General features: G+C 38.5%; 8 protein-coding genes across 10 annotated transcripts; 4 read left to right on the top strand and 4 right to left on the bottom strand.

Annotated features, from left to right (window-relative positions):
* Positions 1-9,703: 9,703 nt before the first annotated feature.
* On the top strand, positions 9,704-21,903 carry cacnb3b (calcium channel, voltage-dependent, beta 3b; the record flags this gene model as incomplete). Its single annotated transcript, XM_079239042.1, has 13 exons — positions 9,704-9,748; positions 13,309-13,428; positions 13,618-13,740; positions 13,874-13,995; positions 14,216-14,268; positions 14,595-14,614; positions 14,800-14,880; positions 20,281-20,339; positions 20,522-20,622; positions 20,779-20,930; positions 21,411-21,506; positions 21,621-21,791; positions 21,874-21,903. The coding sequence occupies 13 exons, from the start codon at positions 9,704-9,706 to the stop codon at positions 21,901-21,903; spliced, it is 1,173 nt and encodes a 390-aa protein (XP_079095168.1).
* Positions 21,904-28,353: 6,450 nt separating this feature from the next.
* On the top strand, positions 28,354-36,416 carry rnd1b (Rho family GTPase 1b; the record flags this gene model as incomplete). Its single annotated transcript, XM_079239525.1, is given in 7 exon segments — positions 28,354-28,506; positions 28,508-28,571; positions 28,574-28,695; positions 29,191-29,278; positions 35,019-35,128; positions 35,291-35,425; positions 36,171-36,416. Coding segments are annotated over 7 exon segments (918 nt in total).
* A 14,995-nt stretch (positions 36,417-51,411) lies between these two features.
* LOC306754478 (putative E3 ubiquitin-protein ligase DTX3) lies at positions 51,412-53,300 on the bottom strand (the record flags this gene model as incomplete). Its single annotated transcript, XM_079238497.1, is given in 4 exon segments — positions 51,412-51,490; positions 52,159-52,376; positions 53,051-53,142; positions 53,144-53,300. Coding segments are annotated over 4 exon segments (546 nt in total).
* Positions 53,301-56,082: 2,782 nt separating this feature from the next.
* Positions 56,083-61,190, bottom strand: dtx3 (deltex E3 ubiquitin ligase 3). Of its 2 annotated transcripts, none has more exons than XM_079239530.1 (4): positions 61,008-61,190; positions 59,536-60,332; positions 57,996-58,213; positions 56,083-57,794 (listed from the first exon to the last, which is right to left on the bottom strand). In XM_079239530.1, the coding sequence occupies exons 2-4, from the start codon at positions 60,316-60,318 to the stop codon at positions 57,719-57,721; spliced, it is 1,077 nt and encodes a 358-aa protein (XP_079095656.1). In that variant the 5' UTR covers positions 60,319-60,332; positions 61,008-61,190; the 3' UTR covers positions 56,083-57,718. The 2 variants fall into 2 exon arrangements, with proteins under 2 accessions (XP_079095656.1, XP_079095657.1); XM_079239531.1 differs by lacking the exon at positions 61,008-61,190 and adding an exon at positions 60,780-60,816.
* Positions 61,191-67,145: 5,955 nt separating this feature from the next.
* Positions 67,146-72,039, top strand: ptges3a (prostaglandin E synthase 3a (cytosolic)). Of its 2 annotated transcripts, none has more exons than XM_079238647.1 (8): positions 67,146-67,266; positions 68,106-68,219; positions 68,762-68,831; positions 68,917-69,015; positions 69,601-69,690; positions 69,775-69,831; positions 69,985-70,012; positions 71,076-72,039. In XM_079238647.1, coding segments are annotated over exons 1-8 (480 nt in total). In that variant the 5' UTR covers positions 67,146-67,264; the 3' UTR covers positions 71,096-72,039. The 2 variants fall into 2 exon arrangements, with proteins under 2 accessions (XP_079094773.1, XP_079094774.1); XM_079238648.1 differs by lacking the exon at positions 71,076-72,039 and adding an exon at positions 70,341-71,069.
* A 2,746-nt stretch (positions 72,040-74,785) lies between these two features.
* On the top strand, positions 74,786-76,076 carry mipa (major intrinsic protein of lens fiber a; the record flags this gene model as incomplete). The annotated part of the gene is made up of 4 exons (XM_079239447.1): positions 74,786-75,145; positions 75,459-75,623; positions 75,720-75,800; positions 75,891-76,076. 4 exons carry the CDS (start codon positions 74,786-74,788, stop codon positions 76,074-76,076), a joined length of 792 nt encoding a protein of 263 aa, XP_079095573.1.
* A 1,669-nt stretch (positions 76,077-77,745) lies between these two features.
* Positions 77,746-98,647, bottom strand: stat6 (signal transducer and activator of transcription 6, interleukin-4 induced). The gene is made up of 21 exons (XM_079239709.1): positions 98,515-98,647; positions 90,240-90,385; positions 89,896-90,046; positions 88,984-89,064; positions 88,386-88,533; positions 87,619-87,719; positions 87,000-87,148; positions 86,518-86,634; positions 86,202-86,369; positions 85,007-85,094; positions 84,800-84,922; positions 84,404-84,496; positions 83,203-83,403; positions 83,038-83,132; positions 81,686-81,819; positions 81,100-81,249; positions 80,914-80,974; positions 80,746-80,811; positions 80,335-80,442; positions 80,128-80,184; positions 77,746-80,041 (listed from the first exon to the last, which is right to left on the bottom strand). Exons 2-21 carry the CDS (start codon positions 90,371-90,373, stop codon positions 79,984-79,986), a joined length of 2,283 nt encoding a protein of 760 aa, XP_079095835.1. The 5' UTR covers positions 90,374-90,385; positions 98,515-98,647; the 3' UTR covers positions 77,746-79,983.
* Positions 98,648-104,660: 6,013 nt separating this feature from the next.
* fignl2 (fidgetin like 2) lies at positions 104,661-120,176 on the bottom strand. Its single transcript, XM_079239710.1, has 3 exons — positions 120,077-120,176; positions 118,511-118,651; positions 104,661-109,104 (listed from the first exon to the last, which is right to left on the bottom strand). The coding sequence occupies exons 2-3, from the start codon at positions 118,533-118,535 to the stop codon at positions 107,063-107,065; spliced, it is 2,067 nt and encodes a 688-aa protein (XP_079095836.1). The 5' UTR covers positions 118,536-118,651; positions 120,077-120,176; the 3' UTR covers positions 104,661-107,062.
* Between the last annotated feature and the right edge of the window lie 3,100 nt (positions 120,177-123,276).

The raw sequence follows: 123,276 nt of genomic DNA, 5'->3' as shown, positions 1-123,276 counted from the left end.
TGTAATAGAAAAGGAAGCTTTAGCTTTGGTTTGGGCACTACAACATTTTGAGGTGTACGTGGGTGCTACAACTCCTCTGGTTGAGGAGTTGGGCTCTGTTTCTGCAAGCCTATAATCTGGATATTAGGCATATTAAGGGGACAGAAAATCTAATGGCTGATGCTTTGTCTCGTGCCCCTTTGCCCTGAATGCAAACGTTTGACATTGTCGTTGTTTGTAATCTTTTTTTGCTGTTGTTTTCAGCCCACTCTGTTCGAAGACTTAAATGTGCTTCTCAGGTACCGGAGATGCTGTGTTCTGATGGGGAGGTTGTTGACACCACAGCATTGAGGTTATATCTTCCTGTGTTTCAAATGTTCCTGCTCCAAGTGGTGAAGGACTTTACCTTTTTGTGGCCAGGTATTATGTTTTTGGGGGGAAGTGTGACGGCCCGGCTTAACTGTTTTTCTTTTGTTTGTAGGTAGGTGTGCTATGGGCGGTTCCAGTGATCAGAGCATCTGGCTGTAGCGCACCTGCCTATATAAGGCTGTGAGCTGTTTTGCTCTCCCTCTCTCGCTCAGCCCACAGCTTAGTTTGATCAGACACTGACTTGCAACCACTTGACACCACTGATTGTCCACGTTTACATGCTGCATTCACATACTTTGCGTTATTTCTTTAAATAAATACATCTGTGTGTATTTACAGCGTGGTCTTCCCTCATTGTTGTCACGGCTCTCTGTGCCGGTCGTGACAATAACAGTAAAACACAGGAGGATTAATAAGCTTATATTAAATGTAGGTGTAAGATGCAAATGTTTCTAATGTATTGGACCCTGCTCTTATGGCTGCTTAATTCAGTAACGTGTAACATCATAATGAAGACAAGAGCAAACTTTCATTCATTTATTTTTTTGCCTGTATTACTGTACGCCATTGAGTAGTTGATAGACAGGGTGCACCCTGGACAGGGTGCCAATCCGTTGCCGGGCCAACAGAGAGAGACAAACAACTCACTCACATTTACTCCTATAGAGAATTTAGCGTTAACCTAACATTTGTGTCTTTGGACAATACCCAGATAAAACAGAGGGATAAGCAGTGAGAACAAAACACAAAAAGACCCCTGTGAGAACCCCTCCCCAGCTCAAACCAGTGACCTCTGTTGTAAAGCTGCGGTGCTAACCCCTCCACCATCACCATGCAAGGCACCTCTGCCCCAACCTCACCCCCACCAAAAGACAAAAAAAAGAAAAAAATTTGTGACTGAAATTCTCTTAGAGAAATATTTTACACTGTAAACATATTGATGGTGGCAAAACTTCAATTTCCACCTTCAACAATCTTTCTGCTTTAATTAACTGCTCAGCGAACAACTTCAGGAGAGGTTATGTAAGATCTATGTGTGCTGGTTATATTACTGCATGAAGTACTCTGTATGTGAGGTGCTGCTTCGAGACACTTCCAGTCACTTCAATGGCTTTCTAGTCTGTTTACCTCCTCCCTCCCCTCGGGGGATCAGGTCTGCGCAGGATCATTTTCTGTACCTCATTGTCTGAACCTATAAAGTACTGTACAAGTCTCACAAAAGGATGTGACAGCAGCCAGGTGTCATCGTCCTCTGTTCAAAAATCAAAGTGCAGCATCCATGATGCCTTAAAATAGCCCCTCATCCATAATGCACCAGCAGCAACGCTGCCCACAGGGGCACTTCATATGGGACACTGACAGACATCTGCACTAAATGCTTGGGTGCATCTCTCAAAGCTAAGCTCTTCTTATGCCTGTCTCTTGCTCAGTGCAAACACAGCAAAGTTTGACTTTTCATTCATTCATTCATTCATTCATTCATTCATTCATTCATTCATTCATTCATTCATTCATTCGTTCATTCGTTCATTCATTCATTCATTCAAATTTAATCGCATCTTTAGCTCATGCAGAATTCCTCCATCTTGCTCTCCTTCTGTGTCTTTTTCCCCTCCTCTGCCTCACTGTTTCCTGCAACCTATTGTATGAATTATGAATATCAGCCATGCTGGAGAGTTTTTTAACAGCCCAAAGTCATGGTTTTGTGGAGTCGTACATGCATGTTGTTAAGTTTACACTGTATTCAAAGCTTTCATAAAGTATAAAAACCTATTTTCATTTTAGTTGTTGGTTAGCTTGTATGTTGTTAAAAACAAGACAAGATCCCAGAGTCCTGTTTAATGCTTACACTCAGCAGCTGAGCTGTCAGAGAGCACAGCCAAGCAGACTCCGTGAACACAGTTCTACCTGGGGACACGCCTCACATGTCGAACATAGCCCTCATATTTTATCACTGAAAGGCTTTATGCTGTCTCTAAAATATTGGCTTTTGGCATGTCAGAACGCATAGTTACCAAAATAATTATGAAGGTTCTACGGTTTCTTTGTTGAGATTGTGTCTTTATTTTGTGAGTTACACCAATGATTATATGCACACACCACTTTTAATTCAGTGAGTGTATTTAAATATGAGATTGTTATACATGGTTACGATTCAATCAGTCAGCATCAAGTGACCCCTACACAAAGAGTGACATCCATTTCCATGTGTGCATTGAGTTAGATGCTACATGATGGAATTTTGAAAATGTCAGATATTTGTTGTCAAACTGTGCATTTTACTAATAAATGCCATTGCGTCTAACTCGGCAATCTTAACCTGTCCCATGGTCAATCACGACAGTCGTGAATGAACTCAGTATATGCTTGCAACACACAATCCCACCGGACAGGGTAGGTGGAGATGAAAGAAAAAGGAGAGGGGAGGAGTGAGAACGGATGATGATGTGCAGAGCATAGAGAGCCTCAGTGACGTAGCCAAGGATTGTGTACTGAGAGTGGTGGAGAATGGAAGAGGAGGAGTAAAGACAGAGAGACGGATAGACTACTTACAAGCATGCTACAGTACACTTCAGTGTTACCCAGGAGAAAGCGCACATCATGACTGACTAGCGGGGAGAGTTAAGAGCCGGGGAGTGTGCTCTCCTACCTCCATCTGAGTAAGTACACTGATGTCTGTGCTACATCTTTCTGTGTGCTGCACATTGCAGAGGCACCCTCCATAAACTTGACAGTAGATCTGTGCTTGCTTTTTCAAATGCTTTCTGGTTGGCTGGTGTGAATACATGCATTAGTTTGTAGAAATAAAATCCTTCACTTCTGCTGTTTTTTCATTTTGACTTAAAGTTTGACCACTGGGGTTTGTGTGTATGTGGCTGCCAAAGTGGGGAACGGTGTGATTTTTTTTCTGTACATGGAGCATTTTAGGAAATGGGATGTATACTCTAATTTCAGCGCTGAAATTTCTTTAAAAAGTCGGTGTTTCACTAAAGCAGAAATTTGGTATTTAGAGCAGTGGTGTGACAGTGGAGCAGTGGTGGGAAGCTGTGGGCACACTCGCTCATGCTTTCTCTGTCAGTAGGGGGAAGGAGTGCATTTGGGACCGCTAGGCTTCCTGTGCGGGGTCAATTAAATACTGCATGAGACAGAGCACTAAAAGCCTGTCCCGCGAGGAGCGAAGTGCTTTGTGTGTTTGTGTGCACGATATGTATATGTGTGTGTGTGTGTTAGTGCATCAGTGTGCAAGCTTTGATTAAATTTGATGAACCAGCAGTGTTGAAAGGACCTGATATCCCACTTTCAGCTTTGAATTCCTGTTTAAAAAAAGACTGTGTTTTACTTTTGAGCTATGAGACAAAAGAGCAGTTTACATGTATTCTTTAATTCATGCATAGAACTACACATTTCCATAATAAGCAGCTCCAGTTTTCACCATCCATCTTTTTTTTTTAGTGTAACTCCAACTATTTTTATCCACAAATTAGCCTTTTTTGTTGTCTCAACACTCTGTACTCACAAACATGGTTTAAGCCGCACTGTAAAGAAAATATTTTCATGTAAAGTTGTAATGAGTAAAATATGTAGGGCAACATTACATATTGATTAGTCTGACATTCCCACAGTTTGCTCAACCCACCAGTCGAGATGCACCAATTAGGCCTGACTCAAACCTAGAGCCTAAATCAGGTCAGCTTTGAACAAACGTATCTGATTTAATGAAGGATGCAGCACTGAGCATTTCAGCATTGCACTCAAGGTACACAACGTTATGTGGGTTAGATCCAGCCTCTCTGTGCTTTGAAGCAGTTTGGTGAAGTCAGGTTGAGGGATCCCTGGGGGGATGAGAGCCTAAGTATGCACAGTGTAGCCGACAAGGCCAAGTTGACAGCGCGGATGAAAGATAGAGATTCCTTGCCAAGCTTGCTGCGTCCTGCTCCTCGTCCTCTACTCCATGTTAGCTTTCGCTGTCAGTCTGTCTGAGATGAGTCGCATCTTTACATTGACATTGTTGCTTGAGTAGCACTTCTTTGGTGCAGTTGGCTAAATATTGATGAGTTACTGCAAGAAGGGGATGTCTCTGGTCACAAATGAGCTGTATTAAATGTGCATATTGGAATGAAATGAAAGTAGAAGGTCTCTCAGGTTTGCCAGGGGCTCATGCAGACAGGAAAAGCATTCAGAAGTAACAGTAGAGATAAAGGAGGGTGGAGCTATAAAGGACAGTATGGAGTATCAATATGGGTGGCTCTTGTATCGATCCACTCTGCCCTACTCTGGTTGCACTTCTCCCTCATTCTGAATGATCCACCTCTACATGATGCTGTCTCAGCACCTGCTGCACTGAAATGTAGTTGGGTCCTACCTTGTTCAGAAGTTAAAAGGCTGGACATAGGATGTTGACTGAAGGCGTGCCCAGTCTGTTAACCCACATGTGCTCATCGCTCACAGTTGGTACATAGCAAAAGGTTTTTGACACATAAGCTTAGTATGTTCTGAATATTGGTGAGAGTTATACCTGATTAACATGTTGTAAGAGGATATAAATGATGCTACTAACATTAATTCGATTTTAAATGGCGTTCTCTGTCACCAGGCTTTCAGTCACAGTGATTAGTTACACTAAGGTTTAATAGTTTAACAGGTTAGTCCAAAAAGGAAAAATAAGAAAATAAAAAAACACAAAACAGCCAAATAGATTTGTGTTGATTTATTTATCAGTGGTGGTCCAACTTCATAATGATTATTTTGCACCTTGCAAAGTTCTGGTATCAGATTACTCTAATTTCTTATAAGATCTTTTAAGGTTTGAGTTGCCGTTTTAATTACATCAACTTGGTGCACATTTTTGTGTGACCACCATCACCATTCAAACCATAAAGACCCCAGAATGGTTGCAGATTCTGCTATATTAAATCAAATTTAAAAGACTGAATTAAAACTAAGTCTTCAGAATATAACCAAATGTATTTTTTAAGCTAAGTCCAAGTTGTCCATGGATGGGATTGGATCATTTTAAAATTGTTTTTCTTATGGTTTGATAAACAGATATTTTACTTTTAAAAAAAATTAAACAATTTTTCTGTCTTTGAAAACACAATTTGGTGTCTGAAATAACTGTCAGCTCAAAAATGATGCAGCGTTTTAGCTTTGTTTGGATGTACAAACATCTAAAATGATGCAATACAGGGAGTCTTTCAGATTATAAAACTGGTGTTTCCTTGCTAACTCGGACCAGAGCAGAATTATCCAGCCTCTCCAGGTTTATCTCGACTCACATGTTAAAGTTATTCTGCATTCTACAAAATACAATTGTTGTCCTTAATGAGGCTCTATGAGCTTAAACAACATCTGGGAACATGTGGGAAAACATTTCCACCAGTTTTCTTGAAAAGACAAAAACAGGAGATTTGTCTTTGTGGCAGTACAGAATAAATGTTGGCTGATGAGAGTCTCAGACTGTCTGTTCTTGTTTTCCATGGAGGCATTTAGTTCACATTCAGATGGGCAATCTTGAGTCAGTGAATGTAGCTGAGCCAGTCTCAAATCTGCTTTGCTCTTTCTTGGGGGAATTCATCGAAACTCAGTGAACTTTGACAATCCTCTGCTATCTGCTCCCCACTGCCAGTCCCATTCTGTGATGGGAGGAGTGTGAAGAAAGGAGAAGAGAGCTATATTTAGAACAAACAGCAAAAAAATAGTAAAGAGAAATACTCCTGTTAATCTCCATCCTCTGTTGTTTCAGTGGTTTTACAACATTTCTCCTTTCAGATGAGTATTTTTAGCTCTCTTTGGACCTTTTCACCATTTCCTCTCATCTTACTCATCTTGCCAATCCTGTCTTCATTATAAATAGAGCTTGGAGAATTAACAATGGTGAAGCAGAAAGGACGATAAAAATGAAAAATGAAAAACTTGTGTTTTTGTGTAGCTTTTGCATTTTCTTTGCTGGCCTTTTTGTTTTTCTTCTCTGTATATCTTCCATCTCTGCCTCCCTCTGCAGCTGTTTGCCATTTTTTGAACACTGCTTCATGCGCAGCACTAATGATGAAAATATAGCCACCATATCGCTTCTACACCAGAGGCATCTGAGAGTTGTTGCAATAATAATGTGTGTTAGTGTCTGTGTGTGGTTGTGTCTGCTTGCTTTCCTTTAATTTTAAAAAGCCATGCAGAAATATAGCCCTGAGACATTGTCAGCTAAAAGCCTTTGTGAAATGCACTTAATTCCTGAGCAGCCAAAGTTGAATGAGTGTGAGAGCGCATGCATGCTGCCAGCATTAATGGACCCCAAAGTAGGGTCCTTGTGGTGCCTTGGGCAACCTAGGAACAACGACGCTGTTTCCAACAACATAGACCTCTCTGCTGCCTTATTAAGACATCTGATGGACTCTACATGGCTGCATGCTGACTCACCTCTGCATTTCTGTTCGGTAGGCTCATGCATCACCTTGCTGTCAGAAGGATGGTGCAGGGCAGGCGGACAGGCAGAGGGGCACAGCCATGCCCTCCTTTGCTAATACTCTTTCCCTGTTTACTTCTTTTTATTCATGTACGCCTCTCTGTCATCCAGCACTTCACATCCTTGTAAATGTTTCATGCATTGCTTAGCAAAGGAGAAGCATAAGCATGTAGTGGAATGACAACTGCAGACCGTTTCTCAGAACAAAACCTTCTCAAGTCAGAATGTGTTATAGCTATTTTGCTCCACAGTGCAAAAAGTGTCATTCTAAAGATAAATGCTCAAAAACAATAAGTTCATTTTTGTTGTTTGTCATAAAGCCGTTCAACTAAAATGGTCACGTCAGTTATGTTTTCGTACCCTTATATACAATTCATTATTGGGTTCTGTAATTTACCACCTTAAAAGGAAGGATGATGAAAAAAACAACAACAAAAAAACAACTAATAGAAGTTTCCACATTGGAGCAAGTCTGTCATCTAACAAGCCACAAAGGCAGCATAAAGAAGAAAGAGGGGTGGTTGAATTGAGCACACTGCACTTTCACAAATGTAAGAAAAAGACCAACATCCATTCCATCAATAATAACACTTTTCATTTCCTTGTTGGGTAGACAACAATATTCCTGTAAATGCGCTGAAATAAAACAATCACTTCCAGGTAAGGCGCATTTGTGTTACAACGCATCATGGATGCCATTTTCCATGTGTCCATGATGGCCACATGTAAATACTATTCTTTACAACAAACCATTATCATTTCCTTGTTGCATTAAGGCAGTAAAATCCTCTGGTTAGGGTTAGAAATCAAAACTACTGGGTTCAGTCTAAAACAAGTTCCTAGTGTATAGGCTGTGTAAATACCAAGAACCATTTTAACTTCAATGTAATGGTTTTTACAACTCTGACAGACCAGTTCCATGTAGTTCTAAATTCATAACAATGGTGTGATGACCAAGTGAATATGGTTATTGGTCCATTCAAATATGTAACTTTTTAACATATGCATAACAAGAAAAATATGAATAAATGAGGACATTTTACATTTATAGCAAAAACACACTTTAGTGACAGTATGACAGTACTATAAAGGTAGACAGTTCCCTGCACTGTCCATCTGTCCATCTGTCCATCACTGATACAACTCACAAGTGGATTGTCACCTGAGTGTTTCTGCACATGAAAGGACTCAGGGTTTTACTGGAAGTCTGAGGTGTACTGTGAAGATTTATCTGTTTTCAAGGCCCTTGCAAATGATTTCCCTGTTTATGCAAATGCATTAGTAGGACTGGAAACCATGGGAGCAAAGCTGAGCAGACTAGTTGGTGCTGCTGCAGAGTATTTAATGGCTGCACAGATCACCACTGTTTTCTGCACAGCCTCTTTTTATGCCTCTGACCACACTTTCATAATCTCCCCCACCATTGCCATGTTTCCTTTTTTCTGAAACTGATGACTGACTTGCCGATACCAAATACAGACATAAATACTAACAAATCCAATTATAGTTCAGTTGTAAAAAATGTAGTCCATAATGTCAAGGGCAATGACTAAGTAAATTATTTCATAGACTTGTTGTTTTTTTGGTGGTGGATTAAATTCAAAGCTGTGACAAGAATCACTTCATTTGATAAAATGATCCTGAACTATATCATTAAAATGATGGTGATATGCCATTTAATGTTTATAAAATTCTAAATTATGAAGAACATAGTTTATGAGATTGGGAAACTACTAACTTTTAATAAGTGTTATCAAACACATGTACTTTTGGGAAAGTACAAATGTCATTACAACTTGTGCCTATACACAAATCTGATAAATTCACGTTTTTATGTTTCCATATGATGATCTATTGACCTGTTTTGTTGCTCCAAGGACAAATGAAATGCTCCATCTTTTGCGCACATGGGCTTTACATTTTGCACTGTCAGCAAAATAACTTTGCAAATAAAGTTTCACAAAGGTAAAATTACAATGAAAGTACATCAGTTATTAATGAATCAACTATCAGGATTTGTGCAGTTTTTCTGACCTTTATGAACTTGGGGTTGAAGACACATCATCCACTTGCTGCAGCAAGCCCACTTACCTTTGGGCAATAAAAAAAAAAAGCAGTCTTATGAGGATGCTGTCGTTTGCCTCCATCAGTATGTTTAACACAATTCAGCCTGCTTTACTGTGTTGGAGTACACACATCACAGTTTGTCAGACTATGGTTGGGTGTCTGAGAATATCTGGTCAGAAGCATAACAGCAACACAGGAGACTTATTCCCAGCTGTTTCCATGGTTGGTCATGTTATAACTGCATTGTGTGGTTCACATGCTCAGTTTTGTTCCGTCTTTCTTGAAGATGTTTCTTTTTTGTTTTTGAGAGGAAAATTTAGTGATGAATATAACACCAGAGACTACAGGATTTTAGATCATAGGGTCTCTTAAAGTAGAAACTGACATGAGATAAATGCGTTGAAAAAGTCTAACAGGCTAATGTGAGCTCTGTGGGATGGCAGAGCAATTCAGAAGAGAGAAGAGAAGAGAAGAGAAGAGAAGAGAAGAGAAGAGAAGAGAAGAGAAGAGAAGAGAAGAGGAGAAGAGAAGAGAAGAGAAGAGGAGGAGTTCGGCAGAAGAAAGCTGCTTTTCCTACAAAAGGGCTGGCTAGAAGCAAAAGTAATCCTCCATACACCACCAATATGTGGGCTTGTACACAACAGTGCTGCAGTCAGGGCATCAATTTTGTATAGGAAATGACTGTTGAGGCTGCACAGCAATGGTTGTGAAGCACTTAGGCGGAGCGCGCATCCCTCTCTCTCTCTCCTCACTGTAACTATGGGTTGATGGGAGGAGGGTTCCACCGTTTGTGTGCCATGGGGGGAGAAGAGCACTGGCAGCTGAATCATGTCTGCCTCTGACTCGAGCGCTACAGGACTCATCTGTAACAAGGTATGCTGTTAATGCTGCCTCTTTTTTTAATCACTCTGCATGCTAACTCAGCCTCTTCATCCATGTGGCCCCTATCTGTCTGTCCTGAAACATCTTCTTCCTGCCCCCCTCCCCATCGTTGTTTCGGCAGAAGTCTGTTGTGGTTCACTCACTTTGGCAGCATCTCCCTACTTGTCACTTTGGCAGCATCTCCCTACTTGTCCTCCTGCTCCTTTCCCTATTTTCTCCTCTTCTTGGGATATACTGTTCTGTATATTTTTTGTTTATTTATTCAAACTTTTTCCAGGTTATATTACTGCTCCGCATTAAGTGAGTGGCTAATGGTTATAATCCATCTGTTGCATGTAATAAATTATGACCCTTAATCTGTTTGAAAAGATCATCTTTGGTTTTGGCATATAATCTGAAATGACATGTCTGCAAAGGGGACAGGTCAAATGTCCTGCTCAGGACCAGGACATCCTGGCTGAAAGAGACACCATCAATAAAATTGTTTCCATAATTTCTGTCTATTTCTGTTTTCACCTGTGCTATTACAGATCTTTTATATCTTTAGCAATTCTTAGATGTTCTTTGGAAACTAATTTTGGTCTCTGTGGCAATTTATTATAATCCTTGACCATTTATTGACATATTTATTTGTTATTATTTGTGTATGTTAATTTTTTCTGGGGATTATTTTGTGTTTAAGTTGGTTGTTTATGTTCATTATTTTGTTTCACTCAATACTCATTTTATTTTATATGTTAATTTATCTCATTATTTCCCTTTCTTTTGCAGTTTGTTCTCATGTTTCTTAGTTTAATCTAATCTGATTAATTTTTCTCAGACTACTCTATGCTTTACATAAGTAATTATTTGAACCTTTGTGGTTTTTTTTTATTTTTAATATTTTACTTTAATGATTTAGGTCTATGTATTGACTATGATGGTCCTTTTGCATCCTTTTGTGATCATTTTATGTCCCGTTTATGTATTTCTCATGTAATCTCTCTTTTTGGGACATATATCATACATATGATCAGGTCCCCTTTATTCCCAGAGTCCTTGACCCGTGTGCTATGTTGTTTCATGCTTGCCTCTATGAAGATATTCATACTTTTTAATACTGTAGACCATGATTGCCTAGCTCCGGTCCTCGAGGGCCACAGTCCTGCGGGTGTTCCATGTATCCCTGTTCCAACATACCTGACTCAAACCAATCGCTCATTGTACAGAACTTCATTGGATGTTGGATCCATTTAATGGAAGCCATGTGTGTTGGAACAGGGATACATCGAAAAGGACTTAGACCCTTGAGGACTGACTCTGGGCACCCCTGTTGTAGATAAACCCATACCTTTTTCATGGTGTCGCTATAAATCTGAAAGTATACTTTAAGATTTCTTTTAAAAATCACACTGCAATTTAAAAGTGAAAATGAATTTAGATTTTGTCCTCTTTTTGTGATGAGGATGTGCTCCCCTCTGCTGGGAATGATGTGCAACTGCTGCTGTGTCTTCATCTCTTGTTTCAGTCTCTAATGGGACTTCTAGCAGGGGACAGCTTTCTCGTTACCATCTCATTTCATGTTTCCTCCCACTGAGGACATTTGCATTGTTTGATGTTGTAAAAGTTGAGCCAGTCAGAAAATGCAGTGAGCTGAGAGTGTGCCAGACACATGAATGCTGTTCCAGCACCCTAGCTCTTGTTTCTGTAATTATATTAGATTCTCCTATTGATCCCTTATTGTCCAGCGTATAGGGGTGTTTATTTTTAGAGCGAGCCTGTATAGAGCATTCTGTGGTGAAATTTATTACTAAATCTGAATGTGTCTGTTTATCCTCATCAAATCTTTGTTGCTTCGTGTGGATATTGAAGGTTAGTGTTGCTGAACTGTAGGAAATATTATTACTTTACATACATTTGATAAGCACACCTTCTTATGGTCACTTTTCAGTTGAGAGACATTTAACACATTGAGAAGTCTTTATTCTTGCACATGAATAGAAATGTAAAACAGATAAACCCTTCAACCATCAGCCTGATATCTCTGGCTGTGTTTGACTTCAGACACTGCAGGAATGTGCCAGACTTGTCATTCAGGTGCATTCTATAGTAAGAAGCAGTGTGCAAATATAGCAAGCTCTGGTGATACAGCTGAAAGGTACTGAAGTAGCAGAAGAACAAAACTGATAGAGATACATGTAAAAAATAAAAAGTTCAAATCTGTCTTGTCCTACACCATTTCATTTTTTTTTAGATTAGGATACAATGTCAGTAGTATCACTTGAAACATCTCACTGCAATTGACAATACACTCCACATCTGCTATACTTGTCTGATCTACTTTTGTGAGCACTCAAGGTGACTTTATCACCCTTCTTTGTGGTATTACTTTTGCAATTTGGTTATTGTTGCTGATTATTTTTGACATGTACTAGAAATCCGTGCAATGTGATGAGGAGAAGTGTGATGTGTTCACAAGTAACTTTGGAACATTGGCCGTGATGAAGACAAACAGATTGTTGTTGCACAATATCGTTGATGAAGTTGCAATAAAGTTTGTAGCAAAAGAATGCAGTGAGTATCAGTGATGACAATATATAGATAATGTCTGCTAATGAGACTTCTTGTCAACCATCTGCAGAACATTTTATGCTTTAATTACGTTTTGTTTTTCTCCGCTGGCAGACTGTACCACCTCTAGCAGGCTTTGATATTCAAATGATGCCCACAAACTCTGTTCTGGATTCAGCTAATACTGTTTTCTGGGGACACAGGAATGACAAAGACAGGATGGAGCTGGTGGGAAGGAGAATTAAAAAAAAAGTTGGGGGTGCAGGGAGGTTAGTAAGAAGCACAACATTCTTATAGGGTTATATTTGGCTTTCTTATGTGGTTGTTCCTGTCTGGTATGTGAGGAGTCCTCCAGCTTCTCACCCAGCTGAGTTTGCAGCCATCAGAGAAGAAATGGAGCGAGAGAAGAGTGTGAAATCAATGAGATGAGTTTTATTTTTGAGTTTTGAGTTTTATTAGGTGAATATAATCAAATGTTTATGTGACTTCACAAAATGAGGTTTTGTTGTCCATTGCCTATTTGTACACAGTGATCCAGACCAAACCGAGTTCTATGAATATTAAGCTAGATATTTTGCATTGTTTCACATACTTCTTGTGCGTTTGGTGACTGACTGGACCTGTGACTTCCATCTGGCTGAGTGAATGGACGAAGAAGGTTGTTCTGGTTGCTAATGTTGCAGTATTCATGCACATGCAACTTATTTCTGAAAGGCACACATGCAAACAAAGCACAATAAAAAAGTGTCTACCATGTAAGAATGTACAATTAACTGCAAAGCCTCTTTTGAGCAGGAGTGATACAGACAGATAGAGGACAGGCAGGTGCAATGGGAAAGATGTGTTTGAAGTCTTAGTTTTGTTATCTGAAATTAGTTATCAGTTGAAGTTCATTTTGAAGAGCTGTAAAAATGTGCTTTAGTGTGGTGGATTTATCTCATCTCTTTCTGTGCTGTTAGTTATTTTTCCTCTCATCCTCTTTCGGCTCCTCTTTCTGTCAGGGTTCAGCCGATTCCTACACTAGTCGACCCTCTGATTCCGACCTGTCCCTGGAGGAGGACCAGGAGGCGTCTCGGCGTGAAGCCGAGCGCCAGGCTCAGCTGCAGCTGGAGAGAGCCAAGGTGAGAGCACCAAAGTCAAAGGTTAATGCCTGTCTTTGATTTCACCTTTAGTCTCTGAGGGATGGCAGCGTATAAACCTGCCTTTTGATGAAGCACTTAAATTCGGTTTGTAGGTCTATGGAAGCAAAATTATCAGGTAAATTCCTGAATATATCATTAATGTTTCTCACTTTCTTAATCTACCAACAGTCTAAACCAGTAGCTTTTGCAGTGAAGACCAATGTGAGTTATTGTGGGGCCCTTGATGAGGATTGTCCAGTCCAAGGAGCAGCTATTAACTTTGAAACCAAAGACTTTCTCCACATAAAAGAGGTGAGACCCACTGATATTTTGCATTTTCACAAACAAGTGAAGACATATTATTAAACTATTGACAACTGTAAGTATTAGATAATTAATGCAAAACTATTTTGACTGTACTTTGAAACTATATATTCACTTGCAGAAATACAACAATGACTGGTGGATCGGTCGACTGGTGAAGGAAGGGGCAGACATCACTTTCATCCCAAGCCCAGTAAAACTGGAAGCTATGAGGATAAAACAGGAGCAAAAAGCAGCAGCAAGGTCACAGATGAAGGATGTCTTTGTTATTACTCCTTTACTTGTCTCTGTATTTCTGTCTTTCTTTGCCCCAGTTCCACCAGCTTTCTCCAGCAAACTTTGAAAACTTCTCTTAGATATAAGTTATTACTCATGTGTTGGTTTGTTTTGGAAGTCATTATCTCTAAATTGCCTCCTGAGGGGATTCACGCATAATGAAGCTTTGCATTACGTTGCTCCACAGGAAAGGAGGGAGTGCGTCATCCGGAGGCTGGAGGTCCACCCCTCCATCTGCAGGTACGTGGTGCTGAAGGAGTCCTGCTGCGTTGCCTGAGCTGGTACTGCATGATCTCACACATTGAGATTTCCACGTAATGTAGGGACTATTTCTGAGTTTACATGCTCTATTTAGAGGTGTTCAATGTTGGAAACATACCATTCATGAAATTTTTGTTTAAAAAGAAGGATTTCATTTCAAACCATTTTTAAATGAACACTTTCTAAGCTTAAGGTTTTTGAACCATTAACGTCTTTTTTTTTTTATTTGTTTAGTTTATTCCTTTTAATTGACTTTTTACAGAATTAGTCACCCTATTTAATGCCAATTCTGTTTATTTTAAAAGCCAAACAGAAGCAGAAACAGGTATGTTATAGCTTCCAACTGTGTTCCTCTTTATTCCTAAAACTTATGACTATACACCTAAGTATTCTGCCATACTAAATGTACTGCATTTAGTTCTTGCATTTTGTTGGTGGCCATTGGTATATTTTGTTGAATTAGATTACATTTCATTCACTTTAAAATTTCTCTGATTTGGGCTCATGCAGACTGAACATGTACCCCCATATGACGTGGTTCCCTCCATGCGACCGGTGGTGCTAGTTGGCCCTTCGCTGAAAGGATATGAAGTGAGTAATCAGTAATGTTCTGCAGTCCGTTAAGTGGTTGTGCTTATTCATGCCTTGCCTTGCATTAGGAAAACACAGCCTGGAAGCAGTCAGATGTGGAATATATGCTAAAATAATTTAGGTAGTTTGATCTTGGTCTGTTACTAGTGCAGCTCCTTTTTTTAAAAAGTTTTTTCCTAGAATTTAATGCACGACATGTAACTACAGAAAATTATGGAAAAGAATGTCGAGTGATATTTGGTCCAGATTATGTTTTGCTTTCCTCAAAAAAAGATATGGTCCTTGATGCTTGCGGCTTCTAATACATTTTTATTGTGATGTCATTATCACCGCAAGAATCTTGTTTTTATATACTCTTTGGATATCCACCCCATCTACTTGTGTCTGTGCTGATGTATTTTTATTGCAGTTGCTGAATAGCATGAATTTGGTTTTGCTAGAGTTTAATGAAGATTTGTTTATGTCAAACCACATTTTTATTTTCGCCCTTCAGGGATCCTCCTCAGTAGTTTGTGTGAATACCCCCCAGAACAAAAAATTACTGTCATCATCTGCAAAAAATACTAACTTTAATATCTTTAAAACTTTGCATATGTCATTTATACAAGTAGATTCAAACCTAATACAGACCCTTAGCAGACACCACAAGCAATGTCTATACATGACAATCAATCTTCCCCCAACTTCACAAATTGTTTTCTGTTGCTTAAATAACTCTATTAACTCTAAATAACCCTAACTTTTTATACAGTATTTATCCTTTGTATTTTTTCCTGCATATATTCATTATGATATTGGTTAACTTATTCGTAGAGTTCCTATATTTATTTTCTGCCTCTTTTCTCCTTTTCTCTTTTTGTTTAATGAATTCTCTATGTTGTACATCTTTCTTTTTACTTGCATTTTATATTCCCTGACGGAGCCATGGTTCACTCATGGATCTTTATATTTTTGTTTTCTACAGCATTGTATCTTTGGACATTTTTTTTTTTACCATACAATGATGTAAATTTTCAGTGCAGTTAAAAAATAAAATTACAGTACAAAAATAAAAAGCAAAGAATGCTGACAGAAAGAGCTGCAAGCTGCTGCATTTGTGCATGCTGCCATGTCTGCCATGTTTGTTGAAGCAGAACCTCAAATGAAGGAATGCTGTTAAGAAAAATTAATCATCCTCCAATAACATTCCAGAGATGTGCAGATGCGGCTGAAAATTGGTGTCTAAGACATTACCAACAAACTAAATGTTATTTTTTACTTTAGTTTGCCAGTTATCTGCAGCAAACACATTGACTAAATATAAAAGGGCTTGAAATCTAATCATATATGCCTGAGATTCTTCTACAGTATGTGTTTCATTGGTAAACTGGCATTGTGGCTGAGGAAAAGGAGTATGTCATCAACTCCAGTAGTGTGCTTGGGCAAACAAATTATTTGTAGCTGATGTGCTCCTGTATATATAGAATAAAAGCGCTGTATGAGTGTGCATGTAAATGGATGAATACAGCTTTTACTATAAAAAGCTTTCAATGGTCAATATGACAAAAAATGACAGGCTGCATTATTTTAATGTCGTATATAATCTATAGTCATTATGTAGTGAATTGTGGATTGTCACAATTTTATTTTCCAAACACAATTATCTGTTTTTCCAATCTCATAATGCTGTGCAACCGTAAAATAAGATTTTTTTGTTATTATTTCAAGCCTTTCACACACTTACATTTGAAAAACTGAAACTTGTTATGACCAGCAAATGAATCAGTAATGCAACAGTAGCTACTGCAGTCATGAATTATAGACATTTTTGCCTTTTGGTTTAGTGCAGTCCTTGGGATTATTCTTTGATAGATTGTTTTTGTGTTGTTTTGATCTGGGTCGTACTTCCTGATCCAGTACGATTTCTGTGGTTTTCTTCCATTATCCTATTAACACTCACACTAAGCATTGCAGTTGCATTCTTCTGAAACTGTTGCACAACTAACACCATCTTATATCCATTTGAGTAAAACAAAATAGCATGCATGTCAGGTCAAATCAGTTAATGTGTGTGTTATTCTTCTATATTTGCACAAACACGTGCATGTTCGATGAGCTATATGAAAACACACTGCAGTCGCTACAGAACATGTCCACTCTAAAGGACTCTGTGGCTGAAAATGTTCAAATATGAGGCATATAATTGCACAGTTTGTGTTCAGGCTGCAGCTTTTCTGTCTGGTCTGCTATGACGACATAGGCAGTTTGCCAAGCTGGTGCAAGTGTGTATGTGTGAAATATGTATGTATCACAATGGTGATGTGCTTTGGGGGTCCTTCACTGGTGAACACCAGCTTGCTTTCTTCTCTCATTCCCTATCATCCTTGTTTATTTCTTCTTTGCTTCTGTTGTACATATTATACACATCCTCTCCCTTATACTTCTCAAAAATGCCCGTTTCTTTTTCTGCTGCTACCCTCGCCGTTACATCTCTCTGTGTGTGGAAGAGCATTGGTGGTTTGGGCTTCATCCTCTATTCAGAAGTCATTTATTTTTTACGAATGTTTCAAAATAGAAAGTACAAGCACACATTATTTCTGCCAATGTTTCCCTTCAGTTAAATTACACCTTTATTCAGGCAAATCTTTATGAGAGGGATGGAATGGCCCACAGCTTCAGTCCAACCATCCTACACTCAGGGTCTACCTCTTTTTGAGATCTGTTATACCTAATTGCCCAGAGAGTATGAGAGACAACATACACTAAATGGTTTGAGTGCTTAAATCATAAATCAGGTGTTATAAAAATATATTTGACTGTCAACTTTATATTGTCAAATGAGTCTACTTACACTTTTGCTCTTTTATTGTTTATTTCCTTATTTGACCTTGAAAAGATGGCAGGCTACTCTTACCTCTATTAGCCATGACTCGCTTAATGTGTTCACATATGTTCTTTTACTAACAAACCTTATAAAGACTTGTATCCCTATATTGACACAGTTTCTGCCACTTGGGGGCAGTATCAGAAATATGTGAAACTATTTAGTCCATGGACTCCTTTTGCTTGTGTGACTTGTGTTGTTGTTGTTGGTGTGTTGTCTTCCAAGGGAAACACAGAATTCAAAGGCGACAAAAATCTTCTTTGTGATTGTGTGGCTCTTTGCTGTTTATCATGTTACGTAATTCATCCTCATTATTGTAAAACTGGTTGTATCTGGCCCAAGTTAATGTAACTTTCACCCAGTAGGCATCTCACCAACATAGCTGGTTGAATCCAATAAAATATTTTTGGAGGGCTGCTTGTCAGTGCTTCTAAAATGAAAAAAATGTCCATCTGCAGGGATAGAGAACCCCACAGACACCTTTATTGTGGTATAAAATGCAATTTACAAAACCATTGAGAAATCACATTGAAATGGCTCTGTTATGTATCAACTCCATCAAACTGTGGACCTCCTTCTTGTTTTATTCCTTTTTCATTTGTTGAATTTTTTTTAGCTGCTAACTTTAAGATCTTTCTATTATATAATAAGCTAGATGTCTTCCTCAGGATATCCTCCTGACTGCCAGTAGTTCAAATTTGTCCTCTGTGGAGGACCTTTGTGAACCTAAATATTTTCATCTCCCTGAATGCTACTGAACTAACACCCTTTGGTTTTTAAAGAGGACATTTAATGCTTTTAAATGATTCCTCATTTGTGAACTTTCTTTCTCTCTTCAAGAAAAATGGCCTCCATTGCAACAAGCATGTTTTATGGGAAGAGCAAAAGTGCAAAATACTTTTCTTTGGGCTGATTTTTACTTTACTTGAAATTTTGTAGTTATATTTTCATTGAATATCCTATAAACAAATTAAATCGTTTCTTAGATAAATGTAACTATATTTTACCACAATATTTAAAAGTTTAAGCAATATCCTCCATAGTGGACATTTGTAGTTACACATTTTTTTTCCTGGTAGTCAGGAGGATATATTCTATTAAAAATCAGGAAGAGCATTATGAGCTCAGGTATATTTTATGTCAGGTGAAATTTATAAATATTGGTTGCATTTGATGGTTAATGCAACAACTAAAGGGTTTTCTACTTTCCATTTTTACCTCTGCGAAGGAGGTTATGTTTTTACTGATTTGTTAAGAACTTATTTGATTTTGGTGGTGATCCGGATCACCGTTTGGATCCAGGAACTTTTTAAAGGCCTTGGCGGAAGTTTGCGCTCTCTGAGTGCTTTGCTTGTTAAATAAGTTTCATTTAGCATATGTTTAAAGAAATAGGCACTGGTTAGAATGTAACCTGCCCAGTTTTTTCTGGACTAGGAGTCTAGGTGTACTCTTATCAGTCTTTCTAGCTTTTGCAGAAAACCTAGTTTAGTTTTTTTTTTGCCTTGGATGATGTTAGGATATATTTGCCATGTTGCATTTTATGTCTGTTAAACTGCCTGAACTGCTGCAGAAAGGTTTTCATTGATGAGATATGGTGGCATTTTAGTAGGATGGCTGCTGTGGTTCTGATTAGTGGTTTTCTATGCGAGCCAAAACAAATTAAATCATTCGGAGGCAGCATTTTCAGACAGTAATCCAAGCCTTTATCCCCTTTAGCTGGATAACTGTAATGCATTGCATTAGCTAGAGGGTCATCCATTCTTGTCTCTAGATGTCTCTACAAATGCCACTGCTGCATGCCTTTTCACTAGCACACATAAACATGGGCATATTTCTTGTGTTTTAGCATAGCTCTCTTGGCTTTGTGTTTATTTCAGAATAATTTTTTGCATCTTTTTTATTTAGCTTTTAAACCCAAAAATGGTCTTGCATCACAATATCTCTCTGAGCTGCTTCACCCTGTAACACCTGCCCATTTTCTCAGCAGCTTCAGAGTTTTACAAGAGCAAAGTGGAAGCTTAGAGGGGATTGTGTCCTTCTTGTCACTGCTTCTAAATTGTGGAACAACTTGAGTCTGCACATCAGACAGACCTCCTTGCTGTCACTGTTCATTTTCCTCTTGAAACCCACATTTTTTGTTTGGCCTTTGATAATTTTGATAATTTGTGAGACGTTGCCTTTATCTGATTAGATATATTTAGATTATTTTTTATGCATTGAGTTTTTAATTTTGTTTATTTGCTGTATATTTATGTTTCTGTAGTGCAACTTAGTCCACTGAAGCTGTTTTTAAAATGCTTTACAAAAAATGTGCTATTTAAAATAAACTTGCTTTTCTTAGTAAAAAAAAAAAAAAAAAAAAAAAAAAAAAAAAAAAGCTGCATTTAATGGATATGATCTGTTTTCTACTTATTTTTTCTTCATCTTGTTAAAGTTTTTTTTTTATTTAGTCAATTCTCAATGACCACATATGTGCACACATGGATGTAAATTTCCTGACACTAGTCGTTTGTAATGCCATTTTTTACGTCTCTTAGGTAACTGACATGATGCAGAAAGCCTTGTTTGACTTCCTGAAGCACAGATTTGATGGCAGGTGAGTATGACTGTCTGATCCAGCTCAGTGTAACTGTGCCTGAGCTGTTTGAGATTGAGATTTCATGGTCAATAGGAAGCATGATGAAAAGGATTTATTTTTAGCTGTGAGAGTAGAGGCTCATGCCATCCTTTGAAATTGAAAAGTAGTGGATATGAAGTGATAAGACTCTTCTTTCTTAGGATCTCTATTACACGGGTGACTGCTGATCTGTCACTGGCAAAGCGTTCAGTGCTGAACAAGAAGGCCATAATGGAAAGATCCAACACTCGCTCCAGTCTGGGTGAGAGGGATGACTTTGATATTTTCTAGTTAAAAAAAAAAAAAGCTGAACATGTGCTAGAGATTTATATCTCTCTATCTTTAATATCTGCTTAAGTAAATGATGTTCTAAGGGATTCATCCAAAGGTACTCTGTCTTTGTTTGGTCTCCTCTCAGCTGAAGTCCAAAGTGAGATAGAGAGAATATTTGAGCTGGCCAAGTCTCTTCAGCTGGTTGTCCTGGATGCAGACACCATCAACCACCCGGCACAGCTCTTAAAAACGTCCCTGGCTCCCATTATCGTCTATGTCAAAGTGTCTTCACCCAAAGTAAGGAGACACCTGCAGAAACTTTACCAAAAAAAACCCAATCAAGTCATTTGAGTTTTTTGTATTGTTGTTTATTATTTTATTCAATTAAAAGTATATAAGTTGGTCCTCCAGACTAATTAAAATGAGTTTCTTTCTTTTTTTGTATCTCAGTTTTAGACTCTTGTTTTTTTTTTTTTTTGTTTTGTTTTTTTTTAAAAAAAGAACATTTAAGCATGGACTTGTGAGTGTTTTTTGTTGTCTATATATGGAAGAATAAACCACAATGAAAATAATTTTCTGCCCATAATTGTGCATCTCACAAGTAATGTTTTAAGCATCTTTAGGCAAGTGTGTTCATGTATTTGAGAAAACAAAGTTGTCAGATTAGATTGATTAACTTTATCGATGAAACTTATAGCAATGTTTGTACTTATTTTATTTTATCAGCTTTTTCTTTTTTAACTTCTTGAATATGTTCATGTCTGACGTATCTTACAGGTTCTTCAGAGGCTGATTAAATCGCGAGGGAAATCACAAAGCAAACACCTCAATGTCCAGATGATGGCAGGAGACAAGCTGGCTCAGTGTCCACCTGTATGTCACTCTGTGAAATGACTTGTGAAAAATAAGTGGGTTTCTTTTTTTGGTTTTTTTTTTTAAAAAAGGGCTTTGTGAAAGTCTCACTTTTTTCATCTCCTGGCTCATCAGGAAATGTTTGACGTAATCCTGGATGAGAATCAGTTGGAAGATGCATGTGATCACCTCGCAGAGTACCTTGAAATTTACTGGCGTGCTACACATCTCCCTTGTTCTGCTCCAGTTAACCCCTTACTAGACCAGAGTGTGGTCACCCCACCATCAGCTAACTCCAGCCAACAGGTGAGACAAACAAACAACTCAGCTTTGAGTCATTAACACTCGGACTCCATCTTTTGATGATTTTCTGTCTTGTTTATACCAGTTTTCTGAGACTCAAGAATTGATAGAGTGATCACTACAATGGATGAAGGTGAGTATGTTTGTGTTTAAATGTATATATATATAAAATTTCCTTCAGGTTTGTGGTGTTGATACTAAATCTCAATGCTTGCTTGCCTCCTGCCTCCCTATAGAGGTACCCTGTGCTCGCAGTTGGAGATAGACAGACCAGTCAAGTCTTAAAGTACAGGGACCAGGGTACCACCAGGGGGCAGCAGCAGCCCGCATCTCTTCAAAGCCAGCCACCACCTTCCCCAGCCACACATGGTGCTGGGAGAGAACAAAAGTATGGTCACATGCTGGTGAGCTGGAGGAGGAGAAGACACAAATACAAAGGGAGGGGTAGAAAGAGGCTGAAGCAGACAGAGAAGCCTCCACCTCACTGCTGCCCCCTCGGATAGAGCTCCCTGCTCCCAGCATCACTCAGGGCCGCTTTCTGGGCACACTGGTATGAACAACCAGTACAGCTGCTCACACCTGACTGCCCCCACCGTCACTACCCTGATTTTTTAACGTATTCCAGTTCCTAGATGAGTCAGCTTATGTATGTTCAGACATCCACAGGCATCCAAAACACACACAGGCTGATTCAGCTCTCACTGTAGACAAACTCCACACCTGTGAAGTTCCTATATGTTAGACAGTGATACTGTGGCATGGCAGAGCTGCCAGTAAAAGATGCATTTTCCTAGTACAGGGGGTCATAGATCTTCATGTCTGATACTCCTCTCTGGCCATCAGGTGTAGAGTGACAGAAAATCACTTCAGTATGTCTTCCACATCAACAGCTTTAAGTACGCTGTCATTCCAAATGTTTAGACAAATGTTTTCCTCAAGGCACAATTTCTTCTGTCAGAGTCATTCCAGTGTCGCCTATGCTGAGAGACTCATGGTAAACAGACAAGTTTATCTTCCTTTATCACTTCTTTTTACTCTTTGTTGATCAAGAAACCTGACTAAATCCCCTTTCTATCTACACTTTTTTTTATTTATATATAAAACTATGTACTTCTATGATTTATATCATTGCTATCAGTTTAACTGATTGCAACTCTGTATGTAGCAGTCATGTAAAACTCACATATGACAAGCACAGACATCCAAACGGATTATATGCATCTTTGTCACAGCTGTGAATGTGAATTAATGCTGGTCCATTGGCTTGGGAGAGAATATTTACAATAACTGTTTGCAGACAGTTGGAGGCAAATCCCATTGCACACAAATTTTACATTTCCCAACAAATAATGCACAACTACATGAAAAAGGTCACGTGTATTACTTTAGCACAATATTTTATGATTTTGTATTCCTAAGAAATTATCTGAAGACTTCTTACTAGCAAAGTTCGGCTTCACAGAGATTCAAATATTGGGATAGTAATGAAAGTTGAGTGGAAATGATTTAAGCCACATGTTTCAAATCTAGTTTTAAGGGGAAAAAAACTGTTAGCCTAAATTTATCAAATTGTTTTTGACAATATTGCCTGTAGTCTAATAACATAATCAAGTGTGAAATACATATTATCACTAAACAAACTACTAAGAAGACCTCATTGCCCAAAGATACAAATATTTATTAGTACAACAATGCATTGTAATGGGTTACTTACCAAGGAAATTGGTCTATAATTTCTTTCATGACTGGGTAAAATCAGCATGACAGACATAAGAGTACATGGAAGATGATGAATTATGGCATGGAAGGTCTTCACTATTCTAACTGCAGACTATGCCGTACTGCAATGAGCACATCCACCATCTGTCTGTGATTTGCTTCCATTCAATGCCCAGCAGTAATGCACACAAACGAATGAATGTCAAGAAACACTATTTTCACAAAAATGCAACTGCTTGTATTATGTTCAGCTTCGGAGTTCGGCTTATGTACCACACATGTAAATAATGTAAGGTATGTGCATGACTTGTACTCCTGTTGCATCAGAAGGGCTTTTAGGTCATCTTCACATATGCTGTTAACTAATCAAATTCAGTCAACATGGCCTACATAATCACTAACATATATGCATTATCATGGCTTATCTGTGAATACTGTATATGACTATTATCAACTTGCACAGAAATGCTGCAAATGCTGACAGAAACTTGGGGGATTTTGACACATTACGCAATTCTTTGCCCAATGCCTCAAAAAGCATGTGCTTATATATCATAGCCTCTCATTTGAATGATACACTGGACCACTATAAAGATTACTCCCACTGATGCTCACATTTGCTTCTAAAGGGTCAAGATTGAGATTCATAACTGATGAAACCAAGAAGGCACAGTTTTTTCTTTGGATAAAACATTCAACTTATCTGTTTCCCCTTCCATTTATTACAAGAAACCTCTGTTAAAAAAAAAAAAAGTATATTATTCCTTCAATGTCTAGAGCACAATTTTTACTATTTCCTGCTGTCCACTCACCTAAATTATGGATGCAATACAAAGTTGCACATTGACTAAACACTAGCTGAGACTATCAATGGATTTCCTCAGTTGTGATGGGGTATAATTGCACTACAACTATTTATATGTATGCTTAACGATGCAATAAAGGCACTAAGTTTATGCTGTACGCACCCTCTATTGTGAACAAGCTGGTAGGCCAACTGTTCAACATTTCTCCAGAAATCGAACAATTCGGCAAGACCATTTATGTCCAATACTGTCTGATGATGATGTGTACAGGGTGCATCCTTGTCAATAGCACACATGAAGGCGGGGGTGAATAAAAATATTGAAGTAACTTTGCTGTGGGCTGTGCAGTTATTTCTCCTGGGTAATACATAACCTCACCAGCAGGGGGCAGAGGTGAAATATTGTCTGATTGTGTGTTGCTGTGACATAGGCAGTGCGAATTAAAATTACACTGAATAATTAAAGGAAATAAATGACATGTTCCAATGTGCAGTGAATTAACTGCATCGAACATTAATCATGAGAAATGTGGAGTTTAGATGCAGCATATGATGCAACCTGAAATATAGAATTACTGTTATCATGACCTGACACCAATTAATAACATTTTTTATACAAACGAGTACTTGACATTTCGCTAAACGAGGCTTTTGTATGGGTTTTAACACCAAATGTTTTACTTTGCCTTAGCAAATTTACATGCTATTTGTCAGTTTGGTTCAGGCTTTTCACTTTTCTAACCAAGATAAAACAGCAATGCAACATAATGATTATATACACACTTCTGTGCATCAGGCATTGACCCATTACTAGTTTTACAAAAAGTCCGGAGCCTTACCCTCTTAACGTCCAAGATATATTTTAACCCTTTAAAGTTTTTATTTGGTCCTTTTATCATGTGATAGGTCACAACTGCTGTAGGACAATTTTCTGATTCTTTTCTAACAAGTAATGCAAAATGTCTCAGAAACTGTATGTACCAGATATGTTTGGCTGGTTAAATGTATTTGTAATTTCTTCAGGTTTTTTTTCGATGAGTGTAACATAATCAATATAAAACATAAGCACTGATATGAACCACAAGCAATTATTTGAGAAAAAGAATGTGCCATCATTGGTTTATTTTACATGACCCTGCATCCGCATATGACCCCTGAAAAGTCTGTAAAAAAAATCTGTTTTAGCTCCCACTCTGACCCCAGTACCTAGAGTAATTGATTGCAGTAATGATCTTGCAGATAATTTGAAGATCGACTAAATATAAAATCTTGTTGCAATTAATTACAAAGATTTGTGGTTTATGAACATCAGAGATGTTGTGTTGCCTCTGTAAAAAATTATTGGATAAATATGCTAGACATGGGGAGGAATAAAATTGGATCAAATGCGTGCATCACATTACATGTCTCTTTAACCACCTCATTTTTGGTGAGATACAGAACAGTTCAGTGGAATTATAAAAGTCATAAAAAGACATATACATTATGTGCTCATTTAAACGTCTCTTTTTTAAAAATTATTTCTTAAGACAAAGCCATATTAGTACACCATTTAAATATTATCATCATTTACCTTTTATCCCAGACAGAAACCTTTTAAAAAATCACATTTAAAAAGATATTGATTAAACTAAAACTATATTGTTAAGAATTATTGCATATCCATTCATCTTAATTATGTAACACCAAAAACTGAACAAAATAATCTAATTGAAACACTTAAACTTTGTGTAGTTGTAGATTTTTATGAAAGTGACCTCCAGCATATACTAAATGTGGGGGGAAAAAATAGTCTAATTCTGATGTGCTTTGAAATGTTTAAAGAGGAAAAAGGAATATTCTTAGTCAACAAAAGTGCATGGAACTATCACTTAAAAATTTTATATGAATTTATTTTTTAATCTTGTCTAATGGATGACATGGCTAATTACAAAGAGCCAATGTGTGCAAATAAGATTAGCTAAGTAAGTTGAAAGATCTATTACAATTTTCAGGATGAAGATAAAATCCTGGGATACAACTTCTCCTGCTGCCAATTTTAGGGCAAAAACATAAGGAAATGTATCGGCATGTATTTTTGGCCTTCAAAAACACTTGAATCTGCTTTTTTTCCCTCAGTTTTCTTGAGGCCATGTGTTCACTGTGTTGATTACTCCTTCTGTCATTGTGTTTATGATAATTACCAGTGTCATTGGCAAATAAATCAAAGTGTGATGGTTTCAGGAAAAAAGCTCTTTCCTGTCAGTAGTCAGCCTCCTCCTTTGCATCTATAACACAGGCCATATTGGAAGGTGTCACTTTATGCCTGATGATTATTCACAGCCACCTGTCTCTGTCCCAGTACAGGGCTCTGTGGTGCTTGCAGAGATGTTCATATTTACACAGCCTTTACTTTATAGGGGCTGAACAAAGATAAGTTATTGTTACTTATCTTTTTTAACTGTTTTGAACTCACATTGCACACAATTTCATCAATAACACTTTAACATCAACCTGTAAATAACATAAAAGAGCAAAATGTGTTGTATGGCAAATTAATCATAGTTCAAAAAAAATGTTTCACCCATATTTTAATCATTTTTACAGAATAAACCCTTTGTTATTCCTGTCAAAAGTGCCAGGTTATCATAATACAAAAAAAACCCATAAATAAGTAGCCTATGACTGAATAGAAACTCAGAGGCATAAGTATAACAGTCACTATTTGCAGATTAAATGATAATACAATCACAGCAATAACTACTTGCAAACTAAGGATGAATTGATATGCTAAATTCTTAAAAATTCCAATAAATCATATATAATGTATAACTTGGATTTACCAAAGTGAACAGCAACAGTGCAAATGTCAACAACACATCATGGCCTGTTGTTGACAGATAGGTCTCAGCATCGGGGGTGGGTTTGGGGAGACTATTTTGGTCTGTTTGTGAATGAAAACAAATTGCTTTAACCCACTTCAAGGGTTGGTATTGATGATGATAAGTAAATTATCCAGGAAGCTGGCAGACAGTTGAAAGATTAGTTAAATGGTTTTTATCTTTTAATTCCCCTTTCAAACAATCACACAGTTTCTAAACAGTAACAGCTGTCGTGGTGTGAACTGTGGTCTTTGACTGCCTCTGGTTTTATCACGTTGAGTGAGAGAATAGAGTTCCTTAACCTGAGCCTGTGGACAGTCATAGCTGGTTATCAGTGGGGGTGAACTCACACTATCCCACCACATGTCAACGTGGTGGCATCACTAACCACCACTGTGACACAGGTCAGTCCCAAACAGTCATTCTCATAGTATTTCAATCCTTAGTTACATAAGAAAGTAGAAACTCAAGATTTTGCCAAATATTGGCACTGGAAAAGACAGGCATGACTTTTACATACAAAATTCCAGACTGGAGATTTTCATTGATTGATTTATTGATATTTCTTTATGTTATTATTATTTATTTTTGGACAAAAATAACACAATTTTATCAACAGGTTAAACAAAAAATGAATATGCAATTGAATATGCTTTAAAGAAAATCACTAAATAATGTTGCTTCAGTTCAACAACAGACCCACAATGGAATTCAAAATAGAACAGCCTAGAAAACAAATAAGTCTGAGAAACTTTGAAAACACTCATTTAAATCAGACAAAACGAATGAGCCCTGCTTAGATTGGGATGTCCCTCTGTCTCCAGATAGTGGCATTGATCCAGCCAGTCAGGCCAGTTAAATCAATTAGTTTGTGTCGGCAAATTGACTGAAAGTGTGTCTAGAAGAGCTGATTCCAGCTAACATCTTTTGATAAATCCTAAAATGTCACGTTAACGCACTTTCAACTAGAGAAGGTGCTTAGATTCATACAAATTCAACCATTTCTACAAAAGGGGAAAATTTGGCTAAAGCTAAATGTCTGTGCTATCATCTTGTATAAAAAAAATTCTTAACAAGATCTTTTTATATATTCACGACATTGCTTCCTTTGTTTTGTCACCCTTGTGAGAATAACTTTGAGTATTTTTGCTCTCTGAGCATCACTATGTGCACCAAAGGGATGTTAGAAAGCCTGTGGAATGGAGAGCTCCTATTGGCTGCTGCTCTTCTGTATAAAGAGCCGCAGTGGCAAATTCAATCAGATAAACTGCGGGCATCCTCCCACAGAGAGGCACGAGGAGCCTTTATCACACCGGGACGGCATTTAGCTGCTCTTCTGCTTGTTTTTAGGATTCCCCCCCCATTCTTTTGACCAGAAATCGCTGGATCGTGCTTTTGCATCATGAAGGAAAGGAGAAATACACAACCGCTGGTGGTGAGATGTAAACTGGTTCTTGTGGGAGATGTTCAATGCGGAAAAACGGCGATGTTGCAAGTCCTGGCTAAGGATTGTTACCCAGAGGTATGTGTGCTTTAATATGACTCATTTGTTGAAACGTAGACCAAATTTAAGTTTCCCTGTATGTAAATACAGTCTGGACGTTTTAAGTTCTCGCAAATGATGAAAAATGCAGGAAATAAAACGATGCGTCTGTTGCAGTCTGTGACGGTTTCAATGCGCATTTCCTAAATTTAGGCTTCTTTGGCTTAATTCTGTTCTTACTGACTGTGATATTACTGACTTGAAACGCTTTTAATTGAATTTAAAACAAAGATGCGTCATGCAGACATTCATAATTGTTTCATGTGGTAGTTGTAAGCTATTTAAACTGCATATTTTCTGCTGTATAACGATTTCAGACATTGGTGGAAATACAAAATGATACCAAATAAAGGTTATTCTTAAAAACTAACTTGTTAGTTAGTGTTTCTCTAAACAGCTAGTTAACTTCATTGCCCTTAGTCTAGTGACTGACGCCCCTCCACTGATGGCACCTTGTTGCTAATTACCCCTCAGACCTACGTGCCCACGGTGTTTGAGAACTACACAGCCTGCTTGGAACTGGAGGAGCAGCGAGTGGAGCTCAGTCTGTGGGACACTTCAGGTAACTTATCATCTTTATGAACGTGGCCTTGCCATTCTGCCTGCAGTGCAGATGGATGCTCAAAAGGACAATGCCCTGTTGATTTAATGAGCATCTGTCTCAGCTTGAAGAGAGCCAGGCTTTGGATGTCTTCCTCTTTGTCTTGGCACAATTAAACTGTCTTGGCACTGTCCATTTTGGAATGAGGAGATAACATTGTATTAGGTGTTGTTGCATGAGTTGAAGGTTGACAGGGAGTCCTCCTGAATAAGATTTTACCCATTGTTGATGCTAAGGCAAGCAGGGTGCATACTTGTTGAATTGCAGGCTCTAAAGCTAATATTCAAATAACCATGTGGTTTTTTGTGCATGGTTTCATAAAAGATTGGCATATCTTCAGACACTTTAGTATGTGCCAAGTGTGCTTTAATGAAATCTAGGCAGAATGACAGTGATTATTCTGGTTCACTTGCTGTTAATGGTGAATTTGTGCATCATATGTAGATTTACACTAAGCATGAAAAAGAGGGTCAATGTGTCATTGTAGATCTCCCAGGAGATCTGCTGTTTAGTGTATTGACCTGAATCTTAGGGGCATGGGTCTGCAGCACCTGTTTGATTCGCTCTCATGCTCACTGCTTTATAGTCTCTCACTCTAGTATAAAATCCCCTTCATCCACGCTGACCATGCGTGCGTCTGCTGCTTCACTGGGTCACTGTGGCAGGGATAATTGCATGTATGTTTCTGATGTCATGTGTGTCTGCATACAACAAATCTTTTATGTAACAGACCCAGTTGCATGAAACGATGTTACATTTAGTGTGTTTTCATATTTTTCCTTTCAGTATTACAAACTGGCAATAGGGGGGGAAAAGTGAGTGTAATTCTCTCCCCAGACCAAATCCTGCTTTTAATCCCAGACTGGACCTTTGGTCTGGCTAGCAATGGGCCTGATGCCCAGGGATGATGGGCACACAGAGAGAAGTCCTGTTGAGCAGGAAGGTTTCTGGAGCAGACGGAGTGCAGAAACTGCAGTGACCTGCATTCTCCTCCATATGCTGCCCTGGGTCACCCACTCCAACAGCATGATCCAAGGGATTAAGACTGAATAGGACCACTGGGCTGCCCCTTCATTTTTTTCTTGGCTGATTTGCATAGGCTACCCCTTGACACAAGAAACAATGGACACACCCAATCACAAATGCATGCTGCACAACTCAATACAAACATACAATAGAGTACAGATATACGACTCACCACTTCATCAGATAATTATGGACTCAGCTCATGCGTTGTTGCATACACATTTCCTGTTCCAGGAGAACTCATATCATCTCACATAGATGACTCCTGTCCCATCATTATCCTGATGATAGATAGCCATCACAGGGGCTATTTGTTTCTCACACCTGACACGTCCTGCTTCTCGCTGTAATTTCCACTAATTGTGTGATGCACTGTTGCCATGGCCCCACTGCACTGAGAGGGTCTCCTCATTATCCCAGCTCCCCTTCATTGATTGGACTGACCTCATCACTAGCTCCACATGGCAGGCAACTCCTTCTTCCAGCTCCATCATGGATTTACAGACTAAAATCAATCCTCCGGTTTTAATCAGGCTGATCTGATCGGACATTTAGGGAGGAGAGAGGAGGGGGAAGGGGAACACTGTCCAGTGGCTGTAACTCATGAATAGTTAATAATGAATGTGATTATGGCACTAGTGAGTAATTTATTTCAGTCCTTTCACTTTCAGTATATTGCTGATAAAGCCTTTAGATTTTAGGCAATATTGTGTATGTAATCATTTATTGCATGATATATAAATTAGATCAATTTGGAATTAACCCAATATCCACTTTAGCTGATGAAACAATCTGTGTAATTGGAAAAAATCTGTATTGTTAATAGGCAATAATCTTCTGGACAGAATATCAGTCATTTTTAAACACTACTCAGCTTGTAGTAATATTGGATTCATCAGGGTTCAAACTGTCTGTTTAAAGAGACCATAATTTGTGTATATTAAAGTCAACGTTTTCTTTTTTTAATTTAATTTCATCTTATTTTTGTTTGTTTTTTGTTTTTTTTATTGAAATGGATTTTCAAACTTCAAAAACACATTTAAATAAGCATTTTGTTTATTTCTGATTGTTATATGGATTAAGCATCTTCTGTCTGAAACTCCTGTTTTAGCTCCTGTCTCTTTATGGGATCCTCTTGCACTGTCCAGTTTACTCTGATTGGTCAGCTGATAAGTCATCAATGGCAGAGTGAAAACTCATACGCTGACACATAACCAGACAATGGGAAACTTTAAACTGTAATATATTGTCCTATAAGGCTGCAAGTAATAACTATTATAATTTTAAATGAATTATTTTACTGTTATTTTTTTGTTTTGTTTTCTGTTTTTTTCTGTTATAGAAAATAATGAACAGTTTATTGAAATAATAGCTGAATAATGTTCTTTTAGGATGATCCCTATTTTATTCCATGACCCTGCATACCCTGTATGTATATATGTATGGATGTATGTATGTATGGATGGATGGATGGATGGATGGATGGATGGATTATTTAGATACAATAACAGAGAGATAGAGAACCAGATACATCTTGGAAGCCACTGAAAAGGCTTCCTGGTGGTTCTGTGTCCAAACAACTGGACACAGATTGGGGACTGATCACTATGGCCTGGGTCACCTGGAAGAAGGTGTCTAAAGATCAGCCCTGAAACCCCCAATGGTCAGGTTGCCCCGTCAGGTTTACAATACAACAGGGAACGTTTCCTCCTGCATGTAAAAAGATACCTCCTGCAATGTTTGTGCAGGAATTTAAGTGTTACTTGGAGAACACTTACTGTATTTGATATAAATCAAAGCAGTGTCTGATGTTTGACTCAGTTTGAGTGTCACTGACTTTGGCAGTTTCAGAGTTAAACTTGTTAACGGTTCAGATGTAGGGATCCTCAGGAAAAAAGAACCATTCCCTCTGCCTGCAGGCGCCTTCAGCAGAGATTCTACCTGGCTGATGTGAAACTCTGGAACAACTGTCTGATGCAATCTATTGTGTTTTTTAGGGCTGGGCTGTGGAGTCTGTAGTTATCAGCAGCAGTAGCACCATGGCTTTTAGTTATCTGAGCATTGGTAGAAGCTGCTCTCATCCTTAAATCTGTGAGTCATCCCATCCCTGGATCGTTAGTCCGTCTGACCCCTGCATTCTCATAGTGAGAGGAGAAGCGCTAATGATGAAAACAGCCTTTGTTGCTCACTTGACTTAGCACACAAGCACAAAAGCACACTCACATATTCACTCATGCACACAGAGAAGAGCAGATACTCCCTTCCCCCACCTGTATGCTCCAACATGAGCTTCAGATTCTCAGCTCATGAAGCTGTATAGTACTTCTGTTCTGGCCCATATTATACCTCAGCACTCAGCTCTGGGCATTGCACCATCCAGGCAGATGAAGTTGATCTCAGCCACAACATTTCTTTGCGCTCTTCTCTTTTGCTGCCATTCCAGAGTCAGTCGGCCTCAGTCCCCACATTTCATGCCTCAGAAACGCTCCATCTGCTGTAGAGGTAGGCAGTTGAGAACAGGGAGGAGAGAAAACATTTGGCAATGCTTATCGCTGCATTGGCATTAATCCATTTCTCCAAACTATTCTCTGGTTTGTTAGAATAAGCAGAGAGAGGATGACAGGGAAGGAGACTTTGTGATGTCAGACTGCAGGAAGTGAAAGACTCGTAATACAGGAGGGCTCTTTGTGATATGGTTCAGTGTGGTACACTTCTGCTTCCCTTTTTGTTTTTTGTTTTTTAATCAGAACAAAACAACCATTCCCTCTAAAGATAATAAACTTGATCCTTGAGTGTACTAAAAGGGATTCAGAGGGATATTATATTATATTATATTATATTATATTATATTATATTATATTATATTATATTATATTATATTATATTATATTATATTATATTATATTATATTATATTATATTATACTTCTATGATAATTTAATTTAAAAAAATCCCTTATGACCTTTGATCTCCCAGCACAACTTATTTGTCAGCATTAATTGCAAAGACTCTCAGACACCCCATGCAGCCTTCTATTGATCACTGCATTAAGATCAGGGGCTGTTTAATGCCAAATCACACATTTCATTCGCAGGAAATTGAAACGACTATTCAAACACCTTGTAGACTCTTCTAAAAGAGACAGCACACATCCTGCCACTCATTGTCCCAATGGTGCTAATTGTCTTATTCTAATGTGTGCCAATTTTCACAGTCAGCCAAATTTGTGACTCTTCCTTTGTCGTCCTGGTGTTACATAAGTTGCATTATACGTCACTAACATTATTAACATTCTTATAGTGGTGATATCTGTTGTCTTTGTAAGATATTGAGTAATCTCAGGTAATTTATGTTTAAGAAAAAAGAGTTGTTTTTATTTCCAAAGCACAAAATCAGGGTTGTAAACCAAAGGTGTATCTCTTTGTTCTTTTACAGCAGTGTTTACTGTCTTTGGGATATTGAATCCTGAGGAATTTCATCACAGCTTGTCATTATTCCACTCCCAGCGCCCAGCAGCTGGCAAACTCAGTTTTACCCTTTGATAATGTGGAAAATCATTAAGTATTCATGACTGTTTAACATCCCTACATACATGTGGTGTTGTCTTTTTCATATTTTCCCCTCTTCTTTTGAGACAGTGTGTTGTTTTCCACAATATAAAAAAATTAGAGTGATTGTGTAATATCTAATGAGTGATTACACAGACTGCTTTTTTTATCTGAAGCTATAAAAGGAACACTGAATCCCTTCTGGGATTCATGCAGCGACTGAAGTAAACATGTTAATCCCATTGAGTGGGCTTCTCTTCTGTTTCATCTGATAAGAGAATGGGCTGACCTCTGGCTGCTGCCAAATTTAGACAGTGAGTCTGTGTGTTATCAGTTGTGGCGTATGCGCTTGTAAATGTATGCCTTGTTGTCTACTAGATGTACCAAGTTGCTCCAACTCTGTTACAGTGCAGCAGTGTCCTCAACAGTGGGTGGGTGGGCAGTTTGTGGTGTGAAAATGATTGACTGGCAGTTAAGGCGAGCCTTTATAGAGAGGTGGGAGGAATGCCTGATGTAGATGGTGGATTCCAAGGCTGTTGCTGTGGTAACAGAAGGACTGGAGGTATTGCTTGCCGAGCATAGGCTTTTTGGGGGGTGGGTGGCTTACTTGAGGATTCTGAGCATGAGTGGGAGCGTCTGCCTGCCCCAAGCCCTATCGTTCCACTTGCGTAATTCTACTGCAAGAGGAGATCAATGAAGATTTAGTGTTTGATTGCCATCTTCTCTCCCTCTGAAATGCCAACAAAGAACAATGGAGCAAGGAAAAGAGCAGCTTCAGAAACAGCAAAATGAAGCTCAGCAGGAGGAAATGCACACAATCCCTGCTGCTCCACCTCTGCAGCTCATTCACACCTTTTTTCTGCTATGACCAACTACTAATCTTAAATGGATCATTGGCTCAGCAAACAAACTTCTACTTTTTTCAGCAAATTTAACTCAGTGTTGTCCTTTTTATAATTTCCCTCACAACTGATAAAGTATTTTTAACTGGTTTCATTTTTTGTTTCTTTGTGATCAGAAAATATATTTAGTAATATGATGTAAGAGACTTCAATGCTATTTGCGTAACATTCAACCAAACACCTGTTTGACTTACATTAATGATGATTTCTTCTCTGCCTTTCAAGGTTCTCCATACTATGATAACGTGAGGCCCCTCTGCTACAGTGACTCAGATGCGGTCTTGTTGTGCTTTGACATCAGCCGCCCAGACACTGTTGACGGCAGTCTCAAAAAGGTAATGACGTTTGCAATTCACAGTCAAAATTCTTTCTTGATCCCACATTAATTTCCTCCAATAAATGACTATAACATAGTGTAAAGACACACATTTTATACTTGTACATTAAAAGTGAACTTTACTCAATTAAATGGATTTATTCCTCATTTCTGTTTGCAGTGGAAAACTGAAATCCTTGACTTTTGTCCAAGCACACGCATCCTGCTCATTGGCTGCAAGACTGACCTCCGCACAGATGTCTGTACACTGATGGAGCTGTCCAATCAGAAACAGACTCCAATCACCTATGAGCAAGTAAATCCAAAGAATTAATTTCCTTGTCAGAAACCCGGTCATTTTCTGTATTTAAAATTAATATAACAAGTATTCCTGATTCATTTTATTGCAGATCTTTGCAAAGACCTTTGTAAAATCATTATAACCATGGATTTGATCCATTAATTGTTTATACTGTGACCAACATTTCATGAACATAATCAACATCTTGTTGGAGATACAAAATGGTTTTAGCATCTGCCAACAAAGAAATGAAATGTCACCAATGAGTCGATGGGAACCTTAGTGAGCAGATTAGGTCAACTTTACTCAGGTTTTGTCATTTATATTGTCATAAAACTACAGAAAAAAACATCTTCTAAGTCTTCTAAAGTGGGACAGTTTATGTTGTATCAAATACAGTTAAATTTTTTTACATTTTAGCTTATAAATATATTTACATTTGAATCTCACAGTGAGCCATCATGATGTGAATTCACGGTAAATGTCCTTTTAGAAAGAACTGATGTGATCTTTGGGAAAGAAATATATTGTTATAGAGTTGTTAAATTAACTTGGAAAACATAAACAAAACAGATATTAACAGAAAATCCCTGATCATCATTATGCATCCATGTCAGAAAGTTAAGTGCAATGCTCCCTTTACTGGTCTTTTAAGTACTTTGAAAGGCATCATTGTTCCACAATGTTAAATACAGTTTAAAAAGTGAGCTTTTGTAAAGGACATTATGCACAGTGTAATAAATCACCTAATCTTTTGCAGGGATCCGCTATGGCCAAGCAACTGGGTGCAGAAGCTTATCTAGAGTGTTCTGCATTCACCTCTGAGAAAAGCATCCACAGTGTATTTCGCACCGCAGCGATGGCCTGCATCAACAAGCTACAACCTCTGCCGAAGCCCAGTCCCACTCGTCGCCTCTCCAAAAGACTTCTGCACCTTCCTAGCAAGTCAGATTTGCTCTCCTCCACCTTTAAGAAGGAAAAGACCAAGAGCTGCTCGGTCATGTGAGTGGAGACCTCGTGCGTACCAGTCCTCATATGCGACTCCCAGCCCCAGCCTCTTTGGTCTCGGGGAAGGGGGGGTGGGCATGATGGTTTTATCAGGGTTTCCTGCTGAAGCCTTCCCTCACCCCCCCGCAAACCAAACACCTCTCAGAGGAGGTGGACACTTTGCTGTCCACTTGCTCCTGACTTAGTGCACATCCATCTTTTCCCACTGTTTATCTTGCTTTTAAACAAAACAGAATCAATCATCAAGCTATCATTTTCTCACCTGTACACAGTATGCAACTACAATGGTGTTACATCTGTCTGATTTTACTATCTATATGCACATGTTGATTTTGTCCAATATGGAAATGTGCAACGTGTGACGTTAACCTTGTGATGTAAATGCCTCTCAGAAAACTCAATGGATATTTTTCTAATAAATCTAGCATGAAACCATCATGAATTAGTAAAAATCCTTTACATCCCTCTTAGTACAGTATGTGAGGTGTGATGTAGCGTTTCACTGCTCTCCCTTTTTGATAAAAGTACAGAGATATGCAGGGAGTACAGGGCAAATCACAGAGAGAGCTATTACATAGAAAGTTTTTCTTGCTGTCACAGTGATGATGAGGGCAGGGATAAGAGCTGCTGTGCAGACAGCAGACTAGACTACATCAACCTGCATGGCTTGTTGATGTGGGGTTGTGTACCTCTGAATGGTACTGCTCCGCAGGCTTTCAGTGGAAGACGCTGAAGAGGTTCTCTGCATACAAAAAGTGGGAAAAAAGACAGAAATAATATAGGAGGGCACAAAATCTAAATGGAAGTTTAGCAAGGCTTCTGGTTGCCCTCCTGTTGCTGCTGGGGACTTATTTCTGGTAATGAAACAGACACATTTTAACAAAAGGAAATGTTGCTTAATTGAAACTGGCAGCATGAACACATGCCGTTCAAGCTGTCAAACTGTTGAATGTTATTTATGAAGCTGTAGCTGGTTATCGGGGCCAGTTAAAATGTTAGGAAACATATTTAAAAGCATATGATTACTCCGACTTGAGTTAAACTGAGCAGTAATGACAAAATCTGGTTTGTATTTTCAGATATTCTTAGGAAAAGATTTGTAGCATTGGTTTGTTGACAGTTTTTCAACAGTTGCCAAATTGTATGCAGTTTTGAAACATGCCTTTCATATCATGTTCCCAAAAGTCATTGAGATTCTGCACTCCTATAATACTGTACCATGCCTGTGGATTTCTTACATGTTGCATTAATCTAATGTAGCACTCCCAACACATTTGTACTCTTCCAAATTTCCACTCATTTTGTTTTGCACACGCTTGTCAATCTGTTGACCTTCAATAATCAGCACTTACTGTAGGTTACAATGACTACCGAGCAAACATAAAACAAAACAAGACAAAAAAGAAAAAGGAAAAAGAAGAGATGCTTCATCTGTGCCTAAATCATTGACTTCATGGTAATGTGCAGCATTGATTTCTACACTTCTACCATAAAGTAATAAGGATTTAAGTGCTCGTGATGCAAGATGACCTGTGCGGCAATAAACATGCAGCTTTGTGAATACTGTCATGCTGTAAGTGCTTCATGGACAGATGTGATAGATTGAAACCATCTCTGCTGTACGAAAAGGCTGCTGATTTCTTTTTGCCCCCTCTTCTGTGTAAGTAGCTGCTGGTTTGTGGAAAAACTAGTGACAACACTGTACTCTGATCAGAGTATGGGAATAAAAGGGAACATGCCTCTTTAAGCTGAAAATGCCAGAATTTGCTGCCAGTTCTACATTATCAGAATGAAAGATACTGAGGCAGTGGGATTCAAATGAATTACTCGAGTGAGCTGATGACATGCTTAAAATTGGAAATCTACTTCAAACTCTAACAATTATGAATTAAGGGCTAGGGTGTGGAATAAAGAAAATAATGTGGGACTATATAGAACAAGAAATCAAATTGCACAGGCTGGCCCTGTCCAAAGAAAGCTATTTTTCCATTCTTCTTTTGTGTGTGTGTGTGTGTGTGTGTATGTATGTGTGTGTGTGTTTTATTGTGTATTTAATGGCATGATGTGAGCTTCCATGTTATTTTGGAAATATCTTCCTGACATGGCTATTGTGTCTTAATGGAGCTGTGGACTGCCCCTGGTAGACGGAGGAACTTAAAGTGGTGATTTGCACAAAAGCTTCCAGTTCATGGTAACGCACCAAAATTCCTTGGCATTGCCTAGCAACAGTTCCGTGCAGAAAACACAGACATCTGCTCTTGGGCTGTTTGTGTGGACAGATAGGTTGTGCTCATATGCAGGCATCCAAACATCCAGTTTTACTGCATTATTTATGCATTTATTGCTTGTTATTTAAAAAAAATTAAAAAAAATAACAACATAAGATATTTTTCTTTTGGTTGCAACCTCTGAAGGTGGGTTTCACAGGCGACTCAGCGACCATGTCAGTTAATATGCAGCCTTTGTGTTGTAGTCGGTGTGTGGTAAAATGGTGCAGTCAAACTCCTAAGCATGTCCTATTAAACTTGTATGATTGTACATACTGTCTCTTGTTTTATAGTCACTGAGACATCTATAAGGATGTCGCATGACAATATTGTTGCTGTTATGGATATTTATTTGGTAGCTACTTTTACCCCTTTTTTTTAAACATGAATATTTGTTTAAAGTTTATTTTCAAAAATGACGTTTTTTTTCCCGTTTCTTTAGTTTGTTTTGTGTTTCTTGCTGTGTAAAATGAAGCTTGCCCTGTGCAGCACTCAAAAATGTTCCTGTCATTTTTTTTCAGGTGTCAAACATTTATTAAATTGTTTTTGTGAACGTGAACAGATGTGTCATGTAGTCTGTTATCCCAGCAGAAAAATGAGGTGCTTATGGTTTCTAGCTGGTTATTGCATCTAATTCCTCTGTGTCATTGCCCGCATGAAGAATTTGTTTTATTAAAGAGAGAAAAATTGAAATCAGGACGGAGAGGAAGATTAGTGTGATTTTCCATATTTTAACCCTAATTTCAGATCACTGTTCAGGGGAGCTATAATCACAACCTTTAAACAGAAAAATATGTGAGATCAGTAAGTGACAAGCTTTAATATCACAATAGGTCCAATAAAGACAGGATTAATGATGGCATAATGTTTGGATATTTACAACTTGCAAAACTATTTTGGATTAATAAAAACAAGTTTTGCACATGTAATAGAAAGACTAGATAAAGAACAGCTGGTCTTATCTGTCTTCAAACACGCCACATCTGGTTGCTGCCAGCTGCAGATGTGTGTAAGAATGGCCTGATGCCACTGTGATGCCAGAGGGCTCACCAGCACATGTGCCCTCACACTGCCTTTCTGTGTCACAGACTGCAGCTTGTGCTAATCACCTCTAATGAGATGGTGCAGTGAAGTGACATCTACGAGGTAGACAAGAAACAAGGGTCAGCAGTGTCACTGGCTGTTTTCAAGTGAAGAACTTGCGGTGGAATTATACATGGAAAACATAGACTGCAGTTATGTAGTCCTTTTAAGGCTTTACATGCACAGACATTCGTTCTAGACATGAAGTTTTTTCCATCACACATACTCAGTGATACATTAGAAGAAATTTTATTCTCCACCTTCCGAGGTAAAGCTCCCATAAACTTGGGATAGTCCCTGTTTAGTGTCCAAGTGTTCATTTTTCATGTGCAGTGTAAAGGTTAACATACCTGTATGAACAGAGACTAATTCATTACATGTTACACCTGGTTGGAGCTGATACTAATGACAAATTGGTCTCAAGTGTGAATAAAAAATACTTTAACCTATATACATAACCTCATATTTAACCTTTTGAAGTACAGCAACATTACCATTTTTCTAACTACATGATAAATGTAAGTCTAGATTTACCTTATTTTCCTACAACGCCTGAATAGCGCAGTGAAATGCTCCACTGCCCACTACCTAATCAAGAAAGTGAAGTTGTGGGCTGTTAAACTAAAACTGTTTCACAGAAATCTCTTTCTTCTACTGAGAAAGATTTATTCAGAGTGTATTAAACAAAAATAACATATAAGAAAGTGCTTTAATACCTGCCCCAAAATGGCCAGGCCCCCAGTATAATCTCAGACAATAAGCTTGCGTTACATTGTGCAACATGAGGTAACAAATTGATATGAATGTAAAATAGTGTTTTAAGTCTGAACCTTCTCAAAATGTTTTGAATCTCTGTTACAGTTTGTGTGATGTCGACTCTAAAGGTACTGAGGCCAGCCTGCTGCTTGCAGAAAACAGCTAAACAAAGTGAATTATGGGCTGTCGTTGAATGCCAGAACACCTGAGGCAGAGGCTGACATTGTGCACATTCACACACAGAGACTGGGTGAGAGGGCATGTAAATGGGCCACATACGCTGCTAGTCGGGCTAAATTAGGCCAACATCTGGACAGGCATAGAGAATTCAATTGCCCACTCAGCTGTAGTTTGTACCTCGAGGGTTGGTTAAGGAGAAAAGGCATCCGGGCTCAGTTCTGTGCACTTTCAGGATCAACACTGCTACTTTATCAGTACTTTGCCATTAACACCCACCTCAGATAAGTTCCTTGTCTCCTCCAGAGACAGCTGATTTTTACCAAAGATTCCTGTGTTGCCATGATGGACAAAAACTGGAGAATGACCTTGTTTTACTCACATTAAGCCAGTTTACTGAGATTTAAAAAAAAACTTTTATTAATTTTGATTAATATTTCATTAAAATTTTTATAGAACATAAATCCACGCTATGATTTAATTTATGCGTGGCAATAACATTCCATCTCCCACTGACATTTAAACCAATGTATAAAATAGAAAATTAAACCAAATGATACAACAACAAGCATTTAATGATTACACTCACATTAATGATATAAAAATGGAACGAAATAGTTGATAACTGACAGTTCAGTACAATGAGTCAGAGTTCCTGCTGGAGTGGCTCATTTTGCTGCATGTCTGGGTGAGGTGTATACAGATCTGCAAGGCATTAAGCAGCACTGCATGGACAGCCGTCACTGATGAGTAATATTAGCCTAATGTTCTAAGTCCCCAAACATGTTCCTTCAAAGACACAAAACACACCTTTTCCCATCGTTTCACTTTTAATTTCCAGTTTGTGTACTTGCAAAATGCTGCAACCACTCAAATGAAAGAGCAAAAGATCCACGAGTCCATCTACAACCATCTGTGCAAATATGTGCTAATCTTTGATTACTGATGAGGTGTGATGAGGTGTCAAGCCCTGCAGTGTGTGCTCTGTCTCTTTCTCTCTCTTGCTTGCTTATAGACATACAGATACAGGATCATCTGCCTCTGCCGCACTGCAGGGTAGGGCCAGAAAAGCCAAACCCCTCAACTGCCTGCTCACAGTTTTGTTCAATAAAAAGTAGGATTTAACATAATTTGATCTCACTGAACCTAAAACTTCTGAAAGTGAAATATAATTTTATAGATGCACAGTCTTAAAGATCAACAACAACATATTTGTGTGCAATTCAGAAAATTTTCTTTAGGTGGTGTTGCATTGTGAGCTATGTTGGTAGAAAGTAAAATATAGATAATTAAATTTTGTGCAGATGTTAATGAGGAATATAGTTTTAGTGTAGTTTTAGCAACCTCTTGGTAAATTTTTAAATGATCATCTGGAATTTAACAATATTTACTTGTGATATTTAATAGATACACAGAGCTTTGCACAGCATCCATAACTCTCCCAGTGTAAAGCTTCTGATATGCTAACTTCTTCTGTAGCACCGCAGTCACAAAAAATGAAAAAAGTCATTCTCAGATAATGAAATTCACTTCACAGAAAACCCCTAAACTTATTGTAATTGCTATTTTCACTATCTCAGTTCTTATTTCTCAAATTAAAATTCAAGTATCTCCAACACACACCTGATGACAACCACATTATGTGCAGCTGCACATTGACTTGATGCTTTGTGACAAACATTTTCCTGCAAACCAAGCAAACTGAGTAATATGGTATAAATATTATGCCTCATTAACTCCATTGTGGCAGCATTACTATTGTAAACATGTTTTCCTGCTAATGTCATTTACATCTATTCAGCAAAAGATAGATTCCAGGCTTTCAGTGCCACTGACATGACTGAAGACTTTTAGGTTTGCTATCAAGTCCTAAAATACACATTCTTTGCATCAATATTTAAGCATAGCAACTGTTCACCTGAAGGTAATCACAAAAAATGTATCAGAAGCAGGGTTGGATGTTGCACTGTGGCTTCACCACAACCACCACCTCAATGTGTGAGTCCCAACCCTAAAATCCCTTCTGTGTGTTGATCTATGGCTCTCCCAGAGCTCCCTCATGACTGTGTGCTTCGCTTGTAGTGAAAATGAGCTTAGTCAAATGTGAGCAGCTGCTTAATGTTCCCCGTGGCCACAACGGGAACGCTGAGCCCGACTTCTGAAACTGAATAGTTTTTGTTTGTTAGAATTTTAAGTAATAGGAATTAAGTAATATTTTTTTTTAAAAGTAATATTGTTTGTAGGATATATTGATCAGCCAGAACAAAGAAATTAGTATCATGGATTTATTCCACTTATACACAATGTGTGTTCCTCCCAAATGATACCTAAATTAAAATGCAAAGTACAATCTTAAAATTTTAATGGCAGTTGTATGTTACACATTTTCACAGTTCCAAGCTTTTCATTTGAAAAATTAAGAACAAAAACACACTTTCACAACAGGAACATGCTCTATGCCCCTGTTTCTTATCACTGGGGCAACCACACACAATGGTGAAGGCACGCTCTGCTGCAAACAGTGTGACATTGTGCACGAGTGGGTGAGGAGAAGCATTGAGCTGAACCCTTAACACACAACCAGAGACACACACTATGGATTTGGCTACAGGCCACATCCTGCATGTGTCTGCACAAGCCAAAATAACATGTAGAGTTCCTATGCAGTGCCCATAAGCACCATCCCCGTAGCTGCACCAGTGGAGAAATAAGCAGGGTCCAATGCTTTGTCCTTCATGCTGATTAAAATGCTAGATTAGGTCGACTGTAGCAGATTGAGTGCACTGCAGTAATAATTACCCCATAATTAAACCATATTATGTCTACTGTTCACCGCTGTCATCTTACTTTTACTCAATGATCGTGTACATAAACACTGATTCAATCAGCCAAATCTGGAACTGTGATATCTTATGTGACTCAGAGAAAGCGTGCACAACCGATGAAAGAGCCAGAGCGTTCCTTCAAAGACAGCATCAGTGATCAGTGTGCATGCATGTGTGCAAGTGTTATCCTAAAGGTCCCTGCAGCTATCAGAGAAGTATTTGTTCGCGTGAAGGGTGGGGGCAGACAAAGGGATGGCGGCCTAACCTACTGCAGACAACTGTTCATTTTGTCTCTGCTGCTCCTCTTTGGGAAACCATGGCCACAGGCTAGAAAATGTGCTTTTAGAGGTCTGAAAGAATGTGGGGTGTGTGTGCAGCTTAGACCTGGATGCATGTGGAATTGTAGTGTTCTCCCACTTAGCAATAACTCTTCTAAATTTTCTTGGAGGGGGTTGGGCATAAAGAAATGAGGAGATGGGATGTGAGTCCATCCGGGTGGGTGGAAGCAGACAGGTGGATATTCTCACTAGCTCAGTGTCTTTGTCTCATGTGAATTTTACTGATGTATACGTGTCCTGCTGCAACAAATATGGACACTGGAGTGTGTTAAAGCAGGAGTGGTGGATCTAGGAGAAACACAAAGCAACGACATTTATCCTTGGTGACAAGTGAGCTGCAAAATCCCCACAAGCACACACGCGAGGGGTGTTCCTCCATGTGCATGCTCAAAGGAGAGAACTGAAGCATGCCTATACAAATTATATAAGTAGTGCATTGAGAAGAGGTCTTGCTGTCATGCAGCTTCCACAGGAAACTGGATGAGTCAAGGTGCTGTTAAGACAGGTTGATCAAACAATCTACAACAACAGATGTATTGATGGGTACAGTGTTTTTGTGATGGAAGAACCACAGAAACACTTTAGCTGTGTAATTTATTTAACTGCCATTTGACATGCTAATCAGCCATGATGCCATGAGGAAGATACGCCTCATGGATGCACTGAAACAACACAGATCCTTTCTCAAAGATAACATTTGCACCATTTTGCCATCTAAACAGAATTATCCAACTAAAAAAAGAAGTAAAACAGGTTTACTTTATGATTTACTTTTATGAAATCTTTTATCTTAAGTACATGCAGTAAATATATTGAAGCAACATACACACAAAACAGTTAATTAATCCTGTACACAACAATGTGGCTAGATGAGTCTTTACAGCTAACCTGAGCATCCACCTCCTCTGATACCATCTATGACTTCAGGGGACATTGTCAATGGTTGTCTTGCTTTCTTTTGGATTAAGTAAACTGTAATTTTTTTCCTTGTTCAAATATTGAAGTGGTGTACATACATTTATATTTCAAATCACACAAATAATTTTGAGAGATCACTAAAATTTATCTTGATGCTTTTGTTCATATGAATAGAATTTGATATTCAAATGAGGAAAAGAAACCAAACTTTACTGGACTTAAAGAAGAAATAATTTATTTATCCTCAAGGGATATTTTGAATAACAATAATCATTCTTAAATTATTCATATAAATATCAAATAATATCAAATAACAAACCGAACTTTGGATTTGTGGCACTGAAGATAATAGGCCAGAATGCTTCAAAAAATCGCCATTGTTAAAGAGAAAGAGTAGATAAATATTTCAGGAGGATAAAAGCAATGGATGTTAGATTCCTTTTGATGTTCCATCTCTACATCCTTGCACTATTCTCTGCAGCCCTATTTCTACCCTCTCCTCATTATGCAATCATATCAGACTTAATGTCCATTATAAATAAGCCAGGTTCTCTGTTTAACTGTGAATAATCGCCTGTTGAAACATAAAAGAGAAGTTTTAAATCAATGCGATGTCTAGATACTGGAATGCAGTCTGTTACTATGCAACACATCAGCTCAAAAGATCCCGCAGAGGATTTTCATCTGCCATCTGTCTGTGTCCTCTCTCTGAAAGCTGTCTTCTTTCCCCTCTTTCTATTTCTCCTCTCGCTCACTCACATATTCCTGTTTTTCATTCATGTCCACTTAAGGGGGCCTTTTTCGAAGATAAATGTGTTTTTCCTCCAGTTGTTCTCCATTCTGCCCTAATATTGATGAATGACACTTATAGGCACCGTCTTGACAGGAGTGACCATGTTGTTTTTTAACATAGATTTAGACCTATCTGCTGCTCTTTAGTTACTGACAAATTTTTGTGTTCATAAAAGTTCTTATGGGGGGGCAAAGCACTCAAAGATTTGCAATGTTCCAGCCTAACAGGCAACATTGGTAGTTTCCTTATTTTGCAAACATTTTCTATATTTAGTTTAAAACAACATGTTTTTCTTACTTGAAAATCTGCAATCCAGGGTTTGAATTGTGTTTTCTGTAGATTTTCATGTATGCAGTCTGATGAAAAAACATGTCTTTCCATATTTCCTCTTAAAATTACTTTAATGATGCCTCTCTCCTTTAAATTTCATACTTTTTTTTTTTTTTTAAAAGACAAACACTGTGATGGAATGTAAAAATGTGTTTAATGACTCACTGATGTATCACAGTGTATAAAGCTTCTCGTGTGACAGTCACATGAATTGCTATGATTGTCAGATATGATTAAGATTTCTGTTTGCTCTCATGATTCATGTCAACACTGCTGAGTAAGCTGTTTGTTACTATAATGTGCAGCTGTTCCATTTGCTAATTGTAAAAAGCCCCTGCTGAGCTCTTTGAGATGTATGATGTCCCTGCATCTACAAACCACAGATGAGGTGGGAGGCCTTTTTTCCTGGGACTGAAACTTTTGAAAACCATATTTCACTGTCTTGTACTCCTGCAGGTTTATCTTTCTCATCCTTTGATTATATCAGGTCTAAAAGAATGCACCGCTAGGATTATTGTAGAAAAATAGTTACATCACTTATTGTCAAATAAAATCTTTACATAGCCCACAGTATCTTCCTGTAAATAGCTTGCTGCAGCAGCCCACACCCTGGCACAGTTATATGAAATACCCAGTTGTGCAAACAAAAAAAGCTTTCCAAGAACAAGTCTATATTTATATTTACAGTGTATCTATTTGATTTGTAAAGCCTGAACAGCTTGTACGCAGGGCCATGCCTGAGGCCACATCTTTCCTATAATCATGATGTTGCAATCTGGCAGTTCAATTGAAAACAACAGGTTTGCATCGATTCCTTTAATCCTTCCATTACAGCCAACAAATGAGATGCCTACACACGCCATTTTCATTCTAAATTTAAGATTTATGTCATGAACTGCAAATTTCATTGTTTTGAACAACATCTATGTAAATAACTGAGATATATTTTCAGTCAAAGGTTTATTCACATTCATCATAAGCATGAATGTAAAACTGACTGTATGCACATGTTTAGGCTTGCTTTGATTTTGTTTTTTTTGTTGTTGTTTTTTTAATGCAAAAGTGAAATAAAGATTATATCTACTCTCAAGGTAAAAGTAAAAATATATAAACACGCAAATGCATCTTTATTCAATGGTGCTGCTAATTCCAAAATGTCTTCAACTTTGCTAAAGTATGATCACAATCATCACTGCAGTTGCTAGCCTTTCTGTGACAATTTAAATTATGTGTTTGTATACACAACTGGATTAGCTCAAATAAAGGTTTATAACAGGAATGTAAAAGTGCCTTAATATAGAGAGACAGAATCACACCGCATGTCAGGTTGTGTAGGGAGATTTAGCCATTTGATAGGATAAGAGGACCAAATGTCACTCTAAGGTGAGGAGCAACCATGAGCCAGCAGGGCTCAGACCAGCACTGAACATGAACTTGATAGGATACCTGCGTTTCTGTCAACAGTCTATTCAGCTTTATATCACCATGAGGTGAGGGTACCTGCTTCAAAACCATTGAAAATTCAGGTCTGTCCCAGAAATCTCACATATGACATTAGACTATGATATGGTGTCATCAGAATTCTGACAGAAGTTTACAGCTCTTCTAACAAGTGGAGATGTTTTACTCCCCAGTATTATATGGTTACACTGCTTCCCAATCATTTATCACAAAACTAGTAGTTTTTTTTTATTATTACCATTAGAAAATAAGATGTGCTAAGTGTCTTTATGAAGGTGAATTTCAGACTGCCTTGGAGAGCTTTTGTCATCTGCACGGCCTGTTTTCATACTGCCGTGTTTCAGACAGCTGTTGCTGTTTTTCAAAAGATGAGCTTTTGTAAAGATTCCTGTTTGTGAAATGACAGAAAGGTCATGCTAGTTGTTATGGTAACCACAGCTAATTGAGAGCTGAATGAAACGGCTGATTGTCAGAAAGGAGGGAGAAGTTAGTTTGGCATCATTTATTCCACCATATAATGTACCTTGGCTTTCTTCAGCATGAACTAATTCAACACAGGTTCATGTGACAGTGATGGCTAGGTTGGGGATTATGTGTGTCACAAACAGAAACACTGAATGTTCCTGATTGAAATTCTGAGAGAAAAATTACAAAACATTGTTAAAATCTCTCTCACAGAGGACAGATTATTAAAGCTGCTATTCTCATATTGTGGAAAATTTCAGCTGTTGCTAATGAAGAACAGCTTGAGCAGAGCCTTCAATCTGTGATGCTGATAACCCAGCCAAAGACCCTAATACATGCCAGTTCTGCTGCTGTGTCCTGTCAGTGAAGTAAGTCAGTAAATCTGTCAGCATTACTAAGAAAAGCAGAGGGCTTGTGCTGCTAAATCAGGCTGAGAAAAAGCCATGTAACCCCAGCTATGAATCAGAGAACAGAATGGGAGACACAGCCTTCACTGCCAAACACACACACACACACACACACATGCACACACAACATGCACATGCATGTATTCACTTGTGCATATCCGTACAAACTGTACACACAGATGCAAGCAAGGGCACATAGACAAAAGCTACAGAAACTCAAGCCCCCACACACCCACCTTCACTTTTGCTTTTCTTAACCAGACAGCCTCAGGCACAGTGAATGAGCATGTCAGCGGTGTGGGATGACATTTTGTCATACAAAGACTGTGTATGGAAATGGATGCCTCCTCAGTATCCTGAACTTTTTGTCCAACATATCACAGACATAAATTACATTATTTATCCTTTACAATTCAAAAATAGACATTTTAAAATCACTGAATTCAAGTTTTTTTTTTGTTTTTTTTTTAAATCCATGGCATTAAAAAGAAATTAGGTGAAGAAATAAAAGCAACTTCAAAGGTATGTGAAAGTAGGTTACCCCTTATGAGCTGATCCTTGTTATGGTGACAAGAAAAGACAGGAGGCGTAGCATACACAGGTACTATGTCTGTGGCTGGGTGGCTTTAACACCAGAGGATGAGTGGATGAGTAGGCAGGCAGTGTGCCACAGTTCTACCCACAACCAGAGACACTCTAATTAAGGAGCACAGTGGGGAGAGAGGGCAAGAACAACACCCTTGCATTGTCACATAATGATTTTCTTATCATCTCTTGCACAGGAAACCCTGCACATATCTCGTCTGAAGGGTATACACATCTGTGTGTTTCTTTGGAGCCTCTCTGAACAGCCGTCTAGTCACACCCAGAAACATGGAATCAACAGTCTTAAAGCTATTTTCAGAGCCTTGCAGCTGCAGAATATTCAACCCCTTCTGCTGCAACAGTATACTGCAAGGTTTGATGGAAATGAACTGAAGTAGAAACAATGTATCCCTTTTTGCACATACACTGAAAGCTTATTTTCATTATGTCATTTATGGATTGTATAAGCAGATCTGTCACTGGAAATGGCATTAAATTCACATTAAATCCACCCACAATCTTTGGGATGCATAACCATTTCTGTATTTATAGCTTTGGCTGTATCTCTATTTATTTAGCCAGTTTCCAGGTGGACCCGATGGATAGACAGAGTGGGAAATACCTGCAGAGATCAGCAAAAAATATTTAATTTTCTATAAAATATCCAGGCAAGAAATAATTTCAAATTTGACAGCAAAAAAGAAGAGTTTGTGCCACTTTGAGATTAATCAAGAAGCCAATTTGCATTTGAGCAATAATGCCTGAGGAAATTCTGTCAAGAAAGTGTCCTCTTTAGGAGACAATTCAGAAACATTTATATGGAATATGCCATGTTCAAATGAAGGTTGCAGCTGAAAACCAATTTTGTGGTATATAATTCTTTTCTACTTGTTATTTCTATCATTAAAAATGTTTAATGCCCAAATTTTCTTTCATAATTGTGTCCGTTTGTCCATCTGCTAAATACCAAAGGTCTCTCACTATTATAAAGTATTACTTCAAAGAAAATTAAGAGATGACATTTTTTTAAAGTATTTTAAAAAGTAAAATTTTTTAAAAAGTAGAAAAATAGACAAGAATGGATTAAGACATTGATTAAATATAGATACTGGGAAGGGGGTGAATTTCACTAATGAATTATGGCAGAAATGGGTGAGAAAGGGGGATGACAGAAACAAGTTTGAGCAGATGGTTCCCAGTCCGATTTATTGGAAAAGCAGATGCCTGAAGATCCTGTAGGCAACAGCAATCAACAAACATCATAATGTTAAAAAGGCCAAGTTTAGTAATTCCACAACAACACACGTACACTTCTCTGAAAAAAATAGTTTGGAGGAAGTATTTCCTAATCCAGCAACACTGTTATCATTCATTTCAAATTAGAAAAACATATTCAGTTGTAACTTGGTGTGCTGGTTCCATGGTGAAACCAGTGGATGGGAAAGAAATTGCTGCATGAAAACAGGTCTGACAATAAATCGCACTTTCAATGTTTTAAGCTTTATTTGTGCTTGTAATGGTGAACATACATTGACATCACAGCATTACACCACATCCCTTGAATTCTTGAGTCTTCTCCTAATATAGCTTCCACCACTCAGCTTAAGCAGTATTCACAATGTTGTCACACATCCATCAATGTGGTCGATCACAAGGTTCAATTTGTTCTCGGTCAAAGATTTGGTACAAGCTTCTGTAGAGCTGACACCTAACACCATAGAAACACATGACTCATCATGTAAAGCAGATGTTTCACTCCCCTTCCTGCACTGAGACTAGGAAGGTACTGTAGGGATGTTGGCTTATGATGAGGATACAGCTGCATACCAAGATGCAGATGGAGCTGCATACCAAGGATAGTATCGCCCTCTAGTGGACCAGACATATAAAAGTCAGCTTAGAAGAATTTCTGGACATTTTTGGACAAAAGGGTTTGACCTATTGAAACACTAATGACACTATTCCATGAATGTATTAAATACCATGTAAAGCAATCAGTCATTAAGGCAATATTAGGGTACAAATTCAACAGCCATACAATTTTGATATTACTAATGAACTAGCATATTAATTTTTCAGTCATATTTTATCAATCATTTCCAATATCCAAGAAAAAATACATATTTTACATAGTCGTTTTGCAAACTTTTGGATGCATATAAAGTGCACATTCGTGCGGTATTTATGGAATCAGCTTAAAACTAGCAATAAACCTGTTTAAGCTACACATTGCATAGGATTTGGCCACAGAGGTATTCCTTAGCATGATTTATTCAACATTGACTTTTAATCTAATTTTCTTTTTTTTTTTTTTACAAAAACAAAATACAAACTATCGTCAAATCCTCAACACAAACACTTTCCTGTAAACCTTTACCCATTTTTTACAGTATGTGTTCATCTGTGTCAACTAAACCCTGACTATGACGAGTTGATCCAGAAATGTGCAACAGCTTAACAAGAAAGAAAGAATAAAAATTTCAAACATCAGTCATTTACATACTGCATGAGGACTGCAAAAAGTGCAAATTTGCAATATGAAACTTAGTCTGAATTTATAATAATATAATGATGAATTTTTTCATCCATCAGTCATCATCTGTCACCCCTTTGATTCGAAGTTCCTCTTGAACTCTGAGTAAGTATTCTGGATCTGGATATCCAAAACTGTATTGGAAAGAGATGATAAATATGATAAAAACACGTCATCAGTATGTTTCTAGAACAGTAAAAACAGCCAGGTTTACTAGCCTGGTTCACAATTACTTTTAATTGATCAAACATACCCCAGATTGGTTCCTGAATTCCTTATATAAAAGTCTAACTTTCTGTTTGGTTCCAGTTGTAGTTTATGTTGAATGCTAATATACAAAAGATGTTTAACATTAAACAAAATCCCTTATAAATTTGGACACATGTCTGCATGCATCAGTCAAACTAAGTCTTTACAGAGCTTCATATTTACCAGCAGATTCTCAGCAATGATAATTCATATCTATTAGCTCTTAATGCTTAATGCAAGAACAAACGTTTGTATCAAACATTAACAATAAGAGGCAAAATGTGAAAGTATATATTAACGTTGTAAGTCCTTTTCTATGTTTACATTGCAAGTGATGGACAAACTTGTTTTAGTTGTACCATTATTGCTTCTCAAAACACATTTTTACCATATATATCCATTAGATGCAACATGTTTGAAATAGTTGCCATCACAAATTTTAACTTAAAATCAGTACATTGTTAACATAGTTGTCATCCTCTTAAATAACCTATTTTCTCAAAATAAGAAGATTTTAAGTTATTTGACAACATTTGGAATATGTAATGCATACCACTGTGGACCCCCTCCCATGCTTGTCTTGTGGTGAATGTCATTCCAGGTAATGACATTGTTGAGGCCTGTGGTAGCAGAACGACCAATAGTAAACGTGAGTCTCCTGTCAAAAGCTTTTCTCAGCAACCTCAGGACTTTCTCTCCTTCTTCATTGGCTGGCAGGAAGGCAGTACGAGAAGTGCTGCTGTACCTCACGCCAGGGTTTGGGTGCTCGGGCTGTAATGTAAACAACAAAGTTCTATTTTGTGAAGAAATAGAAAGAAAAGGGTTGGAAAGCTATCTTAACTGTAAATAAAACCAGGATACAATAATTTATTGCAATACCATATTTAGAATCTAAAACACATTTTTTTTCTAAAATATATGATAATTTGAACTTGGAAAGATGGTTAAAAAAAAAAGGGGGAAAAAGTGGGGAAAGGACATGTCTATATTGTATTGCACTGCCGACACCAATTCCCAGTCTTGCTTGACATACCTACAGGTCAGTACAAAACCTTTTATAATGGAGCCACACAGCTAAATATGATTAATTATTTTCTTGCTGATATAAACAAAACATGTTGTCTGGCAGCATTTGTTGCTACGAGCCATATTTATACTACTTGCTTAACCAAATTCATGGTTTTGATTATCTTTATGTCACTGCACTGTTCTTATTTACATTTGACACACCGCAGCAGCCATTTTAGCAAACCTAATCCAGGTGCATTGACGTGACTATGCGGAACTCCTGAACTGTTGTAAAAGCAGACAACAGCGCCCTCTGCTGGACACGCATCAGTGTGAAAGTGGCGAAAGCATGCTGCGGGAATTGTGATCTAAGTTGACTGTCATCCTCACCCCTTGTATCCCTGCTGGGAAACTGTAATGAATGATAATGGACCCACAGTGTTCGAAGCCTGGCAGACCCTGCCAACTTCGAGACACCGCCATGGTGCCCTTTGGTTGGGTCCCGGTGTACACTCCGTGGAAGGTGTTGCATATCGGACAGGCTGGTTTCAGGTTGAAAACTGAATCAATACAATCAGAGCAGAAAGAATGAAGGCACTTCAGTGTTTTCTTCTTCTGAATTTTGTCCAAGCAGATAACGCAGTCTCCTGACTTCTCTGTGCGCGAGTAGCTGCTCGGGATTGCCATGATTTTCCTGTTCAGACAACAATGCTAGCGGCTCTTCCGTGTTTGGACCACTCTCAGCTGTACGTAACATTGATGACGTCACTAAAGGAAAGGCGTTCAATTCATATCAGCTGGGTCGTCCACGCCTCGTGCGCAAGGAAATGATGAAGAGCCCTCCCCGTGGTTAGTGGTTAACCGATCTGCACTTGTATATATACACACACACACACACACACACATATGGTGGGTGGTATATATATGATGATGAAATAAAAGTGAATGTGTGGGTTATAATGGACAGATGGAACAGAGATCTCACCAAAATATAAAATATTTTTATTATTTTCTTAGAATTGGACAATTTCAATTATTGGATCATCATTCTGTTCTTGCAATGTTTTGTTTTTTGTTTGTCTGTTTTTTCATTAATAAAATAACTAATATTCTAACTATATACTGGAAAAAATGTGGTGCCTGGTGACTGCAAACAGTAGTAGGTTCAATTCAATCTTGCTGCAATGCTGTTCATTTCTTTTAGAAACAACAGACTATTTTACAAGACAATCCCTGTCAAGTTAGTTTTTCAGGACGGTTTTTTCACACCGATTTGGAGTCTGTCTATCTCAACTGATTTATCTGCATACTCTGGACTCTTTCAAGACTGTTATGACTTTCTACGGCAATAAAAGAGTTATTTACCAGCAGGATCAACTTATAAGCTCTTCAAAATTAAGATAGTCAATAATTAATGCACCAAATCCCAAATGAGTTGAAGAGGAAGCAAAGAAGATGCAAGACAGGAGCGAGGCAGAGAGAGAAAAGGAGAAAATTCAAAGCATTTCTTCCAGTCATTCTGATGGGCAACGTGAAATTGCAAGCTAACAAATTGGACGAGCTTGAAGTGCTAACAAGGTCTCAGGAAGAATATAGACAATTCAGTATAATGTGCTTTATCGAGGCATTGCTGCACGAACACATCCACTGTACACTGCTTTAAGACTATATGGGACTACCAAAATAAAGAAATCAGTGGAAAGCTAAAGGGAGGTTGAGCTGCAGTTTCTGAACTATGAAAATATGTTGGGTATGTGTGCTCTTATATTAATGTCGCAGCTGTGTGTTATCTTCTATGGGCAGATACATGAACTGTATGAATAAAGGAGGAAGTTGCGGTCACCCTCCAGTTCAGCAACACCCAATGGAGCAGAGTGTGTCTGCATGTGTATTTTTCCTCTCTAAATGACCACATTAATCTGGATCTCTTGCCCTTATGATGACAGCACCAAACACAATGCTTTTTAAGCCCCGTTTGTGTTTAAGTCCTGGACTTTGCACTTTAAAGGACAATATTTGTGCAAGGGGGATCAAACTGTTGTTAGCTGTGACTTTTCATCCATATCATTTACCCAGAGAGTTGACCTGTGCTATTCTAGCAGCAGTTTATAGCATACCTCAAAACATTTTGGATTTCCCTCTTGGAGCCCATGAGACATCCTGGCCTAAACAAGGAAACTGATTATTCTCTTTTAATTTGTATCTATATTTGTTTGGCAGGGATCTATGTTGTGTAGGATACCTTATTTTTAATTAGGTCACAAGGGTTTTTGTTTTTGTCAGTGTTATGGCTTCGAGTCTGCTGGTCTGCATGCAAATGAGAGACTCCGGAGCCCACAGACGATAAGCTGCCATCCCTCGGCTCCACCCGTACCACCTTGGCTTGGGATTGGTGGACATCAGTGCAGGCTCCTTCCGAACTGGCCAAACCTGATGACGCCTGCATATTTAAGGACAATCAGCACCATCATTCGGGGCAGCTGTGTCTGATGGTGACAGTTTGCCACCTCCTGCTTGGTGTTGACAGCCATAGAGTTGCAGACTTGCAGCGACTGGTTTTGGCTTTTCTTTTTGGTTTGCTGTCTTTGCCTGGGTTCTGTTTTTGGTCTGTGATTACAGAACTTTTGCTGGCTTTGGAGCTTCTTTTGTTAAATAGTGGGTTTTGCTCCTGTTACAGGATGTTTTAAGTTGTCCCTTATTGTTTCTTTGGTTTGATTCTCTTTGTAAATAAAATCCCACATTTTTTATTGGAACTTTTACCATTTTTTTCCTCTTGTGTTGCAACCCACTTTTTCCCCTAGACACCAAGGGGGTCGTAACACTCAGGTATAATTCTATATTTTATACTATGATGTTAATGACACACCCCACCCTCTCTCTGTCTCATTTGGGGCGCCTTCTTTTTCATTTGGTTATGATGTCTCTTCCTGATATTGCCTTTTACCGATGCCTATGCATTTGTCACCATGAGTGTGCCACACAGCATAGGTCCATTTTAACATTTTTTATGCATTTGCCACTTTTAATAAAAGCTTTGTGATTTAAGACCTCAGGAGTTCCTTGGTCACATTTTTCTTTCTTTGCCACATACTAGTTTAATTATTGTGGCGTCATACAGTTCACAAACTCTATCATGTCAGTCAGTGGTGTCTGTCAGAACTTACTGCTGATAAGTTACTGTTATCTAAACCAAACATTTTAACTGTTAATTTTCAGAGGAGAAAATACTAATCTCTTGCCTGACATTAAGTTACAAATGATGCATCCTGTTCATGCAGGACTTGCAGCAAACGTCCAACACAAACCCAAACATAAGTTTTTATTCAAGTATTAAAATGTAAAGCACAATATTCTGAATATCAACAAAGTACGAATCAACACAATTATAAAAGAAAAACTCTGTTTTCCTTAACAATCAATTTATAACATGTGGAATTCCTCTAACAACCTATTTTCCTGGTTTGTCCTCATTCATGTAATGCATAGAAATGTTTGCACAGTAGCATTAGTAAACTACAATCCTGTGTCACAAAAATACCTCAGTTGGTCCCTTAACTAAAATATAAAGGAAGAAAAGTTGATTAAAGTATTTAATATACTGGATGATTCTTCAAATAAATTTTGTTAAGTAGGTTACTCCACTTTTACACATACAGGTAATCAGATTTCAGGGTTTTTTTCAGCATTACGATTATAAGAATGTTGATAAGGGAAGAGGTACTTTTATAACACATTTATATACATTTTAGGAACTTTAACATTTGTTCTAAAAGCCAGATAGTATAGCTAGGAATGTAGCACTGTTTACCTGTCAAACAACATAAAAATATGCCTGAACACTTTAACATTAATCAGAACTGTCATGCTTCTTCCTTTTTTTAAAAAAAAAAATCTAAAATGAGCAGAAGAAAGGCACAACAAAAGATCCATATCCTACCCTAAATCCAATTGTTCCTGCAATATTTTTTTCTTGTACCCCCCCTTTTTGTGTTGTTTATTCCATGAAATAAATACATTTACAACAGTAAGCTCATTTTAAATGAGTTAATAGGCAAATTTCCCAGTCTGACAGGGACTGAAGCATAGATATTTAAAGAGCTTTTGTGCCTTTGATTTGGTTTAAGTGGTCAATATGCCCTTCATCGCTGACATCGTCATAAATCTGGTAATCAGAGGAGCACATCACTAACAATTGAGGTAATGGGTTCAGCGCATCAGCAACATCTTGAATAACACTAGTAGCAAATAGTAAAACTTAGTGGAAAGTCCTAATGCATGCTAAAAGGTACTGCAATGAGACATCATTTAACATTCCTCTTTACTTTAAAATCTGCTCAGAGGGGTCATACACAAACTAAGCAGCAGATATCAACCAGTACCCAGCTAATATCTGATGGCTGGACAAACCAGTTTGTCCAAAGCACCCTTCACAGAGAGGAAGCCAAAAACCATCGCTTCTTCTTCACCAAAAAACCCAAACATCCTTTCCAAAGTGCCTGTGAGTGCTTTAGATTGCAAAAACTTCATAAAATTAATTCTGTTTATAGAAGCAGTGCTACGCTGCAATTTGAGTCTAAGTACAATCCTTAAACAGGTAATAACAATCAAACATATGGAACAAACATTGCTGGGGGATACAACTAAGGATGTGTGCTTTTAAGAATTAAAGTAATCCCCAGAGTATGAATACAACATTAAGAACTCATAAGCTGTATAACATTAAACTTAAATTTTCTAAATAATATTTAAGTACCATGAATTCCACAATGCTCTTTATAAGTGCATCAGATACCACGTCCCTTGCCAGCAGTGATAAGTCTGAGGATTTGTAATGCAAAAAATTCACTGCTCTCAAGAGCAGTTTCTTCCACATGTAGCGCTGTGATAAGCGGAATCCTGCAGAAAAATGAACAAACAGAAGAACAAGAAGAGGGGGAACTATGGGCTCTGCTGCAGCATTGGACGCCTGTCTGCTGAGGTCTTTGTCTTCAGCCATCTTTTAAAATGACAGGGCACAGAGCACAACCTGGAGCTGAGTCATGTCCACACCAAGGACACTCAGAAAGTCCAACTAAGTCCTGGAAGAATCTGTCATTTTTATGCTGTCAGTCTGCAGTGATACCTTTCTCTCTGAGCTCTTCTGTCACTCGCACCAAGTAAGTGGGGTCTGGGTAACCGAAGCTGTAAAGAGAAATAAAAAAGCCAATCGCATTACTGTCATCTAGCCAAATGCATCAAATAACTTTATTTCTTTGTCAAGAACACACCTTACTCAGTCAGTCGCTACTGAGCTCTTTTTGCTACCACATTTAAAACAGTTGTTCAGGATATTACAAATTCAGATCTCTAATCATTCACCTCCATCTGAAAGCCAATACCTACCAGCGTGCCCCGCCCCATATTGAGGTCTTATGGTGAATGTCATTCCAGGTGATGACATTTTGCATGCCCGTAGTCATGGAGGTACCAATGGTGAAGATAAGGCGCTGTTCAAAGGCCCGGCGCAGCAGACCCAGCACACGGTTCCCCTCAGGGCTATCAGGGAGGTAGGCCACACGGTCTGTTCCTGGGTATCGAACACCCGGGTTAGGGTGTTCTAGCTGTTGGCAGCACAGGTGTAAAAGAAGTCAGGGTCTGTTTTGTTATTGTTTTTCCTCCTATAAGTAAGCTATCTGGCATTTTATGCATATATAGAATGTAAAAGAGTGCTGTTTAAATGCTATAAATGCTGAAGATCCCACCTCCCCCACAAACTGCACTCCAAAGCTATCCCACAAGTCTCATTTACAATCAGGGCTTTTGTTTTCTTTCTCTCTACACAACATCAAGGTGAACATCTACAATATATGTGCCTGGTATTTAGTTACAGGAGCTATAACTTGCATTCAATTGAAAGTAGCACAGATGTATCCAGCAGCCTCACTCTCGCCAAAACACTTACAGTGTAAGAAATTTGGGTACCAGCACAGAATGGCTAGAATCCTAAACAAGGTAACAAGACATAAACTTAGCAGATAACACTACGCTTAGATCACACGGTGAGTTAGACTGTTAGGGGGAGGGAAGAAGATTTCAACGCAAAGAGGACCAATCATATAAAACAAATAAAACATAACACAAACATCTCCCAAAATAATACTTAATCCTTTTAAAATTAATTTCAATCCACAACAAAGCCAAAAACATGACTTGTTTTTTGTTGCTGTTAATACAATATAAAATAAAAATGAATATCTATAAATAGAAAAAATAAAGGACCACAACCATGCAAGACCTTGGAAGAATACCTGCCTCTCCGATTGTTTCACACATTTTTGAGATCCCCCAAGTTGTAAAAGAAGATACGTGTTTCTGAATAAGTGAATAGGATCAATCCAGAATGGACACAAAACCATGTTGGCGACCTCAGACAGCAGATGGCAATGAGAATGTACAGTATGAAAAAAAAATCATTTTTAATTATTATTAAATATTTGAAGTAAAGTTATTTAATGAAGCACAATATTAGTTTTTAAAACAAGGTGAGTATGTAAGTCCAATGTGGACTGTCTGTTTAGGCCGGAAAAACTATGTTACTAGAATGCCTTTTACAGAAATTCAGGTTCAGAAATTCACCATTTTAGTCGCAAGACATTTTTTGAAGGTTTGACTCCAAAACCGCAGAGAACATTCTCAGTGTTAAAAAAAAAAAAAGGATTACATCTTTTATCAAATTCATTTCTCTTTTAGAGAAAACAGAAGGTTTTGATGTACAGTAAAAGACAAGAATGACTAATTAGAAAGATGGGACAAGCTGACTTATAAGGATTCAATAACTTTTTAAGAAATTGTCTTATTCACCCAAAAGAAATGATCTACTTTTCATTATGTACTTAAATCATTTGCTAAAGTTATTCCACTAACAGCACGCAATTGAACTCACTGTCTGTAATCCAGGAGGGAAGCTGTAGATGATGCAAATACACCCAAAGCCCTCGTGGCCAGGAAGCTCCAGATCAGGATCTCTCTCTACAATCATGGAACCGTTTGCAGGTTGATTCCCAATCAGCTGCCCATATACTAGTCGACACACAGGACACGCTTTCTTCACTTTAAAGGCTTGGTCCAGGCAAGCGCGACAGAACGAATGGCCACATTTCTCCAGGGTGTTCTTTTCCACTATGTCCCCCATGCAGATTGAACAAGTATTACTGTCCTCTGCTTCACTGCGGGAAGCCATGCTTGAGTCCATGTCCTTCTTCTGGGCTGCCTCAAGGAGCATGGCGCATGCCTCCTCATCAGCAGGCTTCCTGAACCTCTGCTGCTGTCTTTGGGAGCGCCGGGGCTGGGGAAGGGGAGGCTGAAGCAGGCTACCCTCTCCATTCTGTTCGAAGGCTCCCACACAAGGCAGTAGAGCCCTCTTCCTCTTGGGTCCCCCCTCTTGTTTGCTCATTTCTTTGCGGGCACAGCGGCATAAGTCAATGAAGGCTTTTCGTGTCTCGCTGGAGATGGCTCCATCCATCACTCCAGCATCCCTCAAGCCTTCCAACGGCTGCAGCCGTACGGCACAGCAGCCTCCTCTCTCACCTCGCCTAATGATGCCAGCGCTCATCCCCTGCTTGTTCTGGAAGTCAATGAGCCAGGGATGCCCAGCTGCAGCCAGGTAATCCCACACCGCCTGAGAAACCAGCACCTCATCACTGCCCTGGCCAGCACGCACACTCATCTCATCAGAGGAAACTGCACAGAGAGGCACATAAAAGTCATCACAATCCCAAAAAATTATTTGCACTTGATTCACTTTGTATGGATATAAATCCACTTTAATAAATTGCTAACCATGAGGATGCATTAGCCCATTTTCAGCTTTTCAGTTGCATTATGGGGGATGATGCTAGCTTTACTTAGACAACACTTGTGTTTGCTCCGTTTGTTTTGGATTTAGTTGATATTATTTAAAAGCTCGGGCATACTGAATTCAAAGCAGAAAGTAATCTAGTATCTGTAGACGTGAAGCCATTTGTTGTGACTGCAGCGGGTGGAGGAAACACACAATAGGCTGAGGACAAATCAGCTGTTGAGATATTCAGACTGTAAACAAAGGGAACTAAAGGCGGAAAAAAGCAGGAAAGCACTGACAGCTTCACACGAATATAAATGCAACACTTATTTAAACCAAAAGGTTACCTTGTGATCCCATAAATTCCTTCAATCGCGAATAAAGCGTCCTGTTGAAGAGAGAAAGACAAGAAGACAAACTAATCGGCCAGAGAAAACGCTGCCACAGCTGCTTGCTAATATCCACACAGCTATTCGCAGCGAAGGGAAATTCAGGGATTTTGCAACATTAGCTCGAGCACTTAGTTAACATTTAGCATTGATGTATTTCCTTCCCAGATTACTTCGTCACCTCACCCTTCTCTGTAGCTTGTCGCCGCCTATCAGGGAGGTCTAGCTGGATTAAAGAGCGCTGAGCTCCATCTGTAGAGGCCTTTTTTTCTGACGTGCTGCTGCGGATGGGATGATAATTCTTTCTTTTCGTGGGTCAGGGCATGATATCCAGGCTCCCTCGACTCACGTCGTTGTGTGTTTCTAGCAGTCCTTTCTTGGCTCTGTTTAATTCCATTCAAGCCCACCACCACTCCTCTCCTCCGCCTCTTTGGTCTCGTCCGTGTTTGCTTCGTCGTACGTCCTTGGGCTGTAAACGGAACACAGTAAAAAGCAATCACTCTCTTATCTGAGTCGACCACGCGAGCTTTAAGGTTTCTTTGTACAACTCAGATAATTTGCTCTTCTCATTTTGTTTGTACTCTTCGTCTCAACCTTTTTTGTAAACTCTATCAGGGTAAATACATGTTTATTTGAGAGACTTTGACCTACAAGAGAAAAATGTGCCCAGGAAGTTCGTCACGGAGCTGTCACAGGCTGACAAATGGTGGTGATGTGTTTCGTGGGGTTTTCATAATCTGTTCTGAATCATACTTTTGATTATCGGCTTAAATGGTACTCAGAGTACAAGAGTCCAGCCTACACGCCACCCAGGGAATACCCACTCTACTGATGGAGTTGCTTGGATCAGGTTTTTATGTAGGCACGCTGTTTTTGTCTTCATTACAATTTGATCTTAAAGGTGTGGGATTTAGAGGAAATAGGTTTATAGTAGAAGCAGGAGTTATGAGAAACTAATTAAATTATTTTAAACATTTATAATTCCATCAGACTTTTATTTAACTACTTTGTAACAAAAAGGGAAAGCCACACAATTTTGAGCTCTGTAAAAAAAAACCAAAAAAAAAACCACACAAACCTTTAAAAATATCATCATTATTTATGATTCCTTTAATAGTAATAATCAGCTTCATTGTTAATATTATCTTCCCAATGCTTAATTGCATTGTTTGTTTGTTTTTAAAAAATGTCCACCAAATTTCCAATGAATCTATAAATGAACCAAATAAATGTAAAAAAAAAAAAAAAAAAATTGGATTATAAAACTGATTTGACAACAATTTACTCTCATTTTAAAGCATTCACCATACCATACCATTGCCATACCATACCATAACATTACCATACCATACCATACCATACCATACCATACCATACCATACCATTGCCATACCATTACCATAACATTACCATACCATACCATACCATACCATACCATTGACATACAGTACAGTACCGCACTGTACCACACTACACTACACCACACCACACCATACCATACCATACCATACCATACCATTGCCATACCATACCATAACATTACCATACCATACCATTGCCATACCATACCATAACATTACCATACCATACCATACCATACCATACCATACCATAACATTACCATACCATACCATTGCCATACAGTACAGTACCGCACTGTACCACACTACACCACACCACACCATACCATACCATACCATACCATACCATACCATACCATACCATACCATTGCCATACCATACCATAACATTACCATACCATACCATTGCCATACCATACCATAACATTACCATACCATACCATACCATACCATACCATACCATAACATTACCATACCATACCATTGCCATACCATACCATAACATTACCATACCATACCATACCATACCATTGACATACAGTACAGTACCACACTGTACCACACCACACCACACCACACCATACCATACCATACCATACCATACCATTTCACACCATACCATTGCCATACCATACCATACCATACCGTACCATACCATACAATATACACATATTATCCTGAAAAGAGAAATGAAGTCTATACATGCAGAGAGGCTAATAATGAATAAATAATTTTCATTGTTACAATCTGCTGAACAATGAATGAAGTTCAGGTTTATGTGATACTACCAGTTTTAGATGTCAGTGTTTACCTTGTGTTTGGAGTGAGTTCCTACTCATGTCATGAATCCAAAACTACCGATCATTAAATATTTATTTATCCATTTTACAAACGGATTGATAAAAACTTAAAGTCAGCAAACCGTGCACCACCATACTGAGAGGTATGTTTATCAAAACATGTTGATAATATTTTAATTCCAAAATCAAATAAATTATTTGTTTATCTGTATGGATTAATTTTGGATTAATTAATATATTCTAGGCATAAAAAATAAAGACATCTTCAAATACACAGGATTTATTAATTTAATACATCTTGCAAAGGAAGCAGAAAGAATAGGACAGCAGTCAGAGATATGAAGAACACTTATTTAATACAAGAATAAAAACGTATACTATGTTTATATGTACTATGTTTATATGTTTCACAGTGGCAGAGCTACTGTGAAACAACTGAAATGAATGAACAGTCCAGCATCACTAGAAAAAAAAGTACAGGGTACATTTAACATCATGTACCTTCATCACTTTGTCAGTAACTACTTCCACATTATTCTCAGGTGTACCACCTCACCTATTTTCTTACCATCCTTTTCAAACCTGACATATTGTAAATGCAGCCATCTTTACTTCTATGCACATAAAGCCGAATTGTCCTTTACATCCAATCTAGCCAGTACCACAGCACCTGGAAACATTTCTGTAGAAGTTCACCGTTCTCAGTGATGTATTTATTCAAGATGCTGTACCAAGACAGACAGGCATGAAAAATAAAATCCGCTTGCTTTTCTTTTAGTGAACTGATCCCAAAGTTGGCGCTGCAGCCAAGTGGAAAATAAATTACAACATGGAATACATGTCAGACATTCCAAAGAAGATAGAGATTAAAAGAAAAGAGCTCTTGCTGAACTGATGTAAATAGGTGTACTACCAAAATGGTGAATACTCCCAAAATTCTGTGCATAGATGACATGAGCATATCATTGTTCCCATAGGGTAATTTAGACTTGAACTCATGTGCTATTATGTCCCAGTGCTATTTTAGCGCCAAGGGACATGCGTGTTTTAGATATTTCTTATCTCAGTGATGCCTTTGTTTCTGTTGACCATAGTATCCTCATTTCCTGGCTGGAGTGCTCTGTTGGGTTATGAGGAGAGGCTATAAAATGGTTAAAAACCTTTAAGCAATCCATTTATATATATATATATATATATATATATATATATATAATAATTCTCCTCTTTAGTCCGGCTCACCTGTGGAATCCCCCAAGGGTCTGTTGTTGGTCCAGCCTTCTTCTTTTTATAGCCTATTGTTTAATACCTCCTGGGCTCGTCTTTAAAAATCATGGTGTCTTCTTCCACGGCTACAGCAATTATTCACAAATATATGTACTCCTCAAGCATTACACAGCCCCTCTAAAAGCTTTATTGGACTGCCTGAAGGGTATTAAATTCTGGATGGCCTAAAATCTTAAATGAGAATAAAACTAAAGTTGTGCTGTTTTTTCCCTTAAATCAGCAAGCCGCCCATTCAATAGACAAAAAAAAGTAATGCAGCAATCAAAGTCAGCTTGTTTTAGCTGAGAATCCTTCCCAAGGTCAACCTTTTTTTCTTTTTTTATTTTGCGGTTTTGAGAATCCACAAAATAAAAAAATACTTTGATCTAATCTAAATTTGACTACCACAACAGTCTTTATTTAGGTTTAGGTCAGTCTGCTGTTGCTCTGCATACCATTAAATGCAGCTGACTGACTCTTTGTAAGCAAATGTAAATTAGATAATATCACATCAATTTAAGCTTGGCTAGTCCATTTTAAAGTGCATTTTTTGTTTTTAAGTGTTTAAGTGGATTCAGCATTTCTTGTCTTTCTGACCTTTTACCTGTGTTCACTCTTTCCAGAACACTGAAAGCTTTAAATCAGTTAGAGTTTTGACATTTAGACATTTGAGTTGTTTTGCAGGATTTTTTTGTATTCCAGGGTGTTGTCAGTGTTTTAATCTGCACAGCACTTGTCAATGTCTGTTGTTTAAAACAAAATAAGTCTCAGTACAACCAGTACGACCGGCAATGAGTCGGATTCGTTTCCGGTGAGGGTTGGACTCCGCCAAGGCTGCCCTTTATCCCTGATTCTGTTCATAACTTTTATGGATAGACTTCTAGGTGCAGCTGAGGTGTTGAGGGGATCCGGTTTGAAGGCCTCAGGGTCTCTGCTTTTTGCAGATGATGTGGTCCTGTTGGCGTCATCTGGCCATGATCTCCACCTTTCACATGAGCGGTTCGCTGCCGAGTGTGAAGCGACTTGGAATAGCATCAGCACCTCCAAATCTGAGACCATGGTCCTCAGCCGGAATAGCCGGAATTGCTCTATGCCGGTTGGGAGTGAGGTCCTGCTTAAAGTGGAGGAGTTTAAATATGTTGTGGTCGAGTGAGGGGAAGGATGGAGCACGATATTGACAGGCGGATTAGTGCGCCGTCTGCAGTAATGCGGACTCTGCACCAATCTGTCATAGTGAAGAAGGAGCTGAGCCAAAAGGCAAAGCTCTCAATATACCAGTCAATCTATGCTCTACTCTCACCTATGGTCATGATCTGTCATGACCGAAAGAACAAGATCTCATATACCGATGGCTGAAATGAGTTTCCTCAGCAGGGTGGCCGGCTCTCCTTTAGAGATAGAGTTACAAGTTCAGTCATCCGGGAGGGGCTCAGAGTAGAGGGCTCACATTGAGAGGAGCCAGTTGAGGTGGCTTGGGCATCTGGTCAGGATGCCTCCTGGACGCCTCCCTGGTGAGGTGTTCCGGGCATGTCCCTGCAGGAAGAGACACCAGGGAAGACCCAGGACACGCTGGAGGGATTATATCTCTTGGCTGGCCTGGGAATGCCTTGGGATCCCCCCTGCAGAGTTGACAAATGTGGCTGCTGCCCCTGCGACCCGACCCCGGATAAATGGCGGAGAATGGATGGATGGATGAATGAAGTTCTAAAGAGTCAACACATATAAAATACAACACACTATAAAATAAGCTTTAAGGTATCCTAAAGGGCATTTCAGGGCGCAAAATATGAAAATACAGTTTTACCTAACTCAGAGGACATGTTCATGTCATGCAGGAGAAATCTTGCTTAAGACAACTAAAAGTGAAACTATTCTGAAACTACTAAAAAAAAACCCACCAATCCTAGTTTTGTCGAATAATATTAAATAGTGATGTTCTCTGGAGTTTGCATGTTCTCCTCATGTATGCGTGGGTTCTCTCTGGGTTCTCCGGCTTCCTCCCACCATCCAAAGACATGCATGTTAGGTTAATTGGTTACTCTAAATTGCCCCTAGGAATGAGTGTGAGCGTGAGTGGTTGTTCGTCTCTCTGTGTGGCCCTGCGATGGACTGGCAAGCTGTCCAGGGTGTACCCTGCCTGTTGCCCAAAGCCAGCTGGGATAGGCTCCAGCTTCCCCGCGACCCTGAATTGGATTAAGCGGTTTAGAAAATGAATGAATGAATGAATGAGTGATGTTCTCTTCTTAGAGTTAATGAGGGCCAGGCAGTCAGGTTTATAAAGGTCACAATGATATTGGCGAGGTAAGAAATTAAAGATAAGTTGTGAAATTACAAATTGTCACAACAGTAACAAATATGAGTTTCAGTCTTAAGAAAATAATGCTTCTTAAAACTCATAAACAAGCTATGACACAAAGCAAATCCAAAACAATGCTTTGAAATTGAACAAATTAAATGAACGAACAAATGTGATATTACCGAGGCGAGACGGAAAATTAAATTAAGTTGAAAAGTGATGCAAAACGACTGCCACGCAAAAGTTAAAAGAAAAAAAAAAAAATTAATTAAATTAAATATTCCACCCTAGAAAACCACAATAAGACACTCAATTTCAATTGACAGTTACCAGGATTCAAAGGAACTGATACTATCAACTTGTAGAATATTTCAGTGCTTGTTTTTTTCCATGGCTATATTACTTATTAGATATTCTGGTATGAGCATAGACTGTCTTCGGTCTGTGGGTATGAGCCTGGTGGTCGTGCTGCTCTGACACTGAGCACTGTCTTTCTAGAATTATCTCGCACTGAGCCCACGCTCCAAGCAGGCGGGTAAAACGCAAAGTCACGAGAGAGCACGGAAAACACGCGATGTTTGGAGACCCACCAGAGTCTCCGTTTTATACTTCAGAGTTAACTGTTTCGGTCTCAGTGACCATTTTTGCCGGCTTCATTTATAGAAAACACGAATAGTAATAACGACATCCGACGAGGGAGTGTTATTATCTAAAACGGTGAAAATGTAAGTGTTGATTGTACTGTGAAGCTGCTATCGTAGCTAACCAGCCACAAGTGTTTTTAATGGTATAATGCGGATCAACTAGCTAACATTAGCCAACTCAGCTAGCACACGAGTTGGCCTCAGCTGTACTCAGCGTTACAGGGCTAAAAGCCATCGCACGCCGTCAAATCCGTGTACAACTGAGTCTCTGCCATTTTGATACACTACGGCACTACAGGCTTTCAGCTCAACGGGTTGGCTTGATTTGTGTGTGGGCTTTATACCAGGTCATTAGTCGTTAGCAAGTAGGCTAAAGTCAACTAACGTGACTAGGGTAAAGTTAGCTGCTCTGAAAAGTCACGGTGTCAAGTCCATTACAATTCATTCTGTGTTAACAAAGAGAAACCTTAGCTTCCACAGATGTGTAGTGTTCATAATACAAGCCCTTCGTACTTTCAATTCTTTATTGTCACTTACAGAAGTAATCAAGCAGTTTGAAACCATTGCAGCTTTACAACATTCACGTTGTTTGAGAAAGCCATGGTGTTTCAGGTGTCTCTTCTTTAATAGGTTGAATTAAAGCTTAATCTAAGTATTTTCCTGAATAACAGTGTTTTTCCTGAATAACAGTGTAACATCTTTTATTGTGAGAAAAAAGTCCTATGGTAATCGGATTAAGTATCACTCTTTCTCGTAATGACTCAGGTGAACTGCACCCAGCAGAATGACCACCTGCCAATGACATAAATATATTCTCTTTAGTATTAAATAATCTACATCTGACATTGAATGGAAACTGAATTATCATATTTTGTGTTCATCAAGTGTAATTGATTTTTTCTTTCTACTTTTGTCATTAGGCAGCCTGCAACAGCTAAATGGTATGACAGACGAGACTCTGTTTTTGTAGAGTTCTGTGTGGAGGACAGCAAAGATGTGCAAGTAAAGTTTGACAAGTCAAAATTTGATTTTAGGTGAGTTGCAATAAAGATAAGGTAAATGATAGATCTGAAGTCTCTTTTCTGATCACTTGCTTCTTTTTTTTTGTTTAAATATCTCTAATCTCGGGGATTTGGCCCTGGAGCATGATGGTCCTGTTGTCAAACATCCTATTCTTCTGAATGTTAAGCTCTCTAAAGCTCTCTAAAACTTATCACCATGCTGGTGAAATTCCTAAATAAGGGAAAGAGTTATAATGAATTAAAAAAAAAACAGTCATCTTACATTCTCCACAAGTCTGTTAAAAAATGAATGATGGACTGACATGTTATGATAAAAATGTTTTACAACCGATTAAACCAAAATTTACAAGTGTGCTTCTGTTAAAGAAATGAATCAGCCCCTAGATACATACACATTTAAAAGTGTTTGCAAGCAATAAAATGAAATGAAAAATACTTCATTAATCCTTCAAGGAAGTTATAATTAGCAACCTTGACTTTCTTATATGAGCAAAGTAATGATAGCCTTTGTTAGATGTGAAGTCTGAATCATTAATCTTTTATCTCTTATACAGCTGTGCCAGTGGAACAGAAAAAATCAAACACCAGAATGTGGTGGAACTTTTTGGGGAGATTGACCCCAAAGTAAGTTAGTCATTTGCAGACAAAGTAGAAGTAGAATAGTGTTTTTATTCCACCAAAGACATCTAACTTTTTCTGTAACACACAGGAATCTAAGCACAGACGCACTGACAGGTCTGTGTTGTGCTGTTTACGAAAAGCAGAGGCTGGAAAGTCATGGCCACGGCTTACCAAAGACAAGACAAAGGTAACAAACTCATCAGATGGACATTTATTGGCACTGATGTGTAGGAAATTAAATATTGACCCTTAGAAGTCTCAAGTATTTAGTTTTTCCACCCTTTTACTCTTTAAGTTTGACTAAGAAAAAGGCCAGAGAAAAAAGTTTGTTTTTCTGTTTGTTTTGGAAAAGAACAAACAAAATAAATGTTGTTTTTGTTTTTGTTTTTTTAGCAAATGGTTGATGTTAAAAAAGAAGTCCATAATGTAACAACAGTCAAATGGTCAAAATTTAACCCAGTAGTGTTATAACAAACACTTAGTCTGGGTTTTTCTTACCTAAACCAATTGCTAAAGATGGCTCAGGCAGGTTTATTTCCACAATTTTTTAAAGACATTCATTAAAGTCAATTCACCTTTACCAAATGGTAGACCGGGACCTTAAAGGGTTAAGAAAATTAAAAGCATCAAAATGCTTGTTTTTTAAAAGCTGATTATCTTGAATATTTTCTAGTTTGAGACTGGTGTCATCATTAATTGAAAACAACAGCTGTACATTGATTTACATATCAAATGATGATTTGTTTAAGCACACCAGTTAATTCTCTTGTAGTGCAACTGGTTGAGCGTGGATTTCAATAATTGGAAAGACTGGGAAGACGACTCAGATGAAGACTTGTCAAGTTTTGACAAATTCTCAGAGGTAATGGTGTTAAGCAATCAGAGTTAAAATGTGACAATGATTATATTTGCAGAAATGTTGAATGTTACCTGTGATTTTCTCCAGATGATGAACAGCATGGGTGGGGATGATCTACCTGATTTAGATGGTGCAGACAATGAGGTATTTTAAAGATGGCACACGTGCATTTTGTTCTTTTATGCGGTTTATATAATTCGCTAAGTTTCTGCAATGGTTTTTTTTTTTTTTAAAGTAGAATGTAGCAGAGAAAGCAGTGGATAATGATCTCTGATGGTTTTTGCTTTGTTTTTTTAGCATGATTCAGCAGACAGTGATGATGAAAGTAAGTGTTAATTTAATTTGTTTATTCACTTATTCCCAAAAGCATGTATACATAAAAAACTTTTAATTATGGCAGCTGACCAAATGAATGTGAAAAGCCAACAAAATAACATAAAGCTACTTTGATATGAATTTGGATGTCACTGAATCCTACATACTGCCCTTTTAAGTAAGTGACAGTTAATTGTTGGCTTTGCAAATGTTCCTCTCGAGGTATAACCTTAAAGTGGAACTATTATGTGCATTCCAGGCTAATTTATTTTTATTTCTGAGACCAGAACGGCTGTGATTGATCGAGTTATTGTCACAAATCTCTTTATTTACTTCAGACCGACCCTCTCCGTAGGCTGTCAGATCAGCCTGCGGGCAAAACGAGTGGATTGAGACTGTTCCGCATTAAGCCCAGCCTCCTGCCACTACACTACATCGGGAGCGCGCACCGCAACTGCTTTCGCCATCATTGTAACATCTCATAAACAGAAGGATTAGGCTAATATGAACTCAAAAAACAAAAACAAAATACAATGTCAACACATAACATACAGCCCTACATGTTGGAACCTGAATCAGACCCTGAAAACGAAGTGGAAAACAGCAACCCACAGCAACGAATGCAGCAGGATGTCTCTCTTTGGTAAACTCACCAGCCATCGTTCGAAATAACCTTATCTGACGTATTAGTACATGCTCTTGTTAACCAGTAGAAGGTAACCAATCACCGAACCTTATCCGGGACATCACAAGGATTTCGAAGTAGAAAAAAACTCTCTAAAATGATGCGTTTTTCATTGCCATGGAAACCGAACAGAGAGAGTGCTGGAACTCAAACTCAAACATCCGTTTAGGTGATTAAAAAACAGTGCCGTTCACATGTCTGATGAGGATTCAACACTGGAACACTGTAGAAAGCTCAGAAAACTCGAAATACCATAATAGCACCCCTTTAAGTACAACTTCATCCAAAAATCTTGTGGGTAACTTTGACTTGATTTGTTACCCACAAGAAATGACTATCTAGATTTAATCATATACTAATACATATTGTGTTTTTAACTTTCTTCCAGAAATGCCAGACCTTGAGTAAACAGACATGGTTGCCACCTCAGTAGTTCTCAAAGCAAGTTTATGAGTCTTGACAAGGGAGACACGACATGAGTTGGCAGCCACATTTGAGACGAATCTCTCCACGCAGTTTCCAAAGCGAAACTCCTTAAGGGGGTGACAGGGAGTGACTGTTGGATACAGACATGCACAGACATCCATAGCAACATACAGTGCTGTGCTTTGCTGTTGTGTTCTGCATGGACAATTCTGTTCAAATGAAAATGTTATTGTTCCTTGACTTAAATGACTGTAATGGGATGTGCTGATGTCTTACACCTTCTCTCTCTCTTTTTTTGCGATGTCAAATGATATAATAAATGTTGTAATTTCTAATAAGAAAAAAAAAACTCACAATGCCTTTTTTCCAAAAAAGTAGATTTTTTTAATGACAGACCCTCCCTAAACCTTCCTTTTAATGTTTGTATTGTAAATTGCACTTATGTTTGTTAATTTAAAAGGCAAGAGTTCTGCTTTCAATGGGTCTTTCAATGGGTTTTCCAATGTATCAAAACATCTGCAAATACTTCAGCTTTGTTTTTTAAAAAAAAATATGTTTCCACATTTAAAATAAACACAAATGCTTGTGCAAGTTGAAGTTTGTGTTGAAAATTTCGTAGTGGACTAGTACATTATTTTCATATAGCCATACTTTGGAAAAGGAGTTTTATTTATTCCTTAGGTGTCACCATGCAGAGCACCATTGTAGCAGGTGTATGAAAAGAAAAATCTTCCATGTTCCCACTCAAGTAAGAACGGAAATGTTTTATAGTCTCCAAGGAGTAATCCACATAGGTTATACATGTTTATCACATACACCAGAAATAATGCTTTGGAAGCGTGTGTGTTTGATTCAACGTATGCCAAACACTTCTCTGTTTGTCATATGCAGTGAGACTTTGACTAAACGTTTCTAATAAACTTGTAACAAAGAAAAAAACTGGTGACTGTTCTGTTCAAACTGGCTGAAAACATCATTTTTCATCACTCAGTTGTAAGCAATGGAAACCAGAACCATTAGCTCATACTCTGCATACATGTTTCCTGGAATTCTGCTGGTTTTATGTGATGCCCTTGCCAATTTCACTAGATTTGGCTTTCCATAATATGCTTGACACTGCAATATTGGGATGAAATTTCATCTTGAACTGATATCTTCTCAGTTATTTATCTCAGATTGAAATTGTAATGAACTTCTGTTGCCTTTCACAAAGCTGCCACATAGAGTGAAGACATGGAGTAGACTTTCCCTTCCATTGCTGATACTGACATTACTCAAGAAAAGAAATAAGGTGAAAGTCTAAAGAAGAAACTAAAGGAAGGAAAAGTTAGCAGTCTTATCAAACGTGCATGCCACTGGGATGGCTTTGAAAAAAAAAAAAAGGATGTGGCATTTGTGACTGCCGAGGAACTGCTTCACATCAAAAGTAAATGTCTCGATGTGACCACTGTGTTGTGCTGTTACTGCACTTCCCAGTGCCTCTGTATCTGACTCATTTATGAAGCCTTTTTTTTCCCATTTACCTTTGCCTGCTTCAAAATTTTGACCACATGCCTGTACATAAATGTCTTTACGCACACTGATGAGGACATAAGGAGACTTTGACATGTTGGCTCGATTTATGTAAACTAAATATATTTTCATGAACAATATTAATGGTATCTCTAAGAATCTTGGGAGTTCCACAGAAATGCAAGACTTGGAACTACTATCTTGCACTGCAAGCGCCTGCTTCAGTTTCACTGTGTTCTGCAGTTTATGTTTTCACCACTGTATGGCCGTTGTAGGAAAGAGCATCTAATCCAGTGTGATGTGTTTAGGGACGGCATGTTATGTTTGTGTCAGCAGTCTGAACCTGGGGAGCAGGAAAACACAATGCAAGCATCTTTTCAACACCCCCACTGTAAAACTAAACTGTGGGCTTACACCCACAATAGGTAGCTTAGGAAGTCACGAGGAGGACACAATGCTCATCACAATGGAGATGTCCCAACTGGCAAACTGTTATTTTCAGAGCAGTACTAGTGTTAAACTTGTATTTTAAGATAATATGTTTTTTCACCATCACTGCAACTGTTCATTGAATTAAAAGGATCATTTAAAAGTAAGACTACTATTAAAGACATTTAACGGTTTCTTTTATTGCTCTATTTGTTCCTGTTTTTTTATTTGACTCTGAGGTTTAAATGATATTTGTTTAGCTACTCTTGCCAACTGAAAAGTGAACTTGCTCATTTAACAATGACAGCACCACAAACAGATCATAGAAACTAGTAGAAACTGTTACTGCCAGCATTTTGTTTCCATGCATGAAAGGACTAAAGCAGTGAGCTCAGCATAAACCTTTCAGAGTGCTGTGGCTATCCCTGTAGCTGCCCTGGTCAGCACGATGCTCCAGTGCAGAAGCTCAATGCCAGGCCTGCTCTTCTCTCTTCCCCTGCCACCGTGGATTTTCCACTGCTTTATCTGACCTGAGCCTGCAAACTGGGTCCACTACACACAATGTAAAACTCTGTCTAATCAGTTCTGTCGCCACAAACCTCAATTGTAACAGTGGAGAAATTGAGAGTTTACTCGAGCTTTGATTAGAGTAAAGATGCATTGCAACTGAGTCAGTAGGAGGAAAATTATGGAACTTTACTGAGATATTAGAATGTAAGCAGATTAGTTTTGATATGACATGCTTGGTTTGAAGTCATTCTTATATCATTATTAAATCATAAGCTTATGGGATCAGTGTGTTTCTGTGTTGTCACAGGTTCTGTTGAGCATGTGCACATATGAATATGTTCTGTGTTCAGAAAATAAATCCTAAGAGAGAGCTGATGCCATGAATTGTGTTTTTCTACCAGAGTCTCTGGTTATTGCTTTTAATCAGACTTTTGGAGTCTATTACCTGCAGGATCTCCACAGCTTCAGGAAAACTCATTGATTAATTGAACCCATAAAAGCTAGAAAATACCAGACGCTCCAAATAATCTATTAATGCTTAGCAGAGGACAATTGTTTACCTTAATTTTGTTGAGCTTATTGCTCAGACTAAGTTTAACCACAGGTCATAATTTTCATTGTAAATGTAGAACATTTCTTGCAGTTGTCAGATTATTTCAGATTCACTGATTTTATCTTCCCCAGTGAAACTAGCAAACGCGTGTCTGGATTTAAAAGAAAAGTCAAGGCACGAGAAGGGTTAAATGACTTTGTTTTGATTTGTAGTATTGTGCACTGACCCCACCCCTGGGCTCTGTGGTGCAGCGATGGCCTTGGGGTGTTATAAAAAGGCCTCTAAGCTCCAGCTGCTCTGATAAAGACGCTGAATGTCTGCAGGACATGCTTAACGTTTGTCCATCCATGTTCCTCTACTAAAAACCAGTAGGGTTGGCACATAGATGCGCAGAGACTGGCGAACTGCTCCACTCAGGAGCTCTCTATGACAGAAATCAGAATTCAAAAGGAAGAGCAGCAGATTACGCTCAGTTACATGTTAAGCAGTTTATGTATTGTTGCATTTAGCTTTAGAAAGGTAGTTCCTGTTTGAGAGCAATTTTTGTTGTTTTTTTTCAGGCTCAAGTGTGGGGAAGCATCTTCCCCCTTTAGTTGATTAGTTAGTTTATTCTGTTGACTTTTCATCCCTCCACTTTTTAGAAGTTTACTTTTTGACCTTGTGCCACCATGTGGGAGTTCAGGTCAATGTCTTTCTGGCGGGCGGTGTTTGCCGAGTTCTATGGCACCATGTTCTTCGTATTCTTTGGAATGGGGGCAGCCCTCCGCTGGACCACTGGGCCACATAATGTTCTTCATGTTGCCTTTTGCTTTGGCTTGGCAGCTGCTACCTTCATCCAATCCATCGGTCACATTAGTGGAGGACACATCAACCCAGCTGTCACCTTTGCATACCTGATCGGATCTCAGATGTCTCTGTTTCGTGCTTTCTTCTACATTGTGGCCCAGTGTCTTGGAGCACTTGCCGGTGCTGCTGTGCTGTATGGAGTCACACCCAACAACATGAGAGGGAACCTGGCTCTGAACATGGTAAGATTAACTAAAAGTTACTGGAATACTCCACATCCGCTATTACAAGGTTACTACTATTTCTGCATTTCGAAGTGTTACCTCATGCTTTTGCAAACTTTGACCCTGACATAAATAACTGTGAATTATGTTAATAAAATATGTTTAAACATAACTATAATAACTGAGAACTGAGGGAAAAAAAAGAGTTAAATTACAAAAACCTTTTTTTTTTAAACTTTTGATTATGTGTAAAATTTCCATGCATGTGTGTGTTGACTTTGAGTTTACAAGCTCACATTTTTCACTTCATGACTCTTTCCTTGTGTCACAGCTGCAGCCAGGTGTCAGCCTGGGCATGGCCACAACAATGGAGGTTTTCCTCACCCTCCAGCTTGTCGTTTGCATCTTTGCTGTGACAGATGAGAGGCGCAACGGACGCTTGGGCTCTGCTGCCTTGGCCATTGGCTTTTCTGTGCTCATGGGGCATCTTCTTGGGGTAAGGGTCATTCCAAGGTGTAAAAATTTGAAACTTTTTTATGTATATGTATGTATGCATTTTCATATTCCTGAACTATTCTCTTTTGTTATTTAGATGTACTATACTGGAGCAGGAATGAACCCAGCAAGATCCTTTGCCCCAGCTGTCCTTGTCAGGAATTTTGTTAACCACTGGGTAAGATCTATGGATATTTTTGAACTACAAATTTGGGCAAAAATGTAGCTGTGTCATTCTCAAAATCGAACTGCTCTCTGCGTTTCCCAGGTGTACTGGGTGGGACCCATGATTGGTGGCGCTATGGGTGCTCTGCTGTATGACTTCATGCTATTCCCTCGTATGCGTGGTCTTTCTGAGAGGCTCGCCACACTGAAGGGCACCCGGCCTCCAGAGGCTGAGGGCCAACAGGAAACCAGGGGAGAGTCCATCGAGCTCAAAACACAGGCCCTATAAGCCTGGAGAAGGAGATTGGCTTTCTGACCCCCACTCTGCACCTGTTATGCCTCAGTCTGCACCCTCAGTTCCTGGTCCATCCTCAGCCCACACTGTTTTTGCACACATACCTCCTTCCCCCCCCTCCACATATGCTAACAGCAATCTCAAACCCCATTTGTCATCCTTGTTTCTCATCCAGAACTGGACCTATTGAATTATAGTGAAGGGGCACTCACAGCCCTGACCATCTTTCTTGATTTCTATGCATCCTTCCTTCTCCTCTTCCCCCATGGAATCCAGGATAAGGATGGAGGATTAGAAGAAAACTTGTCACTGAAGGCAGCACCCTGTGTCCTGTGGCGTGGGGAATCAGTTACTCTTGGCTTACCAGGTGGCTATAACTGCTCAGGACAGGGGCCACTATTTCTATCTTTCTACCTTTCTCTTTCTGTTTTTTTCTTCCTATTTTGTAGTCTGGTAGGAGTGAAGCTACATTAGAGCAGTGGACTTCTGCATGCTTTTCCATTTTGATCCAGTGTGATCTCGCCCTTTGTTTGTTTTGTTTCATGAACTTTGGGTAAATTACACGTCAGTATTGTATTTTACCGGTATTTATTTGGCTTATATTCTTTTGTTAGTTGTATGCGTGTGTGTGCGTGTGATAAAGAGTGAAAGCGAAAGACAGCGATCTAGTGTGCCTGCATGTCTGCGTGCATGTGTAAGCTTGTGAGCTTGTTTTAATTAATCATTTTTATTCTCCACTTTTCATTGCCAGAATCTTTTGTCTGTATTTTTTTTTTTTTTTTAGTTATTATGCAAGCTTCTTTTAGGGAAACATGCTGCCTTTTCCTAGCCCTCAATGATACTGCAAAAGTTTAATACATAAGTTTAACGTTCATGTTTAGAGATTTCAAATTTTTATATCAACGGAAAATAATTTTACATTTAAATCAAGGCTGAAAGCCATTTTCAAGATAGTGATGCCCAGATACATTGATAATATATATATATATATATATATATATATATATATATATATATATATATATATATATATATATATATATATATATATATATACACACAGTGAAACAGTTAGGTATGTATAAAACAAATATTGGGTCTTTTCTGAGCTCAGTCTGCAAAAAAGTTAGGTAAAGTTTTATTATTACACCCAAAATGTGTTGCACATTACTTCTAAAGTGGGAAATTAGTAGGTTACACCATTGGTAACTTATACAGTATTTGCGTTGGGTTACATTTTCAATGATTTTATTATATAATTTTGTCCTCAAAGCTTTAGAGCAGTGCTTATGATTTATGTACAGGTGTGTAATAGCTGGTTTGCTTTATTTTCTGCGTGCATGCCATGGAAAAAAAAAGAAAGCAAACCTGATAAGCTGTCATAAAGAGCAAGCGTTTTCCAGTTGATTTGTGTTGTTTGACATAACTGAGCAGTCTGTGTTCTTCAACTTGGGGTTAGAAATGAAAGTGTGCACGAGGTGTGGTGGCTTCTTGCAGGTGTTGGTGAGCACCCGGTGCCTTCTCTGTTCTGCTCTAACACAGGTGGCTCTTTGGGAATAAAACAAAGCCCACATTAATATCCAAGATAAAAGAGGAGGACATCGCAAGGCGGCTGAATCTTCATTGTGTTTGTACACCTTTATTTTTAGTCTACACAGGAGAGAATGAACTTTAAACTTGTTTTGGCTTCATTTACCTCCAACCCGCTGTCTTTCCTACATTCACCCCAACTCCTTCGTTTTCAAGGCAAAGTGGGATGGATGGAAGGGCACAGGGCACTGAGATTTCAGACATTTCACCAGAGCAGTTACTGAACTAGACATGTAAGCTGATTCTCTGGCTTCTTCCTGAACATGACCTTTTTTTTCAGTGTGATTTCCCTGGCAGTGGTTGAGTAGAATTTACATTTTATTGATATGTGGAAATTAGAACTTGTTTTCTAAAGGAAAAGATTTGTGATGTACAGTGTAAATTTTTTTTTCTTTTTTAAATGTTGACTGGAACTGTAAACTGGAATGATAGGAAATATAAGATGCTAGCTATGCAATGTCTCTTCTTTGGCTGATGGATTATGGGAGTGATGCCAATCATGCCAATAAGCTTTTATTCAATGGACAGCCAACACGATAACAGGCATAACTTTCCACTCAAACTGCCTATGATTCACAATTTTTATGTGTAAGAAAAAAAAAAAAAATCGAAAATTCTTTAGCTTGCAATTTCTTCTTTGTCTGTGTTCTTTAAGAGTTACATGCCTTTGAGCACCAGAACTGGACAACACTGACAAAGCATGAGGTTTACTTGTAGCATAACACTGAGTTAAAGTTGCAAATCACTTTTTTGCTGACTGTAAAGAATGAGTAGTGTTGTAACATTTAACACATAGGGCTGCAATACAAGACACAAATGACTAATAGGTCGTAAACAAATTTGCACAAATATTATGTATAGTTTGAGAAAAAAAAACTAATTTTATTTTTCATCTGTGTAAAATATTACATAGATTGTGTTACTGTAGTAACCTTGGAAAGATTTATCTGAAAGTTAGTCTGTAAGACAAAGGCTATGATGTATGCAACATCCAACCTGATCTACATCACCACATGCAAAACATTAAAAAGAGAGGGTAGGTAGTGAAAAGTTTATTTTAAAAAATAGTTTATGAGTAAAGCTGATTATCAGAAGCATTCAGATGCAAATAAAAGTGCTAAAACTTGAACCAAATTTTCAGTCACCATTAAGACTAATATTGTTCATTACTGAAATTATTCAGTTTAATTGTAGGGCACTTGCTTTGCCATCCTTAGTCTTTTTTTTACACTATAATCAAATATACTATTGAAATCTTTATCAGCAAATCATTATTCCTGCAAAATAATGTGGTGAACAAACCTGCCATATCAGGCCTAAACCAAAACTAAACTAATTTATTTACAAAATATATTTTTAGATTTTAGAGTTTATATTTTAAGAAAAACTTTTAAAGATATACTTTTACTTGGTTAAATGGTCCCAATTTGATTACTGACGTACCATATCTCTGTTCATACATTGACTGTATTTAGGTATTAAAATACAAAAAACAATAACAAAATAATAAAAACTATGACATATAACATTTATGAGGTTACTAGTAGACTGAGAGAAGGGAGTAAAAAATGCAAGCAGATGATCAAGTAGAACTTGATACATACATCCGTTAAAGGGTTAGAGAGAGTACATGCTTTGCCAAACCAAACTTCACTATTTTGGATGTTTGCTGGAGAATGAGTGTGGTAGTTTACAGTCACAGAGTAATAAAAAAAACCTTATTGTTTCTTGTATGTTACCTGGCTGTCTATTTACCATGCATATCTGTATAAATGTGCTAAATGTACAACATACTATGACTGAAGCTTAGCAAAATGTCTCAAAAACAAGGAGGATTTAAGTACAAGTGGCAAAACAGTTCAAATAAACTTGCCTCAACACAGATAAAACAAACAGTAGTTCTGGTAGATGATAAACCACTGGCTTTTTCCATGTACACTTATTTACCTTAATACAAGATATAAAAAAGAGATGAACAAAAAAAAAAAGCTTCTTAAGAATTGCATGATGAGACACCAACCACTGACCCACAGCAACAGCTGTTTGTTCTGCTGGGTTCCAGTTGTTCTTTGTCCTTAAAGTAATCTCCTGCTTCCATGTAGCAGCAGCTCAATGTGGTGAGTCCAAGAGATATCAAATCTGTCTCTAATTTTTTTTTTTCAAAAGTAAATGAAATGATAGATTTTGAAATTAAAAGTAAAAAAAGACAAAAACACATAGCCCAAAACATGAGTAATATGAAATAAGTCTGACTTGAGTCTCAAATCTATATTCCTTGTGCTTCAGCAACAGCATGTGGAATTTTTCATTTCTAAGACTGCAGAGCACTCAAAATGAAATCCATGTCCATGCCGTTGTCTGTGTTGGTACTAGAAGACAAACATGGAAAAATATAATTACCCATTGTATCTTCTATGATAGGGAATTTCACACGGACAGTAAGAGAGAAACCTACTTGAGATCCATGTCAGAGGGAATGTCTTCACGTTGGAACTGCTGTGGGAACTGGGATCTGAAAGAAACAGCAGCCGTTGCAATAATTCAAGCTGGACTCAAATTCATGCATCATTAAGATGATTACAACTAGCCAACTTCATTCATTTAAAAAAAAAAAAAAAAAAAATTGCAACTTTCATAGAAAGACATTAAGAGAAAAACCTACTGAATATCAAGGAAGTTAGAAGACTGGGCTGGATTTTCAATCATGGTAGAGGGAATGTCTTCCGGAGTGAAGTGCGACGGGAACGGAGGAGTGAACTGGCGCATTTCTCTGCACGTTTGTAAAATGAAACCACATAGTGAGAGAGGTGAAAATAGAAAGAATGCACAACTATTGCGCCATCACCACTGTATATTGTTGACAAAAAACGCCAATATTTACAAGGGGGAGAGGGCATTATCTTAAGTGTCTTGCCTGCTTTGGGAGACTTCACATAAAATTAGTTTTATATTTCTACATCCATGTAACTAGCTCATCAAATTTGCGGGTATAAATAGTTTCTGTTGCTGTGATTGGTGCAGCACAGGTTTACAGAAGTGTGAGAATGTGGAAGAGAAATAAAATTAGACTTACTGAGAGAACACAACACAAGGATTGTCATTGACAACTGCCATTGTGTTTATTGGTGCTGTGGCATCCCTGTACACATACAAACAAACATGACATTTTCAGTGTTTACAGCTTTTGATAAAATTACTTTAACTTGATAAGTCAATATTTGTATTAAAAAATAGTTCTTACTGGCCAACTTTAGTGTGGAGAGTCACAGGGATGTAGCCAGGGTTAGTTGGTTGATTTGTATCTATTTTAAATTCAGAGAAAAAGCAACAAAACAAACAAAAATAACAAACATTAATTCCATGTAAATGTATTAAATAAATATAATTTTTTTTATCTGTGCAGGTAGGGCGTTATGTAATGTATTACCTGTGTAGAAGTTCTTGAATACCTCATCTTTAGGGAAGTTGGGATACAAGCATGTTACCTCTTTGATGTCACGGATGCGGTCACCAAGGCTTCGAATCTCAAGATCTTTTTTTGTGAAAGGCTGAATATTCTGGATCCTCTTACACCCATCTGGGAAAAAATGTTATTTCAGGGCAAATACTTGTCAGACTGAACAAATGAGAGATATAGGGAAGGCAAGTGACAGAATGTTTACTACTGCCAGGAGGAAACAGGCATTTTTAAAAGGACCTTAATAATATAGGAGGAAATGAGCTGCTTGGCGGAGCCCTGCGTTCTGTAAGTGCTTTCCCATATTAGTATTACCATAATTTCTGGGCTATAAGCCACAACTTTCTCCACACAATTGGAATCCTGCAGCTTAAACAGTGATGCAACTAGTTTATGGATTTTACTGACTAACAAGTCATTTTGCGCCTCACGTGCACACCCTCATCATAGAAAACACAAAGAATTGTATATGACGCAGCCATGTTTACTCGTACCTTTGTATCATTTCAATTCAAACAAGGGGAACAAACGTATCAGAACCTGCTGCCATACTTACTTTCATCAGTCGCCACATAAGCAATGGTAATGCCCCCGATCTCAGAGTCACTAAAGCGAAGTAGGAATGTTCCGTTGATGGATTGTTTGAGTATTAAGTGTAGATGATGCTTTCCAATGAAACCAAATATCAGCCTATAGGAGACGACATCACAAGCATGCAATTATTACTAGCTTTTAAAGGCTGTTAGCATGTTATGGTGATAAGAGATTAATGAATTTTTAGCACAGGAGATTGATAAAATAGGTAATGTACATGAAACTGTTATATTATAAAGTGGCGAGTAAATCAGTTAAACTTTTGGCATACAAATTGAAAAAACAAATGGCAAGTTGGAACATTAACAAAATTAGGCACCAAATTATTAACTTTATTAAATATAAGACAGAAGATTTGCGTAATTGTTGTCAAACATACTCCAAAAATGTACATTCTCAACCAAAGCTAAATAATAAGAATCAGATGTTTTTAATATTAGAACAGGGGTGTTGTCAGGGTTTTTCAAGTAGCCCTCTCCTCTTTTCTATTTATTTCAAACCTCTGAGCCAATCAATGAATAAAACAAGACGAAAACGTAAAAAGTATGGATATCGAGGGAGATGAACAGGAAATAGCATTATTTGCTTATGATGTTTTAACATATCTAACATATCCCACGATATCTCTTCCAGCAATTGTGCCAATACCGGGGGACTTTGGTCTGTTGTCAGTCTATAAATTAAATGTGGAAAAAACACTGGTTCTTAGATTTAACTATACACCAGATCAGACTGTTAGAGAACGTTATATGGAATTTGGCGAGTATCATGAAAGAAAATATCATTCACTCTTTTCTGAAATGGCTGTTGAGTAAGCCCCTTCCCTGTTAAAAAGAACACACTAGAAGCTTTGTCCTCACACAGCATCCGGTCTCAAGCAGATGTCAGAACAGAAGGTGAGCACATCTAGTCTGACCAGGCTGAAGCACAAACACAGTATGGTTTACTGTCAGATATCAATGCCTATTAATGAAAAGTGTGGACAACAGTACTGGGAAAAATGTACTGTAACGCGTTGTAGACTGCAGCTGTTAGTTAAAGGACTTAAAATGACATTTTCATTTTAGGTCTGCTCAGCTTTGGCCTGGAATATTTTCTATTTTTTTTCCTACTGTTTTGAATAGAAATATAATTACAATATTAATATCTGTGTTTATTATTTGATTTAGTCATCTCCCAAAATCTATCTAAATATAAATAAATTTTACTTTTTGGGTCAAAACTAAAATAAAATAAAGTAATTTAATTTAATTTAATTTAATCTCAGTGAATTTAATTTAATTCTCAGTGAAACAGTAGTGGGAAGCTTCTTACTTATTGGTCCAGTATTTACTCAGATGTTTCTTGGCCAGCTCCATCGCTCCCTCAAACCACTGCCAGAAAGTGAATGTTCGACCTGGAAGAACCTCCTGTAAGGTTTAAGGCAGTGTAAGAGTTGCATGTCATTCTGTGTATGTTTGAGAAAGTAGAGATGCGTACCTTATTAAACTGGGCCCAGGAAACCATCATGTTGGTGAAATCCAAACAGTCAGGCTTGTCAAATATCTTCTGGGCCAGGAAGAGCTGGTTATAGCCATCCAGATTATAGTCTGTCTGGACCTCAGTGATAAATTTCATGTTGAGAGTTTTACACATACTACTCCACGGGACACGATCCGGGACCACGAAGGGCATTCGATCCTGATGACAATGACACACATGAATTATAGGGAAAAAATGAAAGAAACTACAAAAATGCGGCAGCCATCATGTTTACTGCAGTAGAAAGGGTTAATAGTATCTAAGTGGTAAAGTATTAGCGAAGATATGTCCCTGGACTTATGTAAGTTTTCTGCATTTCTGTAAAAGATCCTGCTTTGTGTATGCATTTTGTGAGTGACTAACAAAGTGCTCAGGTTCCAGTCCCTGCAGAGGATTTTCATATTTACATGTATGTCAGATACAAGAATGGTCTCTTGTCATCCACAATAATGACGTGATGATCTTCCTCCATTTTCATGAGGCAATAGGCATAAATATTAGGTTTTTCATAGTGGCCATTATTTTAAATATCTTCAACTGAAATTAATAAATCAGTCTGTGGTTTAAGAAAAGGTTAACATTACTCTCTAAATAGCCACAAAACAGTTATAATTTCGTCAACTGATCAACTGCATGGGCTGCACGGTGGCAAAGTGTTTAACACTGCAGCCTTACAGCAAGTAGGTTGCTGGTTTGAGTCTCAGCTAGGAGGAAGTTGGCCTTTCTGTGCAACGTTTGCATGTATGTGAATGGTTGTTTGTCTCTCTGTGTTGGTCCTATGATAGACCACTGATCTGAGCAGGGTGTACCCTGCCTCTCGCCTGATAATTGCTGGGACAGGCTCCAAAATTCCCCACGACTGCTTAATTAGATTAAGCAGTATAGATAATGAATGCATAATCAATTTCAACTGTAAATATTTTTAATTAGGTTAAAGAGATGTTTTTGGTTTATATCACTTGGGTTTTCCTTGTTGTATATGTGAAAGCCAAGCCAAGTCCACACTTCTTTAACACTGTATTCACAGAGTGTGTATGCAGCATTGAATAACACTTTTCGAAATAATGCATTATTGATGATAGACAGGTGATGGGATATTTAAGTTATAAGAGGTGTTAGAAAATAGAAAAGCAAAACAAAATAATAATTTGAAACTTACAGGTTCAGAAAATGCACAGTCCCAGATGACGGTGGCCATAGCATTGTTGTCTTGACTACCATGAACAATGACAACAGCCGGATGAGAGATAGTCTGTAATTAGTTGCATATAGTCAGTCCATGTTTTCAAACAGACTTGTTTCCATCACAGAGATTCATTAAAGTTTAATGAATGTAATATTTATGAAAATCTACTGTGTATGACAACAGAGATCTAAGATTAGAAAGCAATTACATAAAGCTGACAAATGATGTACTATAAAGTACAAGAGTAAGCTGCAGCTGTGCTTAATGTGTTGTGAAACAGAAAAAATATTCTTTCGACTCAAAGAACTAAAATGTTCTTAAGAACAGGATATATTGTATAATCAAACAGAACAGCGTCTAGAGCTATACCTGTATCCTGTAAGGAGTGTCACAGCCTGTGATTGTGACCTCTGCGGAAAACAGGAATGCAAACTTCTCTTCTGTTACAGACTCAGATCCCTTTCTGTCTGCTCTTTTTATTTTCTTGATGGACTGTTGAATCAAAAAAAGCACCTTCAGGTGATCAGTACATTTTCAAAAATACTCATGTTGGATGCTAAATGATGCCATACATACCATGTTTCTGAAGGTGGCACATGTGCTCTTAGTGGTTGTGTTGTGCTCTAGGATGGCGGTAGCATTGATCAGTTCCCCGACATTATCACTGCAGGTAACAGTTTCATTGTTAGTCCTTCTTTACGAAGTATAAAGAGAATAACTTAAAGGAACTCACTTCAATAGGTCAACTTTATTCTGTTTCTATTTATTATGTATCTATGAACAAGAATCTGAAAAAAAAACAGGGGGAAGCTTTCATGTAGTTAAGAAAGCAGGATTATAAAATCAACCTAATATTTTTTCTTTTATACATTTTTTAAAAAAGAATAATAATAATAATAATAATGAAAAAATAATATATACTATCAAAGAATCAAAATATTTAATGAGCTGAGAGTTAAATGCACCTCATAGGGACTTCCAATATATTCCATTCCATTCCATTACTATTTCTCCATCACACTTTCCCAAGTCCCAGATACTTTCTTTCACTTGTTTCATCTCATTTTTTGACAAAGATTATCAAATTCCCACTCTTTCCTTGGCATTAGGAACCATTCTCCTTTTTACCCAAAAACTGTACAAATAGTAAACAAAATGGGCATTCTTTAGTTGTTTCCTTTTACTTTTTCTTGGCCTTGTTGGAAACTGTGCTGAAATCAGATTCTGATCACTTTTAGACTAAGCTGCATTTTCTGACTAGTTTTTTTTTTTTTTATTAAATCCCATAAAATAACCAAGCATCACTTTGGAAGTTGTGGCTGCTGAAAAATGTGGAACAAAGTCCTTTCCTTTCATAAAAATGATACAGTGTTTACTACACTAAAGAAATTCTAATTCTCCAAGATCTTATCATTAATAACAATTAGATATTACCAGGTCATTTCATTGAGTTAGGAGACTTTTAGAAACATTCTACACACTGACAGTATCACAGATTTTTTGTGAACAAGTTTTAGGGTTCTTTATCATCATTCATTAATCAAATGAATGAATGAATTTCCCCTTGGGGATAAATAAAGTATCTTTGATTTGATTTGATTTGAAATGCATTTGGTTTACATAACTTATGCATATAAATGATGGAGTTGTGGTGAACAAGCAAATTACTTTTTTAGGGTGCATAAATGTCAAATGTCTTCCACTACAAGCCTTTTATTTATTACCGGTAAATAAAATAAAATAAAATAATTCTAGGTTGTGTGTAACTTACCCAGATAGACAGCCTATGTTCCTCGCCTGCATTTCATTAACAATTTGTGCCTTCAGCACCATGGGCTTTCCAGGTGCTACCTTGTCCCCCAGCAGATATCTTACAGTTGTGGAGAACTTTGACTGAGTCTTAATGACCTGAGGGGGCTGCTTCTCCACGACCAGAGAGCTGAAATGGACATAAGTCATAGCACAGTGAAATAAGGCAAGTGATGAAGTAAGTAGAAGGACAGTTTAAGTGAAATGCATCTTTTAAGATTTTTCTATGTAAAAAGAAGGATAAATCAATAGGATTTATGACAATGGAATTCCACTACCTTTCAATCAGAAACTGCAGTTGTTTCTTCAGCCTTTCCTGAAGATCTGAGTTTGGTTCACCAATCAGCATCAACTCCTGTCTCAGCTTCCCGTTTATTACAAGCAGCTGTTCAGACCTAATGGAGATGATATGGTAAAATAAGCACACTAACAGATAAGTGAGCTTAACATCAAACTCTGCACAAGTCTGCGAATTAGCCATTGAATTGAATCAGGTGTATTGCAGCAGGGAAAATCCTAACATTTGTGGGACTGTGGCACTCGAGGACCGGAGTTGCCTACCCCTGAATTAGACGATTATTGGACTGACATTTCCATCCTATTACACAAATTAATAAGGTTTACAAATAATTAAGAAACACTCCAGCCTTTGAACGTGTGAAAGCTGACTATTACAGAGATGAACCAGCTCTAAGGCCAACATTTAAACATGAACAACAATTGAATTATGTAATAATTCAACGCTGTGTGTGAACTTCACCAGGTCTGCAGGGGGGTGAGGTTATCATCAAAAGCAAATCCAATGACTGCTTTATGCTGCTTTGCCCTCCAATACTTTAGTGTGGAGATGAATTTGCTCTGACATTGGTCCAGAGAGTCTACACACTCCGTCAGCAGCTGGAAACGTTTCTGCAAGAACAAAAATATCCACACAAACATAAAATTTACAAATAACAGAGCACATAGTAAAAATATACTGCTACATGTCATTTCTAGAAAACTCTGACTATTAAGAATTATTTATTGTAAAATTATTAATCTATTAATATAAAAATAACAAATTATTATTATTATTTCCAACAAGCATAAGAATTATATCAACATTGGATTAGGATACAATCTGAAATCACTGTTATTTGTCAGCAAGGTCACATGAAAAAGCCTGGGTAATATTTAATAAAAAAATCCAACACAGGGCTGTATCATGACCAAGACAAGGACCCTAAAGTTCTTAGTATGTTGAATAAAAATAGAAAATACAGAAGCATAATTAATCATGATGATTAGACATTTATGAAGAAATCTAAATAGGAAAATTAAATAAATTACTTCCAAGTTGTTAGTAAAATTGATAATAGCAACTTAAGCTGTTGGCTTACCAAGGCCATCACATTCATGTTGTGTTCCAGCTGCTGGATATTCAGCTGTTTTTTTACCATTTCTGTATTTGAAGACTCAAGTCCATTCGGTTGGAATGTCACTGCCGAAACAACAATTGTTATTTTACCTGGTCAACCTATCCATCTATTCTCCATACTCGCTTACTTTAATTCAGGGTCTAAAAGAGACTCCTCTCTGCTAGAGAGATTGGTTTTATTAAGGAGTGATAAAAGGACAATATGTCACTCAATTAAAGCAAAGGAAACCCGGAACCACACACAGATTAAAGTTAACTTTACCAGGTAAAAAGATGCAGATGATGTCAGTGGTACTGCTGCAAATGCATTGTGTTTATTTACCTATTTCTTAGCACACTGTAGTCTATCACTTATCCATAAATATGAAAAATATTAATTCCAGCAGAGTAATTTCAAACAAAAATTCAAGAATAAACAATGTCTTGGTCACATATGTCTCTGGTAACTGCTTGTGACATCACTGATTGTTTACTTTTTTATGTAAAATGAATTCAATTTACAGTCACTGACATGAAAGAGACACTCAACCTCTTACAACAGCATTGCTGGGCATGAATAAAGGTGAAACACAATGAAACTATTAATTAATCTTGACAAATAAGAACAGAAAATAAATTATAGCTGGAGCTTCTTTAAAACTTATTATAAATTAGTAGCATGGTTTGTTCACAAGACATGTGGGCATGAAACATGACTAAAGAAGAATAAGTTAAAAAAAACATGTTTACTTTGTGAACTGTCATAGTTTTGTTTCTCCCAGGCGAGTTCCTCTTGCAGCTGGTGCATTCCCTTTCGGATCTCCTGGATCTCATACACTTTTTGTTCCAGATGGTTGACGTCCTGCATGCTGGGTTCTCTAGTTGATAATGGCTGGTACTGCAGAAAATTGTTTTAAGGACGTGGAACAGCATTATATACATTTACACACGTAAAGATATGAGAACAGATATACATATGGCTTCTCTCTGGAGAATTAAGGTTAATAGAAGGTGTTAATGTTTTGAAAACCAATCACCTAACCTGACGTGTTACAGATCCAGTAATACAACATATAAAATTAGGAGAAACTAAGTTTTTGTATATTGAATAAATCCATATTATTATATTGCATTCATACACTACTGGAATGAACAAAAAAAATCAATTTTAGGATGTCACATTTTTCATGTACGTTTGTATATCTAAACCATTGTTGCAGCTCCCAAGCAGATATATTATCTTGCTGGTCCGCCTCTCTATTAAAATGCACTTTGAAGCCTAAATAAATCTTACAATGTCATCAGTCAGCTTTAGGTAAACTAAAGATCATCCTAAAAAACGTCTTACCGTGGCAATCAGGGACTTCTCCTTCCTGAGAATATCTCTGATCATGACTACAAAATTCAGTGGCTGCTGCAGAAACATCCCCTGCAAAGCAAGCACAAGTCTCATCAAATGCTAAAAATAGTTCATAATTCCACCATGTAGTGACCAGCATGTCCTATTCAGCTTATATCATTTACATTACATTGTTTATTTTCAGAATATATGTTGTTGCAAGTTGGTAACATATCCAAAAAAATCACATTTAAAATATATATTGTATTGAAGATGCAAGATGTAGCACATTTTTATTTGACCAAAGTACTTTGGACCACTCTTTCATAAGGTTTAGAAAAAAGGGTCTGATGTTTTGCGTCTCACAACCAGAGCAAAAGCATGCTCATTAAAGTTATTTGCTGCCATTTAGTGTCTATCTAAGCTGAAGGTTGCTTTTTGTTTAATGTTGGTGCTGTTGTTGGCAGGAACTAGCCACAAGTCATAAGCACACTCCCATTTGTGGGTAATTCACATTGTGTGTCCTACACATGATTTGATTTGATGAGTCATTAGTGGGTATTCTGTAGGGACACGCAGTGTACAGTGAAAGCATCTGTACATTTTGCAAGGAAGATCTTCATTGATTCCTGACTTAAATGCACTAATACATGCACTAATACAGTGGCTATTGGGACCCACATTACTACAGTGTACAAGGAGCGTTCATCACTACCTGCAGCTTTTTATCCCTAACAATCATTGGCAAAATCTATGTGCTTCAGTAAGTAGCAATTCAGTCAAACCTGCTGTAGTCATTGAAAGCTGCTCAAAATTATGTAACAACATGAAGAAATGGGACAATAAATATCAGACACTGATACAGGAAGAAGCTGAAACCTAGTCATACCTAATCATGGAAGTTCCTGACCATTTACGTACCATGTTCCTGCTCATCTGCGTCAGCTTCATCCTGTCCACTACGCTGACATTCTGTTGAGCAACTAGCTGGAGCGTGCTGATCATTTGGTGGAGCAGAGCCTGAGCTTGAGCCTGGCTCTCATGCTCAATCTTTTCTGTGGAAAAGTGTTCCCTATGAGCACACACAAACAAATGCATGTATTTATATACACACATAGATCAAAAGGGGTAAAGAGCAAGGCCTTGTAATAACATGTGCAATGATGTAGATAGCATTAATTGGTTTTGTAAGGTTTCTCAATCAGTCAGATCGACTGGTCTATAGGCTATTATGTAGATGCATCCAGCATGTGTTTGTATCATACCAGTTCTGGTTTTCAATCCATTCAGCGATATAATGTCTGATTTCAATGGGAAAGGTGGATGGCGGATAGAGGTTGTTGACTATTTCATCCTTCAGGCAATGCACTATCTTTGACATGAGTGCCCACTGCGCCATGATTAAGTAGGGCTGCAAAAAATAATACAACAGATCTGTTATTTTTGTGACATGTTAAATATTGCACCAAACCAAAACAGAGGCTCAACATCAACACTGTTTGCAGGGATACCACACAACTAACATCTTCAACATGAGTATTAAAAACCTAGAGACATGCAGAGAGATATGCCTTAAATCTGTTGCTTGTGGAGCGACAGATTGAAACAAGTAAAGCATTTCCTGTGAGCTTTATCAGCTTCCCATGTGTGGGTGGAACATTTAGTCCAAACAGCCAACAGTGATGTCTATGTTTTAAGTTGACTATTCTGTTGTAACATGGAGGCCAATCTATAAATATTCTTAATTTGGCCAGCTATAAACGTTTAAAACTGCTTGCATATCTCTCTGTATTCTCTTTCTTTGTAAGAGTATTCCTTTTCATAACCATCAATTACAGGCTTACTGGGACTTCGGCATGCCATTACAATGTAACATTACATCTGCTCAAGTGTTGAGCCACAGTGAAAGAACAAGGCATTGTGTCATAACTAAGAAAATCACGTGCCAGTTTCAAGTTTCAAGTTTCTTCTCAACTAGAAACCTTTCCAACGTGTTTTAGGTGTGATAATGGCTGATTCCGAGATACTTTACAGTGAGTGGTATGTCAGGCCTCTTGTCTCACAAAAATAACTTTCTATCAAAAACTGAAGAAACAAGAAAGTAGTTATTATGGAAAAAAAATGTTTGTAAATAGCATAAACACAACATTAAGAATGTTATTTTCTACAGTAAAGGCCACCCATGACCCTTCTATTTAAATATATTTTCTATTATGTTCATATTGGAAGGTAATTTGCAGATATAATTTTGAAAAAAAAAAAAAAGGCTATCACAGGAACATTGCATAGAAGTGCTATGTAATGCAACAAACACATAATAATGAATAATGTATTGATATCTGTGATGTGCAATAATGTGATTATCAGTTAGACAAGTCAAATCCTGATAAACATGCCAGTGATGTTGAGGCAAAAATACAGCAGATTTACAAGAAAAGACCCCCCCACCCCTTTGCCTGAACTACAACTTTACATTTACAGTGATATTATAAGCTCATCATATGCAATAAACTTTCTGGCAACAGGTAATCATAGGAACGTGTTATTTCTGCAGGTAATATTTCAAAGCTCTGGTCAAAAATCATCTTATCTTCATTGCAGTCAGAGTGTTTATTTGGCATTCAAACCCATGTCAAAAAGTTGTTTATTAAATGTGGCTTAGCTTCTATAGGAATCCAGCCAATGCAGACACAGCTCACTTTACTGAACAGAAACACAAGAACACAAAAGCAGTAAACCAGTAAGATTATCTCAAAGTTGTGATTATCAGATAAACAGCATGCATAATTCAATTCTGTAGCACTGCCTGCTTACTGAGAGGAAAATGTTGACTACACTAATACAGTCATACAAACTCTCTGCCTGCATTTCATAAGCTGCAGTGGGTTTACTATGAGTATATAACTGCACTAGTGTGAAGTGGAAAAACACTACACATCCTAGACAAGGAATCTTTTTTTTCCTTACTTGGTGAACCTGATTCTTCGTGTTGACTGGATTGGGTCCAAAATGAACATTGGCCTCTATGTAACGGGAGCAGCCTACATGCCAAACAAACACCAGCAGCCATGATGTGCACCCGGACATGTTGCTGGTAGCAATAATAGTCCAGTCCTTAATCACACACCGCTGGCAATGCCTGAATATCAGAAAGTTGTTCTCACACTGTCAGGCTGCAGACATACTGCTTATTGTAAACACTAAAATTAAGAATTCCTCCCCAGTTACCATTTACTGTAACCTTTTAACACCTTCAGTCAATCAGATATGAGGATGTGATGTGTCATACTGTGTGTCAGGTATACATTGTAAAAGCTACAGGACTACTCTGAATGTCTGGACAGTCTAACTTTTTCATTGAGTTCTAGCATGTAGGGAGAATGCTGCAGGTTAGCTTGACACAAGTAATTTATCAATGATTTACGGCAGAAATATTGCCCTTTTAACCATCTAGTCAGGTCTTCCACTCTTAGAATAACAAATGTAACAGTGCTGTACTGGACATGCACATGATCTCATCAAATATGTAACTGCACTTGAAATATGCATAATATGCCCCACTAAATAGCAAAAAACAGTTGCCTCACTGACTGCAGGTTGTTTAAGTAAAAAAAAACACATCTTAAAAGGGGAAGACGTGGATCTGAAAAGCAACCAACTCAGAGCTGCTTTCGTTTTTCAAACTTTCAATACCTAAAAAGAAGGCGGACAAATAATGGCTGCCATTTCAGTGGAATGTATATTTTTAGAAATACTAATTCATAGGTAAAGTTTAAAAGCATTTATCAGCTCCCATTTAAAAATTCATGTAACAGCGATGGTTTTGCATTTGATTGAAAAAAAAGTGCAACTTTTTAATGGATAGACAGTTTGCAGATTTAAATTAAATGAAATGAAAGGAAATGAAATGAAATGAATGAAATGAAATGAAATTAAAGATAAAAACTGCATAAAAAAACTTTAAGTGAACTTATCTGTTTTCAGTCTGAAAAGTCTTTGTCTACTTAATTTCACTAGTAAATTGCACTACAAAATATGATATGACATTAAAACTGTTACAAGATGTCAGGCTTTGAAATATTCCCAATATATAAATGAGGTATACATAGTTATCAGTACACCTTGATGTGAAGCTTGATGATTGTTAATCATTGTAGTGGTTTATTGACAATCATCAGTGTTCCCCCTGTTAGCGCCGCACCTTCAAAATTTCAAGAATAAAATTGCTTCACATAAACAACTTTAAAATTTACAACTGAACCTAAATTACTGCCTCCAGAGGTGCAGCAGCAGTAAGACGACTGTGATGTCAGACACCTGCTATGCACGAGAATACAGCATGCAAAGAGAGGTGAAAGGGGGTGAGGTGGGATGTAACTACACTTCATTAGCAAGGCCCACAAGCAAGATGAACTTCGAGTGTGTCCCATACATATCACATATGGAGCCCAAGGTAGTTGCAAAGGCAGTTGCTGCCAAGTTGCTTTAGATTTTATTACTTTAATAGAAATTCCAATAAAGATATTGATGATAAAAACCAAAACATGACCAAAGCTGACGACCCCTGATGTAAGCTATCATCTATGGCAACGTACTGTATTAATTTATCAACTCAGGCTCATATTTCCAACTAGCCTGTTAAAGTATTTTTCATAAAAACGGAAATAATCCAAGGAAGAGTTAGTCATAGTCATATTCATTATTGGTATGAGACCACAACATAACGCCCCCAGGACTCTTCATCACACGCATGCCTGGGCCTGTCATTGCCCTACAGCATCCTGAGGTTGAGAAACTGGATTTCACAACTTTGTGTTCTAGCCCAGAGCACATGGCAGCTGTGTTTTGTTTCACATTAAGTCAGAACACAATGTTCAGTCACTACTCTATCTTACCACAAGAGGCAGCGGCCTGTTAAATACTTTGATCCTCAGGGGACATGTCTATATTGTCAGTATGAAACCGTGACATAGGTCCATATCTTCTATAAGGACAGGTAATGTGTATAAACCTAGCTTAAACAGGATTGATATTAGGCAAAAAACCACCTGAGATGAACAACAATAACTGTTCTAAAATATAAAATCACTGTTTGCACCACTGCTACTTCCTCAGGAATTAAATGCCCTTGACTAATTATCCTCTGCAATTGTGAGCATATGTGTAGAAACTGATGTTTAAACATTGTGTTTATCTGCAACATTCAGGTGTGTGTAAACACAATGTCAAGAATGAAAAAAATCCACAATAATTTTAGAGAAGCAATTATTATTTTCTGTCAATCTGGTGTGGGTTTTAAGACCTACTCCAAACAATCTGTGGTCCATTACTCTACAGTGGGAAAAATTATTAACATGTTTGACAGATCACTACCTACAGCAAGAGCATGGAGTGTGTGCTGGCTGAAATACCAGCAGCCACATGAACAAAACCAGCTAAGGATGAAGCATTTTCTAGCTGTTGAAGGGGTTAATGACTTCACTTTGAGTGGAAACCTTTCAACACAGTTGATCATTTTTTTATAGGAGTGGATGTTAGAGATATTTCACAAATCACAGAGAAACAGATGAAAACCCAGGAGCCCCATTTTAGACTTATAGGCCCCAGTTAGCATTTTACATGTTAAAAGACTTGTATCTTTATTTAACTTTCCATTTTAAACTTCCTCAGTCTTCCTCATTCTATTTTCTCTTTAGATGTTATTACATCTAAACATCTTGCAACACAACAACTTCCCACTGGGATTAAGACAGTAATTCTGATTATGATTTTTGCAGCCACAGGACCTGGTTATCTTGTAATCATTGATTAACCATAAATTAACCCCTCTATGAAAGAATTTAGAGGCAAATGCGAGATGTCGAAAGTCATAAAGTTGTAGAAAGTGGCATAAAGATAAAAGATGAGAAGACAGACTTGACTGGAATTGGGTCATGCAGAAGCACAATGATCCTAGACACACCTGCACCTCAACAAATGAATGGATGAAAAGATTTTTAATGGTTTAATCCATGTCCAGATGTCAACCTAGAAGAAATGCTGTGATGGGATCTTGGGCGAGCATTGCACTAAAAACATCTGCAAAACCTCAAAAACATAATGCAAGTTCATAACAATGTCAAACACTTGACAAAACAGCAATTGAATTTTCTATCTTGATGGTAAAGTGAGAATGCACTGCATGATCGAAGCAAATCGGAGCAGAACCAACCCTACTGTTTTCATTTTTCAGATACTACCTTTTTCAAGACAATCGGCATCAAGATATTTTTTCCAAGAAGAGTGTTTTCTTGCTGGTTCGGAGTTGAAAGGGAAGTAAAAAAGGATTCAGGGCAAGACTGAGGCAGAGAGAACATGGAGGAGATTCAAAGCCTTTTTTTTTCAAACCATTCTGGGTAACATAAGACCACGAGGCAAGTTTATATGTATATGACTATTCAAAGTGGGCTTTACATATAAAAATAGAGAGAATCACAGCAGGAAGCAGGAGGTCTTAAAAACAAAGTTAAAAAGAAATTAGAGAAACTCAACTAAAGGAAATAAAGTAGATAATGTGCAAAAAATAAAAAGTTACATTGTGAGGAATTGAAAGTTACTTTGATAAAAGGCCGCAAATGAAAGTTTTTAACTTTGATTTAAAACAGCTGAGTTTTATCAAACCTGCATGTTTCTTGAAGTTTTTTTCTCTATATGAGGAGAGAACTTAAAGGAGGAGTGATGGAAGTCAGCCCCAGGGTTCAGAAAACCTGCTCAGAACAACTATGTGGGAGTCTTCAGCACTTTTAAAATGCCTGAATGCTTCAGTAAGCCTGAGTCAGAAAATAATTCCTGAGCTCTGTGCTGTGGAAAACATCCTGCTTTTTTCCGGTGCCTAAAAAATCCCAACCATCTGGACAAAAAGTCTAAAAACCAGTCATCCTCAAATATTACATCATCAAAGTCCTTGAGAGACTCACCCAAATAAGCTGGTGAACACCTTTCAGGACCCATTACAGTTTGCTTATCATGATGGGTTTAGCATTGAAAACCCCTTCATCTACCTGCTTCAGGGAGCTTTGATGCTCTTTGATTTCTCAACTACACAAGCTGCTGAAGATAATAGATAATTCATCACATTCTCTGCACAACACAATGAACAAAAACAACAGCGTGAACATTGGGAGCCTTTGTCAAATCCAAAGCAAGACAAAAAGGTAACAGGGATCATTCCTGCCAGCCGCCATCGCCCTCCGGAACAAACCAATATCATCTTCTAATTAACTTTTCTTTTTTTTAATTTCATAAAAAACAAAAAACCCTAACTACAAACATGAACATTTACTCTGGGGTTAATAGATTATATTTCATGTAATCTCATGTTCATAAACAGATATTTTATGTCAATTTATCTACAGAACCAGCTGTGCATCCTCAACACACTCCACTCCTCTAGATGCTGGTAACATATGTCCTGGTTTCTGATGGCAGCCATCCCATATGAAATGCCTTCAGGATAAAAAAAAATAATAATAACAGCAGTTTACATTTAATTGCAAAATAATCACTTTTCACATATTACCAACCAAACAAACCATAACAATGCAAAGTGACAAGTCTAAATATCTTTTGTCAGAAAACTAGCAAAGCTCAGTTTTTTGGCTGAAAGTTATGAGATTATAAAGAAAATGAAGACGTAATTCATTAAACCTACAGTGACGATAACATGTGACTTTAAGCCTGTCTGTTTGTCTGTGATGTTTACTTTGTCACAAGTTGATGGATTATTTTTAGATAGGAAAGAATGCTTAGTGTAAACATGGCCTCGGTCTTCAGTGTTCTCATGGCCCACTTTTTGTCATTAAAGCAGCCTAAACCCTGCATCATATCCACCAACTTCCCTAGGACTTTGCAGAACATCTGTCACATTGCAACAGTTGCTGTAACCAATGACAACAGCATCTTAGAAGTCATGAAATGCCAAAAGTACATCAAATTAAACCAAATGTCTTTTCTGTCTGATTTATAATCATTAGAGCCTGAACTGGGGCGGCTGTAGCTCAGGAGGAAGAGCAGTTGTCCTTCAACTGGTAAGTTGGGGGATCGATTCCAGGCTTCCCCTGAAATGCCAAAGTGTCCTAGGGCAAGACACTGAACCCCAAACTGCCCCCTGATGTGCCTATCGGGGTGTGAGTGTGTGTGCAAATGGGTGAATGTGACAAGTAGTGTAAAGTGGTCTGTATGACTAGAAAAGCGCTATAGAAGTACAAGTCCGTTTACCATTTAACTGTGTTTTTAAAAATATGTGCCAAAACAAGCATATGGGACTAAATCTACCAATTACTGATCCTTTAACCCTTTAAGAGCCGGATCTACCATTTGGTTTTGGTATGTAATACCCAAACTAGGTGGGGTTTTTTTTGGTTTGTTTTTTTTAACCATTGGCTAAAAAAAACAACAAACATTAAAAACACAGAGAGACATATTTCTCTGGCCTTTTTGTCAGTGTAAATGTTAAAGGGTTAAATATACCATATATACATCAGTCTCCCTGCTCAAAGGAGAATGAGCCATGCCTAAAACACCAAGAAGAGGGGAAATAACAATATGATACTCTAATGCATTAGGGGCTATTTAGACTTGAAAGAAAAAAACATATTGTTTTGAGACTGTATCAAAAACATACACAACTCCTTCTTTCTTCCTCTTTCATGCTTTCATAAAGTGTGGGAGGAGCGGTTGTAGTAAAAGCACAGTGGATCTTCCTAAGAACTGTCAGACATCTGAGAAACTCAACAAGAAGGATTATTATACACTGCAGAATCAGGGGGAGAAGTATTCAGGCGAATAATGTTCCCAACATGTCTGTCCAACTGTCTCCAAGGTATGCCTCTACGTGTCCCCACATGTATATGTACCCTGCTTGTTTCCTTAAAAACCTTGGTTCGGTTATTACATAGTAAACAGTCAGGCAAAGCCTGGCACCGCCTCTGCTGGTAAAGCAGATACCTGTTGTCTTCCATTTGTTGACTGTGTGAGAACTAGATGACTGCCAGTGTCTAGTTACATAACTCAAAGTCTGTTAACTTAAACTTGCTCTTTTGCAAAGTTTGATTGGGATTACAATATTACTGGGTATTAACTAAATGATTTATTCGGTTAAAGGTTCATGCCTTATCCGCATTTAGCTATTGACAATGTATGAGTCAACAACCATAACATAGGGGAACAAGGCATGAAGGGTGAGGGTTTATCCCATACTAATGCTTTTTGAATTATTCCACTGCCTCGCGTGTTTCGTATCAACCTGAGCTATTAAGTACTAAAAATGGTAAACTGTAATCCCTTTTCAGGTAGCGAAAGTGGGACCTTATGAACATAAAGGGTGTGTTTGAGGATAACGATATCGTGCAACAGTCTGTTTTGAACTAATAATGATTAAGAAAAAATAAAATAAAATAAATAAATAAAAGGCGTACAAAAACGAAGTCTGTCAGCTACAGACCCCGGGATCTAACAGGAAACAGGAAAATGAAATAAAAATAACTCAATATTGCATCTTACCTTAGAAAAATTTCGACTTCAAAACATCAGAAAAAACCCCCGCAGCAGTCCGTCACTTCTTCCTCCTCTTTGGTCTCATAAATTCTCCGTCAGGCCCAATATCCCACTGGACGCTTTCTGCCACCGTGTCTCACTTTGACGCTGACGTTTTATTTTCAGTCTAGATGTTTAAAAAAAAAAAAAAAAAAAAAAAAAAAAAAAAAAAAAAAAAAAAAGGCTTACTGTCGTTTTGAGTGTGGAAATTTTCCTCTCGAGCGCCGATTTGTAGACGGGACGTAGACAACTTTTTACGACGAGGAAAGTAGGTTAGGTTCACTTCCCTGTTACGCACATAGTGTCGTTAGCGAAGAGGCGCCGTCTACTTCCTGCCTTCACGTTCAAGTCCACGGAGGACCAAGAGACTGCGATGTTCCTGCAAACATCAGGCCTGCTTTGTGTGTGTTGAGTCATTTTGAGGAATTTGCACCGCAGAAACAAACTACAGATTGTTTTGGGGCTTTAAGTATGAACCCCTAAAAGTGTAAGATATGTTTATATAACCTGTTTATACACTATAAACAGGATGGGGATTTTACTAGATATCCATGACACCCCGATACTGAAACAGAAAGTACAAGCAAATATGAGAGGGCTCAGCGGACTTCCACCGAACTGTAGGTGGTGTAATGTTGAGTCATTTTACCACAAGCTCTTAACTTCCAGTAAGACACATGATACCATATCTGCACTAGACAGTGAGTGCCCAGAGGCCAGAGGCCTTAACTGACGGAAGCCCAGAGTGCTCATACAGTAAAATTCAGGATTTTAATTGTGATTTCTAGTTAACTTTCTAGTTAATTTCTAGAAAACACAGAATTATGTGTGTGTGTGTGTGTGTGTGTGTGTGTGTATAAAAAACAAATGAATTAATTAATTCATTCATTCATTATCCTAACTGCTTAGTCCAATGAAGTCCAATGAATATGCTGTTTTTATTTTGGCCGATTGTGTACAGTACTTTGTTTCAACTCTGATTGTTTTAAAGGGCTTTATAAATAAAATAAAGTTGACAGTTGAAGGGCTGTGTGGAAGCTGGAGCCTATCCCAGCAGTCATTAGGCGAAAGGCAGGGTAGACCCTGGACAGCTCGCCAGTCCATCGCAGGGCCACACAGAGACAAAAAACCACTACAAATTCTAATATATTCAATTAAATAGTCTTGGTAATTTTTTTCATGCTGCTGAAGTAAAATAAAATAAACAATACTACAGTCAAAGTATCTGTGGCCTTTACATTTCAATCCATCACAATCAAATACTATAAAATTAACTTTTTAGTCCATTTGTATGACGAAATACTCTGGGTTTTTTTAAAAAAAGCAGAGGGTTACTCATCAAACCCCCACACTTAACTACCCTCCTCCCATGTCTGCACATGTATACTCGTTAGTCCAAAATATACCATCACATTGGTTCTATGATTTAATGGACTAGCAGGCGTTTGTATGTAAAATAAGGTGTACAAATATTTGCCAATAAAAGTTTGTCAGATGCAGAACAGCAACCCAGAATTTAACACGGCAAAAAAGAAGATGAAAAGACTCAATAAGGAAAACGTCTGAATTGAACTGAATAGAAAACAATATTTTAAAAAAATAAAAATAAAAAAATAAAAAGATCAACAACAAAAGCCAGTTACATAAAATATACCAGAGAATAATAAAAGCAAGAAAGCAGGTGTTTATCTCAGTTCTCGTATTAATTTACTCGACAAGCTACTAATCGTGTTGGGATCGCTTTGGGGGTGATGAAATTTCAAGAGAGACAAAAACTATTTAATTGGTTTTAGTGTTTCATCAAATCTCAATAATAAAATATTCAAGCACAAACATTTACTCTGAAAAATAATTCTACATACAAACACCTCAGCTCACATCCTTATTTACAACATGTGTACTTTAACCTGTTTATTTCGTAATTGTGATAACATGTTTATGAAGCAGTTATGAATGTATGAATTCACGTGCACAAAAGATGAATGGAAACTTTAATAAACATGGTTATCACAAAGGTTAAGTCTGTCTCATTTAAATGATCATTTAAAAAAAGAAAACTAATTTGGTCGCAAGCTGCAAACAGATTTTCTTTTACAAAAGCAGAAACATTTTCAGACCGTTTTCAATGTTTTCCATAAAGCCGCCACCAGGGGGCAGTCATGTTGAAGACTTAGTATGAGCATCCTGTATTGAGATTTTTAAACAGATATGGTTGTAGGTATTTTATGGTAATGTAAATCTCGACTGTGCCCAATAACAATTTAAAACATCTCAATTTTTTCTCATTTGGATTATATTGTATACTCTTCTGTCTTACACTGTACACTCCACATGAATAAGGAAGTCTCTGCTACAGAGCTTACTACATAGACCCTCTACTGAAGGTGTTGCCTATGTGAATACATAAATACTTGCAGGATGTGACCAGACTAATGTCTGCTTGGTGTATAACTACAGGACAACAATCTCCCACTAATATGGATTCATCCAGAGTGATGTCCTTAATTTGTTTCACACTTCAACACTCAGTATAGCTATATTTATTGGAAAGTTGGAGAACTTAGCCTAGTTATTTCCAACAAACCTTTTGGTATTAATTCTTTGTATTATAACATAGATGGTATTATGGGACGGGAAGGGAGTAAACAAAACAAAAAACAACAAAAAAAAAAACACACACAAAAACAAAAAACAAAAAAAAAAAGCCTGTAGCACTTCATGGAAAGACCTGTGTCTAACTAGACAGTCCACTAGCACCTTCCTACAATGTCCTCTACTGTTTGATTTTGTGCTTGTGTTGTTCTCACTCATATGTACATCGCTTTGGATAAAAGCGTCTGCTAAATGATTGACTGTAGAATAGAATTTTAAAAAAGACACACTTTCAGGCATCTGTGCACTCAGAAAATAATCAGATCATAACTGAATATATAAAAACTTTGTATAAAGGTTTTTAGTACACACCAATAAACTAAAATATTGCAAAAGAATATTATCTACTGTCTAGTTATTTGTAGGGCCCCCATTTCTCTGATTGGCCAGATGAGGGAAGCACAGACCAACATGAAACCTGTATTTCTTCAACATGTTCAGGGGTCTGTTTGAAATTAGATGCCATCATAGCAACACTGCACATGATAATCTACAGACCACCCAGCATAAAGCTAATGTAACTTTGAAGAATTTCTTGAATACTTTAATCAACATCAGTCAACATTTGTCTCTGCTGCTATTCTCTCTGACACCTCTGTTTTTATCAGACATCTATCTGTTTATTCTCCTTTATATCTATTTACTATTTATTTATTTTGTGATCACATTTAAGTCATGTGAGCGGGGGCAGGCCAAGGCATTCTACAAGGACATTCCACCTGTCAGATCCAATTTCCTGAGAGTTTTGATGGACTAACGCAGAAACAATGCAGCTGCAAAGGTTTGATCATTTCCTCCCAAAAAGTTTCCATTGTTTTGTTCTTACTTCAGATAAGCTTATGTCTCTGGTATGAAGTTTGAAGTATTGTAATGACCTTAAATCTCTTTAATCAATTCAGATTCAATTCAGAAAGTGAACTGCTAAATATTACAAACCTCATAGTATATGACCAGGTTTTTATTGTGCAGACAGAGAAAACATTTAAAATAAAATTATTTTAATTCTCTAAAGAAAATCTTGTGAGAAGAGGATCGGTTTTTTGCAACCCTTAGCTTTTCCTGTGTCATGGACAAGGGCTTGAGAGGTATTTGGGATAAAGAAAGCCATGTTAGGTACACATTTGGTATTGAGAAAGATCCTCACCCCAGTTTTTATGTTTTTGCCACATTTTCTGTATTTTATGCCAATCTATCACTATTTTGAGGGTGCTTTTAGGTAAAGGACACCAACATCTGGAATCAATACAGATGTGCTGGCTATCTGTGGAATAGCCCCCCCCCCCCCCCCCTCTCCCCCAGGAGAGAGGGGGGGGGGGCTTGGAGGCTGTAGGCTGAGGGGAGGGTGAGGGGCTGGGCTAGTTGCTACTTTGGCCCTGGGGGTCTGTGTGTCCCTGACTTCAAAATAGACTTGATTGCTAACAGCTGGCAGTCCTAACTCACCCAGTGTCAGAGCTCTCCTCTGATGACAACCTTGTCAGTATCAAGGCCCACACAATGGAAGGCCAAAGGTAGAGAGGAGGACTGTGTTGGTGTGAAATGAGATTCAGGGAGCGACCTTTTTCTTTATGAAGGTTGTTGCCATAAATAATGTCCAAGTTTTTCGTCAAGGCACCTCTGAATGAAGCCCACAGTGTTGATGTGCAGCATGAAGATCAGATATTCAAGTTGAGAGCATGCTGAGAGGGTTTATCAGTCATGTGCTGCTTAACCTGAGTGCTCTCCTGTTTAGCACAAATGACAAACCATTTGATATAATCAGGTTAGATAAAAGCTGCTACACGACCAGTTCATCCTCCATATCCATGAATTCTCTTTAAACCCAACAGAAGAAATGCAGTTATTATGATAATTAAATACATATTATTTAAAGTCAATTCTCTAAAGTCTCAGCAACAATGTGGACAGTGTGAATGAGCCTTTTCCTGCTATTCACTTCCACATTATGAGTAAATAGGACAGCAACTCATTAGCATCTTTTATTATCCAATTACAAACTCTGCTCGCCTAATTACCTCCAATCAGCAGGGACAAGAAAATGATTGACTTCCTGGAGGACAGCACTCACTTTAGGACAAAAAGGACAAAGTGGTTTTCTGTCACTTACTGGTTGGAAAGTTACTCAATGAAATTAGAATATTGAGGTTTGCTGCTTCGGTCACATTGTCAGTGGTGAAAGTAACAATCATAACTTCTTCTGTAGCAATATTGTTGTGAAAAAGAGGTATAACCTCTGGCGATTTTGTGTTTCAAAACAAAAAAATTATATTACCATGGGAGGATTGTCATGTTATATTATGCAATGATGTCACATTTCCATTCGGTTTATTCTGCTTGTGTTTTTCTGCCAATTTTGTTGTTGTGTTGGTGACAGCAAAGATAATTCTGAAATAATTCTGGAACAGCTGCAAAAACGATTATCCTTCACCAGAGGATGAAGGGTAGTTGCAGCACAAGGTTGTGCTTACAACAGAGCTATGCATCATTGTTAGACAATTAATTCCTTTTGTCATTAAGACCAGCAGCACCGCTGTTCTGCTCGGATTCAGTCACAGATATTTCAAACTATGCTTTCCACAATGTGGAGTGATGGATCCTGCTTAGCGCTTCAACTTGACTTTTCAATTTATTTTACAACTCTCAGTTAGTTTTGAGTCTTTGAAAGATGTCCGGAAAGGCTAGAAATAGCACTGGGCAGGCCGCTGGGACGAGCTGTTGTTTACAGACAGTGACAGGGATGAAGGACCTCTGCGCTCTGGTGCTGGACTTGCAGCCTCAGGGGTGTGCTGGTGCAGCTTCTGTGGCTGGTCTTAACGCTGTGTAACACACAGATACACATGCACATGCAGGCCAGCAAAATTATTAGCAAACAGATGCACAAAACCCAACAAGCTTTTTTCTGTTATGTTTTCCATTTTCAGCATACACAACTTCAGCTACTTTGTAATGTTTGAGTCTACACAGATACACAACCTTAAAGAGCACAAAAACAGTTTTAGGGTTAGCATGGGCACACCTCAGCCCTTTACATATGTGCTTGTTACATTTATTCCAGAATGATTTCATCTGATCACTGTATGAAATTCATTCAAGTTTATCTTAGATTTAAACCAAAACCTAATTATGTAGCTGGATGAGCTGGCACGGGATGAGATGTAACGTCACTATAAATTAGTATGCTGACCTTAATGAGATTAAGAAAGTCTTCATATATAGACTTAAACCTGATTAATGCACTCTGGTGAACTGAAATCCAAAGTGAGGTGCGGGGCACTAAGAAAATAGCCGCAATGCAATATTGACAAATTTTGTTTAATATTGTGTGATACTCTTCTCTTAAAATACAGTCTTTTCTGAGGTAGACTATTACAGTTCAAGAACATTATTATCATTTTTAAAACAGACATCAAAAAGACATGAAATAAATACTTTCATGTACAATATGCCGCAAAAATGAGGTAGAAATGGTTACAGAAAATGTACAACAACCAAGAACAAAGTTGCTGCAGTAACAGATTGAAGCGTACAAAACAAAATCTTATTTTGTTGGACAAACTGAAAGTGAAGGAGAAATTACAAGGAATTGAAGCAATTCTACCACTAGTCTTCATTATTATTTCATTTATATAATTAAATGTGAATAATCGCTATCCAGCTTGAGCCAGGGGCTGCTCTGTAATCTGTAAATATGTTTCCAGGTTCTGCAACATTGACAGGAATGCACTGTGGGGGTCACTATGATTGACCTGGCTGTATGGCAAGACTGAAGCCACCAGCTGGTGAGAGAAGGCTGTGCTGTGATATAGGATTGCCAGACATCAATCAGCCTACTTCCACTCCAGAGGAATCGCTATAGGGAAAGGGGATGGTGGGGGCTGGGGTGGGGAGAAGATACAGCGCCACATGGTTACTGAGGCTTGTGGCCAGGGGGCAATCCAATCTAATGAGATTGCATAGGGGAGAGAAGAAAAAGAGAAAAAGAATGATGAGGATGGGAGGAAGAGAGAGGAAAGGATGGGAGGTAATATTACATCATCTTTGTGTGTACCTCCTTACGACCATGGTAACAGCACAACATACGACCTCTTCGCCCGCAGAGCAGTGACTGGGTTTTTCCAGCTTGTTAAATCACAGCTGAAGGACTGCTGCTGCAGGACAGATACTCCTGGATTGTCTACATGTTGGCTTTATATCTACAAATTAGCTGTGAATACATATACATCTGGATATGTTGAAAGCTGCATGTAACAACTTGTTTAGATGGGTTTTTTTTTGTTTTTTTTTTTGCAACTGTGTTTTTTTGTGGCGTTGTGTTAATTTTGTGTTGAAATTTTCCTGCTGACTGCATGTGTATGACTTTGTGTTACATTTACACTTTTAGAACATATTTTGCACCAGTAAAACTGTGAATTACAGACATGCACATACAGGATATGTAAACACTAGATTACACATTGGATCAAATTGAGGGGCAGTTTGTCCAACAAAAGAGGAATATTTTCTGTATTCTACATCGCATTTCTTGAAAACAATCATCACTTCACCATAAACTACAACAAAAGATGAAGAGTAAAAGAAAAAAAACATATTTATATATTCATATATAATAATACATGGATTTATGGCATCAAATATCCTTTGAAATACCTGAATTACATTCAATGTTACTCTTTGTAGCATTTTCAAGTTTCTCACCCGAGGTACAAGCCCAGTTGTAGTGGGTTTTGCCAAACTGTCAGGTTTCTCCCCACACCTTTATCTTGCTTCGTGCCACTTTCTTCTAAGACCCTAAGATTACATACATTCTTTATTTCATATTTCTGAGGTAAAGAAATTCTTCCTGAGCATTTCAAACAAGACTACATAATATGAAAAGAAAAGGAGTAAATGAAGTAGGAAAACAGACATGCTGCGGTAGAAGCTGGATGTGCTTGTGTTGATCTGGAAGTGGTTTTCTCATGAAAACTGCAGTCAGTGTGGAATGTGAATAATAAAGTATGTTATCAGTTAATTGTACCACATTAAGTCTGAGCACAATACCACTGTTGTGTTAAATAAGAATGCATGATAAGTATTTCTGCAAACAAACAAGCTGCGTGTAACAAAATGATTTCACTTTAACAACAGGACAAAGCAAGCACAGGTTCAAATATGATTCACTTGTGTTAGAATAGTAAAAATAAGCTGTTATGTCATGATTTGGAAGGAAGCTATTGGGAATATTAACTTGCTGTCATTCAGATGACCAGTCCAATTTTTTAAATTAAACAGTACTTTATTGATTATGTATTTGGTTTGACTAGTTTTGGTCAAAATATGCTGAAGTGTTGCTGATCCCAAGCCCTTTGCACTGAATGATTAGTGACAACCCAATTACCAAATTAACGTTAGAATAACATGGAAGTGGACTGGAAATAAATATGGTCCTGAGAGTACCAGCCAAAGGGTGGGATTTTCCAAACCCTGATTATACATCATCTTGGACCATGTCATGTAGCAACAAAGAATTGATTTCTTTCTGGACCAAGGTAGGATCTCAAAGAATATCCAAATAGCTAACATATTTTCTCATTAGCCAAATGATTTATAAACCAACTCACTAAACAAGATGTATTCACCTTTTGTTTCTTTGGGAAAAAAATAATATATTGTGAATTTTCTGAACTAAAAACAAAATAGCACTCCATGGCAAGCTTCTGCCAGTGAAAGAACTTTGTCTGCACTCCCCTAATCTTGAGCTTCTTTGGCTCTTTTGGCCGCACAATCTGTAATGAAAAGAAAAAAAACCAAAAAATTCCCAAGGTTCCCTATGTCAAAGCAAATATAGGGTCATAGTGCAGTCCAGGTACGGTGACTGGCTGCCTTCTCAGTGGCTATACATTTTACTCCACTCTATACAAGTGTCCAGTTCTTTTGTAGTTGTGTGTGGCCGCACCTTGCAGAAAGCATTCTCAAAGTCTGTGAAGTCTGGGGGTTTGGGGGATGTGGAGAGGCCATGCATGGCTCCGCTTGGAGAGGATGCTGAGGAGAGAGCCTGCTGACTGAGCTGCAGCAGCTCCCATACAGAAAACCCCTCTGTGCGCTGCAGCACAGCGCTCAGCTCCCTCTCACTCAGGCTGCAGCCTTGGGGCGTCAGCGCTTGCAGCAGCACCTGTCTACGCATACCTACATCTGGTAGGCCAACATGATATCTCTTAGCAAAGCTCTGATGTAGTGCATCTTGCAGTAGATCTGGCCTTCCAGTAGCACATATTAGGATCACCAGACTTGTAGTCCCCACCTGGGCTTTCTCCAAGGTACCTAACAGTACCTGCCTCAGGCCTTCCTCTTCCATGGCCTCCACTTGACTAAGTAGCACCACTGAGGGTTGTCGTGCCCCTGCCACCTGCAGCAGAGAGCTCAGAATGTGTTCAGCCTCAATCTTTCCTTTAGAGGCCAGCATAGCGCCACTTACACGGTAAAAGGATGCTCCCAACTGTGAGGCCAACGAACGAGTCAGTGTGGTCTTACCCCCTCCTCTGGGGCCGAACAGCAGGACAGTTCTTGGTGGACGTACCACTGGACTGGGCCTCAACACAGGCCACAGAAGGTCCTCCTCCAAGGCAGCCTTAACATGGGTGAGCCCAACCAGATCACTCCAGCCCAATGCAGGGAGGCAGTCCAGTAACTCCTCATTGATTAGTTCCAATAATCGGGGGTCTGGGCTCTTCATAGTTTCAACAGTTGGAGTACATAACGGAGGGCGTTTGAGTGTTTGAGAGCGGTGCTGCTGCTGAGTGAAGCCCTGCTCTGCCACCCCATTCTCCCCATTCATGCCTGCTGGAGGACTGTACTCTCCTCCTGCACCAAACTGAGGTGATACTAAAGGTTGGGAGGAAGGCTTGGTGGACTTGAATGTTTGAGGGTCTGTGCTGCTTGAACTGCTAAAGCCATTTCCCCGACACTCTGTTTTGTCATTCACACTGTAGGGAGAGTTTCCTCTAGTTTTCAGTGGATCATAGCTATACTTCCTGTAGCGGGGCCTGTCCCCGCTGTCATCCTCCTCAATGCTCATCTCAAATGCTTTTCTTTTCAGTGTCCCACCAGATTCAGATGCCCCAAGGTTAGCGCTTTGGTAACTGTAGCTGCCTCCTACCACTGTGGGCCTTGAGGGAATGGGGGTAGGAGCTGGTAAACCAGAGGGGAGGTAAGTGGTAGAGGGGTGGCTATAGGTGGGAGCAAGACTGGTCTGAGGAGGGTATGTGCTGGGGGGATAGTTATAGACTGGTGTGGTAGGGCTGTAGCTGGACAGTAGAGTTGGGTTAGACTGAAGAGTGTGGAGGGAAGCAGAGGGAAGTGCTGCACTGGGTTGAGGACAGAACCCTGAGGAAAGATAGGTGCCATTGTAGCTAGAGGGATACTCGCTGGAACCACTGCAAGAGCTGCTGCCGCTGTAGCCAGAATCTGAAAGGTTACTGTTCACGACTGACACGCTGTTAACCCCTGGAGGCCCGGTGGATGTGGCTACAGTCTTGGAGCCTGAAAGGCTGTCATGGCCTCCAGGGGGAACCAAGGGATAGGGAGCATCAGTGCTGTGTGTCAGCGGCCAAGGCTCCAGCTCTGTCTTTTGACCATTCAGGCCCCCAAAGGTCCCTGGCTCTGGGTAGGTGCCCACAGTTGGAGGCCGGTCATATGGTGAGTCCAGCACACCAGCATATTTCTCAGCATAACGCTTCAACAAATTTGAGGCTGTGAGGGCAGAGATGTCATCATTGGCCCAGGCATAGTTGTAAGAGCTGCGGCTGCGACCAGAGTAGAATTCTGACTTGTGAGCTGGAGAGGAAGTGGTGGAGGAGACGTCCAGGTGCTGCTCAGGCCACTGGCTGAGGGGCTGGGCATGCTCTGGGTTCCAGTGCATCTTTAACAAGCCTGATGACAAACAAACAGGAAAATTAGGTCACCTTTTTTAATAAAAACAATTAAGTTATAAAATAATATATTAAAGGAGCTGAGGTGATTTTGTTTTACAAAATCTTTAAATAAGGCCTGAACTGCATGTTTTAGTGCTTAACACAATATCAAATAGATCAATATCAAATATATAATTAAGGCCTTTTTAATTAAATGAATTAATTTATTTTTAGTCAGTCACTTTCAAACACATGCATGGAAAGTAATATGCAGCCTACCAGGTACAACATTCTTAACATTTCTAAGCAGTCATATTACTTAAACTTTATTATAAACGACAAAGTAAAAATACCTACAGGAAGTGTGACTCTGCAGTCTGTGGATTTTTAATTTTTTTCCAATACAGTTGATGCTGTTTGACAACCAAAAGCATCAGCTAACATTCAGTTTATTACAGACAAAACATTGGAGACTCTTTGATGACTAGTTTCCTCACTGCTGCGTACATACTAACACGTGGCCAAAGTCTTCCCCCTTAAGCAGTCACTAACAAGAAATTGCCCTTCCTGTATTTGTAAGGGAATATTTTTTCAGCGTTACCATCAAGCGCAACATCAGAAGGGGGTCAAATTTCCCAAAGAGGGAGAGGAAGGTAAAGACGAGGTTGAGAGAAACAGAAAGCTACAGAAACAAAGACAATGGAATCAGATCAGTGGGATGTGTGTGTGTTGTTTTGTTGTTTCTCAGCTTATGTTGGCGTAGTGATAAGATCCCACTACTATTCCTTCTACGAGTAGCATCTGCAGGTCTCCCAGAGGAGCTATTGTTATCTTCCTGTGCATGTTTCTCTGAATGCCTGCTTTCTGCACTCTGCACCCCCCACCTACCACCCACCCACCCACCGTACACCAAAGCTCCAAAGGCCCAGCGGCTTGCTGGACACAGAGAGGGAGAATTGGGAGGGTGTGTGTGAGTGTGAGTGTGTGTGTGTGTGTGTGTGTGTGTGTGTGTGTGTTTGTGTGTGTGTTTGGACACTGTTATGGTGAGAGTGAGTGAGAAACAAAGGGGGGGGGGGGGGGGGGGGGGGGGCTATTAGAAATGCAGCATAGAGTACTATTCATCAGCACAGTCTCCTATGGAACATTGGGAAAGTGGAATGTCTGTTTCTCTGGCTGACTTCAGCACTCATCTGATTGATCATCACTGACTTTACAGAAGGGAAGGCAGATAACAAAAAATGTTTCATAAATCCTGTTTTTCCTCTGTGTCCTCTTATGCAAAGGTCTTATTTTCATAAACAATGAGTAGTTGAAAATCCGTTGTCCAATTGTATAATACACGTGTCAATATTTCTACATTACTATGTCATTCTTATAGAGTCGTCTATTTAATGAAGGGTAGTGCTGTGTCTTGCTAAGGCATTAGCTTGACATTCCACACATAGCTTGGCATTATTGAACTGTCACGATTTACCCCGAGGTGAGGACTACTTCTGCCAGAAACAGGGAGTTAAAGAGGAATATGGCAAAAGCTGTCATTGCTGCACTCTGCTGTTCCTTTTGCAGACGCCCAATGATTCATTATTCATGGCTGTCTGTGTGAGTGGAGCCAGGATTCTTATTGCCTTTTAAATCAAATCTCAATATCCACGGGCCAAGACTCTGCTGTTCCTCTCCCACTCTCTAGCTTATTCCTAAACTTTGGCCTCTTTCTTTCCAAACCTCCCCATGTGTGTTTTCAGATTATGCCCGTTGTTTATTCAGTCAGATGAGACCAGGAGACCAGATGGCCACTGGATTATCATGTCCTTCATATTCAAATGCACTGCCTTAAGTTCCCAATGGCCATCCCAGTTCAAGTACTTCCCTAAACTTCTGCCAGCCCACACAACCACACACCCACTGTAGCAAACTGACATCTCACATTATGTTCACTTGAAATTTTCAAAACATGTAGAGGACACTGAGGCTGTCCACACCCTGATGACCACATATTTTTTGTTGTCTGACTTGCAGGTCTTCGTGTAGGCTGTAGAAACCATATATGTTCTGCTGGCCCTTCCCATCTGCAGCCCAACCAGTTTGTGAGCAGCTCCAATAATGGATCCTGTGTGTGACAGAGATGGATGAGAGCCCAGGGGAGCTCATAAAACCTGCAGAAGGGAGGGAGGGATGGAAGAAGGCTGGGATGGAGGGAGGGAGGGAGGCAAAAGAGTGGACAGCAGGCGCTTCGTCCTTCCTAAGCGGACTGGAGTAGACATTAGAGGACTCAGTGAGGCGGGCTAACTGCTGTCCACTCCATCATCAGAGTAGCACTAACACGGAGTGGTACACAACCCCCCCTGACCAGGGTAATGACCAGCTGCCCATACCTGAAGAACAAATTTACTTTTAAATCTGTAAGTCATAACTTTCTAAAAACCTTTTCACAAAGTGCTTTATATTATGTTTTTTCTCTGGGTAAACCTGCAGAGAGTTAAATGAGTGAAAGTATGATATTTCCCAACAATGAAAACAGGAATGTTGAAGCACATTTTAGCCCTTTTCCATGGAATTACACTTTGCCTTCTGCTGGATTGTGTTTTTTAGAACAGTAACACTGCAATAAACTGAGCAAGCTCTGATCTACACTTTTGCCTAAATCAGAGCCATCATGTAGATTAATTCACTGGAGGGATGGGAAGAAAGCTAAGATTAGAAGTAGGAAATCAGGACAATGCTGTCATGCTGTGGATAGCTGTAAAATCATCCAATCAACCTCAATACATGCTTCAGTGCAACGCTAGATTGAAAATTACTACGGATGTCAAAGAAAGAAGACAATGCAAACCAGTAGCCACATTTACTGCAACATTTAACTACAGTAGTGAACATTTTTTGTTATACGCTAGTGGCACTTCTTCTTTTCCTGCCACAATCTCATCAAATCTTACTTGTACTGGAGGAGGATTATAGATTTAAAACATATATTAAGAATGGAAAAGGACGTTAGTTTGTTTGAAAATCAGTAAACTAGTCATAGTATGCCTGGAAAATTATTTTATATTTTATTATTGGTCAGCTGCACCGCTGAATTTTGAGTGACGAAACATAAACTGCAGCTTATAAGTATACATATGTGAATAGATGGCTGCGCTGTTGACTGATGGCTTTGCTTGGCTGTGAAGAGGTTGATAAGAACCTTCTGTGCATGCACATGAAACTTCCCACTCTTTGTGTGTGCGCTCTTGGCCCCAGGAGAGACAGATGTTCTTCTGCTGACCGCCTTACTGTCTGTGCGGCCATTGTAGTGGATGACCATCCAGCAGACGTGCATGGATCGGACAATTCAGTTGGCCCTGAGACAAAGCCAAAAGGATCCTATTGTCAAGGGCCTGTCTAATTATGGAAATCTTATTAATCTATTCAACAGCAGTCCACTGACAGCTTTTGTGTCAGCCTGGGATTTATTGAAGACCTGTGTGAGCTGCATCCTTTTGTAGTGTGTGATGAAGACAGTGGTAGTGCTCTTTTCTGTAGCTTTACTTGAGGAGGCCCTAAATTTAGAATTAGTTCACTTGTGGCTTAAGGGTTATTGTGATTTCTGCCTCTCAAATGCTCAGAACTAATACTTCCAAAGTCATTCAATCTCCAGTTGAATTTGTGAAACCCAAGTAGCTTTTGGCCCACGAAGGCTGGTATAACTCTTGAGTGTGTTGTGGTTTTCTATAAAAGAACATATCAGTGGATGAGGTGAAACGTTATCTTGGCGGGAAGCCCTGAGATGGAGGGTTACAGTGCCGTTTCACAACTCCCAGGAGGTTGCTTTCCCTTTCTCCCTTCCCAGCACTTTTGTTTTCCTTGCCCTGAGGTACAAAACACACATGTATGCAACAAGCCTTCTGGGACAGCATGCTATTAAACTGTGGCAATTGTGAAGGGGCCGCTTGTAAACAAGACGACTGCGGATCAATCCAATCAAGCTCTATTAAGGGTTGAACTCAATCTCCGTTCACCAATCAGAAAAAAAAACTAACACCTCCACTGCATCATACACATCCACACAGAGGCACACATTGAGTAAAACAACATGTACCTTAAAAAAGATGTACATATATTTAAATATCTTGTCAAATCTTTTGTAGCACTTTGGTCTCATAAATGCTTTAGTAAATCAGCATTTTGTTTGTTCAACAAGGATTTTTTTTTTTTTTTTTTTTTTTTTTTTTTTGCAATAGATCTTAATGCAAAAACATAGCCAACATACAAAATTATTTCCTCACTTAAGAAAATTTTACTGAGACACAAAGGTGTAATTATTTTGAGACTGCTGCTTTGGTTGATGTGGCAGTATTTCCAGGATTCAATTTAGACAACAACACTTTACAGAAAAATGCTTGGAACGGCTTCAGTTCACAGAACTTTTTTTGTGCTGAGAAAATTAAAGTTGATGCTGCATCTGTTGTTACATATTCAGCAAGCACAAACTGAACAGAGCTATTGAATGACATATCGGCTTGATGGTCATAAATATGTAAAGCAGCTTATCACTTTCTTTGGGAATCTTTCAAAACTATTCCTCATTTTCAACAATCATGTCCAAAGAGCTGTTTTATGCAGGAAACATTACACATGATGGTAAGCTCAGACTGAGTGAGAAGCAAAGTAGAATCAGTTATTTATGTTTTTTATCTTGATTTGTTGTTTGAAGGCCCTGAAGCCTTTTTTTTTTTACCCTTTTTCTCAAGTTCACTGTGATTTATGACACTAATATCAGACAGGACATTCTTTCTGGGCCATACGTCGCTGCATACTATTGCTCAGTCATAAAAGCACCAATCTGAGGGGCCGGCCACATTTTACTGCACGGTTTGTGAAGACAGTTGAAAAATTGTCTTGAGACGTCCTCTCACTTCGGTACAGGGTGCACATTTTATTAGCTTTTGCACAATTTCTATCTGAACATAGTGGGACATTATTATAGATTTTCCTCGGTGTATTGTGATTATTTATGTTGTGTTATATTCACAATATCTCATTGCTCTGTACACTTCCACCCAACAGATTTTGAAAGGCCTCTGTTATCGTCTGTGGTGTATTAAAAGCTGTTAAAGGAAGTGCAAGGTCAGTCCTTGAGGCCCTGGCCAAAACTGCCAGAAGTCAGGGATAATGTGAAAACTGGACAACAGGGACCATCATATATCAGCCATGCATAATTTGGCATTGCTAGGAAAAAATTATTATAAATGTATGCATTAGTCACGGGCCTGCCATCAGTCAAAGGAAACACAATCCCACACTCCCACTCTGCCTCTCGCTCTCTGGCTCATCTGCTCTCTTTCAAGGCCCTAAAAAGATGTAATAACAGAAGAGTGCAGGAGCTGTGGGGAGGAGTTTTCACACCTGCTGCCCAGAGCACGAGCAGACGCAGCTCTTTTCAAAAACGCATCGCCAGTCCAGTCCCAGGAGGAGCAAGCCCATCTCCTGCAGTGGCATTGAGGGATGTCCTTTCTATGTGTGTTTGTGTGTCTATTTGCCTCTCCTTTTCTCTGTACTTTTGTCGTTCTGCGGATAGAGCGATCTGTACTCCATGTATCAGAATGACAGTTAGACTTACTCTATTTTTTGTTTCATCTTCCTCAGGGGATGTTGCGGACCAACTGTCAGAAGAGTTTCTGTCAGTATGTGGAGCTTATTTTTGTTTTATTACAAGAAAAGGACAAAAGTGCACTATGCTTTGAAAATGAAGTATGAAATGAAACTGTGTTTGTCTGTCAGTTGATATAGTTGGGGTAAATGACAGCTATCAATGAAAACCAATATAGCAAACTTCTACTATCCAATTTATCAGCGCAGGACAAATAGTTAGCGTCATTACAGTTTGCTATTTTGTTGAGTGGCTCGAAAGGAAGAGCAGCCAAACTTCTTGATGGCATTAGTCAAACATTGATTAATTGACAAATGTGTTTTGCATTGCTAATGATGGTGCAGCAAAAGGCATCTGAGCGTGTGCTCATTTTATAGCACTTTTTTTCAGCACTATCCAAAAACTAGAGAGTTTTAGGAATAATTGTTGGATGCGTCACTTCATGCTTGTAATTTTAGAAACAAGTTCCCCATCCCCCGTGCCGGCTAACGCACGTCCACAAATGGCAAACACTCCCCCCCATCCTCTTCCACTGCACCCCCCCCTCCCTCTCTCCTTCCTTTCAAGAAAAACAGGGTCCCTATTTTCTGTGACTGCAGGCTGGCTTTGGGTCATTGTGTCCACTAATATATCAAAGAACAGCTGTCCTAAAGCTCTGTGATGACCAATCACCCCTTCCATCTGTCTCACACAACCAATCTTTCTCTTTTCTATCTTTTCTGACCAATCTACTTCTATCCGTGTTCTTCTGCTTCCCCACCGCGCTTACTTCCCTCATTCCCACTGAGCATGTTGCATTCCCTCTTTTCTGTCCAAATCCCCTGGCCCCTCTGTGCTCCCAGCTTATGCTTTCAGCACATGGACAGCTCTGGGATTTGTTATATTCTGTAAGTACAAGCACAAATTAGAGAAAGTTCAATACGTGCAACAGCCACACATCCTTCTCTGGTAGTGCTTTTTTTTTTTTTTTTTTTTAATGATCATCACACTACAAACACCTAATGCCATTAAAGTATGTCTCAAGTGTAGTCATTTACTAATTAGCTGTGCTTGTGTGAAAAATGCATCTCACTGTCAAGCTCTGAATTCTGCTGCCTCAGGAATCTGGTGAAGTGTTGCCATCCAAATGAGCCTCACCACCCTGCTTCTTAATTGGACCCTTAACGGGAGCGCAGCCTTTCTTAATGAGCTGATAAACCCTGTGAGAGACAGAAGACTGGGCCCTTGGACTCACTGGGGCCTGGGTCCCTAACCTTCTTTTCTTATGGACACAAACGTGCATACAGCCACACACATAGACATGCACACACACGCACACTGCAGGCTAATTAGAGCCCATTCACACCCACACTAATGATCCTAGGTCTTATTCACACACACTTCAGCAGCCAGTGTGTTTACTCAAGGATGTCGTTGGGCCCTCTGATGCACTACTTATACCACTCTGCCTACAATGGGGATAGGCGCTGGCATGGCTCTCTAGCCCGCTCCTTCAGGGGCCAGGATGGGATCCACTTCTTTTTCTCTATACAAACTGCTATATGACTTAGCAGAGTCATTTACAAAGACTCACACAAAACATAAAAACAGAGCCAGAGAGAGAAAAGAGAAGGGGTCACTCAGAGGAGAGCTATAAAAACTGCCAGATCTGGATGCATTCTGTGCCTGTGTGTGTATGTGTGTGTGCTGCTTTAAAAGAAAAGGTATCGCTACACCAGCCGGGGCCCCCAGCAACAAGAGTTAGGGCACTCCTGGGTTGGCGGCCTGGGACTGATTTAAGAGTGTGTTTGAAGTGCAGATTACAGATTCTTTGCACCAAATCCCTCCAGGAGTATCCATGGCCCCTGGAATCTCTCTCAGGTTTCTTCTTAGGTCCAGTCATAGCTTTTCACCTCAGCTTGAGATATTCTGGACTGGCTGGAGACAAGGACTATGGCTGGACATGCCAAGGATGAGAGAGACACTCACTACAGGAATCCAGACCATTGATATTAAAAATCTAAGAATATCCCCAGTGACAAAGACTTGGGTTTATTCTATGTACCTGATCTAACCAGATCTCACAGTGTAAACATTTGTACAGTGGAACTCAACCATGCACAAGACCAGAAATGCCCCACAGCAGGAGCCAGAAGTGGCCGAGGAAGCAGAATTGCTCCACGTTCCCACAAACAGGATTTCAACATGGAGGTGATATTCTTCGCATGTCCAGCACATATGCAAAGTCCCTCACAGTTGGATTTCACTGAACAGAATCATGACTACAGTCTTTAACTAAAAGACAGTGAGCAGCAGTGTCACCAGCAAGCACAGGGGTGAGTTTGTGTGTCACTGGTAAACAACATGACTACCTAACACTGCTGTGTGTGCTCAAACGATCCCTCCGTTCACAAACACACACTAGCAGGTTGTTCTGAAATTATTTCAACCGCGACAGAAACCTTGCAGTACAAAGCCACACTGTACACAAGAAACCATCGGTTCGTTGAGCAGAAAAGACCTAACCAGCACGCCGAGTCCTCATTGTAAAAGAAAATCAGTCACAAAGATCAATATTCTGAAATTTTTCTATTAAGAATCAGCAGTGTGCCATCTCTGAAGGTATGCCAACTATTCCACCATCAGTTTGCGACATTCTTGGATGTGCAGTCTGCTCCAGCAGCACTGAGTGTATTCTGTCAGAATGAACCAGTGGGGTAAATGGAGTTAATGGAACAACCCTTTGCACAGAATTTGGTGGGAAACAACACAAATATGCATTTTCTTGGAAATTAATGTATTAGTTTTACCTGAACGAGTCAGCCAAATTACATTCCCCAATATAAGGATAATGTAATGAGAAAAGCATTTTTTTTAACAACCTAATTTAAAAACCACAATACTGACTTGTAAGAGGACGTGTATGAAAACACAATAGGTCAGGTACTTATTTAGCTATTTTAAAGGTAAATATTACAAAAAGCATAAAATAGCAATGGTAACTGTCAAATAGCTGCTTGTGAAGCTTTAATCAGGCTGTTTCCACAAACCCACACACTTACCTACACTGCTGCTGCAACTCATTTTGAAATGTTAATGGTACAATCAGAAGTTTCTATTATCAGTTTTGAAGTAATACTTTTTAAATGAACCGTTCTGTTTTATTTCTCCCTCTTTTCTTCTAACTGTCATGCCAATAATACTCCTTTGAGTTGAGTTAAAGAGCTGGGAGAAAGGAGCTCTTGAGTCCGAGGCCACAGAGGCAGCCCCCATGCTGGCCAGCAAACAATGCTGTTTTGGAGAGCCAGAGCACTGGACTCCAATGAAACTTAGTGGGAGGCTGCACAAAGTGGGGGTGCAACACTGGACACATCAGTTATTAGGTCAGCAACGTAAAGTGTAAAGAGAGAGCAGGGGGCAGCATGTTGGGCGGTGAGAGTGGAAAGTTCTGTGCTGCTATACAGGTAAAATGACACTTGCAGAGTTCAGGGGTTTCAGCTATATGAACCATTATCTGTCCAACCTCATTCTTCTCCCTCTTCTGTCCACCATCTCCCATCCATGTGTACAGCCTGCTGATGAAACATTTAGACAGGGCCAGTGCTCAGGGTTTAGCATTTCCAGTGTACGTCAAGGAAGTCATGTTTCGGCATGGAGGCTGATTTTCAGTTACTGGTAAATCTTTCATTCTGTTTGCACACGACAAAACAGCGTCTACCTTTGTTTTGGACTGGGGGCTCATTGATTCAAACAAAGTCCAACTAAGTCAAGTGAGGTTCTTTGGTGTGTAGGGTAGAGAGAGAGAAGAGTTCATACTCACTATAGGGGACAATAGGACTCAGCATTCTGTGGAGCTGGTCTCTGTAAGGAGGAATGCTGTTTCATGAATGCCAGCTAAGGTTAGCGCCAGTCCGGCTGTAGTCCATCACTGGCTTCAGCTTGCAATCACAACAGAACAGCCCTGAGAGAGACAGAGAAAGATAGAAAGAGGTGAGGCAGACAAAACCTAACATGTCAACCAACCCTTTCAGGCAAGCTCACACAGCAACACGCGTACAAACACACAGAACAGAACTCTACCAGAGTATGATAGAATTACGGACCAACCTGAGAGCCCTATCAGTGTAACAAAAACAGAACACTCACACACAGTCTGCCAAATTCAGGCACACAAGGGCATTCATTACAGACAGGCATTAAGCTGATTGTGGAGCTGTGTCCAGCCTCTAAAGAAGGCTTTCTAAATCTGCCTCACAAAAAGACTTATGCATACCACTGCTCTGTGCACTGAGGCAATAAAGACTGCATTCTTTGGACACCAAATACTTTTGGAGTTGTACAAGCGCAAGGCAAAGCAAAATAAAGATAGCTTTGAAAAAAGTTTCCCGATGTATATAAACAAACAACAAAACTTGTGACTTACTTGCATTAATGATTAACATCATGTTTCTTTAGAAATGAAGAAAACATGTAAATCTAAATGTAAGACATATTACTTTACTTCAGTTTTTCTATAAGCAAAGATAAAGCAGCATAAAATATGGCATAATTCTATTCCAGTTTGGATTGCAAATGTCAATTTAATCATAGACAGATTAAAGCCAGTTTAATCTTTCAGTTTATCTTGTTTTGTTCTGATATGAATTAATTCACTCTGAAAAACATTTTGTTATATATTAATCTCTTTTTGTTGTTTGTTTTTCTGTTTGCTTGTTTAGTTTTTTTTTTTTTTTTCATTTCTATAGACACCAAAGCATAATATTAATATGCACAGTTAACACAGAAAGCAAAGTAGAGGAAAAAACTTTTTGAAACTGCATACCAGTTTTCAAAGATCTGTGTGGGTATTTTTAGTCATGCATAAATATTTTAAAATATCTCAATTTGCACAAATTTGCAAACCAGCTTTCTAACTAAATGCAGCATTATTCTTCAATAGACACTGTGCTCTTAAAAAGGCAAGCGAGGTACGAGTTTACATTCTCATATGAACCACTTACAATGAGGAGATATTATGCAATAACTGCACGGCTGTCTCTGGACACCAACAGGCTTCTCGCACAGCACTGTCTCCGGCTACGATCTCCTCTAATTTAACTGACAGTTAACTTTTAACACTCAGCCCATAATAACAACCTGTGCTACATGCAGCAAACCACAGTATCCACTTTAAACAAACAGAGCTCTGGGTGGAGAAAGCAGAGCTGAGAGGCTTTGGTTTGCTTGGGGGAAATGTCTCATGGTCAGTGGCCAAAGAGGAGAGCTGCTTCAACACGCTCAGTTCCGGTCCTCCTTCAACTTCAGCAGAGCCAAGTCAAACAGCAGGGAGAACAGCAGGCCATGACAGCAGATCAACACATAGTGCAGAGAAGACAAGCGGACTTACCTATTCATGCCTGCATGTCCTCCATCAGATCTGAAAGCACTGGGATAATCCCTGGAGCAGACCAGACCCGTGTGTGCACTGCTATGATTTTTTTTCCACATATGGGACACAACTCCGCTCTCTCCCTCCCTCTGTCTCTCTCTCTCTCTCTCTCTCCCTCTGTCTCTCTCTCTCTCTCTCTCTGGCCAGTGACAACAGAGTGAGCGCTCAGCACCCTTCCCCCATTGATCTCCCATCCCCCTCTCCCTCCCCTCCTTCTCTCTCTTTATGCTAAAAGTATTTAAGTAAGAAGAGGGGGAGAAAAAAAAAGGGAGGGCAGCAGGGAGGGTAGAGAACTGACCAATCATCCTATTTAGGAGAGAGAAGAGGGTACTCTTATATTGAAGCTGGACAGTGGACAGAGAGTTTTTGTTTAGAGGGAAATGACCAGTATAAGTTTGGTTTGGCCTGGGAGGATTAGAAAAGATAAACAGTGGACAGATTGTGGTGAAAAGACTGAACGGAATGCCTTGTTTCTTCTCTGGTTGGCTGAAACAGTCCATCAAGTTGCTGGAAAAAATTACTCACAAGTTGGAGTGGCTTACCTAATTACTCACAAAAATGTCACACTACCAGTGGCATAACCTTGTTTGGCAGCCCGACTCTGTTAAAGACGTCTTTGAAAAATTGCTATAATTGCTCAAAAAGTGTGGATATGCCAAGCTACCGCATTCACTCCTCTCATATCCTTAAGGTAAAAAGGAGAAATACAAAATAATGTGGTTTGACAAGGGGCCAGTCAGTTTGGAGGTATTTGCTAATTACCACAAGAAACACACAAAACCCTGATCCTGAACTGTCATGTCACTATCATACTGTCGCCACAATACTTGGCTGGACTGATCCAGCAGGTTATTTTAAATACCTATTAGAATAAATAGAAAATAGGTTTGATCCAAAATGCATGAATAGTCATTCATTCATTCATTCATTCATTCATTCATTCATTCGTTCGTTCATTCATTCATTCATTCATCATCCTGACAGCTTAATCGGATGAAGGATCGAGGGGGAAGCTGGAGCCTATCCCAGCAGTCTTTGGGCAAAAGGCAGGGTACACCCTGGACAGTTCGCCAGTCCATCACAGGGCCATTAATAAATAAATTAACTATAAGCAAAACAAAAATCAGACCCTGTTGGCTGTAATTTTGAGCCTTAATTTCTTTTTTCCTTTTTTTTGGTGGGAGGTGCGGTGGGGAGGTTACAAAAAAGCTAATATGTTTAATAACAAAGTGGTATGTCACCTCTGGTATTTCCAACCACTTTCGTTGCAATTGTTCTTGACTCTGTCCGCAGATTCTCAGTGGGTATCAGATCTCGATATCGGTTGACTCACTGTTTAGTTTGCAGACCTGTTTGACCATTTGCTTAATTGGAGCTGGACACCATGTGATCTTTATCAACTTGCAGTACTGGTGCACCACAATGAAAATTTCAGGAGCACAAAGAGCACTTCTTATTTAAATTCAAACTGAATAGTTTTATAACTGTATTCCTGAAGATGTTTTGGTGACAAATAAAACATTTGCAACAGTAGAAATTAAGAACTGCTGATCATCATCTACCTTGGCTTTTTATAGTTTCATACTTTGAATTTTTTTATTATTATTTTTTATTTGCATTTTATTTTATTGCTATTATATTAGTAGGTTTTATTGTTTTAACATCTTACGGTTTTTTTTTTTTCATTTTTATCATATTTGTGATCATTTTATTGGTATTTTCTATTTTGTGAAACACTTTGGTCAGGAGGTGCTGTTTTTAAATGTGCTATATAAATAGAATTAAATTGAATTTAATTGAAAGAAAATCTTATTTTACAAACACTAAAGATGTTTGGAGTTTGAAGTTGAGTTGGCAAACAGGTTGCACAGAGGTTGTGCTGTTCACACTGAATATGAGTGCACCAGAGTTATCTGTAATCCCTTTAAGGTCCAGGTCTATCATTTAATAGAAGTAAATTTGCTGTGACTTTGATACATTTTTTTGAAATGTAGAAATAAACCTGCCTGAGCCATCTCTACCAATTGGTTTGGGTATGTATGTTGGGTAACATTGCTGTTTCTAATCTATTTCACTGCTGGTACATTATGAATAAATTCTTTTTTAACATGCCAACAATTTGCTAAAAACATTTATGCTATTTATTCTGGTCCAAAAAAAAAGGAAAAACACGGAGAAACAATTTTTCATGGACTTTTTGTTAGTGTGAAAGTTAAAGGGTTAAAGACAGCTGATACACACCAAAACATGTTCGTCACAGCAGCAAGAAATCTGAATATCAGCAACAGGGTCAGGTTTGTACAAAGGAACATAGACACAATCTGTTCTAGGTAATTAGAATAATTGCAAATCATATTATATCCATATCAAATTTCTTCAATTTGATGCTTCAGTCAAGTCCATAATTACCGCATCAGTTTGTGTTTAAGGCCTGTGTGATAGAAGAAGATATAAGTTGATAGAAGAACTGTCACCATCAACCTCTCTAAAAACTGCAGACAAATTTAATGTGCATGTATGGAAAGAGCCCCATTTGGCTGGTGGATATTGTATCCATCAATCTTACTTTAATCAAAATAAACACATCCTTTCTTCCACCACCAAGCGCAGAGCCAAGTATGAGGTACAGGTGCTGTTTGCTTTTGTAGTTGATTGTCACTAAGATAAAATAGAGAAAACAAACAAACCAAAAACAGAATCTAATTAATATTGGTGGAAACACAGAGCATGGCCAAAAAGGAAAAAACACATTATATTTTGGGTTGCATTCAAATTTATCTTACAAATAAACACCTTGGGATTCCCCAAAATGTTGTAATCATGATCCCAAAGAGAGGGATCTTGCCAGACTTCAATCTATGTTTGTGGCCAAGGTGCAGACATGCTGACCAATCAGAGACGTACGGTGGCGGTTATGAGTGGGTTTAAGGAATGACAAGAGCTGTGTGGAAGCTTTTAAAGAAGTTATGAGAGATGCTGTTAGAGACTCAAAACTGAAACTTTCTCAATTCGAATAATATTTTCACTTCTCCTGTCTGGTTTAGGGAAGAGTTTGATTTGCCACCTCGTTCTCATCAATGCACTCTGTTGATTTGATCAGCTGAAGTAAAGCCAAAAATATATACATTATAACAGCCAGAATTTTGATCCAATCATCT

This window comes from Telmatherina bonti, assembly GCF_933228915.1.
Source record: "Telmatherina bonti genome assembly, chromosome: 4".
NCBI lineage: Eukaryota > Metazoa > Chordata > Actinopteri > Atheriniformes > Telmatherinidae > Telmatherina > Telmatherina bonti.
Note: the sequence above shows the minus strand (reverse complement) of the source record. Positions and strands in the feature narration are given on the sequence as shown.

What these genes read in the sequence shown, in the direction of transcription:
- dtx3 (XM_079239531.1), bottom strand. An exon ending in TCCCTCCTGGATTACAGACA is followed by an intron (nt 58,214 to 59,535) that starts GTGAGTTCAATT and finishes TGCTGCCAACAG; the next exon opens with CTAGAACACCCTAACCCGGG. An exon ending in ATATGGGGCGGGGCACGCTG is followed by an intron (nt 57,795 to 57,995) that starts GTAGGTATTGGC and finishes TTCTCTTTACAG; the next exon opens with CTTCGGTTACCCAGACCCCA.
- ptges3a (XM_079238647.1), top strand. An exon ending in AAGTCAAAATTTGATTTTAG is followed by an intron (nt 68,220 to 68,761) that starts GTGAGTTGCAAT and finishes TCTCTTATACAG; the next exon opens with CTGTGCCAGTGGAACAGAAA. An exon ending in AGCAGACAGTGATGATGAAA is followed by an intron (nt 70,013 to 71,075) that starts GTAAGTGTTAAT and finishes ACTTTCTTCCAG; the next exon opens with AAATGCCAGACCTTGAGTAA.
- stat6 (XM_079239709.1), bottom strand. Translation starts at nt 90,373, where the DNA reads ATGGCGCAGTGGGCACTCATGTCAAAGATAGTGCATTGCCTGAAGGAT. An exon ending in CTGCAGTTTCTGATTGAAAG is followed by an intron (nt 86,370 to 86,517) that starts GTAGTGGAATTC and finishes TGTCCATTTCAG; the next exon opens with CTCTCTGGTCGTGGAGAAGC. An exon ending in CCCTCTGACATGGATCTCAA is followed by an intron (nt 80,042 to 80,127) that starts GTAGGTTTCTCT and finishes TTTGTCTTCTAG; the next exon opens with TACCAACACAGACAACGGCA.
- fignl2 (XM_079239710.1), bottom strand. Translation starts at nt 118,535, where the DNA reads ATGCTGAGTCCTATTGTCCCCTATA. An exon ending in GAGTCCTATTGTCCCCTATA is followed by an intron (nt 109,105 to 118,510) that starts GTGAGTATGAAC and finishes GTTTGTCATCAG; the next exon opens with GCTTGTTAAAGATGCACTGG.